This window comes from Micromys minutus (assembly GCF_963924665.1).
Source record: "Micromys minutus genome assembly, chromosome: 12".
Taxonomy (NCBI): domain Eukaryota; kingdom Metazoa; phylum Chordata; class Mammalia; order Rodentia; family Muridae; genus Micromys; species Micromys minutus.
This window is the reverse complement of record NC_137981.1, coordinates 10253445-10397623: the sequence shown is the minus strand read 5'-3', so window position 1 is coordinate 10397623 and position 144179 is coordinate 10253445.

Below are 144179 nucleotides of genomic sequence, written 5' to 3'. Positions count from 1 at the left end.
CTTTTGTGACTGGGTTATCTCACTCAGGATGATCTTCTCTAGATGAATCCATTTTCTTAGAATTTCATAAAGTCATTGTTTCTGATAACTGAGTAGTACTCCATTTTGTAAATATACCACAATTTTTGTATCCATTCATCTACGGAAGGACATCTGGGTTCTTCTGGCTATTATAAATAGGGCTGCTATGAACATTGTGGTGCATAAGTCTTTGTTGTATGTTGAAGCTTCTCTGGGGTGTATGCCCAGAAGTGGAATAACAGGGTCTTCAGGTAGTACTATGTCCAATTTTCTGAGGAACAGCCAAACTGATATCCAGAGTGGTTGTACCGGTTTACAACCCCACCAATGGTGGAGAAGTGTTCCTCTTTTTCCACATCCTCAACAGAATCTGCTGTCATCTGAATTTTTGATCTTAGCCATTCTGACTGATATGAGGTGGAATCTCAGGGTTGTTTTAATTTGCATTTCCCTGATGGCTAAGGATGTCGAGCACTACCTTAGATGCTTCTCAGCCATTCGATATTCCTCAATTGAGAACTTTTTGTTTAGCTCTGTACCTCATTTATAAAAGGGTTGTTCGATTCTCTGGTGTCAAATTTCTTGAGTTCTTTGTATACCTTGGAAAATAGGCCTATATATGATGTGGGGCTGGTAAAAATCTTTTCCCAATCTGTTGGCTGCTGTTTTGTTTTCTTGACAGTGTCCTTAGCCTTGTAGAAACTATGCAATCTCATTAATTCCCATTTGTCAATATTTGACCTTAGAGCACGAGCCATTGTTGTTCTGTTCAGGACATTGTCTCCTGTGCCTATGTGTTCTAAGGTTTTACCTACTTTCTCCTCTAATAATTTCAGTGTGCCTCGTTTAATGTGGAGATCTTTGATCCACTTGCACTTAAGCTTTGTACAAGGAGATAAGAAAGGGTCCATTTATATTCTTCTGCATGCTAAGTGCCAGTTGAACCAACACCATTTGTTGAAGAGACTTTCCTATTACCATTGAAGGCTTACAGTTCCTGTGTCAAAAATCAGGTGACCATATACATGAGGGCTCATTTCTGAATCTTCTATTCTATTCCATTGATCCAAGTGCCTATCTCTGTACCAGAACAATGGAGTCTTTCGCACAATTGCCTTGTAATATCGCTTGATGTCCGGGATAGTGATTCCCACAGATGTTTTCTTGATATTGAAGATGGATTTTGCTATTCTAGGTCTTTTGTTATTCCAGATGAAATTGCACATTGCTTTTTCAAACTCTATGAAGAATTAGGTTAGAATTTTAATGGGGATTGCATTGAATCTGTAGATTGCTTTTGGTAGGATGGCCATTTTTACAATATTGATCCTGGTGAATGATTGTTTTCGTGTGTTCTTCGATTCAGTTTGCAAGGATTTTGTTGAGTATTTTTGCATCAATGTTCATAAGTGAGATTGGTCTGAAGTTCTCTTTCCCTCTAGGGTCTTTGTGTGGTTTAGGAACGAGGGTTATATGTGGCCTCAAAAAATGAGTTAGTTAGTGTTCCATGAGATTCTATTTAGTGGAATACTTTGGAGAGTATTGGTAGTAGGTCGTCATTAAATGTCTGATAAAATTCTGCACTGAAAGCATCTGGACCTGAGCTTTTTTGGATGGGAGGTATTGATGACTGCTTCTATTTCTTTAGGTGGTATGGGATTATTTAAATGCTTTACCTGGTCCTGTTTTATCTTTAGTATCTGGTATCTGTCTAGAAATTCATCCATTTCCTCTAAATTTTCCAGCTTTGTTGAGTATAGGCTTTTGTAGTAGGATCTCATGATTTCTTGAATTTCCTCAGTTTCAGTTTTTATGTCTCCACATTCTTTTCTTATTTTGTTAATTTTAATACTCTCTTTTTGCCCTCTTGGTAGTCTGGCTAAGGGCTTATCAATCTTGCTAATTTTCTCAAAGAACAAGCTCCTAGTTTTGTTAATTCTTTGAATGGTTCTTTTTGTTTCTATTTGGTCAGTTTTTGCTCTGAGTTTGATTATTTCTTGCCATCTACTCCTCATGGGTGTATCTGCTTTCTTTTGTTCTAGAGATTTCAACTGTGTTGTCAAGTTGCTAGTGTCTGCTCTCTCCAGTTTCTTTTTGGCAGGACTCAGAGCTATGAGTTTTCCTATCAGTACTGCTTTCCTTGCATCCCCTAGGTTTAGGTATGCTGTGTTATCATTTTCATTAAATTCTAGAAAATCCTTAATTTTTTTCTTTATTTCTTCTTTGACCATGCTGTCATTAAATAGAGCATGGTTTAGTTTCCATGCGTATATGGGCTTTTTGTTGTCTTTGTTGTTGTTAAAGACCATCCTTAGACCATAGTGATGATAGGATGCATGGGAGCATTTCAATCTTCTTATATCTATTTAGTCTTGTTTTGAGATGAGTATATGGTCAGTTTTGGAGAAGGTGTTGAGTGGTGCTGAGAAGAAGATGTATTCTTTTGTTTTAGGATGATATGTTCTTTAGATGTCTACTAATTCCTATTGGTTCATAACGTCTGCTAGTTTCACTGTGTCCTTGTTCAGTTTCTGTTTCCATTAATCCATTGATGAGAGTGGGGTGTTGAGGTCTCCCACTATTATTTTGTGGGGTACAATGTAGTTTTTGAGCTTTAGTAATGTTTCTATTATGAATATGTGTGCTCTTGTATTTGGAGCATATATTTTGATAATTGAGAGTTCCTCCTGAAATATTTCCCCTGTAATGAGCAAAAAGTGTCCTTCCTTATCTTTCTGATAACTTTTGGTTGAAAATCTATTTTATTCGATATTAGAATGGCCACTCCAGCTAGCTTCTTGGGGTTATTTGCGTGCAAGTTTTTTCCCAACCTTTCACTCTGAGATAGTGTCTGTCTTTGCCTCTGGGATGAGTTTCCTGTATGTAGCAAAAAGTTGAATTCTGTTTATGCATCCAGTCTGATAGCCTATATCTTTTTATTGGGGAATTGGGTCCATTTATGTTAACAGATATTAAGGAATAGTGGTTGCTGTTTCCTGCTATTTTTGTTTTTAGAGGTAGAATGGTGCCTGTGTGTCTTTCCTCTTTTGGGTTTCTTGCTCAGGTCTTTTCTTGTTTTTACTAGTATGTAGTTTTCCTCCCTATATTGGGTTTTCCACCTATAATTTGTTGTAGTGCTGGGTTGGTGGTCAGATATTGTGTAAATTTAGTTTTGTCTTGGAATATCTTGGTCTCTCCATCTATGGTAATTGAGAATTTTCCTGGGTATAGCAGCTTGGACTGACACTTATGTTCTCTTAGGGTCTGCATGATGTCTGTCCAAAATCTTCTAGATTTCATAGTCTCTGTTGAGAATTCAAGTGTGATTCTGATTGGTCTGCCTTTATATGTTACGTGACCTTTTTCCTTTGCTGCTTTTAGTATTCTTTCTTTGCTTTGGGCACTTGAAGTTTTGACTATTATGTGTCGAGAGGAATTTCTTTTCTGGTCCACTCTATTTGTAGTTCTGTAGGCTTCTTCTATGCTATGGTCATCTCATTCTTAAGGGTAGGGAAGTTTTCTTCTATGACTTTGTTGAAGATATTTACTGTGCCTCTTAGTTGATATTTTCCCCCCTTTTATATTCCTATTATCCTTAGGTTTGGTCTTCTAATTGTGTCCTGGATCTCCTGGACCTTTTGGTATAGGACCTTTCTGACTTTTGCATCTTCTCTGACTTTTTTTGTCTATGTTTTCAGTGTGTTCTTTGGCCCCTGAGATTCTCTCTTCCAGCTATTTTAGTGTGTTGGAGATGCTTGCATCTGTGACTCTTGATTTCTTTTATACGTTTTTCTACCTCCAGTGTTGTCTCTTTTAGTCTTTTCTTTATTGTTCCCATTTCCATTTTAAATTCCTTCTTCAATTCCTTCATTTCTTTGGTTTTGTTTTCCTCTAGTTCTTTGAGTTCTTTGAGTGTTTTTCTTGTTTCCTCTTTAAAAGCTTCTATTTCTTTTTGTTTTTTCTCCTGTTTCTGTTTAAGAATCTCTATCATCTTCTAGAGGTATGATTTAGGGTCTGAGTCTTCTTTTTCTGGAGTGTTTGGCAATCTGTTGTTTGTTGTGATGGGAGAGCTGGGTTCTGGTGTTTCCCGGTTTTCTTAGTTTCCCTGGGGTAAGTTCTTTTGCTTTCATCTTGCCATCTTGTTGTCTGTGATTATATGTGGTCTTGTCAGTGATTGGTTCCCATCTCTCCCATGTTTCTGGCCTGTATCCCTGGGTCTCTGCTGTTCCTGGTGGCAGAAGGCCTGAGTGCCTGTTCTGCATGCACAGGCCTGCTGGGTGGAAACTGAGACCCTAGGGCAGGGCTGGTGCTCCCTTGAACCAATCAGGGAAGCAGGGGTTCACTTTCTGAGCGCTTGGCACAGACCTGTCTGCTCTCAGGCTACTTGCAGAGCAGTCTTGCCAGGCCTTTCATAACCATTTTTTTTTTTATTTTAATACAGTAGTTGCTTTTCAGTGTATCTAGAAAATCAAGTTATCTTTTTCATCTTCTGTAAGTCTTGTCACCCTTTTTCCTATGTTGAATGTAAATTTAATTCCTTTGCTTTGGATATAGCAGAGCAGGCTACCAGTAAGCATTGGCATAGCAGCTTCTTAAGGATAGTGATAGTTTTACTGAGATTTAAATAACATATTGTTTTACTCATTGACAAGATGTAATAACATAACAAATTTTGAATATGTTCTCCTCAAGGAAGAAACTCCATACTAAAGATTCACTGTGTTACTTTAGTGTTCTTTAGAACATTCTCCTGGAAACTGCTAACACACTCTGTCTCTCAGTTTTCGCAGGCCCCAAATAACACTTAAGTGAAATTATGGAACGTGCATCCTTGGTGACCTGTTCTACCAACATGTTTAAGGTTCATGTACTTCACAGCCTGGTTCACTGCCCACTCTTTGTTTTTGGTGAACTCTTCTTCATCCTATGGTGATAAAAATTTTATTTATATACTCACAAATTAATGCATTTCAAGGGTTACATGAATTTTTCTTTTGCTAATACTATGGATAATTTTGCTTTATTATTTCTGGTTAGGTTTTGAGAGCATACATTTCATTTCTCATGAATATGTGACAAGAAGAGGATTCTCCATGTTACAGGATTGGGAATACTTAAAATTTTATAATGGATCAACAATGAAGCATTCCCAATGAAACATCAACAATAAAACAGACGTGAGAGTTCCACTCCTTACCAACAGTAATCAATGATAATCCTTTTGATGAAGTCCACCCTTTTGATCTGAAATCTCCTAATGGCTAATGCTTTCTAGCATCTCTTCCTGTATTCTTTAGAAATCAGTTATATCTGCTTTGGATCAATGTCTCTTAGGACTCGTTCCCCATTCTTCTGTTTTGTTTATTTGCTTACTTCTTCAACTATGGGTGAAGAGCACATCTGTCTCAGAACTTGTAGTTTGACCCCAGGAGCCAAATTGTGGGAATTGATTGTTCTTCTTCTTCCATCATAGATGTGCCAGGGATGGATACCTGGCCACCAGTCTTGCAGCCAGCAGGTTTAGTTTTGGAGCTGTCAAAATACAACACTTTTTACAATTTAACTGCATTGCATTTTGAATTTTATTGAATTTTTAGCAATTTTTGGAATTTATCATGAATAAACATTTGCAATGGGTCCTTTCATCCTGTGTTGATTTCCTACAGGTATCCTCTGACTTACAGAATGCTAAATATTGATGAAGTCTAAACTACCTACTTTTCTATATTTATTGTGGACTTAGTATCATATTATAAAAACATCGCTATGCTGTGTTCACAAGATGCATTACTATATTTTATTTGGAAAGTATTATAATTTTAACAAATATGTTTTAACTTCAACTTATCATGAGGTTTCATATGCAGAGTAAAGAACATATCCAACAATTTGTTTTATGTGGAAATACCCATTAATTTATTTACAGGAAAGATTATTCGTCCTCCCTTTGAATTATATTAGCATTCTCACTGAAAACCACTAAATCACAAATGGATGGGACTTTATGGATGGGACTTTATGGATGACCCATTTATGTTATCCTATTAATCTGATATGTCTGTGTGTATCACTTATAACACGTCTTGGAGTGTCTTAGTGTTTTATTTCTGTGAAGAGACACTGTGACCAAGACAACTCTTTCAAAGACAATCTTGTAATCGGGCTGGCTTACAGTTTCAAAGGTTTAGTCCATTGTCATCATGGCGGGGAGCGTGACAATGTGCAGACAGACATGGTGCTGGAGATGCTGGGAGCTCTACGTCTTGATATGAAAGCAGCCAGGAACAGACTCTCTTCCCCAGTGAGTTGTGCTTACACACTGACATACTTCCTCAGAGAATGACATACATCCTAAGAGTGCTATTCCCTATGGCCAAGCACTCAAACAGATGAGTCTATGGGGACAAAGCATATTCAAACCACCACATTAGGGTTTGAAATAAGTGTTAAAATAAGAAAATGTAAACCCCCTACTTAGTTAAATTTTAAAGACTGATTTTGTCTAAACTTTGTATCACTTAAGTAAACAGAGATTTTAGCAGGGACTGGGTTGAATCCATGCATTTAAATCATAAATGCTGTTATCTTCATTTATTAGATTCTCTAATTTTTTTATTAAATTCCACAGTCTCATGGTTTTAGTTTTATAATTATTTCATTAAATATATTCCTAAATATATTCTGGTGTTTTGACAGGGGAATCTTAAAATTGTGTTTCCTAATTGATCATTGCTCATTGAAAGAAAAACATACATTAGCTGAAATACCCAACAAAGGGAACTGAGAACCTGTAAAGACCATAGCCAGAGGTTAGGTATGGCCTATGGTTGAGGGAGGACGTCATCCACCCATCTCAAAAATTTTAACCCAAAATTGCCTCTGTCTAAAAGAAATATAGGGAAAAAGAGTGGAGCAGAGACTGAAGGAAGGCCATCCAGAGACTGCCCCACCTTGAGATCCATCCCATATGCAGACACCAAACCCAAACATTATTGCTGATGTTAAGAGCTGGTAGGAGCCTGGTATATCTGTCCCCTGAGAGACTCTGTCAGAGTCTGACCAGTAAAGATGCAGGTGCTAGCAGCCAACTATCAAACTGAGAACAGGGACCACAATGGAGGTATCAGGGAAAGACTGAGGGTAGTGAAGGGGTTTGCAACCAAATAGGAAGAACGATATCAACCAACCAGACCCTTAAGAGCTCTCAGGGACTAAACCCAAAAAAATAAAAATGTAGGGACCCATTGCTCCAGCTGCATATGAAACAGCTGATGGCCTTATCTTGCATCAATGGTGGGGGAAGCCCTTGGTCTTGTGGAGGTTTGATATTTTAGCATAGAGGAATGTGAGCATGGTGAGGCAGGAGTAGGTGGGTGTGGGGAAGCACCCTTATGGAAGTAGGATAGGAGTGATGGCACAGGGGAGGTGCCAAGGGAAAATGGGGAGGGGGGTTTTAAATGCAAATAAATAAAATAACCAATAAAATTAGAGTGGAAATACATTTTTCAAAAAAGGAAAACTGTTTGCCTTCTGTGTGTTGATACCATATCCTGTAACCTTGCTCATCTTATTTGTTCCAATAGCCTTTAAAAGTAGATTTGTCTGAAATCATTGCAAAAACAACAACAACAAACAAACAACAACAATAATAACTTGAAATGTGGCCATGATTTAAATAGTTAGCTATAAAACTCCAAGTAAAATCCATTTTTTTAAGAATTCCATTAGAAATATGTCTGGATTTACAGTGTTCCCCACCATTTAGAAGTTCTAAGCCAGTTTTCATGGATTATAAGATAAAATATAAATATCTCAATTCATTTTAAGACTGATTCTGAACATATTTATTAATGTAGGTATTATTACTTTGGCTTATTTTACCTCCTTTGCTTTTCTAATTACAACCTCATCTTGAATATTTTTCCTTTGAGGACTCTGAGGACACAGGACTCTGGTTTCTAATGTATACTACCTTACATTTAGGGTATCTTCACTATTCTCTTACTTTGGGTGACTTATAGGAGTTAGTACTGCATATCTGTAATCTAAACAAAAAGTAGGAAGAATTTATTCTGGTTCATACATTCATACATTCATCTGCTTCCATCTGTCTCTTTGCTCAATAAATTGAGCAAAACACCATGGTGATGGGATCATATGACACAGGAAAGATGTTCAGTTCATGACAGACAGGAAAAAGTCCAGGGAAAGAAATTGCTCATAATAATATATCTCTCAATAAACTGTTTCCTTGAATGAGGCCATACTTTGTCAGCATCTTCTAGTAAAACCACTGATCTATTGATTAAGTCAGAGTCCACAAAATCCAACTACTTCCCCAATTACTATGAGCTGGTAACAAAGTCCCCAACACTTAAGCCAGTGAGATAGAGTTCACATTTAAACAGTCACAAGGCCCCTCTTCAACAAAATACCCATCAGATATTTGCCAGCCCTAAGTAGGAAATCCTGTTCCTGTTGAGTCATTAGTGTTCTATGAGAACCCTTCACATGGCAGCATATCATCCACAATGGTTTTATATCCATTTCTCAGTTTTATTTTACTTTCATTTTCAATTATTCAACAAATATTCCTGATACATATGTGAATAACAAATTTCTAGAGTATAGCTTCATGACACTTGTAAGTTAGCTTTTTTTTTTCCAATTAAACTACAATTAATTCTAGAACTTAGGAAACAAAGGTAGAAAAATCCCTATGATTTCAAGTCAACATAGTAAATTACATGTCAAGAAAAACAAACTTCAGAACAAAAACAAAACTAGAAATAAACATATAAACTATTAAAATGAATGATTGCTACCTTTAATTAAATCTACAAAGACAACTCACTAGTAAAGAAACATACTCTGGCTAACTGCCTTGTATCTTTAGCACTTAAGACAGACTGATTATAGGACTTCAATATCTCTTTACTGATTGAATTGGATGGAAAACGAACAGAGGAATAACTGAGGTAGATAGATACTGACAGTGTGCGGATAGAAACAGCTAGAAATGTTATTGGTAGGGAATGAGGGGGAAAAAGCCTGTTAAGAAATGAAGTGTGTAAACTAAATAGAATTAGAAACCGTTAGCAACAACAAAAATGGAAAAAGTACAAGACTATATGCAAATAAATTGATAGGAGTGAGTTTCCTGTAGATGATAGTCTCATGGAGGCATGTTCTGCCTCTTAGGAATCACTCACAAGTGATTGCTTGTTCCAGAGCATCAATCAGGTTCACTGAGATTACACTTATCAAGTTACTCTAGTGGAAGAGGGCATCTGCCTCCTACTCCTGCTCTATATGCCATCATAAGGAGCAGAAATAATCAAAGATCTCTATTTGTCCCTCATGCCTAAAGCATTAATGTGCTTCCCAGTACTTGGTTGTACCCCATCTACGCACCTCATGATTGTACAGACTCCATCCTGGATCATCTGTTACCTTACTTTTACCTGTGGATTTAAATATTCAGTGTCTCCTTCTTTGGTGACCCACTCAGGTGATAATTGTTAATAATGACTCATGATGGGATGTTTTCCCAGTTAACTTTTATTATTTAGTATCTTTGGGTATATGTGTGCATACATACATAGGTTTCTGTGCACCATGTGTGTGCTGGAGCCCATGGAAACCAGAAGAGGGTGTGGAATCTACTGGAACTAGAGAAACTGGAAATTGTGAGCCAACCAGCTTGGGTGCTATGGACCAAACTTGGGTCTTCTATAAAGACAATAAGTGTTCTTAACTGCATATCCATTTGTTTCTCTAGCGCCAATAAGTTCATCTTAAATTGAAAATATAACAATACATTTAGTACATCCAAGTCACAAATGCAAGATTGCCTATTAACTTCAACTTTATGCGAAAGGTGAACTAGCTGACAGCTTTAGATGCAGTAAGTGGACATGCACAGTATCTGAACACAGTACACTTTAGAATGTATGTACCCTATAATTTCACGCTGATTAAGAGCACTATCTCCCTGCCACTTCAAGGCATTGAGAGACAGAATCATTATGCTTAACATTATCCTGGGGAAAGACCAACATTCAAAATTATAGATGCAATTTCTATTGAATGTGATAGTATCATAAAGCAGAAACATGTTCAGTTAAACTAAATTCTAATATATCATATTCATTGGCAATATATTTGCATCACCTGGATATTGTTAGAAATTCAGAGCCCAGACCTGCTGAGCCAGCACTGCACCCCAACAGGACACTACTACTGGTTTGTACACACAGTAAAGTGTGAGAAGCTCTGCTCTATCCCCTCCACCAAAATTCCGCATGCATTCCTGTATAAAAAATTGGTTCTTCCCACTGGCATTTCTGTAACCTATTTATTTTATGAATCTAGGAAAAACATGTTGTCATGGTTGTTAGTGCTGGAGGAAATTTAAATTCGGGTGTTATAATAAGAAAAACAAAAATGAAAGCACTGCTTTGATGAAAACTTAAGTTTCCCTGTTAGTCTGGCATTACAACCCATTGGTATTGCATGGAAGGAAGGAGGCCATTAACACTACAAAGTTAGTTTTATAAAGCAATTACCAGATCTATGAGGGCACTTATTGTTCCTACTTCAAAGCTTTGGGCCATGCTGAAATGTTGTGAGTCGCCTTATGTGCTGTAGAGGAATACCCATTATAAGAGGTGCCACCTCTTCCCATCACACCTGCATCACAATGCCTTTACCGCCTCAATGGGAATTAGTTATTGATAGATGTACTTAGTTGCTGACAAGTCAATCACCATCAGCATCCGTTGATAAGTGCTCCAGGAGCACTGAAGTTCACTGCCTTCTAGAACAGAGATAGTTCTGAGACTGTCCACAGTTTCCACCAGCAGAGTTTATCTTTCATTATTCATGCCGGAGAATACAAAAGGAAACTACAGCACACAGGCAACCCACAGAAACACATCTCTCAACCACATGTTATCTTGCAATGCTGTGCAGTCACACACAGGTTTTGGTAAAGGTCAAGTAAAAAAAGATATCCATGACTCCACAAGCTTCACTTCAATAAAATGCTCTTCTAACTGATCTCAATCCCTTTATTCTAAACTGATAACTATATAATTAATGGAGAAAAGATGTGATGATTCTGATATTTATGGAACACAGGAGCCCTGTTTGTTCTTTCATAACCATAAATTATACCACCAAGGAAGCAATCAACCAAGCTTAAATCGTAAACCCAAAGGCAAACTCTAGGATTATATACTTGCTGGTGGTTGCTTACATTCTCTTTGCTGTTCATAACATGCAAAAACTGATTCTAGGATTTAATCTTTATAACCTGTATAATCACTATATTTGCTTTCAATTAAAAAGTTAGATACACTATCTTATCTTCACTTTAAATATGACAACATTTTTAAGTATCTTAGGCTTAATGTAAACTATTGCTGTTTTATTAATTTCTAAATTATATATATATATATATATATATATATATATATATATATATATATTCTCAACATTTGAATGTATTATTAAATTTAGTTGCTAAGTCTAAGTAATTGTGATCATCCAGGTCTGGTGGCATAGTCTTATAATTCCAGCACTCAGAAACTGAGCTGATGGCATCAAAAATGGGGGGCAGCTAGGATGACCATAGCTAGTCTAAAAGTCTGAGTACCTCCTGTGTTACATAAGAAAGAGAGAGAAATAGATGGAAGCTTTCACTGCCTAAGGAAAGACAATGTTTTCTGCTTCCAGCTTTTCCCAGTTGCCTACAGTTCTTTGTTATGTGGTTGAGGCCTCCTGGACTTTTCCTTACACAGTCTGGAATACCCACTGCCGTCATCCTTTTCATCTCATATTTAGGCAGGCATGTTGGTGAGAATTCATTGTAGCCTCTGGTATTAGTTACTAGGAGACACAAGCTCACATCAAACTCCCTGTTCCCCTGGCTTTAATACTCTTTCTCCCCATCCTGCTTGTGAAATGTTTCTTGAGTCTTAGTTGAGTGGGGGTATTTTGTAGATGTATCCTTGAAACTTTTATCTACAACTCTGCAGTTTGGTTGATATTGAGCATAAAAGGGATTAAAATTAATAATTATAAAATAATCTACACACACTATAAAGGACATTAAGTCATTAATTAATCACAGTTGAATCAAGTGAGTTTAACTCATGAAGCTCACAATGAATTTAAGTCATGATGCTCATTCCTACATTTATTATGCCTGTGGGCTCATCTCAATATCACAGAGAACAGAATTAAGAGTCTACAGCAAAATGGTGTCTGCCAGAACAAAAGAGATCATCATGGACAGCTGCAAAACCAGAACCTCTCAGGACAGTTAGTATAGAGGCTGTGTGTGGCTAGTGTCTTCACAAGACCTGTCCTTCCAGAGTACATCACTCCCTCATGTTGTGATTGTACTTCCTGCATTCTTGTCAAGTTGTTGTGTACAATGACTGTGTTGTCATCAATGACATTTTCACAGTTTTATTCTTCTACCTTTACCATATTCATAACCTTGCCTCTCCAAGGCTTTACTACTCCAAACCTGGGTCATAAGAGTTTAAAGTCTATAATGCCCATAGCTAGTTAGCTATCAGCCATCCATAGAAATCATGCTCCAAGAGATACCCTGTTTTGTTCTGGCATTCAATACAGTGGGTAGTCACAGGACTCTGCTGACCCTTGGATCCAAGTGAGTTTCCTGTTGAGTTGCATCAGTGAAAGCAAGGGCTGATTCCTCAGGGCATTGCTTTGCATAGTAAGGAACAGAGAACTAAAAGTATCAAAAGTGATTGAGGGAGATTCTTCTCATTTCAATCATCAGTAAAAACTAGTGAGAATTGAGTCATTATTTGTGGTCATGGACAAATTAGTATTGTTGCGGAACTCATACTGTGAGTGTTTGGATCAACAAAATGGGTACAGGCATTTGGTAGTAAAATAACAGTATTTACCTTATGAAAAATCAACACACTTTTTATCCCCCAAATGCTGAGGTGTTATAGAAATTTTTGAAATTTTTTAAGGTGATTTGTTTCAGATGCTTGACCAAACTTGAAGGTAGCAACTACTTCAAACTGTTTAAATATAAAACATTTTCATAATAATTTATTGGAAATGTATGAGTCTCTTTTCTTTAAAATTATTTACATATTTTACATATTATTCAGAGATTATGATTTTTGGGAATTATTAATTTCTATGTGACATTTATAACTATAGCAGCTGAACCTGTGGGAAACTCCTCAATCTGTTTCCTTTGTGATTTCAATAATATTCTTCAGTTTTTGCTAATATTATTTCTGTCTGGAAAAAGCAAGAACATACTGACTCATCCTGGATTCACTACTTTCTGATTCCCCAGTTCTAGAATAAGGCAATCAAAACATGGGTGTCAATAAAATTGTTCTATATACAATTAATGGCTGTTTGGGGGGAAAAAAACCAAATAAACAAAACCTGACATCTTTTGCAAATTCACTTACAAAAAATATTTTAAAGTTTATAAATTCACATTGACATTCCTGGTTTCATAATTACCAAACTAAGTCAGTCAAAAACAAAAACAAACAAAACAAAGCAAACCATGGGCTTCCTTGAACTAGGATTGTGTGCCTACCTTGTAAAAGAAAACCTAGGGTAGGGACTGAGGCGACATAGGCTCCTACAACTCCTCCAAGTGTCCTGATTTGCCACATAGCATTAGATCTAAGATGGCCCCGATTACCAGAGAGACAGCAAAAAGGAACCAGTCAGTGCCAGTGCGGTTCTGTTTTCAAGACAGGCATACAGGTAAAAATGCTACCTGCCCCTATGTTACTTCCGAGTCAGGGCTCTCATTGGGACACCATGATAGTGTAGCAAGATACAATTGGCCAAGATTTAGAGGCTTGGGATTGGCTCAGAAACTGAATATATGCTAATGCGCTGACCGATAAATTCAGAGCTGCACGCTGATGTTAGTTTTCAAAGTTTGATTTCCCAGTATTCGCATCTTATTCCCCATTCTTAGTCCTATTCACACAGAGGATGACTTCAAATGCATAATGTTCCTGCTTCATACTTCTCAGGGCTGTGTTTGTAAAAGAAAATGAGACACCAATCAGGTTTGGCTCAAACTAAAACATCTTAAGTGGTTTGTTCCAAAATAAAACTATCAGTACTTACTTAGACTTAAAAAAAAAAATCTTCATTTAAATTGTACAGAAACATCTTTTGGTAGGTACTCTAAAAGCAGATAAACCAAATAATGAGTTGCAAGAAAAATGAAAAAGTAGAAATTCTTTGTAAGTCAAAACATTTTCAAGGACAGTTTTGCAACCACAGCTGTAATCCTGGTGCTGAAAAAGGCATAAAACAGTAGATCCAAGGGCCTTGCTGCTAGCAAGCTCTGCTAAACTGATGAGTTTCAGGGTCATTAACAGACCCTGTCTCAAAGCATAAGGTGTACATTGATAGAAGAAACATAACATCAACCCGTGGCACATACATTCACACACACACACACACACACACACACATGAATGCACACACGCACTCATGCACACACGCACTCATGCACACACGCACTCATGCACACACGCACGTGCACACACACATAATTAAAAGTAAAGTGTAATCTTAATACTTTTAGAAGAAATAATATTTTAACTTCAGAAAACATCAAAGAATGGGAAAATCCTACTCAATTCTGTTAGCTAAGTTCATCCTAGTTTTCCAGACATGTTTGAATATAAAAACTTCAATGGCTAATATTGACTTAATAGCTTTAATTCCCAACTTACCAGAGGTCATTTATGCTACATGAGTAAACACTGAAAACTGGAGGATCTATGGTGATGAAATGAAAATGCCTGTAGAATTACAATGCAGCTTACAACATAGCTTTCTCTGATATTTATAATGTCTCATAAAGAGCAGCAGACTGGAAGGCTCCATCTTAATGTGCCAGAAAGTAATTCAGAAGTAGCATGTACCACAGCCATGTGATAAACAAGCTCTCAAATGTGATGGTACTTGTATTTACAGGAAATTGAAAATCTGGATATTGAAGATCTGCTCTGCAGAGTATCTGTCTTCTCCACTATCCCTCTCATTCCTTCCAGAGTCTGAACGGACAGCATGTAGACATTGTGCATTGAAGAATTGATTTTGGATGCTAGACATGTCTGATCACATTTTTTTAAATCTAACAAAGTGGGATTTTTATGACATTTTGTAGAATATTTTTGGCATCGAAAATATAAGACTTTTATTATTTCTGAAAGTATAAAATATTCAGAATACATAAGACAGAAAATTTCACATGGATACTGCTTTGCTCCTATTCGGTAGCTTCTCTTTATTTTATTTTATGTTTTATTAAATTATTTTATAACTTTACATTTCAAATTTTGTCCTGCTTCTTAGTCCCCACACCCAGAGTTCTTTGCCCCATCCCTTATCTTTTTTTTTCTTTCTTTTGTCTCTGAGAGGGTGCTTCTCAACCCACCTCCATTTAGCATCCTCCTTCCTTGGATGTCTACAGGATTAGTTTTATCCTCTTACACTGAGGCTAGACAAAACAGTCCTCTACTACATAAGTGCTGGGGCCCATGTGTCTATTTGGTAGGTGGCTTAGTTTCTGGGAACTCTAAGAGGTTCAGGTTAGTTAATACTGTTAGTCTTCCTATGAGGTTGTAATCCCCTTCAACCTCTTTAATTTTTCCTCTAACTCTTCATAGGGTTCTCAACCTCAGTCCAAGGTTGGCTATAATTAACTGCACATATCTCTGTCAGTTTCTGGTAAACCCTCTTAAAGGACAGCCATACTAGGCTCCTCTCTGTGAGCACATCATAGCATCAGTAATATTATTAGGGTTTGGTGCGTCTGCACGGGATGGATCCCAAGTTGGGTTGGTCACTGAATGGTATCCCCTTCGGTCGTCACTCCATTTTTGTCCTTGTATTTTCTTTAGACTGAAACAATTCTCAGTCAAAATTTTTGAGGATTGTTGGGTGACCCCACCGCTTTACTGGGGTGCCAGTTTATCTTGTGGAGGTGGTTTCTTCAAGTGTCTTATCAATATAAGTTCACACATTATAATTTCTGAGACATGTCTGCTGAGAGGCCAAACCTACATCAATGTGGAAGCTTTCATCTTAACAGAAAAAAAAATCCTAAGAACTTTAAATTGGCCTGCAGCTGAACCCTAACTGCACCTAAGTACCATGAAGGACCCCAGGCCTTATCCTTGGCCAGAGTTACTCCTTAGCAACTTCCTAGCAACAGTTAATCAAGAATGTGTGATTTTTTTTCTCAGATGTACTTTTAGACTATCCGTGGTTGTATATGGTCTTGCTTCAGAGCACTAACCTGTCAACCTTCAATAGACATACAATAGATGCTTACCAGGCTAGACCCCCCAATTACTTCCATCTTCTATAAAACCTTGTCTAGATGGAAGTTCAAGCCTGTTGTACCCAACCCTTTAGCGGGGCAGGTTATAAATAAGCCCAAACAGAGTTTGTAATAAAGAGACTCTAATATAATTACTTTGGAAATTACTCTTTGGTGGTCTCTTGGGTTTGCAAATGCTTCCTGGCATAACATCTGCCACCACCATGAAGGTGTGCTGGGTGCTGACCTTGAATACAAACAAGGTATTTTTAATGCACAGTAAAATTTTTCTATCTCAGCAAAGGGTAGAAATGATATCTTCAAGGAGGAAAAATTAGTTCATAAGGAAGAAAACAATCTAATTACATAACATTTTGCCATAAAATTAGACTTCATTAAAGAAACCCTCATATAGACTTCAAAATCTCCAAGGGCTCAGGCTAGACAAAGAAGCCACTACAAGTCCAACTGGGTTGAGCTTTGGAAGGAATGTGTGTAAACTCTAGGAACATATGTAATAATTCTTTTTTTTAAGTGATCAAAATTCACTTTATACTCTGTGTATGTGTGTATATGTGTGTGTGTATGTGTGTGTATGTGTGTATATGTGTGTATGTGTGTGTATGTGTGTATGTGTGTATATTGTGTGTATATGTGTATGTGTGTATGTGAGTATGTGTGTTTTTGTGTGTATGTGTGTGTGTGTGTGTGTATGTGTGTGTATGTGTGTGTATTGTGTGTATATGTGTATGTGTGTATGTGTGTGTATGTGTGTGTATGTGTGTGTATGTGTGTGTATGTGTGTGTATGTGTGTGTATGTGTGTATGTGTATGTGTGTGTGTGTATGTGTGTGTATGTGTGTGTGTGCTGAGGGGAGTTGTATGTGTTAGCTTGGTTTCTGTTGCTGTGATAAGTTGCATAACTGAAGGAGAAAAGGGTTTATTACATCTTATAACACTCAGGTCACAGTATGTCATTGAGAGAAATCAGGGTAGGAGCTTAACTAAGAACCTAAAATGAAAAAGTGGGGAAGAGGCCATAAAGGGACCCTGATCACTGGTGTGCTTCCTTTGGGCTGCCCAGTTTTCCTTATTATATGCTCATGACTACGTGCTCTAGGGTGATACTGCCTACAGTGTTCTCTAGTCTCTAGTCACATAATTCTTGCTTGTGCCAGATTGACAACACCCTAACCAACATAGTGTGTATAGCACTTGTGTGCAGGTGCCTGCAGAAGCTAGGAGAGGGCAACTGATGCCCCAGAGCTGGAGATATAGACAACTGGAAATTGCCTGACTTGGATATGGGCAAATACATTTTGGAAAAACAGGATGGACTCTTAACTACTAAGATATTCTAAACTCACACCTACATGTGTCTTGAAGGAAGATATGTAAAGACTGCCTTGAGCCTCAAATCAAGCATGGGACCTCTGAATAAGTTTTCCTTGGGTCCCACATATATGTTTCCATGGAATTCTCTCTATACCAGGTGCTATATCTTGTAACATTAACTAAGATGGACTTTAAGAACGCAAAAAAAAAAAAAAAAAAAAAAAAAAAAAGAAGAAGAAGAAAGAAAATAAGGTCCTGGAGACCCATAGTTTCATAGGCTCTCTGTTCAAACCCTTCTTCTACTAATATTTCTATTTATAGTATCCTTTTACTTATTATTTTTTGGAAACTTCATAGAATGTGTTTTATCATATTAGTCATCATCCTTTACTGCTACAAGAGCCTACTCCCCTTGCCTTATCCACCCTACTTTTTGTCACCTCTCCTTTTAAATAAATCAAGTACAGTGTCTGTCTTAGATATGTAGCCTTTCACTGGAGCATGGACTACTTCCCAGGAGTCACATGCTTGAAGAAAGCCATCATGAGTTTTCCTACCACATAATGCTAAAAGCACATAAGCTAAGGATGGGAGCTCATCATGTTGAGATTTTGTGTGCCTTGAGATGGCTCAGGTCTTTTGTTTGGTATCTCAGCTGCTGTGAATTACAAGCGGAATCATTCTGTTGTGTCTGAAAATTAATAGAAAATGCTAATTTTGAGCTCTGCTAACACATTTTGAAAAGATGTATAATAATAATAATAATAATAATAATAATAATAATAATAATAATAATAATAATAATTTAAATTATATGAGGGAGTGTGTCCTAAAATGGGTATGTGCATGAGAGTACTTTCAGAGGTCAGTCTTCAGACACCAGGAGTTGAATTATAGGTACTTGTGATCTATCTGATGTGAATACAGAGAACCACATTCAGGTCATCTTGAAAACAGCAAGTCCGTTTAAAATGCTTTTTACCTATGTGTAGGCAGAAAGCTGTGTCTAGAAGTAATTTCCCTGTCTATGCAAGCATGATGACCGTGCTTAATATTATAATGTGAAGAAACTAAAACTGAAGGTAAAAATTATAGCACCTAAAATATGCAGGCTTAGAGTACAACTATCACAATCTAACCCATTCTGTAAATTCTGTTAAAAAGTGACATGTTCTCCAGTGGGTATCATGCTGCCATAGTCAAACAGGAGGTCATTTTTCTGAGTCATTAAAAGGATGTTTTTCTTAAGAAAATTTCAATTAAAGATGCCCAAGAGTAGTCAAAGCTTAACAGTTCGGAGATGCTTTATGTAGATAGATAATCTTCAAAGGCATCAGAAATCTACAGAATATGACTGTTTTAGACAGTTTTTTTTTAATTTAAAGATTATTTGACTGGAAATCTGTCTTAGATAATAAGAATAAATTGAATATCAATAAAATTGCTCAAGTTGTAGCGAGATAACCACTAGGCAAGAATTGCCTCATTCATCTACAGACAATACTGTCCAGAAAGGAACACTTTTGTGGAATAGTTGACTGATAATCTTTGCTAAGCCAAAATTATCAACTATATAGATTTCTGAACTAAAATAGTCTGTCAGATATGATCCTGGGTCAGATCCAACATTTTAGAGACATGGGACTGTCCAAGTGATCAGCAGTCTCTATATATTGGCTAGTTTTGGAAGCTGTGTTTTGTGCTTCTCATATATCAGGTAATATTAGTCATTCTGAGATTGCTGGAGTTATTTAAGACTGGTAGCTTTATAGGCAAACCAGTTGTTTGGCATTAAGAAAGTTAATATAGATCTAAAAAATTATTTTCAGATGACATGCAATCTAAATCTGAGATATAAGTCAGGTATAGAATTATAGTCTTTCAAGATAGATAAAAAGGTGCTTTATTTAACAGACAAAATTGATAGACTGGATATTAAGTCTGTATTATACTTTATAAACTGTAAAATGGTAATAGTTGTATTCATTTTATAGTTGAGGGGAAAAAAAGGCTTTTAACTGGACAAAAAGGGGGAAATGTAGATTGTCCTGAAGCTGTTTGTATTTTAATGTTAATTCCACTTCCCCAAGTAGGGCTGCCTAGTTATGCTCTCATGAGGTGACTTCATCTGAACCTTCCCATTATAATTAGTGAAATAAAGGAGAGCCAGTGACTGGGTAGGGTAAGGGAAGTGAAGAAAAAGGGTCAGAGGTCACAGGAAGGAGGAGGACCAGGAAGAGAAACTCCAAGATGGAGATCAATAAGGATGAACTAGATCCAGGTAGGCTTAATTGGCATTAAGTAGCTGTGAACATTTAAAAATTTTATAGGTCTAGTATCTCATATAGAAGGGCAGCTTTTATTTTTGTCTATTTGATCAAATCTTGTTGTGTAGAAGGTTTGTGGATTGAAAACTGAATATATAAACTTGTGTGTAAAGCTACTGGGCATTAGAGTTGTATTTGTGTTGGCATTTTGGGTAAAGAACCACACCAGCACTGAGAAAACAGGGAAGGCAGAGGAAAACCACAAAGGGGAGGGATTCCTGCGAACTGAGTGAGACCCGGGTGGTGGCTCGGACCAGGTGACAGAGGAGCACAGGCTATGCACTAAAAGCAGGCCTGCGGAGTGAGACCATAGGGCCAATAAAGAGATAAGATATTTTATTCTTTAACATTTACTACAGCAGGAGGAAGTTAACCTGAAACTGTAAAGCACAACGATTGTCCTCAATTTTATCCGATTATGATATTTAACAGTGTATCATGTATATTGATTTGTAAAGTTAGATCACAAATTTGATAATTCAAACTTGATAGGTCAAAACTTCCCGAAAACTTTTATTAATGCTTCAGGCCAAGAAGGAAGTGTTCTGATAGGCTCTTTAATATCTATATTTGTGACCTATTGCTGCACAACATATCGCCAACAAAGTCAGTGTCTTCAAACATTACAACTGTTTCCATTAGTGAAAGACCCACGCATGGACATTCTCAATCTCTAGAAACTATTCAGAACACACATTTAGAACACGGCAAAGCTCACTGAGTTCATGACTGTGAGTGCTTTTGTCCTACACCCTGGAGGAACAGGAAGTAGTGTTCTACATTTGTTCTCAGCTGGCTCTGCACACAGAAAACTGAAGGAGTAGCAATAACAAACTCTGTTACCCACCACACTGACCCTCAGCGTTTTGCTCACGCTTCAACCCTCCAGAAACAATCCCCAAGGGCTTCCTACATTTTATAAACAAGCCTCCCTGTTTTGCCTAGAACATCTCAGTTCATACAAACCCTGCTTGCACAGTCTGCAACGTTAAGCAAACAAAACTACATCAAAGTAGAAAAGTGCATAACTTGTGTTCAGGAGGTATCTTTAGGCAAAAAAAAAATGTATTTCTCTCATTTAAATGTTATATACTATAGGAAGCTGCACCTTCTGTTAGGCAGACTATGTAAAATGAGCTCTACTAGGGGTCAGACTAGATGATTGGGCTGGGAGAAGGAAGGAAGGGGTAAAGATTTATAATTAAACTTAATCTACCTGCTTTCCTGCACAGAAGGAACTGTGGCTTCCCAGGAAGGGCCTGTTGAAACTGTGAGTAGGATAAACAATGAGCATGAGGAGGAAAGAAATTAGGAGATGAGGGTTCACATGGTCTACTACAGATAGGGACAGGGACAGGGACAGGGACAGGGACAGGGACAGGGACAGGGACAGGGGAGGCTGTAACAGGCCTTCTGTTATAGAACTGGGCATGAGACTGTCAGATTTTATTTGGAGGAGTAGAAGGAAAAATGTAGGTCTAGGACTTTCTGTGAATTGCCTCCTGGTATTCGGGGTTGGGATAATATAATGTGGGCAGAAGGAGAAGATCAGTGGGTCCCACCATTAGGAAGGGGAGAGGCTGCTGTAGATTTTCTGTTTGAGGCTAAGGATAAGACTGGAGGGTTGAATCTGGCAGAGCCAAAGAAAAGGCAGCCAGCCAGCCTGTTTCCTTTCTCATTTAGTTTTGAAATGATTTTCCTATCCCTTGAGCTGGTATGGCTTTTATTAAGCATAGGGACCATCTCTTTGTCCTCCATTACTGCCTAGCACAATTCACACCTTAAAGAACACCACATTCATTTTGCTGACTAATTGGCTGGAAAAGTTTGAATTGTTGTATTAGATTTTCTTGTCCAGGAGTTACAATTTGATAGTAATTTGACCCATTTATAACCTGTATCAAGTAGAGCAGGGTACCAGAAACACATCTGGAAAATTACTGCTTAAATTTATGAAGCTTCCAAAATGACCAATTAATCCTTAAGGTGTAATTTACTCTCTGGAAAAATATATCTTACTAAATTTATATTTCCCTAAATTAAAAGATTATTTTAAAATAAAACCTGTGCACAGTCAAAATCTCTATTCTCCAGAAGAAATGCCCTGAAGGTAGCTGGAATTACCTTTCTATGCTTTTCTGCACTACTTTCTAAAGTCCTTTCATACCTGGCCTACAATATAAGTCCTATGTGGCAGCCAGACTTAATATTGACTTTGTCTACAGTGTGAAAAAACTACTTGATGAGAAAGTAAAACAATTTCTCCAGGAGCACGTGAGTGATCAGAAGGATATCTTGCAGTGGTTCTGACTCGTTCTTCATTTTCCCACCTTGCCATTCTCCATCGATCTTTCTGTGATTTTTGCAGACTCCACAGGAGCCTAAAATTCTCAGAGCTTAGTTCATGGAATTCCAGTATTCTGAGACTTCCCTTGGATGAGGAGAGAAAACACTTGTCTTAACTAAATATCCACAGCATTTATTTGGTTAATGATGCTCACCTAAGCAGACTGGAGGTGACAGGAAGGAGGTTCAGGATGGACACTATTTTCAGACTCTTTTTTTTCTTCTTTGATGTATACCTCAAGCCTGAGAAAATCCATCAAAACGGGACTGTCAATATCATGTTTGCAAAGTATTCAAAGCCAAATCCAGAAGGAGTTGCTACCTTCCAGAAATTGAAAATGTGCAACATCCACAGTCTAGAATGACAAGGCAGATCTCTGAGCCTTCAAAGCTGTGAGCTAAGTACAAAACAAAACAAAAAGAAAAAAAAAAAGAAAGAAAAGAAAAAGGAGCACAGAAAATTCAGCAGGACTTAATTTGAATTTGCATCCCGTCATCCTGACAGACCCTTTTCACCAAGTGAGAATAACAATCAGGTCAGGTGTGGGAGTGCAAAGTCCAGAACCAGGAACTAGAGGCTAATCTGGTCTCCATAGCAAGTTCCAGGCCAGGCAGGCCTACACAGTGAAACTTTGGGAAGAAAAAAAGAAGGAAGGTCATTGGCAGAACAGATATCACAACCACATCTTCAGGTCACTGGGATTTGGAGCAGGGACTTCCAGATTGCTGGGTTTGCCTAAGGATTTGAGGTCTAACATCACTGAACTGAATTTGTTTCCACATTTCATTATTTCTTGTTTTAAATCATCAATGAAAAACTCTGCATTAAGGAGAGGGAGAAAAAGAAAATGAGAGGGGCAGAGAGACACAGAGACACAGAGATACAGAGAGAGGCAGAGAACACAACCTTTCTTAGAGTTATCAGAGGCTGATGAGGCTGTGGTAAGGGCTTTACACACCATTGTGGAAAGCAATATGGAGAGTTCTCATAAACTAAACTGGAACTACGATATGGCCCAGCTATGTCATGTCTTTGTGTTTGTCTGAAGAACTCCAAATTATGATATGACAAATATACCTGAGCCCCCACACACATACTACAGCCTTATTTGAAATAGTAAGGCATAAATCCAGCTTAGATAGTCCATCAGTCCTCAATGAATGATGGCCTAAAAATATCTGGTACATGAATGAATGTAATTTTATTCAGCTACCAAAAACATGATAGCATGACATTTTCAGGAAAATGCACAAAACTGGAAACTATTGTATAATGCGTGGTAACCAAGACTTAAAAAATAAATTTCATGTGTTCTCTAGTTATCAAAATGTTTTAAAATTTAAAATTTATACATATAGGGTCATATGTCATGTAAATAGAAAGGGGATGACAAGATTGCGAAGAGACATGAAAGGAATGAGGCAGGCATTTGGAATATAAATACATAAATTATCCAATAAAAATGATAAAATTAAATAAAGGAATGAGGCAAGCAAGGGAAGTTCATAGAGCAAGGGTGACCTGGAAGCAGAGTAAGCCTATGGGGGAGCAGTGAAGAAGAAATAAATGAGCATAAGGGGTCAGAGACTGGACAGTGAGGGGATGAAGCAGATAAAGAAAAACAAACAATGAATAAAGATGGCAGAGTGAGATGAGTCTGTGTTCTAACTTTAGGAATAAAGACCTCATTTAGAGCAATGTGAAAAAAACAAAACAAAAATACTGTGAAGTTCAGATGAAAAGTTAGACTGACCGAAAAAAAAAAAAAAATAAAGAAAAGAAAAGAAAAGAAAAAAGAAAAAAAGTTGTGGTCTTTCCTTTTGAGTATTTTAAACTACTTTCCCATTATAAAAATTTTACATTTGGCATAGGGAAGTTAGAAAAAAATGTTGTTTGAGATCTTTTTAAGTCCAGCCTGAGGCAAAATCCATGAAAATATCTTCCAGGTGTCTGCCTTTCTCATAAAAAGCACATGAACATATTGGATAGCTGGTCATATTATTCTGTCATGCCCAGTTCACAAAATTCCCATGAGGCCACTAAGGACCCCAACTCTGATGCAAGTACATGAGAGTATTTATTCAATCTTGAGCTTGGACTTCAAAGCTTCCGTTAAAGCAGAAAGGAGTGTGACCCAGCTCTGGGTAAAGGGTGTTTATAAAGGAAACACACACAGAAGGGGTTTCTAAGCCTTGCATACCATGAGAGGGTGTAAAAATTTTAGTCTTTTATCCAAAGGAGCTTATCATCATCATCATCATCTTCTTCTTCTTCTTCTTCTTCTTCTTCTTCTTCTTCTTCTTCTTCTTCTTCTTCTTCTTCTTCTTCTCCTCCTCCTCCTCCTCCTCCTCCTCCTCCTCCTTCCTCCTCCTCCTCCTCCTCCTCCTCTTCCTCCTCCTCCTAATAAACCTCTCCCTGGAGCTGTGCTGGCCTGATGATCTTTTTGGATACAAGCCGCCTTTCTAACACAGCATAGTGTATACTCTATTTCCCGTTCTTTGAAACTATTTCATCTGGCATTTCAACACAAAAGAGTAATTTTTAAGACTTTGGTTAGTAATTTCTAGAGCTTATTCAGACTTGGAAGGACCTTTTACTCAGAATTTCACATATGCTAAAATAGAGTATTCATGCTAGCATAAGGAAAACTGTCTAAGTTATTGTCACGGTGTGGCATATGATTTCTCCCTTTGTTCCACTGCTGAGTGCACAGTGCATGCACAATCTAACTCAAGATGTGTATCAGGGAAATAATATTTTATAAAATTATTTAATTATGCTACTAATAGGGCAAAATTTAAGTGGTTTGTGTAGAATTCATTTAACAGAAAGCAATATCTATCCTATATCCATATAATAAATGTTTTGTACTGTGAGACACTGACATGAACATAATAATACACAGGTCTCATTCACTCAACAACTATGGATTAGGAATGTTCTCTTTGGAATAACAAATGCAGCAGAAGATATCAAGCAGGACCTAGTGATTCAATGCACTGGTGAGAGACAAAAGAGAAATATTTAATAAAATAACAAAGATAACCTCCTTTGGGTAGATAGTTTCAGCAAAGATTCAAATGTATAAGGGTGGTGTTTTTTTTGGTCTTGGGAAATAAGTGTCCCAGAAACAAGGTTAATCAGGAGCAGATACTCCTGATGGATGGATTCACTGTGTATAGAGAATAAAGAGACTGCCCTACACAGTGCTAAGTGGCAATGGGAAGCACATGTTTGCAGACATGTAGATGACTACATGATGAGCACATCTTGAATTATTTGAAGTGTCCTTTACTCTTAGGGAAGAATGAAATGGTATGTGTTCCCTGCCTTAAAAGATTGATATCTATTATATGTCCCTTTAACGCGAACCTCATGGCTATTTTGGTGAGAGGAGACTGAGGACAAAGCAGGGAGCCCAGCCAGAGTGCTACCAGGGTAGCTCTGGGAAGGGTTGATGGGGTGTGGAAGTAGTAAATAGGTAACGGAAACCAGATTGCCAAAGCACTTTGAAAATACCATGACTGGGCTTTTCTGATGGCAAAACACCACTTCTGTTTAACAGTAAGCTGAGGACAAAGGTTTGGCGGTAATACCTATGCAGAATAGTTGCTGACATCTCTTGTTAAACACATTTAGAAAACAGCTTTCTGCTTGTCTCCAGTTGATATAACTGTCTTTCATTTAGGAGAGAGGACAGGTTATAAATAGCAAGCAAACTCCTGCACAAGTTGATGTTTCACTTTAGACTCTTCCAGAGATTCCATGTGGAATCTTATTATCAAGCTGCAATTGGCCTTATGTGCCTGAGTCTTTTGTCCTGCCCAGCATCCCCCTTGGGGGCAGTGGGAGAGAAGTCAATGTCTCAGACTCCAGGAACAGGTGATAATGAGGCAGCAAGCTCCTCTATTAATTTTGAGGAGAGCTCTTTATACCCATCACCCATCTCCCATTAGTCTCAGACAAGCATGTCCTTTAAGGGGAAGTTCCTGAGTGGCTATCATTGTCTATGTCACCAGTCTCCAGGCTCTCAGACACGCTTCAGTTCGGCCCTCATGAGGAAGATACCTCTGTGACTGTGTGACTATGCTCTCCCACTTGCCGTTTAAGGGCTTTTATTCTGAGGCGATTATCTCCTTGTCAGTGAGACCTGCAGTGTTTCTCAGTTCTCACTAGCTTCATCTAAGAATATTAATAGCTATGCCTCAAGTTTTAATTGAAGTACCCCTTGTTCCAAGAATGCAATGATTTGCTAACTGATCATTTTTAGGTTGTACACTTCTCTGCACTTTGACAATATCTTTTAATAGCTGAAACTGTTTAACATTTTCATCTGAATCACCCTTTTATGAAAATGTCTGGTTATCTTTCTGAAATTTTGGTTCTCTAGAACAAATCAAACTTCTAAAGAAATGACAAAAAAGAACACATATTTTAGAGGTCTATTAATTATATAAACTGTTGTATATTAAAATTCTTCAAAGATAAACCCATTTTTAATTAATAAAATTACCAAACATGCTGTTTACATATGCATCTTAATCATTTATTTCAGAAGGAAAATGACAGCCATATAAAATAACCATTGGCAAGCAAAGAAAATGCACAGTATATTTTATGAGTAAGCTATGAATACCTAAGAGATACTTTTTAGCTTAGTAAAGTATAAAACAAACATAAAAGGACCCGCAACTCCTAAAGGTTGAAAAACTGGTGAGTAGGAGATCTAGGCAGCCAGGGATCAGAGAGATCTCTGTGTAGTGTGCACGGAAAGCACACACCCCACCCTGCCCTGCCTGATCCAGGGACCAGGAACACAACTTTAAATCTTCTGTTCCCACCAAGAGACTCTGAGGCATAGAACAGGGCTGGGCCCATCTGCCATCTGGACCAGTAGAGATCCAGGGACACAGACCAAATACAAGGGAAAGGCAATAATATATCACTGACAACAAAATGGCAAGAGGAAAGCGATAGAGTATATCCCAAGGAAGCCAAGACAATCTGGCAACACCAGAACCCAGCTCTCCCATAACAGCAAACATTGGAATGCCAAACACTCCAGAAAAAGAAGACACAGACCTGAAATCATACCTCAAGATGCTGATAGAGATACTTAAACAAGAAAGGGAGGAAAAGCAAAAAGATTCAGAAGCTTTTAAAGAGGAAACAAGAAAAACACTCAAAGAAGTCAAAGAACGAGAGGAAAACAGAACCAAAGAAATAAAGGAATGGAAGAGGGAATTTAGAACGGAAATTGACACAATAAAGAAAACACTAAAAGAGATAACCCTAGAGGTAGAACACCTAAAAAAGAAATCAGGAGTCACAGAAGCAAGCATTTCCAATAGATTACAAGAGATGGAAGAGAGAATCTCAGGGGTGGAAGACAACATTGTAAACATAGACAAAACAGCCAGAGAAGATGCAAAAAACAAAAAGCTCCTAACCTAAAATGTCCAGGAAATCCAGGACACAATGAGAAGACCGAACCTAAGGATAATAGGAATAGAAGAGTGAGAAGAGTATCAACTAAGAGGCACAGTAAATATCTTCAACAAAATTATAGAAGAAAACTTCCCTACCCTCAAGAATGAGATGACCACGAGCATATGAAAGACCTCCGAAGGGAGACCCCCACTCAAATCTCAGGAGAGGCGCGCACCCAGTGAGGCACCGAGACCAGACTTGCTGCAATCGCATGAGGAAGTTTATTGAAAGTGAAACAGAGTGAGATCTCAGGCCAGCATGCTGGGATCGAGACTCATACACCACGCAGGGGTAGAGGAGTTCGACCCCGGCCTGAACTTGTAACGGGCTTATAAAGGCAAAAATCACAAAGGAGGGGGGGACAGGGGGAGAATGAGGAATTCAAAGGGAGCAATGAGGAAATTCAAAAGGGGAAGAATCATACATTTTTTATCAGTACACCCCCAGGCACACCTAGGGCGTTGCAACATTCCACAGAGGTCATCCGGACCTTCTGTGGTATTTTGGGAACTCAAATCTCAAGAAAGTGGGATTTCCTGGGTGGGATTTCCTGGGAGCGGCAGAGGAAATCCCTAGGGCAAGGAATCAGTGTCCTTTGACAACCTTTTACTCTTCATTCCCCCGTTTTTCTTTTTGTAAAAAGCTCTAATCTTAGAGCGATCCCTCAGCTTCTTGTAATATCTGGTATTGTTGTCTTAGGACCATTACCTATACAGCACTCACCCTTTCTTTTATAAAAGTCACCAGTCTATTGAGGATGCGTGGCCCAAAGGTTAGTATTAGCATTAAAATGAGTAAAGGCCCGACCAAAACAGAGACTAGCGTAGAGAACCAGGGTGACCAGTTAAACCAATTTTCATACCATCCTTGGTATGTTTCTCTTTCTTTTTTTTCTGTTTTCTAGTCTTTCTCTAAGCTTTGCCATAGAATCTCTTATGACACCAGAATGATCTACGTAAAAGCAACATTCTTCTTTTAGGGCAGCACAGAGCCCTCCTTCCTTTAGAAAAAGCAGATCTAATCCCCTCCTGTTCTGTAGCACTACCTCTGATAATGAAGTCAATGACTCTTCTAGTTTGGTTATGGACTGTTCTAATGCTCCCAGGTCCGCGTCCATGGCTGCTCTGAGTTCATTATAGTAGTAAGGTTGTTGGATGAGGGCAGCTGCCCCTGTTCCAATTCCTGCTGCCACTCCGAGTCCTAACAAGACAGCTAAGGTCAAAGTAGTGGCAGGGTTAGTGCGGTTTAAAACAACAAATGCACTATCAAGCAGATTGAACAGGCGGTCCTCAGTTCTCATAGGGAGATAGGAGGGTGTGGTCAAAAGGGGATACGAGTCCTCCTTTGGTGACAGAGTGAGACGAGGAGGTCTCTCAGGCCTGGGTACAGGGTTATCAAGCACCGAATTGGGGCCTACGGGTCATGTGGGCGGACTCTCTATCTTTATCTCAATAACAAAAATGAATCTAGTGTCCCCTCTGCCAGTATAGACTCTCCATCCCCAACAGTTTCCTCTTACCCACTGATGATCTTGTTTTCCCTATGGGGTGAAGCTGATATTTAGAGGGTTACAATAACTGTCTTTGCACGGTCCTTGAGGGCTACCTGAGCTTTCAGAGGCACACCCAGTCCTATAAGCCGGGTATTTGGATGGATCTCTTTCCCCATTTTCTGGCTCCCCTGGCCTACGACCCTTTTTAACTATAATTAGATCCCAAGCAGAGGAAGGGTTCCAGTAGGCTTCTCCCATGGTCTCACATCCCCATTTACTACAAAAATAGTCTGAGGCCCCTCTCTTCATTTCCCTGGTGTGTCCCTGTCCAGGGCAGACATAGAAGTCTGCTGCCTGAAGGTTAGCTCAGAAAAACTGTCCTGAACACCCCAATGTGATCCCTATGCCATGAGGGACACACTGTTCTTCTGGGGGTGGCTTTTCTAAATTGGTATAACTGGAAAGATCCCAGGCCATAGAGCCGGCTGCTAACTTACAGACATCGGGTGCAAGATCAGGCCACCAAGTACAAGGGGGATGCACTGCGGTTGTTGACCACACGACGTCGCCCACTTCATTAAGCACTTCCCAGGTTAATTTTTGAGGGGCATGGGGGTTATTACCCAAGGTTGGGGCCACGATGAAGGCACAGCTTAAGAGAATTGTCACCAGCTGCCACTGTACCCAAGCAGCAATCCCGTTGACCTTGACTGAGGGGGTAGTCAACAGCACCAAGTAGGGTCCTTCCACCGGGGCTCAAGCATGCTAGCGCGATGTCGTCTGACCAGGACTGAGTCTCCAACCTGGAACCCGTGGGGCACCGCGGTGGTTCCTGGAGTGTAGGCTTCTTTGATTCGACTCCAGATCTGTGTTTTAATAACTTCTAAGGCCTTTAAGTGGGCAAATAGAGCAAAGGAGGAGGGGGAATTAGTGCCAGGATCCAATATCCCGCACAACTCCGTTAAGGGGGGCGGTCCCCCATGTAGGATTTCATAAGGGGTAAGGCCGAAACGCCCCGGCGAGTTTCGGACTCTAAGAAGCGCCAAGGAGAGGAGGGTCACCCAGTCTTTACCGCCGGTCTCAATAGCTAAGGGTCTCTTTTAGAGTTCTATTCATTCTTTCTACCTGTCTTGAGCTCTGGGGTCTGTAAGCACAATGTAATTTCCAATTAGTCCCCAATAAACAAGCTAATATCTAACTTACCTGGGCAACACAGATGGCCCATTATCTGATCCAATTACCTTAGGGGTGCCAAAACTAGGGAAGATCTCTTCTGGAATCTTCTTAGCTATGACCGCTGCTGCCATTTCTCTCTTTGTGGGGAGGCTTTTACCCGCCCAGAAAATGTATCTATAAAGACTACTAGATACTTATATCTATATCTTCTTGGCTCAGTTCTGTAAAATCCACTTCTCAGTAAACCTCAGGTCTGTCTTCTCTCCTCCCAGCCTTCTACATACATTTGCTTTCTAACATGGCACACAGTTATCTAGTCAAATCTGGCACAAAAGAATTTGACCTCAAGACAGTCTTTACAAGTTTGTCTACCTCTAGATGAGTCCATTGATGCATTTTCTTCAAGTCCAGTGCTGTACACTAGGTCCTGGATAGGGCAATGAGCTCAACAGGTTATAGGGGTTAAGTACTGTGAGGTGGAGTTCTGCTACCAATTTGTTTACCTCTCAGAGATATTGAACTGTCCAGTAGTCATTGGTTCCATGTTTCCACACCAATAGGAGAGGCACACTTCAGGATTATGGACACATACGAAGTTGTTGGAGTAACCAAATGATGAGTGTCTTGATCCCGTCTCATGCCTCCTTCGATATGGGGTACTAACGCACCACTAGCCTGGACTTTCAGCTCCATATGGGCAGGGGCTGGTTCTTAGCCTCCCTCATTCCTGCAGTCTCCGCCCAGGCCTGTGGATATGCCTGCAGCCACCAGTCCGTCTGATCTGAGGCAGGCTGTTTAGAGTTTGTACTCGTCCTCCAACTGGATGGTTAGAACCTGCACAGGCTCCCCTTCTGGACCTCTAACCTGTGGTCCATCAGAGTGGAAGTGAATCTGTGCCCCATCTTAGTCAGGAGGTCTCTCCCCAACAGGGTGCAGGGACAGTCTGGCATTACAATGAATAAGTGGGATACCCGGCCCACTCCGAGATCCACAGATCTTCGGGTAGTCCATAAATATTTAAAACTTTGGAGCCACATGTCCGGGGCTTCTGTTGCTGGTGTCCCCTTTTTTTCTTGTTGGGGCAATTTTTTGTCTCAGTGGCCTTCTTCTTTATAGTAAGCACATTGATCTTTGTCAAGAGGCTCCCTCCTAGTGCCAGACTTGATTCCTAAATCCCTGGCCCTTCACTACTGTGGCCAAAATCCTACAAATTCCTTTTTTGTCTACTACCCTCCGGTCCTCTCTTTCCTCTGCCTTCTGCTTCTCTCTTTCTCGCTTCTCTTCCTCAGTCTCCTCCTTATGAAACACTTTCTCTGATTCCTTCACCAAATCCTGCAAGGTATAGTTTTGGAACCCCTCTAGCCATTGTAACTTTCTCTTAATATCTGATGCTGACTGCTGTATAAAGGCCATAGCCACCTCTGCCTGCTGACCCTCAGAGGTTGGGTCAAGGTATAACCCCTGTCAAGAAACACAGACGGCGGTTCAACAGGTCCCTGAAGAACCTCTCTTACCTTAGCCAAATTCGTGGGTCGCCTTGCGGCTCCCTTGAGACCTGCCAGTAGAGCCCGGTGGTGGACCTTGAGACGCTCCTTACCTTCTGCAGAGTTGTAATCCTAGTCAGGGAGGATCAAGGGAAAAGCTGCATCTATAAGATTAGGGAGATTGGTGGGGGTCCCATCTGGTCCTGAAACATTTTTTCTAGCTTCCAGAAGGATCCTCTCCCTCTCTTCCGTAGTAAAGAGGACCTGCAAAAGCTGCTGGCAGTTGTCCCAAGTGGGCTGATGAGAAAACATCAGGGACTCAAGGAGTTCCGTCAGGCCCGAGGGGTTCTCTGAATAAGAGGGGTGCTTAGTTTTCCAGTTATACATATCGGCTGATAAAAACGGCCAATACTGTAGCGGGACTAGTTCTCCCGGAGCTGTGGCGGGTCCATAAGCCCGTAATGGTAGGGCAATAGCAGAGCCAAGCCCCGTGCCATCTCCCCCTGGGCTTCGACCCCGGGGGCTTTGGGTCCCGGCCGCTGGTCCTGTTTCAGAGGTCGTCTGGGAGTCAATGGGAGTTGGCGCCTGTGGGGGACTTGCATGAGAAGCCGGTTGAGGGTATGGGGGTGGAGGGTTGTCGAGGAGAAGAAAACCATCATCAGTTTCAGGATAGATCTGTGTGGGGGCCGATGGAGCAGGTGCCGGCTTGTCTGGAGGAGGTACTTTTGGTTTCGCAGCCACGGCCACCGTTGCCGTTTCTGCCCCCGATGTCCAGGGTCTCACCCAGGATGTCGGGTTTTGGACCAGGTCCTCCCACACGATGATGTATGGAACCTGATCGGGGTGTCCCCCTGAAGCCTGAAAAACAATTCGCTTAACAGCAGAGATGAGAGATAGATTAAAAGTTCCCTCTGAAGGCCATCTTACGCCAAAACTCGACCATTCGGAGGAGCAGAAAGTCTGCACGGTCCTTTCCTAACTTCAACAGAAAGATTATGGGCCCTTGTCTTAATGTCCGTCCAATGGTCCAAAGTCAGTGTTAGTGGGGTCGTCACAGTCTGGCCCATTTCTAGTTCTGACACACACACACAAAACACTCACAGATACTACAAAACAGAGAGACAAAGTCAGTCGCCGACCTCGAGTCGACCCGAAATCCTGAAAAGAGCCAAATGGCCCAGAATTGGCCCTCTGACACAGATCTTCAAGGAGAAAAACTGATCTCCTGACTTTTCCCGCGGGGGTCAACCAGGCGTCCCTGGTCCTCCCCCTGTCCTCCTGGGACGTCTCTCAGGGCAGAAAACGGCGGAAACCCGGACACATCTATCCCCATCCACTCGGCTCCTCCCTTGGAAGAGCAGACTCGGTTAGAGCATTTGCGAATACAGAACTGCGATCGCACCAGACCTCTGAACAATCCACAAGCACAGAATCATAATCTGGACAATCCACAAACACAGAATCATGATCTACAAACACAGAGTCACAACAGGACAACAAGGAAAGAAAGGAAAGAAAAGCCTTACCACCAAGTAGGTCTAGGGCCCCTGGGTGGTCGCGCAAATCCAGGACGAGCCCCCAAATGAAAGACCTCTTAAGGGAGACCCTCACTCAAATCTTAGGAGAGGCGCGCACCCAGTGAGGCACTGAGACCAGACTTGCTGCAATCGCATGAGGAAGTTTATTGAAAGTGAAACAGAGTGAGATCTCAGGCCAGCATGCTGGGATCGAGACTCATACACCACGCAGGGGTAGAGGAGTTCGACCCCGGCCTGAACTTGTAACAGGCTTATAAAGGCAAAAATCACAAGGAAGGGGAGGACAGGGGGAATGAGGAAATTCAAAAGGGGAAGAATCATACATTTTTATCAGTACACCCCCAGGCACACCTAGGGCATTGGAACATTCCCCAGAGGTCATCCGGACCTTCTGTGGTATTTTGGGAACTCAAATCTCAAGAAAGTGGGATTTCCTGGGTGGGATTTCCTGGGAGCGATTTCCTGCAGAGGAAATCCCTAGGGCAAGGAATCAGTGTCCTTTGATAACCTTTTACTCTTCACATAAAAGAAGCTTTCAGAACTCCAAATAGGTTGGACCAGAAAAGAAATACCTCCCGACACATAACAGTCAAAACACCAAGTGCCCAAAGCAAAGAAAGAATATTAAAAGCAGTAAGGGAAAAAGGTCAGGTAACATATAAAGGCAGGCCAATCAGAATCACACCCGATTACTCAATGGAGACTATGAAAGCTAAAAGAGCCTGGACAGACATCATGCACACCCTAAGAGAGCACAAGTGCCAGCCCAAGCTGCTATACCCAGCTAAACTATCAATCACCATAGATGGAGAGAAGAAGATATTTCAAGAAATATCAGAATTTACACAATGTCTGACAACAAAACCCAGCACTACAACGAATTATAAGTGGAAAACCCAATACAATGAGGGAAAATACAACCTAGTAAAAACAAGAAAACTCCTAAACAAGAAAACCAAAAGAAGAAAAAGACACAGACACAACTCAACCCACAAAAGCAATAATAGCAGGAAACAGAAACAACTATTCCTTGATATCTATTAACATAAATGGCTCAACTCCCCAATAAAGAGACATAGGCTATCTGACTGGATACATAAACAAAATCCAGCCTTTTGCTGCATACAGGAAACTCATTTCAGAGACAAAGACAGACACTATCTCAGAGTAAAAGGGTGGGAAAAAAACATCCATGCAAACAGCCCCTAGAAGCAAGCTGGAGTGGCTATTCTAATATCGAATAAAGTAAATTTCCAAACAAAAGTTATCAAAAATGATAAAGAAGGACACTTTTTACTCATTACCGGGGAAATCTGTCAGGAGGAACTCTCAATCCTTAACATATATGCTCCAAATACAAAAGCACCCACATTCATAAAAGAAACCCTACTAAAGCTCAAAAAATACATTTCACCCCACACAATAATAGTGTGAGACTTTAATACCCCTCTCTCACCAATGGACAGATCATGGAAACAGAAACTGAACAAGGACACTGCAAAACTAGCAGAGACATTGAACCAACTAGAATTAATAGATATACACAGAACATATTATCCTAAAGTAAAAGAATATACCTTCTTCTCACCACCCCATGGCACCTTCTAGAAAATTGACCACATGATTGGACACAGAATGAGCCTCAATCTATATAAGAAGATTGACATACTCCCATGCATACTCTCAGATCACCATGGTTTACGGCTTGTCTTTAACAACATCAAAGACAACAAAAAGCCCACATACACATGGAAACTAAACAACGCTCTATTAAAGGATAGCAGGGTCAAAGAAGAACTAACGAAAGAAATTAGGGATTTTCTAGAAGTCCATAAAAACGAAAACACAACATACCCAAACCTATGGGATGCAATGAAAGTAGTACTGAGAGGAAAACTCATAACCCTAAGTGCTTCCAAAAAGAAACTGGAGAGAGCTTACATCAGTAACCTGACAGCACAGCTAAAAGCTCCAGAACAAAAGGAAGCAGATAAACCCAAGAAGAGGAGATGGCAAGAAATAATCAAAATTAGGGCAGAAATAGACCACATAGAAACAAAAAGAACCATTGAAAAAAATCAACAAAACCAAGAGTTGGTTCTTTGAGAAAATCAACAAGATTGATAAACCCTTAGCCACACTAACTGGAGGGCAAAGAAAGAGTATACAAATTAACAAAATCAGAAAGGAAAGTGGAGACATAACAACTGAAATTGAAGAAATTCAAGAAATCATCAGATGCTACCAAAAAAACTTATACTCCACAAAATTCGAAAATCTGGAGGAAATGGACAAATTCCTAGACAGATATAAGATCCTAAAGTTAAACCAGGACCAAGTAAACCATCTAAATAACCTTATAACACCTTAAGAAATAGAAGAAGTCATCAAAAGCCTCCCATCCAAAAAAAGCCCAGGTCCAGACGGGTTCAGTGCAGAATTTTATCATACATTTATTGCGGATATAACACCAATACTCTCCAAACTATTCCAAAAGATAGAATCAGATGGAATACTACCTAACTCATTTTTTGAGGCTACAATAACTCTGGTACCTAAACCACACAAAGACCCTAAAATAAAAGAGAATTTCAGACCAATCTCACTTATGAACATTGATGCAAAAATACTCAACAAAATCCTTGCAAACCGAATCCAAGAACACATCAAAATGATCATTCATCATGACCAAGTAGGCTTCATCCCTGGGATGTAGGTATGGTTTAATATAAGGAAATCCATCAATGTAATCCACCATATAAACAAACTCAAAGAACAAAATCACATGGTCATCTCACTAGATGCTGAGAAAGCATTTGAAAAAATTCAACACCCCTTCATGTTAAAAGTCCTGGAAAGAACAGGAATCCAAGGTCCATACTTAAACATAATAAAAGCAATATACAGCAAACCAACAGCCAACATCAAACTTAACAGTGGGAAACTTGAAGCAATCCCACTAAAATCAGGGACTCGACAAGGCTGCCCACTCTCCCCCTACCTATTCAACATAGTACTGGAAGTCCTGGCTGGAGCAATTAGACAGCAAAAGGAGATCAAGGGGATACAAATCGGAAAGGAAGAGATAAAAACATCACTCTTTGCCGATGACATGATAGTGTACTTCAGTGACCCCAAAAATTCCACCAGAGAACTCCTACAGCTGATAAACAAGTTCAGCAAAGTGGCTGAATACAAAATTAAGTCAAACAAATCAGTAGCCTTCCTATACTAAAAGAACAACCATGTGGAGAAAGAAATTAGGGAAAAGGTACCCTTCACAATCGTCACAAAAATTATGAAATACCTTGGTTTGACTCTAACTAAGCTAGTGAAGGAACTTTAGGACAAGAACTTCAAACCTCTAAAGAAGGAAATTGAGGAGGATCTCAGAAAATGGAAAGATATCCCATGCTCATGGATTGGAAAGATCAACATTTTAAAAATGGCCATCCTACCAAAAGCAATCTACAGATTCAATGCAATCCCCATCAAAATTCCAACCCAGTTCTTCATGGAATTGGAAAGATCAATGTGCAATTTCATATGGAATAACCAAAGACCTAGAATAGCGAAATCCATCATCAACAACAAGAAAACATCTGCGGGAATCACTATCCCTGACCTCAAGCTATATTACAAGGCAATTGTGCTGAAAACTGCATGGTACTGGTACAGAAATAGGCGTGTGGATCAATGGAATAGTATAGAAGATCCAGAAATGAGCCCTCATGTATATGGTCACCAGATTTTTGACAAAGGAGCAGTAAACATTCAATGGAAAAAAGACAGCCTATTCAACAAATTGTGCTGGTCCAAGTGGCACTCAGTATGCAAAAGAATGAAAATAGACCCTTTATTGTTTCCTTGTACAAAGCTCAAGTGTAAGTGGATCAAAGATCTCCACATTAAACCAGATACACTTAAACTATTAGATGAGAAATAGGGAAAACCTTAGAACACATATGCACAGGAGAAAATTTTCTGAACAAAACACCAATGACTCAAGCTCTAAGGTCAAAGATTAACAAATGGGACTTAATGAGATTGCAAAGTTTCTGTAAGGCTAAGGACATTGTCAAAAAAACTAAACGGCAACCAACAGAATGGGAAAAGATCTTTACCAACTCCACATCAGATAGAGGCCTAATATTCAAGGTATACAAAGAACACAAAAAGCTAGACACCAGAGACTCAAGTAACCCTATTAAAATGGGGTACAGAGCTAAACAAAACGTTCTCAGTTGAGGAATATTGAATGGCTGAGAGGTATCTGAGGAAGTTCTGGACATCCTTAGCCATCAGGGAAATGCAAATCAAAACAACCCTGAGATTCCACCTCACACCAGTCAGACTGGCCAAGATCCAAAACTCAAATGACAACAGATGCTGTCGAGGTTGCAGAGAAAGAGGAACACTTCTCCACTGTTCACTGTTCGTGGGGTTGCAAACTAATACAACCACTCTGGAAATCAGTCTGGCGATTCCTCAGAAAATTGGATATAGTACTACCTGAAGATCCAGCTATTCCACTTCTGGGCATATACTCCAGAGACACTCCAATATACAACAAAGATACATGCACCACAATGTTCATAGCAGCTCTATTTATAATAGCTAGAAGCTGGAAAGAACCCAGATGTCCTTCAGTAGATGAATGGATACAAAAATTGTGGTACATTTACACAATAGAGTACTACTCAGCCATCAGAAACAATGACTTAACCAAATTCTTAAGAAAATGGTTGCATCTAGAGAAGATCATCCTGAGTGAGATAACCCAGGCACAAAAGAACAGACATAATATGCAGTCACTGATAGTGGGATGCTAACCCCAGAGGCTCGCACTGCCCCAGTAACAACTCACAGACTGTATGACGTCCAAAAAAAAAAAAAAGAAAACAAAACAAAACAAAAAAATAGTCATGCTCAATCCTTACCCACCAAGAACACATTGACAAATTCCAGGTTGTACCCTGTATTACATGTACTGTCTGCTCATTGTAAAAAAAAAAAAAAAAAAAAATCTTTACACACCAAGAAAACTTTGACTATTTCCAGGTTGCATCTTGTTTTACATGTACTTTATGCTAATTGTTACTGCTGGGATCTTTATCACACTATCAAACCTTAAAAAAAAAGTACTGACGAAAATGTATTGTATAATTTTATGCAAAAATGCTTAAAATCTGTACATTTATCTTTGTTTTGTAAAATAAAGTTGTTAAAAAAAAAGAACACACATAAAAAGCCATGAGTTATGATCATCACAAATACTCACTATAGTCTGTATTCCTCTGGAGAGGAAGGAAGGCGTGCAGATGCTGCTGGCTAAACAGTCAAGGACTACTGGTGAGGCAAAAAGAAAAGGTATTGCATAAAACAGTCAGGTAGACAGAACCTAGAGAATATGACCTGAGTTTGTCCTGTGACCTCCATGGCACACAGACATGTTTACATGTGCATGCACACACACACACACACACACACACACACACACACACATAAACACACACAAGTAAAGCTAGCATATGGCACATTGATGTAGTATAATGTTAGGAATAATCTTCTATAAGATACAAAGAAAGTAAGTGTCTCTGCAAATGACCTTCTATACAGAGATTTGATTAAGGCCAAGTAGTGTATATAGCTAGACCTGAAATTGGCTGTGCTAAGAATTACTAATAAGGAAATGATGGAACTTAAAATATTGACAAGATGTTTTAAGTCTTTAAGAGCTCACATATAATTGAGAGCACTGAGAGGAATGGCATGGCCGCTGCCTGTCCATACGTTGGCACAGGTATTCAGTAGAAATAGGTCAGTATCTCTTATTGATGAAAAAGAAGAGTTGGTAAAGTACCAAGGCTAAAAATTTGCATCAACATAATAAGGCCAAAGATCTTTTTAAATGTCCACAGAACTGTTTTCTTTTTTTGCTAATTAACTAGTGTTATAGTACTTAACTAATGTTATTTAAATAAGAGAACATCAAGGTGTCTACTCTCTGCCAAGTATTTAAAAAGTAAATCACAGCTCATCATTGCCTTAATAACTGAAACATCTGATTCTAGTAACATGCAATAAATTCAAGTACCAGATCAAGGACCGCCAGATTTCTTATTTTTCAGCAGCCACAGGTTTCAGGTGGGGGAGGGGGAGAAATGTCAAGAAGACAAAGTGCATGGCACTGAGTATAGAAACTAGTCATACGGGCATTTGAGCTTTGTGTTCAATTCTCATTGTGTTCCCTGGATAACTGCTAGAATACAATTCAGGGAATTATACTCCCAGGAGAATGGAAACAGTCAGCATTGCTCCCAATGGCCTGGTCTAAAAACATTCTATTACTCTAGGCCCTTGGCTCATTCCAAAAAAAGCAGCACTTTGGGCAATCACAGATGGATTTGGGTCTAAGTGATAGACTAAATACTTCATAGGACAGAACAGATTTTGAAAATGAATAGAGCACCCCCGACTACTTCTGAAAATAATATAAAAGATCTGACACATAAACCCCTTCTTCTGCCCTTCACTTCCTACAATAATATGGACTGAGACTAGATCTATGCTCACTGGAAAATGACCAGAAGAAATTTAGCCTCCTTTGAAGGATTTCAAAGGTCTTGACATGGAGAAGGGCATCCAGGTAAACTTTGGCGATCTCTGTGTGTATAGAAGGACCAGGCAGTCAGAGCTCAGCAGGACAGAAAGGGCACTGTTGGAACTAATGGAGAAGTGGGCATAATGATTATCATTGTGCTTCACGTTATCAAAAAATAGGAACATGCAAATTTATTTTTTGAAAGAGATTGAAATTCTAGAGAGAGGAATTAAAATAGATAATTTGAAAAAATACTGGATAAGTTAAAATGTTAAATATGGCAGAAGAAAATTATAGTGAAGTTGAATTTGAAACTATAAAAATAAAATTATTTCAATGAGATAACAGCAGAGAGCTTAGAAAAAACATGAGGAAAACTTTCATAAACTCTGGATTAGTTCAAGCTAGCAAAATGTCATGTTTCTGTTTCCGTTCTTTCTCTCAAAGTGTATATATATATATATATATATATATATATATATATATATATATATATATATATAGGTTTGGCAAGATGGAGTGAAAAGAAAGGACATAGATTAAGGTGTGTGTGTGTTTGGAAGGTAGGAGAAATCAGAAGGGAAAGAAAGTATAGTAAGGTGTCCTACAAGCTGAAGAACTGTTGGTGGGAACATAAAGGATGGATAGGAAGAGATCATTGGAAGAAAATTAAATAGAAGATAGTAAGGAAAGTCCTTAATGGAACCCATTACTTTGCATGCTACCTTCAAGCATTAATAAAAAATAAAGAGAAAAAAAAACTGGAGACACTTGAGAAAAAGTAAAAGATTCATGTGTAATTCACATGTGTGTTCCACAGTACATTACACACTTGCATGAACTGTGCACAATGCACGTGCAATGCATATAACATTTATAGCTACAAATATAATACGCTGTGCTTGCTTGTTTTTATGTCATCTGCAAAAAGGAAATCTTTGATTGAGAACTAACTTATGAGCAAATCCATGGGCCCTTTTTTTAAGTGTTGCTGATTGATAAGGGAAGGTGTAGCTCATTGCACATGGTACCATACATGGGCAGGTTGTCCCGGATGGCATAAGAAAGCAGGGTGAGTGAGGCGTAGAGAACAAGTCAGTGGGCCGTACTTTTCTATAGCCTGTACATCAGTACCTAACTTTCAGTTTCTCCTTTTAGTTCCTGCCCTGATTTTCTGAGACGAGAGACTACAAAAATGTAAGAATAAATACATCCTTTCTCCCCAAGCTGCTTTTTACTATGGTGATTTGTCACAACAGTAGAAAGCTAACTATTATCTATTCCCATCAGAACAAAATTTACTAGAAGAAAATGTTTTCAAAGAACAAGTCTCCTTGAAGATAAGTTGCATTGATGGTGATCCTATTATGAAATGAAAGACTCTGCAGTTATACAACCAGACTCCCAGCTATCCTTATGTAAGTCTTGTGGTTACCTGAAATCTTATTATCTTTATAAATCTCCTATGACACACATTTACCAAAAAAGTATTTCTGGGTAATGAGGAATTTATAAAACAGATCATGGATAGATGTCGAGCAGAGTTTAGAAAACAGAGTACTCCATGTACCAAATGTACCTCAATAATAATTATCAGACAATAACATCAGCCCAAAACATTTTTATAGGTATTGCTACCTGCAGAAGCCCAGTTCTTCAGCTCTAGCATCCCACGCCTCAGCTAAATCTTAAATTCAATTGTAAATTCATCCCATTGCCAACCAAAGCAACAACAACAATGTCCTCCTATGCATTTCTCTTCTTCCTGAGAAAGTGGTTTTCTATTGAGTGAGTTTGTCCTGGAAAAGTTTCACTTCCTGCTTCAAATTCTGACATGAATATTTCTTATCATAATAATCAACATTTTTCTTGAGAGAGGTCTGCTAAAGTAACGCCTATTTTATTTTATTCTGTGTCATAGAAAAGTGAATAAACAACCTACTGTGTTATTTGTGTTCTTGCCCTCTGGCATTGATGTGGGGGCTCCATGGGGATCTTCACAGCTCAAGGTTCCTGCTTTGCATTCTTTAGTTGTGACTTTATTTATTCAGAATCTCTGAAAATCAGGGCAATAGTGAGAAGGGATGAAACTATGGGAGGTGTGAAAATGATCAAAATAACTGCCATACTTATTTGAGAAGCTCATAAAAAACTATTTTGCGATAAATATATACTGATTAAAATCAAGAAAATCTAATATCAAAGGAAAATCATGAGGGTTACGAATCAAAGTGTGTGTGCTAGAAGTTCATAATTGTCTTGTGAATAGCATAAACTTACCCACCAGTGAGAGTCTACTTCCACCCTTTAGGCCTGTTTCACCAAATTCTGACACTAGGAGATCTGTGCACTGAACACATGGAACAAGAGAGAGCTAAGCTGCAGACTTTGTACATGTTTGGATCCTGATTAAAAGAATGAAAAGTATAAATGAAGCTTCTGCTTGTTGATACAATATAAAGTGAAAAAGGACACTTAGAAGGTTTCTAACTTTTAAAGAGTCATTGTATTTCTTTTTTTAAAAAACAAGATAACACTTCTTTGCTTTATTCATTATTTATTTTTCAAGTACAAGTCAATTAGACAGATTCACTTTATTAAATATTAAATAGTTAATACAAAGAACTGTTTCATTTCTATTTAGACTTGCAAGTAGGAAACCCCTGGTTTAAAAAGATAAACTTCTATTTTCAAGCTGTATTTGGTGTATGCAAAACTCACTGGACTGGGAATTAATTCTCCAGTCTGAAGAAAATGAGTCCCTATTTGTTTTTGATACTTGTCCTTTAGGCTCCATTTTATTTTTTTTTTTTTTATTTTTATTTTTTTTTGTAAATGATAAAAGCAAAATTTTGAAGAATGAGTATAGAAATAAAACTCAAATTCACTTTAAATTTCAAAATAAGATGAAAATGAAGTGTCTGACAAAGACTTTGTGTTCCCTTGTTTGTATCACGTTACTATGTTTCAAGAGGAAAGACTCCATTTAGCTCAATGGTTTCATTTTTGTATAAGACGCATAAAAGAGAATTTAACAAATAAAAATATTATAGTAATCTTGGATGTCTCTTTAGGTAAAAAAATGATGACAGCTCTCGTGGAAAGGAGCTTATTGCTTTTACAAAATTAGGCATTTAGCTAATAAAATTGTATGGTTTGATTTCACCTTTTGATCTTCTACAAATATAGAATATTTGTTTCATATACAATAGTGGAAATGTAACCACTTCAGTCAAATCGAATTTAGAGGTCCTGATGTCAGAATCTACTTCATATTTAGTCAAGTTATTCATTTAGTTATTTATTGACAATATTCACACAAGCATTAACTTAGCAAATTGGTATTGTTAATCTCAGTCTCTGGGGGAAAAACAATATCATTACTGTCAAATTACTTGACAGCATGGTGTCTAGTCCAATTAAGTAAGTTTTCTGTTTAATAATAAATCAAGTTAATGGCTTGCTTTGCAAATGTGTTAGAATTAATCTTTCAATGGTACAAAACCATCACATGAGAGCATTTGAAATGATGTAGTTTAATGGCTGGAAAAAAAATTAGGTTTTACTTAAAGCTTCTATATAGGTAAGTATATAAAAGAAATGAGGAATCATAATGTTTAACTAAAAACATAAATGCAGGTTTCCCGAGAAAACACTTCAGATTATGTCTATAGTGTGTATTTGTGTGTGTTTGTATGTGTGTGTGTGTGTGCATTTGTATGCACGTGAGTGTGTGCCTGTGCATGGGGAGGTGTGGACAGGGAGAGAGTGATTGGGAGAAAAGTGAATAACAAAAATATAAAGATGTACTCACACTGTGGTGTACACTGATGGAACCATTGCAAATTTGCTAAACATTCATCCCCGAGAAAGCAGCTGCGGACTGAGAGGACCAGCTTGACATGGTGTTGGAGAGCACAGAGATGGGAAGCATGGTAGAAGCAATACTTTTCTTTTTTCAGTCTGGTGAGTGATGTGGGAAGGTGTCGCCGGAGTTCGCCTGAGTCCCCAGCAAAATTAAGTCATGTGCAGATAACAGTGAGTCCCGGATTAGTGACTGTCTGGAATTACTTAGCTAAGGCACACTGAAGCTTGCCTTCAAGCTTCATGATAAATTCTATGAATGTAATGTGGAAAGGGCTTTGAACGTGGTGGTTTGGTATAAGGTGTGTGGACAGTGCCGCCAGATGGGCATGGGGCTGGTGAGGTAGAACATGCTCAAACTCCCGGAATCTCAGAGACGGCAGGAGTAGCTATTCCCTCCCCTCACTACCTCTCTATGTCTGCTATGAACATGTAATCATGACCATCAACTAATGTGACCTCAACCAGTCAGTCATGCATCGCAACACCTGGAATGCCTCTTTATGTCAATGAGGCATTTCAGTAGCCTAAGCTTTCCCTTAATTCCTGTATATTCTCATGCCCATCCCAAAAATCACGTAATACCTGGTTCACCCTGAATACAGCATATGTATTTATATACACCCCAATAAGGAAATATGAACAAGCGAAGATCATCATAAAGCTGCTTCATTAAAGATGGCCATAGAGAAGACCATCACATAAACAAGCTGCAATACTAAGGCTCCCTATGAAGGCTTCGCTCTTCTCTCAACCCTTTGGAACTTGGCACTTGCTCCCAACTAAACCAGGATTCTGCTCATCCTGTAACTCACTCTCCCCTGATGGGAGATGCAGACCCCTGAGTCCTTGTATGGCGGGACCCAGATACCAAGAGAGAAGAGACAGGTGCAGGACCACACTTTAGAACACGTACAGTTATTTCCCACAGTCCCCATACCTGTACTTACCTACAATGGATCCTATGATCACCACAAGTCCTCAGCCACAATTTCTTTCTCTGTCTTTTCTTTTATAGATTCTTTGAGGATTAACCTTTCCAAACTAAGTGTTTTTACTTAATCCATTTGGTTAAGCATAAAAGCCCTAGGGCATTGCAAATTTCTTTAAAGATGTTGACAGGCTCACACCACCACTTTCTCATTTAGAGACGCCAAAGGCCATATGAATTTTCATTGCCCAACATGGTTATTTTATGAAATATATAGCAAATGTCTTTAAAAATTCTGTCATGCAACCAATCTCAAAAGTTCTAAGTTTGTAAATACAGTGAGTAAAAGCTCAAGTTTACCAAGAAAAACACCAGCTTTTTATCTGACAAGAGTAATATTTTCTAAAATAGAAAAAAAATCCTGAAAATGTAACACCAAAAATTAAAATGACAGAGAAGGTAATCCTAGCTCCAAATTTGTTGTTTTTGTCTGCAAACATTGAATGTGTGTGGAAGTCAAGAAATTAGAAACAGATCATTGGAAGGAGATGTGTTTTTATAGAATAAAATAATAGAACATTAAAAGTAGAGAGGAGGAACTGGAGGCAGAATGGTTAAAACAAGTAGTGTGGTGATGGAAACAGGGAGGAGGTTCAGGAGAAGCCCTCATCAAAATGAACCATGGATGAAAAAGCTAAATGGAAACCTATGGTCTTGGATTTAAGTAAAATCATAAGAAAAAGAAATGGGGGATATGAAATTGTATAGAAGTACAGGGTTGGGTAAGATATTGCATGCTAAAAGTTTAAGAATGGATACAGGCAGGCAATGGCATAATAGGAGATGGTAAAAAGTGGGTTAACCCAAACTAAGGATGCATGAAAAATTCTTATGAACACTCAATGTCTTCTAAGCTCATTTAAAGTATGCTTTTAAAAAATTAACAGAAATTTCATAACCTGTTAATGATACTGTTTTCAGAAGACATGGCTATTATATGAAAATCCAAATACCAGGCACAGAGTACCCCATGTGGGTGGGTGCCTGAAACAGGACAGGTTATTGCTACTACAATTAGTTGACCACCATAAATACATAAAAAGACATCTTTGATGAAGATACAGTGAAGTTTGGTTGTGGGAGGCAGAGACATCAGTCTTGAACTGACAAGGAAACTTCCTGTTAGCTAGTTTTCATGGCCTAGAAGATGCTATCCAAGCTTCAAGTAGAAAAAGACATTAATTACAGGGTACATAATTATGTAGGCTATAATACCAATCAGATAGGCAAAATTGCCTACTAGTGCAATTGTGATGAGATTGTTTATGGGATAACCAATTATTCTTTTAATTATACTTGAGGCCTGCTATCAGGAGAAAAATTATACTGTGACTTCAAACATAGGAAACAAAAAAAATCATAAACAACAAGCAAATTAAACAAGAAAACAACAGCAACAATAACACCAATAACAAGTATGGCTTTAGACATCATGGGACCTAAGGGAGAACATGTTGAAAGAATTTTCTCTAAATGTTTCTGTTGACACACTGCTTATGTTTCTATCTGCAGATTTGTGCTCTTCTTGACATGGGTTACAGAATCGTTGTGTTTTAGTGGATCACTATTAATTAATTAATAATTAATCAAGTATGAAAATAACTTACTTTAAGAACTCAGCTAAATATTAGCCACCCATATTAATCTCATCCTTATTCCCAAAGTTTAAGAGACATTGTGGAAAAAGCAGGCAGAAAGAATGAAGAAACATGAGGAAAAGTATTGTGAAGCACTGTCTTCTGTCCCAAATGTGGCTGTTGCCTCATTTGAAATACAGCCAGCAACTGGTTAGTTGCTACCTAACCAGTACAAGATCAAGCAAGCTAGAAATTCCAACATATATGAAAGATTTATTACATCAGTCTTAACCCTGAAGCACTATTGGCAGGCGCTAGTTGCTGGGGGAAGAGTTGGATTTTTTGGTGTTGGTGTTGGTTTTATTTTTCTGGTTGGTTTTTGTTTTTGTTTATTTATTTGTTTTTAAGTTGGCCACCAGTACATTTTCAGGGACCCAGTGGATGGTCTAACAAACACTTTTGCAGAGGACGTTCTAATTGAACTCAATGGGTTGAAAAAAAATTAAACATATAAACAAGAAAAGTGAGTTAGGAGAGAAATGTATTAGATGAGTCTTGGTTATAGCTGAGGAGGTTGTATGAAAATATTGCATAAATACATTCTATTTATAATTGTATTGTGTAATATGATGTATTTATGAAAGTTTCAAAGGATAAATAAAAATGTTATTGTGAGATAGGAGAAACACAAAACAAACAAATTCTGCTCATGTAGATACAAGGATAAGGCAATTTCTATTCCCTCCTAGTGAATGTTTTAATTAATGTAGCTTCTGTGAAAATTATTATGGAATTTTCACAAGAAAGAGAACAATGTGTGTACTATATAAGCCGGGTATATGACCTCTGGATATATGACTGGAAAACACTGTCAACCTGCCCCAGAAACATTCATATACCCATTGTCATTGCGTCACTGTTTATAAGACTCAACACGATTGATGAGTGAATAAAGAAAATGTGTGTGTGAGTGTGTGTGTGTGTGTGTGTGTAAATATACATGTGTATGTACAGACATATCTATGTATGGAAACAATATGGAGTTTTATTCACTTACAAAAAATAAAGTTATGTTTGCTGGAAAATAATGGATGCAGACAGGGAGCATCATGTTAAGCAAAATAGCCTGAAACATTTTAAAAATATACCAGAACTAAAATTCCAAATGTCTACCTTCATAGGAGTGCAAATCAGGGTTGCAATTTTAACATTTATATTCAAGGTACCAATATATTCAGATTGAAGAATTCTTTTCTTAACCAATATTTTCCAACTCTTTATCACATGAGCTCTTCAAGCTTCCATGCTAAACATCCATGACACTCAAAAAGAAAAGGGAAAGATGACCTCCTTGTATTCCTGTGAACTGTTTCACTGTGAAATGATGTCAGGTCTGAGAAGGAAGCTGACTTTGTGTGTGCTCCATCCTGGCTCTAACATGAGTATAATGCTTCTCTGTTACCAGGTATTCTGAGTGCTGCAGACACAGCTCTCCAAGCACATGTCTCCAGGTGAAACATTCCTTACAGTTTGTGGAATAAGATAAACACAACCAACGATGAGAATTAACAAAACACTAAGAAAGACACTGCCACGTTACTAAACTAACTAAAATCCTCAATCGTGGTGACGTCATAGTAGCAAAGACTGAGAAGGAAGTTGTTCCAAGGCTTGCCCATGTTGGAAGACGGTTTGAGAGTTTCTGACAACTAAACATTGGTCAGGCAATTGTGATACTTGATATTAACTCATGTGGTTAGAAAACTTATACACACTGAGAAGCCTGCATGTGAGCTTCAGTGGCACCTGGATTCATAAGTCTAAATGTTGGTGGCCATGGCAACACGCTTTTGTGACCTCTTCACTCAGAAGGCAAAGGTGGGAAAAATGATGAGTTCAAGCCATCATAAAGTATATGGAATTTTTTTTTAACCAGAAAATTACTGCCTGCCTTTGAGGGTTGAACAGAATGTTCCTTAGGACATAGGAAGATTAAAAAGCCATACCACCAAGCTATGAGGTCACAGAAAGAGGATGAATGTACGTGTCATGCTCATGAAAAGAAGCCACAAGAAAGCTTACAGAGTTTGCTGTTTCCAACGTGCTACATTCTGGAAAAGATTATATGTGTGTGTGTGTGTGTGTGTGTGTGTGTGTGTGTGTGTGTGTGTGTGTGTGTATGTTGTGGTTGCCAAGAACTCAGAGGTAGGAAAAAAGAGAGAAATAGGGTGGTTTCAAATTATTGCATCTCAACTGGCACCAATTAAAACTGTTTAGTGGTCAGAGCTTTGATGAGGGACTGGCACATACAGGCAGTGCATAAAGAGCAGACAGCTACTCACTCTAGAGCAAATACAAGGCTGCCTCAAAAAGACAAAACAAGATGGCTTCCTGGTCCCAGGTGTCAGTGACGTCATCCTCCAGACAATGTATTTGGTGATCCATGTTCTGTAATTGTGCTGTTTTAGACAGGACATTTGTAGGAAGACAGGGACCAAATGCAATGACATGATGGCTGTTCGCAATTCAGTCATTCAGATACATTTTCATCTACCTGGAGAAAGGTAGGGATAGATTCTGATATAACTATTTTAAAAATAGAAGTTAGACGCCTGAGAACAATTGTGCTCATGACAACAAAGCGCAACTGAGGGCAGGGGAAAGCTGATTTCCTCACTTTGGCCCAGATGTGGCTCTGGAATTATAAGTAAGTCTTCCTCATTGGCATTTTACTTATGGTAGCCGTCACAATGCAAAGCTGCTCCAGCATGTCATAGAAGGACAGTTCAAGTAAAATGGCATAGCAGAGGAGGAGTAGGCAGCATGCAGAGGATGTCCCTTGTCCTAAGGAACATGTGATTAGCTTCAGTTTTATAGGCTCCTCTGTAGCAGATGTGTGACTGTGGTGGGTGACTTGAAGACTTATATGACATACAAGTAATAGCAGTAAAATTGACATATCTGTTTTTGAGACTATATTATAAATATAGCTAAGGCTAAGGAAATTCTGAAAGTGCTTTTACTATAGGGTATACTAAAATCGAATGTTTGTAAACTGTTTGGTTCAAGGTGCTGAGAGTACAGAGGATATAGAAGATAGAAAGCCTTATTCTAGAAACTTAGTCAAGGCTCTTTACTAAAAACGCCTTTTCCTCTGGTGCTCCTTGATGATAGAGACAGTCCTTGCTTGTCCAAACTGCTTCATTTAATGGTAGGTGTGAATTCTTACATCTTACTCAGGGTGAACCAGGGGCTAAATACTTTTTGCATGAAGGGAATTTCATTGGCTCATTAGTATGAAGAAATCCAGGTTTTCATGCTATGTGACCAATTGTCGTGATCTTTTCTGTGCAGTGTCATGGTTATGTGTGTTCCAGGATGTAAACCTTAGCATGGAGCTAGTTCTATGCCTGGCTTTCTCAACTCTAAGATGTCCCTGGGTTTTGATCCAGCCCAAACTTCTCAGTTCTACCTAGTGCCATGGTCTAACTCATCCCATAATACAGGTTCAATATCATTTAGGGGAACTTTCTGGAATGGGAATAAATGATTGGAAAGAAGGCAAGATATCAAGTGTGCTTGTCTAAATTACCCAAATCCTATTTTAAGGGATTATTGACCAAGTATGGGGAGATACAAGAATCATGTAAATACTGTAGCAAATGAAAAACAATTGAAATAAATTATCCAACAGAACTGTTTGTTATAAATAACTATGAAAATCCCCCTTCACAGAGCAAAACTGCCAAGGAATAAATAGCGAGGAAAGACAAGAATCATTAAATTGTAATTGTAATCGTTAGAAAATTCAACCAAGAATTACAATGGATTCATAATCTAAAAGGCAACATCTTTAAAGACAGGAGTGTTTAAAATGTGTATAATTCTTGGCATAACTAATAGTTCCTAAGGAAAGCAAATTAATTTAACATTGAGAAATACGTCTGGGATGTAAGCATCGGGGAGCACAGCTGGTTCTAGAAAGAGGAGCATGGCCTTTTCGAGGAGCTTACAGGGTGGTGGGATACAGACAGCATAGTGCCTACATATGTCTGTGTTGTCATCAGGCAGCGGCTGCTTGGGAAATTGCCACTTTGCTCTGGGCATAGCGTTCTCCCTCCATACAATGGGGAAAAGCAACAGCATCACCCATTCACCTCCTGAGACACTGAGAAGAAAGCATGAGCCAGTCAACTGTTATTTTATTATCTCAAACATCTGCTCATGTTTCCCTTAGAACTCTTACAATTGTTCCAATCTAAAGAGAGAAAGCAATGATTTTGATAGAAGAGATGAGTAGGTGACTTTTTAGAAAGACATTAAGTTTTACTAGTGAACACAGTTGAGCATGGCTCAGAAGAAAACAGGGGTGGACCGGATAGTGTAAAGCCCCACGGCTTACCACACAATCTTCGGGAAATCCTGAATTTGGCAAGTTGGCTTTCTGTTTCTAGAAGGCCATGTATAGATACTAACGAAATTACATAGTAGTAGCAGGAACATTTGTTTACATTTATTATACAAACTTAACAGGATTGGAGTACTGTTCATCACACATATATTAGCTTCTTCTGAAACCTCACTCAGGTGACTATTACTGTTCTATTAAACAGAAGCAGCAGTTGGACTTTCAGTCTTAGGAGTAAGATTTAATAGTCTTTACTCACCTTAACTTGTTACATTGAGTTTTTGACCATCTTCCCGGTGAACATTCAAAGAAGACTCATAGAAGTTCCATTCAAGCAAGAGACAGGCTTGAATATCTAAGAAAACCATGCAGAAAATGTTGCTCACCGGAATTCTGTGTTGAGCATGGAGCACAACTATCCAGCCATGGGTAAGAAAATATGGAAGTGGAAACTGAGAGCTATGACAAAAATGAGAATCCGTGCAGAGAGCACAGGGAAGTAACTAATCACCCATAACAACCTCAAGCCTGACACAATACAGTAAGTAGTTCAGCTGTAGCAAGAGAAAAACATCCAAATACTGTGTTTTACAACTGCATTCCAGAATGTCAAGCTGGAATAGAACAGTTCTTTCTAGTCTCTGTTATGAAATTTTCTACATCACTTGGCTTTCTCATCGTTTATTCACCTGTAACTTACACAAGATAACAATTGTTTTATGGTTTGGTGGATGTTAAAGATCAGTTGTGTATGAAGACTAATTCAGTATCTGGCTTATGTTCATAATGAATCACCCTTTGTGATAGAGATAGTAGGAAATGAAAAGCAGGTTCTGATTGCAGTGGAGCTGATCTTAACATGAAGAGAAATGTTTACTGACAAACCATCCTGGCAGTACATACAGATGAGAAAGAGACTCGTGATTAAGACAACCAGAGATAGAAAGGCTGCCCCCACAAATTTCACTTCTGTAGTTCGCTATTTGTTGCTGACATGTTCCTTAGGATAGACAAAGTTCATCCAGAAATCAAATTTCCTCTATACCAATCTATGTACTTTTAAGTAGAACTAACTCATTATGCTTCTCCAATGAAGACAGACTTCGAACTGGCTTCACTTAATTAGAACATGGTGTGTCCTTAAGGACAGTAAATGCTTTGCTAGGTATGTGTATGGCCAGAGCCCACTGGGAGCAGAGGAGCTTTGATAAGCCCTTTGGGTCAGAGTTCATCTCCTTGTACTGGCTGGTTTTGTGTCAACTTGACAGAAGTTGGAGTTATCACACAGAAAGGAGCCTCAGTTGAGGAAATGCCTCCATGAGGTCCAGTTGTAAGGCATTTTCTCAACTAGTGATCAAGGGGGGAGGGCCCAGCCCATTGTGGGTGGAGCCATCCCTGGGCTTGCAGACCTGGATTCTATAAGAAAGTGAGCTGAGCAAGTCAGGGGAAACAAGGCAGTAAGGAACATCCCTCCATGGCCTCTGCATCAGCTCCTGCTTCCTGACCTGCTTGAGTTCCAGATCTGACTTCCTTTGGTGATAAACAGCAATGTGGCAGAGTAAGCTGAATAAACCCTTTCCTCCCCAACTTGCTTCTTGGTCATTATGTTTTGTGCAGGAATAAAAACTCTAACCAAGACATTGATTTTATGTTGAACAATGAAAAATGAGAAGAGCTACCTAATAGGAATATCATTAATACTAAAAACTAAAACTAAAATAAATAAAATTCAGAGATAAAGAAAAGTTAGCAGGACTCCAGTAAGTCACTTTTCTTGAAGCCAAATTACATATTTCCTATTTAGATGTATTCATAAAATTTCTTGTTTTACTCAAACTACTGTAAGTTAATTTTTTTGTGACTTACTACTTAAAGATTCCTAAGTAGTACATTCTTTTGAAAGAATTTTTAAAATGGAAGCTTCTTTTCTTACCTAGTAATTTACGTTCTCCTACAAAAAGCTTAGTTAGAAGACTCAAGACCTTGAATGTATCCAAGAATGGAAGGTTATACAATTCTATATTCTCATACCTATATCAGAAGCTGCTAAATTACCTATTAGAACATTATGTACATGTGTCTATATACATTGAAGCAGTGCAACTGTAGGTGGCACTATTCCGTAGGCAGGGAGTGAACACCAGATGCTCTTGCAGAGGATGCAAGGTCAGTTCCCAACACTCACCTGGAAGCCCACAACTTCCTGTAACCTAATTCTAGGACAACCAATGTTTCCTTTAGCTCTTTGTGGCATCACATGCACATGATGTACTTACATACATTCTTGCAAAACACTCATGTACATAAAATTAAATTAATCCTTGTTTTTAAGTAGACAAATCAAAGTAACAACAAGTAAACAAGTGAACATGAATTAGCTTAGTTTTCTTTTTAAACTTTATGTGTAGGTGTGTGTGTGTGTGTGTGTGTGTGTGTGTGTGTGTTTAAAATTCATGCCAGGTGATTGGGGTTGAGTGTGTAAGGCTATGGACTTCAAGTTCCTGCTTTGACTTCCTCACAACAATAGACGATAACCTGGAATTCTAATCTTTAATAAACCTTTTTCTTACCTAAGTTACTTTTGTGACAGTTTATTTTATCACAGCACAAAAAGTCACTAAAATACTCTTTATCAACTGTGTTTGGAATGACTTTAACACTTAACTTTAACAAACAGAATAAATTAATTATGCAGAGCAAGCAAGATGTTAGGTATTACAGTTTATACCCAATACATTACACATGTATAATAACAGGACTTATTTCTAAGTACAAAAATATAACAGTCTACACTTGACAATTTTTTACTGTTAACAATGAGAATAAGCTCTAGTTGATTTAAGCAGTGATATGTGTGAGTTGTTGAGAACTGGTCCTCTGACAGGGAGTATCAATCATAAAACTTAGAAAATAGAAAGTCTATCACTTGAAGATTACAGGTGGAACATATTTTCCTGGGCAAATTTATTTACCTACAATCCTATCAGAAATATTATAAACTAGAAAGAGGGTAAACACAGAACAACAATAAAATTTTATAAGGTTAAAAAAATAGAAATAACAATAACAAAAAGCCAAGAACAATGTAAGCCACCCTCCCCATCTGGGAGTCACATGCTTACAGGACTTACTGAGAGAGCCAAGTAAAGTACAATAGTGAGCCAGCAAAGAAAAGACCAGGAAGCCAAACAGCTCATGCTACAGATCTCTCAAATGGCTAAGCACCTGACAAAACCCATTCCTTAACATGTGGGCAGACTGAAAAGTGTAGCTAGGTAACAGGGAGCCTTGGGTCTCTCCAATATCAACAGACAATTTCTCCTGTACCAGGGAAGTTAGAAGATTTATTTTCCACTGAAGGCAACTTATAAGTTTCAGCCTTAAGCAACATCAGAGACAGTTGGGGAAGAGAAAAGTAAGATTATCTAAAAATTCATAACGTAAATACAGAGACAGCCACTAGGACCCAAAATATTGGTAGTCAATCAGAGAACTTCTAGGCATGAAAATGAAAGATATTTCTTCTTGAAATGTAGTTGCCTTAGAGGGGAGATCTAAAGATGTTGAAGTATTGTATCCCCAAATAATTCAGCTTGAGATGTCCAGATCTAATAAAAGACACAAGCACACAGGACGATTTCCCTCAGCTAGTCAGACAAACAAATAAAGGACGCAGCACACAGTTCAGAAAACCTTTGGAAAGGAAAACATTAAAAGAAGTTTTAAAATAGCAAAAATTAACAAGTCCTGAAAAATACTTTTTACAAGGAGAATACAACTTTAGGTTGAAATGTAAAAATAGTTCAGCAGATGTTAAAAATACAGCCAGAATTGAAAGACATAGCTGCCGAATATAGGGAGAAAGAACAAGATAAAAATAATGTGTTTAAAAATAGAATTAGAGATATATGTCTATAAAAATTCTAAGAAGAAATTTTTACAAATATGTGAAGGAAAGAAGCAACAACTTGTCCCAGTAAACTTTCTTGACTTAATCACATGCAATTCTCATTACTTTTGATTATTTGAAAAGAAAGAAAGGAAGTGCAGGTGGAGAGAAAACAGTAAAAGTAAATGAATAAACTTGGTCAAATACAATATAAATAGATGAAAATGTCACCATTCCATGATCCATATATATATATATATATATATGAGAGAGAGAGAGAGAGAAAGAGAGAGAGGGGGGGAAGGGAGAGAGGGAGGGAGGGAGGGAGGGAGAGGGAGAGGGAGAGAAATGATAACAAGTATGTGGACAAAAGGAAACTTATAAACAAAATTGCTGAAATACAAGCTAGACAAGCCACTACGGAAGTCAAGATGAAGGTTTGTAAAACTATTTTTTCTTATCTTCCCCTTTCATCAGTGAAATTTCATTCTACAACAGACAAATAACTTTGGGGAAAAAACCTCACCATCAGTCAAGAGATGGGGAGCTCAGTCCCAACAGGTATATCTACAATGCAACTCTCACAGATAAGGCTCAGGTATCATGGTAAAAGGGGAGTCAAAAAGATTGTAAGACCCAGAAAAACAGAGGGTACCTGTAAGTTTCTGGTCCTGGGAATGTCAGAAGCTATATCCACAAAGTCTCAACAAGATAGCTCACTAAACATGAGCTGAATAAAAATAACACGACTAGACAGTTTAACATGGATTTGGAAATGAACATGATGTCTCAGTTCTAAAATCAAAGAACTAAGAAATTCTGAGAGTGGGAGAAATAATTGGCCCAAAGGAAGAGCATAGCAACTAGTTATATGGTGTCAACTAGACAGTTCTGAAAACACACGTATCAAATATGCTCCAAGTTACCACATGACAGAGATTCTTGCTCTTGAGGGTTTAGTCTCACTACCAGTTATAGTAAGTTTCAAAACCTAACCAGGAGTCCAACAACAAAGGATTCGGTAGAAGAAATAGAGTGTATATACAAAATAGAAAAAAAGCAGATATGTAGTAAATTTTAAAGCCATTTAAGGAATTATGAACTTTAGCACTCTGATTCCAGAACCTGCTGGGAGAGAGCTGGTCTCATAAGAGCACTAACACATGTGAAAGTCCAAGGGAGACTACCACCTCTCTCAAATTCCTCACCCAAAAGTAAACTGCCCAGAGTGCTCAGGACACAGGAACTGAGGAGCAGTATGAACATGAGTTTTTGGGTTTCTGTTGGTTCCTTGTGCTGAACCTGTGCCACAGCTATCACTACCCAGGTCCTGTTTGGAAAGAATGGGTTGCCCAGGAGTGCTGACATATATGCTTACAGGATGGTCAAGACACTGTCAGAATCAGCAAGACCAGCTAATGCAAGACATAAGAGGATGGCCAGAGGCAAGTCTAAGAGCCTAAGCAAAAGAAACCAAGGCCATGTAGCCACAGCTAGTCCTGGATACCACAATACAACAGAAAAGCAAGGTTCTGATTTAAAATCACAGCTCATGATGATGTTAGAGAACTTTAAGAAGAACATAAATAAATATCTTTTAAAAATGCAGAACAAGACAGGTAAACATGTAGAAGCCCATAAAGAATAAAAATACATACACACACACACACACACACACACACACACACACACACATACACACACACACTCACACAATACCTACAAAAATTCTTTAGAAAATTACAGGAAAATATGAGCAAAAAGGCGAAGGAATTAATAAAAACCACCCAGTATCTAAAATGAAAATAGAAACAATAAAGAAACCACAAAGGAGAGAACCCTGGATAAAGAAAACCTGGAAAAAAAATCAGAAGTCATAGATGGATGCAAGAATCACAAAGGGAATGCAAGAGATAGAAGAGAGACTCTCAGGAGCAGACAATACCATAGAAAACATTGACACAACAGTCAAAGAAAATGAAAAATGCTCCTAAGCCAAAACATGCAGGAAATCCAGGATACAATGAGAAGATCAAATCTGAGAGTAATGGCTATAGAAGAGAACAAAGATTCCCAACTTAAAGGGCTAGTAAATATCTTCAACAAAATTATAGAAGAAAACTTCTCTAACCTAAAGTAAGATATGCCTACAAGCATCAAGAAGCCTATAGAACTCCAAATCGATTAGACCAGAAAAGAAATTCCTCCTGTCATATAATTGTCAAAACACCAGATATACAAAACAAAGAAAGGTTATCAAAAGCAGTAAGGGGAAAATGTCAAGTAACATACAAAGGCAGACCAATCAGAATCACACCAGACTTCTAAACAGAGACTATGAAAGCTAGAAGATCCTGGGCAGATGTGCATGCTAACAAGAGCCTGATATAGCTGCCTCCTGAGAGGCTCTGCCCGAGCATCACAAATGCAGAGGCGGATACTCACAGCCAACCATAGAACTGAGGATAGGGTTCTTAATAGAGGAGTTAGAGAAAGAATTGAAGAAGTTGAAGGAGTGTGCAACTCCACGGGAACAACAATACCACCCAACCAGAGCACCCGGGGATTAAACCACTATCCAAAGAGTACATATAGCTTCAGCTGTACATGTAGCAGAGGATGGACTTGTTAGGCGTCAATGGGAGGAGAAGCCCTTGGTCCTGCCAAGGCTTGGTGCCCCACTGTTGGGGGATGTCAGGTGATGGAAGTGAGAAGGGGTGGGTGGGTGAGCGAACATCCTCACAGAATCAGGAGAAGTGATGGTTTGGTGATATGGAGGGGAATCCGGGAAAGAAGATAACATTTAAAATGTAAATAAAATATATACAACGAAATCAATTTAAAAAAAGAATTACATTTTTTATGTTTTTTTCTGGTTTATTGTCTCTAGATTTTATAAAGATACATAAAATGTATATAAATATACTATTTTGCAAAAACATAGGAGTGAGAACAAAGGATCTCATGAGGGGAAGATGTTCAGTGGTTGTAGTGCAGGAATATGCAGAGGATAAAATATATATCTTTATGAGAACTTAAAATAAAACTCAGAAAGAAAAATAAATTAAAAATCTCCAAGTTACTGCCCAAAAATATAGCACATGTTACAAAAAAAGTAATAATGGTGCCAGGTAAGGATCAGAATCTAAACAGCTTAAAAGCAAGATTCACAGCAACAACAACAACAACAACAACAACAACAACAAAAATCAATAAATAACTGAAGTGCTCCAGGAAAACTATTTCTGTGTGAACCAAACTCACAAATGGTCAGAGAGCTAAAGGAGTTATTCGATAGTCAAAAATTTTCCAATATATGCTCTTCATTAGAGGATATTTCAAAAATAAAACATGATTCAAAAATGAGAGAAAGAGATATCTAGGAAACAAGAGAATTAACACAAAAAGAAACAAAGCTAATTTCCAATAGTCTATGAAACAGAGCCTAGGAAGATAAGGTGTGCAAAAAAGAAACTATTCTAGATTAGAGACAGAATATTACAGGAATGTTTAGGATGAGAAATAAAAATTTTAAGAATTACTCCAGGTGAGGTCCAGTTAAGACGAATTTGACACAAATAATCCAGAGTTTCAAAGTAAATGCTCAAAACCCAGCCTAAGCAAATTGGGCTCCCATGAGTCCATATAAGACTGGTCAATGGAAAAAAAATATTTTTTATAATATATTGTATCTAAATAACATTTTCATCCTCTTAAACAACTGCTTTTTACCTATATAAAACAGGATATCAATAGATTAGAATGCTCTAGAAAAAACAGGAAGTGTCTCGATTGGTGCTGTAGAGCAGAGTCATGAAATTCAGCTCAATTTTTATCTCCCACAGGAAAAAGGCAATCTTGCTGTAACCAGTAGATGAAGAAATACGAGTATGTTCTAGGAGTAGTGTGGACAAAAGTACCAAGTGAAAAAGTTTAGAAACAAAGAATGAATGTCACCAAAATGGGAAACATGTCAGAGGAGGAAATAGACTAGCTTTTTTGGTTTGTTTGTTTGTTTGTTTTTAATATTTGTCAACTCTGACTTTTCAATCCACTGCTGGGAATAAAAAACTTTATGAAGAAACAAAATGAATGAGAAGGAAGAGAACACTAGTAAAATTATAGGCGAAATCATGTAGAGTTAAACAGCTTTAGGATGTTATTGCTATCCAATAAGCAGTTGGGGTGCTGGAAAAGATCACCAGGACCAACCCCATCACATTCTTGTCTCTCACACAGACCTAAAGGAGATGCTGACACTATTTTGACAGACTGTCTCCAGACTTATCTTTTGGTGACATTCATTCTCTGTTTCTAAATAAATAGTTTTGTGGAAAGGTATCACATTCTTTTGGTATAAATGAGACACAGAATATGTTAGTGTGGCAAAAGCAGTGCTTTCAATGCTGTAGACACTTAGTAGGATGTCAGGGACACACTGCATGTCTAAAACAAAATGCTAAAATTGCTCTTCAGATTCTAGCCCCTCCCATTCTCTCTCTCTACATACATGCATCTATACATATGTGTCCCTGCTTGTGTGCATGTGTGCATCTATATGGTGGGGCAGAATTTCTCTATGTCGCACTGACAGGCTTGGACTTTACCATTTGGATCATGTTGTTCTCAACTTATGGTGATCTTCCTGTCTTTCCGTGCAAATTTGGAATGATATTCCACCACTGGTCTTAACACAATTTCTTTAGCTGTGGATCATGAACCTATACCATGTAACGGAATGTGGTGGATTCACAACACCTTGGCAAAGTAAAAGATTTATGAATGTTCAGCAAGAACAACCGCAAAAATTAATTCAAATGTATGCAGGTATTGAATGTGATTTGTTTGCTGCAGTGGCTACCCAGGTTATGTGACATGACTTCTCTGTGTCTTGAGTCTGAACACACCATGTATTTTACACTGCACTGATTTACAGCATCATGCCAGAAAATACTAACAAAACCTGTTTTAAACCTCTGCTAAAATATTGGATTTGTGGTGTCCCTGATTTGCAGAATGATATCCTTTACTCAAATAGTATGCAAAAGCAAAGAGCATTTTATTCTGAAGAAGTCAAACATTCTGAGGTCTACCATCTTCCAAACTGGAGGTACTCTAGTGAGGTCACAGGCCTGGCTTAAAGCACATTAGGTGAATTACATAGAGCATCAGCTGACCTCCTTATTAATCTGTTGACTCTATCCCTAGGAACATTCCAGAACCATTGCTTGGTCAATGGGGGCTGGAAACTATTATTAGGAAGTCTGGAGATTGTGGCTGAAGAAGTCTGGAAACTGCATTAGAGACATAGCCCTTGCCTCAGACCTGGACTTTCCTGGACTTGCCCAGTTCTTGAAAACAGATTTAGGCCTATTCTCCTGACCTACCAGTTTAAAGACTGTCATGGAGTAAGCCTAGCCTGTCTCAGTATACTATGAAATGCAGTTTTACTGTATGTATAAAAGTCTCTTATAGAAACATACTGTGTTAATTACAAAATGAATGGCTTAAGTAGTCTCCTATTGTCATTTCTCAGCATGTAAGAATCAAATTATTTTATCATTAGATCTTAGTGTCTGATTTATAAAAGTGCCATTTGACTTGCTGACTTGATTTCTGTTAATGGTAGTTAAATAAATTTTGGTTTGGGAGAAGGACACAACCTGTCATAATTCCTGAAAGGGTACTAAACATCTTTCTGCTACTTTGGCTATGGGCTGATCTGAAGTGACAGTCCTGACAGAGATGACTATCAAGTTGCTATGTCAATCAACACAGAGAAACATTAGAGATGCTTTGTCCTGCAGCAACCCGGAGTATAATGCTCTAAAAGTGAACAAGCAATCTACTTCCTTACTATAAAAATGTAATTAGTATTTAACAAATGACAAATATATATGTCTTTATGTGTGTTGAAATCCATTTATTTGTAATTTATTGTCTGTATTTGATTGATTTGCATTCCTATGCAATATACCTATATCTCTGAAGTTATGTAAAATTTTCTCAAACCAAATGTATTCACAAATAGAAGATTTATAAGAAACCCTATTGTAAACTCCCTTTACGTTTTCTACTAGTTCTTTCTCAATTAAATTCTAAGTGAGATCTGTATTTTGATGCAGGAACACCAAAGAACAACATCTCTCTATTTCCTTTTCAATTCTGAGAGTAGAATTTCTTTTCGGAAATTGCACAATCTTACTTTCTTCAAGCATAGGGAGAGTTTCAATATTATCATCACAAAGAATTACCTCAAGGCTGAATTCATTGACAACCACCCTCCTGTGTCCTGCAAGTCTATATGCAGGAAAATCAATATTAAGAAGCAAACAATAACAAAACTGCAAGGCTAAGGAAAATGTGTTGGGTAAACAGAGCTTCAGGGCTCCTCATGTAGAATACTGCTAGATATTAGATATAGTTATAACCATTCAATTGAAATGACATCTAATATTTTTAGAACTGCTGGTGGGCTAAGAAAAGTAAGTACCCTTCATTGTGAGAAACATTTTCTCCCCTAAAGTATGACAGGGGAGATAGTACTTTCTGATTACTAAGGGAAAATTTACTGATCACAATCTAATCGGTTCATTATATTTTACTAGACTCCTTCCCTACCCTTTGAGAGTTGGTCTGAGAAACATTTAAGATCCATTTGTTCTACAGCACAGTTCTTCATCCACTTTAGTGTCTGCCTCTGTCTAAACAGTTTATTTGGTCATTTAGTGTGAACTACTTTGTTTTCTAGACAACTCTTTCCTTTCTGACAAGGCTGAGCCTGGGTACTTAATGCTGTTTCCATAGGTTACTGTGAATTCTGTACTTAGAAGCCATCTTTAGTCACAATTGACAAAGTGGCTTTAATCACTTCTTAACTACTATCACTGTTACGCTAATGGATCTGTTGTTATTATTGTGTCATCAGTGTGGTGGTGGTGGTGCGGGGGAACAAACCATTTAGGGAGGCACACTGTGATTCCCTTCCAGGTGTGCTGAGGTCTGCCTTGGGAAGAATGCAAACTAGCAGAAGGCTTAATTTATTTGCTCTGTAATCTAAAACTGCAGGAGTAGGAGCTGGCTCTCTCATGCAGCTGGCTCCCCACATGGCAGCAGTGTGCAGAGCAGTGGAGGAAAGGGAAAGATGATCTCTGAAGGAAAATAATGTGGCATTTTGCCAGGTGTGAGTAGCTGGTCATAGCTGTCCATTCTAGTTCTCATCAAATGCAGAGAATGGTTTGTTGAATGGCAGGTCCTTTTGGCGTTGCCAAAACTGTGTAACAGCAAACAGGGTGCTGTGTTTTCATTAAAATCATAGTTAGATAAAGCATGGTTAAGACAGCATTGCAAATTATAATTCTGTGATAGCATGATAAGCCACTGAACCGCACATTATTTTCTTCATCCTATGTCTTCAATCTCCTTATTGTCACTCCTAAGAGAAGCAAGCATTCAAGACTGTTTCCCTAGAACTCGTATCCAAGGAGATGCCACCTCCAATTATGTCCGACTCAAATATTCTAACACAAGAGATTTTTAACACTGTGTTTTTCTATTAAGTTGATGTTCTGGACATGTCTGCACTTCACAGTCTGTTTAAAGAGATACAGTGGGGTGGTTAATCTTCTGTGTTGTCTGGCTTTGAGATCATCTCGGAAACATTTCTGGGTATGTCTGTGAGAATGTTGCCAGAGGGCTTCGACTTGAGGAGTGAAGACCCATTATAAGGGCTCCCAGATATGACTGATTGCGTCCACAAATTTGCCATTCTTTCAAGGACATGGTGGGCTCCTCTCTCAAACTAGGAACTCAAGTAAAAACCTTCTTTTCCTAAGTTGCCTTAGACAGGTATTTAGTCACAGTCACGATGCATATACACAAAAGTATATAAATGCATATAAAGATAAATCTGAGTGTATGTCATGTGCTGAGTCAGATCTCAGAAACAGTCTTGCAGCTACTTCTCCATCCTAACCCAACCTGGTACTGATTTTGTATTGTTTGAAAAGAGTACTTACTCTATTTACTACTTGAATTTTACTGTTGCTTCAAGGGGTTTTGAAAACTAACAAAGACTTCCCAGACTAAGCTTTATGACTATAAAGACATTTTGTATATTATTTATAATCACCCTATGAATTTAGAAAAAAATTAGTCACTTGAAAAGCTTTCTACCTTTTTGTTCTTAGAAACTTCAAGTCTCTTCATTTTTCCTGAATTAGAGCACAAATTAGAATGTGTAACAAGAAGCAAAAAATAAGCTAGAAGTTGTTTTTAAAAAATAAAAAATACATTAGAACTTGTTAAAGAGAAACAAAGAATAAGTCAGAACTATACTTGGAAGATACAGGGATAACTGCCAAGTGTCTGTTGATTTTCATATGAATGTTGAGGTACACATGCCCCTTTCCCTTAAAAAATAATTTTAACTAAGAAATAAAAATGGAAGAAATAAGCAAAAATCATCTATATGTGCTCTCTTGCTTCTTTGACTCTTGCTTGTCAAGAGCCTGAAAATAAATAAATAGTGAAAATTAAATAAGAACAAATGTGTTTTGTGTGATACTTTGCTCATCTTTCTCCAGTGACTTGGAGCTGTGCATCAGATTCTGACAGAAGCAATACTTTTATAATCAGCAACAAACTTATGTGTACATTTTCTGCAAATTAGAATACTACAAACTTCACCAGCATGCCACGCTTACATGCCTTTTGAAGTAAACTGTGCCATTAGGCAAGTATTTTTGGTTAATTAGATACGAAATCATTGCCCAGTTCCCCCTGAGCATAATGCCCTAATCATTTTTTCCCAATAATGAATTTGTGTGAGTGAGCTGTTTCTGGTAGAAATATTAGTTTTGCAGACATTTGTTTTCAGCCCCCCAAACAACTTAATGGTAGACCTTTCACTGATGGGTAAAATATATGTAGAACCCTAGAATATTCATAAGTATTAAATCTGTTCTGTTAAAATGGAAAAAGAATTATAGTTTGGAGAGATATAGTATGAAACTATTTTTAAAGGTCAATTACCTCCTTATTCCCCACTGACTAGTCACATGTATTTAATCAAAGTGTAAAGGCCATGATATGGGACACTTGTAATTAGTACTATGAGCATGTTTGTGGTTTCATAAAGGCTGAAGACATTAGAGCTTAGCCTGGAAATCTAGAAAAAAATATCATGCCCAAGCAATTATTTGTGCCTAAAATAAAATGTTGAAGATTCACAACAGAGAAAAGAGTGTATCACTGTTTTTCCTTCCTGAAGTAGAGAGATAATCACAGATAACAGAGCAGACTCCACATGACTGCTCTCTAGCATTCAGGAAAGCTGGTTTCAACACACAGCACAAAAAGAAAGTTGACAGAAATCATAAAGAGGACTCAATCTTATTAAGAAGGGGTTTTTTTTTTTTCATTGTTTTCTTTCTTCCTTTCTTCCTTCCTATTTGTTCAAATTGATCCTGACAAGACAGTTATCTGATGGTTCCTAAATTATGTTATTTTAATTGAATCAATTAAATTTAGGCTTAATGTCTATTAACTCCCTCAGAAGTAATGCCACATTCCTAGCATGAATTTCTCATTTGTTATGGAAGATAATTCAAACAGTGCCTGTGCTCTCTGAGGGCTTTTTTGAAGTATCACCCCTAACAGTGAATCAGAAAGCACTCTACACATGGGTCATATTCCATCTACACTGTAAGTGATACTATTCATGATGTATTTAGCATCTATAACATTTTACAAAAAAAAATCAATTTATATTTTAAAGAACTTAGCTCTGACTTGCAAGGTTATGCACATACCACATTTAAAAAAAATCAAATGGAGTTTACTTCAGCTCCCTTCTCAGTAAGGATGAGAAACAGCCTTAGGTAAAATGAAGTATTTGCAAAATACCAGAGAAAAGCCTGACTCTACTGGGAAGAACTGAAGGCTTCAGGGGAATCAGAATTGAGTGGGACTACTGGTTTCCTCTCTCCTTTAGAAGCTTGCATGGTACCTTCTGGTACTAAGAAAGTTAGTCCTCAAGGATCGGGTTTTTAGGTCAGTTTCATCTCAGGAGACTCTGGTATTTGTTTCTACACCCAGCATGCCACAATAACACTGAGGATGCAAGTAGTGCTGTGGATGCTTTGGTGGTAACAAACAGCTCTCTAATTGGACTTAAGACATGCTCTACAAGAGGGAGACCACGCCTAGTGCTTGAAACCTAGCTAAGTAATTGCTATTATTGAAGCATGGTTATGAAAAGAGAATCTACAACAACTACTTTACTAAATAACATAATCCCTGACAAGGATCTATAAACATTTTTTTCTTATACCCAAAAATAAATGTAGTCTTCACCTCTCATCAAAGAAAGTTCTATTTGCAAAATGGAGGCTATTACAGAAAACCACAACATATCCAAATGCAGAGTGCACTCCTGTACCTATGGCTAAGGGAACATATCAAAGGAGGTAGCAGAGAGACTGTTAGAGGCAGAGAATCAAGGTGTTTGTTGTGATTATATGTCTCCTAGTGATGTCTGAAGTTAAACCAATAAAATCTTTCAAGCATGAATAACTAAAAGTAATCTGCACAAGAACAAAATCAATGAACATGCCTAAAAGGACTGAAAAATGTTCAGGTGCCTAAGTCCTACATAAAGAAGTAGAGGCAGCTAAGGAAAGCTGGGAACTAGAGACTTTGCCTTCCCTGAAAAAAACATTTCAACTGGATGTCCAGTGCCAAATTTTCAGCCTAGAAAACATGCATAGAGGAAGCAGAGTACAGACTGAAAAGAATGCAATTATCAAAAAATATAAACATGAAATTTAGTAATTGCTATTAGTAAAAATAAGAAGCCATGAATTTAAATGAGTGGGAAAGGATACATGGAAGGCTTTAAGAGGAGGACATTATAATCTCAGAGAAATAAGTTTAAAAAAGTATAATGGAGGGTTTGAGTATGTGACCTGAAAGCACCTTGAGCTATCAAACCAAGACCCACAGGGTAAGGCAGAGACTAAGTATCCCTGGAGATCTTGTAGAACCTGCTACCACACAGTCCTTCTCTCTTTTTCTCCTTTCCCTCTCCCTTTCATCATTTCTCCTGAGTGTCAGAAGGTCTTAAGCTTGTTTAGAATGGCAAAAAATGAACATGTCAGCTTTCATTGCAAATCACTCCTAGCTAGAATGAAATTCTGAAAAAAAAAAAGGTACTTCATTAGGGATCACATCAAATTCCTTTTTCTTGGTTTTCTTTATGGACATACCCTCCTCTGTTCCATAAATCATTTCTTTCCATGACCAGAGTAATTTTTAGATGGAATTTTCATCATTTGTTACTATGAATTTCATAAATATAATATGGAAAAGTCTTTCTGCTTTAAATACCAAGAAATCTATTCTACAAAGGAAGCAAAAAGAAGTGGGACTGCTGAGAATGGAGCCAAGGAGAAGAAAAACCTAAATCACTGAAAGAAGTAGTAGAAGCAAGAATATCCAGTAATGGATTTAATGATCACAAGTACTGAATTATTTAATTCAATTCAGTAGTTTATTTACAGGCTCTTTTATACTTCATAATGTATTATTCAGAAGACAGAATAATATGGTTATATTTTTGAATAAACTTATTATAGAAAGTCAGTGCCCTGAAGCATGGACAAGGCCTAGATGGGATAAACCACTATCACCCCATTAACAATTTTCTTCTTTTATGATGCATGAGGTTGTGTTTATGTAGGCTGCGTTCATACTTCTCATCTGTATTAGTCTGCTGTTTTCATGAGCCAAATAACATATAGTATTTGTATTTCACAGGTACAACTATAAGACTGATACTGTGCCTCTAATAGACATGTCTCAGCAATCGTTCTTTGTGATTTCCATACCAGACTGTGATTGATGGACTGACAAAGCTATAAAATGTTATCATAAAACAATAACTTGGTCCAAATGTTTTGACATTACTTTTTCATCTTGGCTTTCAAGGACAAAGCAATGCCTTTGTAGTTAGCCTCCATTATAGCTCCAAGGAAAAAAGTGAGGGTTCAGGAGAAGGTCCTACAATTATTTTCTTCAGTGAAGAAGACACAAACAGCAGTTTCCTTTCTGCTATAAATCTAGAGTTTCATGCTGGGCTCAGATCTACTCCACCCAAACTGGAAGCTTGAGCACCTACCAGGAAATGATATTGGCATACATCTTGAATAACTTCCTGTAGAAGTTGCTTCAGTGGTTGGGGATGGATCTGCAACTGGCAGGCTCTCAAAGGAATGATGACCAACCTATTTTGTACCTAAGCTATTTGTGCCAGTGAATTAATCTTTGTCATAATACACACACACAAAAGAAATACATGGTTGCATGAAATTCTTAGAACTAATCTGTCAAGTAATTTCACCCTGGGTTTTGCTTTAAAGTCCATATGCACTCATACTTTTTCTTAGTATCAGGTTCATTTGCTGGTCCTTCAGTGATAGTTTTCTATGTGAAGGTGCTCATTTACTATTTGCAGCTTATTTTGTATTATCCATTATTTTATTTACGAATGAATGACAACAACTTATACATTTTCAAGGTATATAGTACAATTCTCCAAAGATGTCTGTCTTGTAATGTAATTATCACAAACTAGTGTATACACTGCTTCATATATTACATATTTGGAATTGGTGGATAAGAAAATACATTCAAACCTCATAACAAATTTCAAGTAAATAGCAAAACATACACAAAAATTAGCTTGTTTAAAGTTGGAACTTTATATTAATTTTATAGTAAATATTATTAGACACAAATCAACATTTTGGGAGGAAGTGACTTTTTACTATGTTTCTGTTAATTTGCCTTCTTTGAAGTTTACATATCAATAATATCATGTAGTAGAAGGAGAAACTCTAAAAAAAAAAAATCACACATGCACATACAAGACTCTGAACAGCCAATATAATCTAAAGAAAACACAGTCAAAGCATCATATTACCTAAAGTTATTAGTTGCAGTAAATATTAAAAATATAAAAATTGGTTTATCTCTTTATAGGCCTTGAGGTCTCAATTCTCAGGCCCAACCCTAACACGGAGCCATGCACACCTCCGGTGCCTGGTCCAAGATGCCACCACAGCCCAGCTGGTCCGTGCAACTCCCTTCCTTGGCAGTTTTCTACAGTCTATTCTCTGCCACTGTCCCAAGATATTTCTCTACCCCAAAATTTCACATAAAGAGAACTCTATAGGCCGAGAGCTTATCATACAGGTTTTTATATCCAACTCTCAATCCACAAACTCTTTACTCAACAAGATTACATCAAATAGACAAAGATACAAACTGCCCTTGTATATGAGTTATTAGGCCTATAAAATATTTAATGTTCATAGCTATTTAATGCCAATCAATTTCACCTGGATCTAGCTGGTCCTTGGGAACCTCCATGTTGCCAAGACCTTCTTCACCCTCCATTCTCTGACCTCTTCAGATCTCTCCCTCTCCACTTCCCTCACCCCACCCAATCACTGGCTTTCCTTTATTTTACTAATTAAAATGGGAAGGTTCAGATAAAGTCACCTCTTCAGTACATGACTGGGCAGCCCTTCTTAGGGAAGTAGAATTAACATTAAAATACAGTTTCAGGACAAGTTACAGATATTAGTAAACAATATTAACCAAATCAGTATGATATAGCATGAACCAAACACTGTAAACTCAATAGATATTATGCTCAAAGACAATTTATATTAAATAAAATGCCAAGAATGGCTAAGGGGAAAAGGATGGCTTACTTTAGTTTTGTGGTTTTGTTTTGTTTGTAAAGAAGTGTTATTAGGAACACTACATACCTACATGGAAGGGAATGAAATTGGACTTTATCATAAACAACCCAAAAACCAATTCAAAGCAAATTGAATGCTTAAATACAATATCTGAAATCACAAAAGACCTATAAGAAAATCATGTCTCCTGACTCAGGTTTTACTTAGTTTTTTCATGAATATAAGTTTAAAGTATAAGTGAGATAAGCAACGATAATCCAAGGAAACACTTTTTAAACAAACACATTTCTATCTAGCCAATTCCCCCTCCCAAGAAAAACAAACAACAAACAAAAACTAGAAATGAGCAGCACTATCTTAAAACTATATAATTGATTGGAGCTAATATTCAAAATGGACAAGGAAGCACTCAATGCAAAAACCAGATAGAATCAAAGTCAATAACCCAAGTTTTAAAAGGAGCAAAGGTCTTGAAAAATATTTCCCAAAGAAGATAGAGATATGCCCAATAAGCATATGTAAAAAGTTCCACATCATTTATGTACAAGTAAGAAAAAATTAAAATAACAGTGAGATACTTTATCAAATTTTTCAGGAGGACTATGATCAAAAATGCTACATGATTGCAGATAATTTTCAGGCATTTTATGGAAAAGAAAACTCTCAAAAAGAGACGATGAGCAGCAATTATAGAGAAGAGTGTGGATGGTTCCTTGAGACATACAATGTAGAACTGCTGTGTCCTGGGAACCTAACCAAGAATTATATACCCAAAGCTTCTAAACTCAGAGCCTTTACTTTCATGTTCACTCAAGTATTAATTGTAATAACTTAGTTTTGAATATAAATTGAGCATCATTCACAGAGGAACAAGTATGCTATTTATACATGAGCACAATGTAAGTTACTACTGCAGTCAAAAAGAGGGGGCAGGAACCTCGTGCCTTTTCCAAAAATACTAGTGAGCTTGGAGGTCAATCTGTTAAGTAAATCAACCAGACATAGGTGGATTTTGGTTTGTAAATTCTTTGACATATTTGATAAGGGGGACAAAAAGGAGGTTTTATAGGTTGTGAACTAATGAGCAAATATACATGTAATTAAGTATATCACTATTACTTAATAATGCATGCATTTTAAATAAGAACTGCATGCTTTCTTTGCATTGGAACAAACATTAGGTATTCTATGTTCTTGGGACCTAGGTGCAAAGGATTTTAAGGTAATCGAATGTGGTTTTCCCCATTATCAAAATGTGAAAATTTACTCAGTTCCTGATAAGGTAGATATAGAAACTTGGCTGTACACTACAGTTTTCATTTCTCTGTTTATTTATAAAATCTAAACAATTTAAGGAATGGGGATCTTGGCGGTAAGAAATGTCCAGTGGCCAGGTATGCTGGCATACTTGTAGTTACTGTGATGGTAATAATTGCTGTCACTATTTGAGACTTTTTGGTGGGCAGAAGGCAATGTGACATATTTCTATGAATATAAATAGAAAGTGTAAGACTAGAAAGGGCTGAATTATCATATTTCATTGTATTTGAAATGAGTGTGTACCTCCTTGTAATGTTAAAGGATCGTATCTATGCAAACAAAGGGAATTGTTTCCTCTAGGGTAAGAAGCAAACTCCTTAGACTCTTGGCAACATTTAATGAAAAGGAGGTAGGGTTGTTTGCAAATAAAATGAAGTGGTGAATAGGAAAAACATGTTAAGTATCAATGATTAAAATACTTTAAACCACAGTATGAAGCTTTAAGTTTTCTCTAAATGTTACTTTATTAGGCTGCAATAATCCAAACTTCTAAAATTGGAGGTTTATTTGTCCTGGGTGTTTAAATACAAGGATACAAATGCTTGTCAGTAGATAAATTTGCTGTCATAGAATTAGTCACTACTAGAATAAAGATTTAATGCCAATAAAATTACTACTTTCTATTGGGGAAGAATAAGTACTTTTTTCTAGTGTGTTCTTTACACACACACACACACACACACACACACACATTGCCTACCAGAGTTAAGTAGAGTTCACCTTTTTAATTTTTGCCCTTATCCAAGAAACACCATACAACTTACTTAATGGAAGCTCAAAACAGGCTATGTTCAAAGTCAGATGGAATGTGCTGTGGTTGTTATTAAGTTTATAATAGTTTTAGGAGCTGCTCTAAACCTACTTTCTTGTTCACATCCTCATCTAAGTCATTACCACACATAATCTGTGAGCTTGGGTAGACACGGGTTAACTATATGCTATCTAAGAAGACTCCTTGGCCATCTTTGAGCTGTTTGTTAATAAAAGAAAATATTATGGTCCTTGGTCTGTAGGAATGTAGTAGTTTGGACTACTAAATTAACATTCCAAAACAAGGCACTGGAGGAACATTATATAAGACAGGGTATCTCAGTAATACAAGGTAGAACAACTTGGCATTAGAGAAGTTCTAACATATAACACCAGGGTCAAAGAGAATGTGGCTATCTTTATGTATTAATTATTTTGAGAGAGAGTTCTTATGTGGCCAGAGCTAGCATTCAACTTGTTACATAATGGATCATATATGCTTGAACGTCTGATTCTTGAACTTCTATCTTCCAATTGCAGTAAGATGCTCACCAGCATTCTCTGCACTTTATGCTGTCTGTACTTGGCCTTCCTAGTGCCTGCTATACTGCAGTGAATAGAGTCGGTGCTAAATGCTTAGTTTTGTATGCGGGAAGCTATTTTGCCCAGATGCCTTAAGGTTTTGTTAAGGTATCTATTTCTGATATAATCTTGGGCAAAGCTTGCAAAAATTTCTCCTGGCATCTCTGGGTGTCTGAACCCATATGCTCATTAGTGGAAACTTTACCTTCACTGTGGAAAGAAATAGAAATGAGATGAATGGAGAAAGATTTTGACATAGATTACCAGAGCACCTGTTGATTTTTCAGACACTATTTCTTATTTGTTTTTAGGCCAATACAACCAGACACCATGTGTACCCACAGCAAGTTCAGGAGGTATATGACCATGGATTTTACCTTCTTAGACCACCAGTCAGCTGTTTCTTCCCAGGAACAGTGTGTCATTCAATTCAGTACCCAGTAAACTTTGCTCCTTCATGTTTACCCAGCCCTGCTTCTGTACCAATTGCTCCTCCTGGGTTGTCTCTTGAGGATTGTGATCTGGATTGGGACCATTTTTTCTGATGCTGCTCTTTAGCAATTCTTCTCTAGTTTTTGTCCTCAGCAGAACAAAATAACAATGTCCTTAAACCTAAAGGAAAAAGTAGGCTCAAGCATGACTCCTAGTTACTCAACTTATTCAATGATAAGCAAAAAGTACAAATCATGTACTGACTCTTCCCAGAGACTGTGTAGTTAGTTCAAAACCATTTCTCTGGGGCTCAGAGGTCCATATATATTTATCTCATATACAAAAGAGGTTTAGAGGTTTAGCTTGTGGATGACCTAGGTTGTCTCAGGGCAGAGTTAGAAGAGGGTGGGTTTCACTGGGCTCTGCCACAGTGAAGGCTAAACAGAAGTTACAGACTGTCTCTGGTTTCAGTGCTCACATGCACATTCTCCACTGGAAAACATCACACATCTTGTCTAAGCTCATCTAGATGTTTGGTAAAAAGCAGCCATTCACCAACAGCAAAGGTCAGGGATTCTTATCTCAAAACAAAAGCTGTAAAAATGATGTTCCTAGAGATAACAATCACTACTGTTTAAAAGGCAATTTAGAAAAACATAAAAGAAAAAAGAAGAAACTTCCCCAAATCTTCTTTCTTCTTTTTCTAATAATGGGATATTTATTCAAGACCAAAGTCACATAAAATAACCTAGGCCTGAGCTTCTCTCTTCTGGGAGGAATGATATTGTCCCCATATTTCTCCACCACTAGATACATATGCAAGTAAAAATGTGATTTTCTTTGGACAAAGTCTTTATCAATTTCTTCCACTTGCTCCCATTTTCAGATGTGAACTGACTGGCTCATTCATAAATGCACAAGTAAAATCTCCTAAGAAAAGTAACTGGACTATTAACTTTGATGAGTATTTAGAGAGCTCTAACCAAATGCCAGAAGTTGTTCTAGTCAGTACCCATTAGGAATAAAACAGACAAATGTTTCCTGCCTGCAAGTAGCTTACTTTCCAGTCAGGGGGGAAAAGTGTGAAGAACAGGAAAGATAAATTGTAATGGGTAAAAATGATGAATCAATAAATAATTCAATATGCCAGAATAAACTAGACAAATTGGGGCAAAGGTAAAATAAAGCAACCATAAACACCATGAGATGGCCAAGGTGGCTCTTACTGGTACACACTTTGTCTTTTAACTTTTTGGTATCAAAATTTTTATTGAAATAGTTTTTCATAATAACTAGACATCAACAGTTTGAGTAAGAACTAGGATCGGGATTTTGCATACTAAGTTCTAAACTTTGGGCATAAGACATAATGTTGCTATGTCTTAATTCCTAGTATTCCTTTATGATTTTGAAGAGTAATTTTTATGCCACCAATCATAGATACATTAAGAAGTAAATAAATTGTGTGTGGCCTCTGTACACAGAGCAATTATTTTGTTAAAATTCCTGGTGCACCTTTTGCTCCATTTTTAGGCGGAACAAAGACTGCAGAGAACAGTGCAGCTTCATCTGTAGCGGCCTCCATCACCATGGCACATGAAGTACACACATGTGCACAGACACATACATATAGATGGCAAACATACACTGCACACATACACACAAGACACATGCATACACATACATATATATATATATACATATACATTCACACTTTATAGGAGATAAAGAATGTAAAATTCTGGGAACTAATGTCAACAAATTTTTCATTAAATTACTTAAAGCAGGAAGACTCACACTCAATCTTGATAATAGCATCTCATGGTGGTCCTGATAGAAGGGCATGGAAGAAGGAAGCTTTGCTTTTTACCTCTTTCTCCCACTCTGTCAAGTAAGTATGTTTATTCTGTTGCTGTCAGTATGAAATCCAATGGCTTCAGGGTTTCCATGTACATTTAAGATCAGTAGCACCACAGGAATCCTCCAAGACTCCAGGGCCACGCGGCAGCTGCTGAGTCAGCCAGCCTTGTGGACTGAATAACTGCCAAATTGCCAAACATTACCTTTCTATTTTGCTATAGCTTTGTTGAACTAGGTAGACCACAACATGTAAGCCAGTCTATTATATATAGATACACACAAAGACACACACACAAACGTGCACATGTGTATGTGTATGAATGTGTGTATATGTATTTATGTGTGTATTCACATTCATGTCTGTATGTATATGTATATATATGTGTGCATGGTGAATATAGTTTTTCATTTTTAAAAAAGTTTGGCCAGAAAATTGAAAAAAGGATGCACAATTAACATATATAGATCAAACTGGCTATATACAGCTGTGTTATATACCAAATGTAAGGGCATCCATATTCGTATAAGGAATATCACTAAAGCTTAAGTCACACATCAAAGCCTATATATTAATGGTGGACAACTTCAACACCCTAGTTGCATCAGTGGACAGAATCTAAGCAAATAATGAAACTAATAGAAGCTATGAATCAAATGGCCCAACAGATACCTACAGAACATTTACTTCCATCAGAAAAGAATATACCTTCTCAACATCTCATGAGAATGTCTCCAAAATACGTATTCTTGGTTACAAATTGTCTCAACAATTGTAGAAGACAATTGAAATAATCTCTCTCTCTCTCTCTCTCTCTCTCTCTCTCTCTCTCTCTCTCTCTCTCTTTGTGTGTGTGTGTGTGTGTGTGTGTGTGTGTGTGTGTGTGTGTGTGCATGTGTATATGTGTGCATATGTGTTTAGAGAGAGGGGGGATTTCTTTTTCAGACAGAACTGCAAAGAGCCAGGAACACTGTGATCTCATTTGTAGTGGCCTCCATGAGTGTATGTGGCTCCATGACACATGCAACACACACATAAACACATGCAGATCTGCGAATACACAAACACATCACATAGACACAAATATACATGAACACACACACACACAACACACATATAAACAGACATACAGAGTTTGTTCTGTTCTTGAGTGAACCCAATTAATATAGGAAGTAAAACAGGATAATAACCTAAGCCAAGTGCTTTTCCATAGCCAGGGTGAAATGTCAAAAAATATGTAGGTTAGCAAAGCACTTTATATAAAGTTGTATTTTTATAATACTGGAAAGTAAATGTCCACCAACTCTCTTGAAAGAACATCCAACAGTGGTAAAATGCATTCCATACCCTGTGCTCCATTTTATACCTCACAACTCTTCCTGAATTCTTGAAGGCCTAATGGCACCAGGGACCCCAAGCTACATTGCTACTAGGGACCCCAGAGGCGAGGTTAACACCCAAATTCCCTGAGGCCATTCATGGCACAAAAACACAAGGGGAGACTATCTACTGAACATGAAGATGCACTAGGCACCAAAATCCCAGGCTACTGAGGATAGAGGATAAAGGAGAAAGAGAAACCAAGGGTGAAAAAAATCCATTAAAATACCCAGCCATTAAAGATAAACCCAGAAATGTACAAGAAATTTTGAAATGACCCTTTATATTTTTATCAAACTACCATTGATTAATGCTGGACTTCAAAAATAACAGAAACAAAAAAAAGCCATACAACCTCAAGCAAACTGAACAATTTCTATTCAGTGACCACTGGATCAAAGAAGAAAGAAACAACAAATTAAAGACTATTAAAATTTAATAAAAGTAAAGATACAATATACCAAAATTTATAGAACAAAATGAAAGCAGTGCTAAACGGAATTTTCAGAGCACTAAGTGCCTTCTTAAGAAAATTACTGAGATCTCATATTAGTCACTTAAGCATGCATTGAAGCTCTAGTACAAAAAGACTCAGATCCACCCTAAATAAAATTAGATGAAATGAAATAATCATACTCAAGACTGAAATCAGTAAATTAAAGACAAAGAGAATAATACAAAAAAGTAACAAATCTAAGAGTTGGTTTATTGGGAGAATCAACAAGATAGACAAAACCTTACCCAAACTTACTAAAGACATAGAGACATTATCCAAAATTAACAAAGTCAAAATGAACATAGAGTCATAACAACAGAAAGTGAGAAAATTTTAAAAATAAACAAAACAATCATCAAATCTTACTTCAAAGGCCTATACTCAACAAACCCAGAAAATAATGATGACCTGGATAATTCTCTTCACATTTACCTCTCATCAAAGATACATCAAGATCAGGTAAGTAATCTAAATAGACCTATAACCACTATATAAATAGGAGCAGTCATTTAAAAAATGAAGAGAAAAACAAAAGGAGAAAGGGAAAGATAAAAACTAATGAACAACAAAATTCCCCAAATAACAAACAAGCAAAACTACTTACAAAAGTTCAATCAAGAACAGGTAAGCAATCAAATAGACCTATAACCCCTAAATAAATAGAAACAGTAACTAAAAGTCTCCCAAGGGAACAGAAAATAAACAAACAAATGGCAATGGCAAAACCCAAAAAATATAAACAAATAAAGCCCAAGCCCAGATAGCTTCAGCAAAGAATTCTACCAGACATTTAAAGAGTAGATAGTACTAATACTCCTCAAACTATTCTACAATATAGAAACAAAAGAAACATTGCAAAAGACATTTTATGAAGCCATGGTTACCCTGATACATGAACCACACAAAGACATAACCAGGAAAAAGAGTTTTAGACCAATTTGATTTATGAAAATTTTAACCAAAATACTCAATGAAATACTTGCGAACTAAATCCAAAAAACACATCAAAAACACCATCCATCATTATTAAGTAGGCTTTACCCCATGGACGCAAGGAGATTTCAACATATAAAAATCCATCAATATAATCAATCTACCATATAGACAAAAAAAAAAAAAATATGAGTATCTCATTAGAAGCTGAGAAAGCCTTTGACTGAACCCAACACCAACTTTATGTTAAGTCTTTCATAGATCAAAGATTAGAGATACATGGTACATAACTGAACACAATAAAGGCAATATACAGCAAGCCACTAACCAACATCAAATTACATAGAGAGAAACTTAAAACAATTCCACAAAACTAAGCAACATGATAAGGCTGTCCACTTTCCCTCAATCTATTTAATATAGTACTTGAAGTTCTAGATAGAAAAAAAATACAACTAAAGGAGATCAAGGTGATACAAATTGGAAAGAAAGAAGTCAAAGTATTGCTATTTTCAGTACTTTCTGAGGAAAAAGAGAGGACAGGGAATAGAGGGGGATTGGGGGACAGAACTACTTGGAGGAAAGAAGAAAAAGAAAGTTGTTATTTAAATATAAAAAATTAATTTACTAATAAGAATACAGTAAAATATGGTGATATTTCTAGGGGTATTAAAAAATCTTATCTAAAGAATGTCTCTTGCCCAGTTGCATTGGGATGTGCAGCCTGCCTGGCCACAGGTCCCTGGAAGTTCTGGAAGAGCTGTAGAAATGCTTTCCATCCTAAGCAGAAGGGAGAGTCAACTTCTTCTGCCCACGTTCTATGCAGAAGAAGCTGCACAGAACTCTCACAGTTCAAGAAGCAGGACTGCCTGGAGATGCACAATTCCAGCCCAAGGCCATACCCAGCCCAGTTGAATTGGGACCAGTGGACCGCCAGCCCACATGTTCCTTGGTGCTTGGAAGAGCTGCAGGAACGATTTCCACCCTGAGTGCAAGGATTTTGTATATCTTAAAATCTGATACAGAAGACTCAGTACCAGCCTGCACATGGCTGAGCCCACAGAGAACCCTTGCAAGAATTCTCTGATCTGAGCCCTAATCCTGCCACATGCCCTCACTGGCTGTCCTGGGAGGGAACACCTGGTGATCTCTTCAGCAGATAGGGAGGTGAACTGTGGGATTGGGTCCTCTCTGGCCCAGCAAGAGAGCCCAGTGATTGCCATCAAGTCTTGGGACCTGCCTGTAGATGGCTGAGACCTCAGAACAGCCTTGCAGGTGTTCTTCTACTTGAGCCCATAGGGAGCTTGCCACACATTCTTCAGGCTGTCCCAGGAGAAATAGACTGCCTGGGGCTCCTGGAGGACAGCTAGAGTAATGCACTCTGGGATCTGGTTCTTTCCAGCTCCACAAGAGGGCCAGCCTACTGCCATCAAGACTTAGGACATACCTGCACACAGCTGAGCTCCCGAGAGAAGTCTTGCAAGAGCTCTCCCACCTGAACCCATGGAGACAGAACAGAGCCAGAGCCACAGCAATCAGAACTCAGTACCTGCCCACAAAGAGACAAACATCTAGAAGCAATTTCCTTCCTGAGCCTACGGGTTCTCAGATCAATGTCCTGAAACAGGCTCCAGTCAGAGACAACAAGGGTACCTATAGTTACAGACAAAAAAATGGCAAGAGGAAAACAAAAGTACCTAAGCAATGGAAACGAAGACAACTTGGCAACATCAGAACCCAGCTCTCCCAACACAGCAAGTAGTGGTTTGAAAACACCAGAAAAACAAGACTTAGATTTAAAATTGTACTTCATGATGATGATGGAGATCTTGGAGAAGCACATAAATAACTCCCTTAAAAATTACAGAGGAACCAGGAGAAATCACTCAAATAACTACAGGAAAACAGAAGCAAACACATAAAGGAATTGAAAATGGAAGTAGAAATAATAAAGAAAACAAAAAGAGACAACCCTGGAGATGGAAAACCAAAAAAAATATAAATAAATAAGGAGTGACAAATGCAAGCATCACCAGCAGATTACAAGAGATGGAAGAGAAGATCTCAGGGGCCAAAGACAATATAGAAAACAAAGACAAAATAGTCAGAGAGGATGCAAAAACCAAAAAGATCCTAACCCAAAATGTCAAGGAGATCCAGGACACAAGGAAAAGACCTAACCTAAGAATAATAGGTATAGAAGAGGGACAATTATATCAACTAAAAGGCACAGTGAATATCTTTAACAAAAGCATAGAATAAAACTTCCCTACCCTTAAGAATGAGATGACCATGAACATACAGGAAGCCTACAGAACTCCAAAGAGATTGGACCAGAAAAGAAACTTCTCCGGACACATAAGCATCAAAACTACGAATATTTGAACCAAAGAAAGAATCCTAAAATTTGTAAAGGAAAAAGGATAAGTAACATACTAAGGCAGACCAATCAGAATTACTCCAGACTTCTCAACAGAGACTATGAAACTTAGAAGATCCTGGACAGACATCACACAGACCCTAAGAGAACACAAATGCCAGCCAAGGTTACTATATCCAGCAAAATCTCAATCACCATAGATGGAGAGATCAAGATATTCCAGGACAAAACCAAATTCACACAATAATTTCTCTTAACATAAATAAACTCAATTCACCAATAAAAAGACATAGACTTTCAGACCAAATACGTAAACAGGATCCAGCATTTTTCTGCATACAGGAAACTCATCTCAGAGACAAAGACAAACACTACCTCAGAGTAAAAGAATGGAAAAAAATCCTTCCAAGAAAATGGACCCAGGAAACAATCTGGAGTAGCTATTCTAATATCAATTAAAATAGATTTTCAACCAAATGTTATCAAAAAAGATATAGAAGGACAGTTTTTACTCATCACAGGAAAAATATATCAAGATGAAATCTCAATATTGAACATCTATGCTCCAAATAAAAGGGCACCCACTTTTATAAAAGAAACCCTACTAAAGTTCAAAATATATATTACACTACACACAATAATAGTGGAAGACTTCAACATTCCACTCTCATCAATAGACAGATCATGGAGACAGAAACTGAACACAGCAAAACAAACAGAGGTTATGAACTAACTGGAATTAACAGACATCTACAGGACATTTCATCCAAAAAAAAAAAAAAAAAAAAGAATATACTTTCTTCTCAGCAACTCACAGTACCTTCTCCAAAACTGACCACATACTCAGTCACAAAACAGGCCTCCTCAGATACAAGAAGATTGAAACATTCCCATGGATCCTATCAGATCCATGGGCTAAGGCTTGTCTTTAATTACAACAAAAACAACAAAAACCCCACATACACATGGAAGCTGAACAATGCTTTGCTCAGTGATAACATGGTCAAGGAAAAAATAAATAAAGTAATCAAGGATTTTTTAGGATTTAATGAAAATAACACAACTACATACCCAAACATATGGGATGCAATGAAAGCAGTACTGAGAGGAAAACTCATAGCTCTAAGTGCCTCCAAAAAAGAAACTGGAGAGAGCATACACTAGCAGCTTGACAGCATAGCTGAAAGCTGTTGCCACCATCTCCAACCGTCTCAAAGCGGTTTATTCAGGAAACTTACAGCATGCCAGTGAAAATCTTTCTCTCTCCCTCTGCCCCCAAGTGCAGTCTCTTTCATCCTCTCTCAACTCCACCTCCTCAATCCATGTTGCATGGCTGCAGTTCATAGGTCTGAGTCATCTGGCCTGATCTTGAGTTATGGGTGTGCCTGTGCAGCTCTCTAGGTGGGAGTGGCTAATCTCAGGGGGAGGAAGTCAGGTGCTTCTCATAAAACTAGGCTGGAGTCCGAAACGCCATCTTTGGACTGCCACCACACCCGCTCTCCAAAGAAATCCCTAAAACAAAAAGAAGCAGATATACGCAGGAGATGTAAATCTCAGGAAATAATCAAACTCAGAGCAGAAGACAACCAAATAGAGACAAAAAGAACTATACAGAGAATCAACAAAACCAAGAGCTGGTTTTTATGAAAAATTAACAAGATTGAAAAATCCTTAGCCAGACTAACTAGAGGGCAAAAAGAGAGTATCTAAATTAACAAAATCAGAAATGATAGGGGAGACACAACAACAGAAACTCAGAAAATTCAAGAAATCATCAGATCCTACTACCAAAGCCTATACTCAACAAAACTGAAAAATGTGGAGGAAATGGATAAATTTCTAGACAGATACCAGATACTAAAGTTAAACAAGGATCAGAAAAACCATCTAATCAATCCCAAAAAACCTAAAGAAATAGAAGCAGTTATCAAAAGCCTCCCAACCAAAAGAAGCCCAGGACCAGATGGGTCTTTCCCATTTCCTTATAGTTGTTTCTTTTTTAAATCTAATTTAGCCAGAATATGCTTGTCACGAGGCACAAATATAAAGGATGGTGTTATTTCATCAGTAACAATTACTTCAATTGATTATGATCACATTACAGGACCAGTGTGAAACTTCAGTGAAATTATACAGTGTTGTCCTACTTTCTTTTAGTTGTTGTGCCAAATTCCATGGGCAGAACAATTTGGGAGAGAAAGAATTTGGAATACACTTCCAGATAGCAATACGACACTGAATAAGATTCAGGGTGTGAACTTCAGGGCACATACTTAGAGAAACTTTGTGAGCTGGCTCATGCGTCTCTTCAGTTAATACTCAGTTAGCTTTCTATACAGTATGCCACTACAACTAATTAAATGGTTCCTCTTACATCAATTAAGATAATCAAAATAACCCCTCCCAGAACTGTTCACAAGATATTCTGATTAAGAATTACTCAACAGACACATTTTTCAAATAATTCTCTGCTGTGCCAAGTTGATGTTACATTAAACAAGCCCATTCAACATTAAGTCAGATGTTTGGGAGAAACTTAATTTTTCTCTAGAATGCTTTATGACATACATACACACATACAGAGAGGTAGAGAAAGTTAGGGAGGGAGGGGGAAGAGAGGGGAAGAGAGGTGAGGTAGGGGAGAGAGACAAAGAGAAAGACAGAAGGAGAATTAGAAGGTAGAGAGGATTGAGAGTGAACTATTTATGTCAAAAGCTTGTTTTATGATGAATGAAGTAAAAGGATGTGGATAATCAAAACCATACCTTCTGTTTGCTCTATCCCTGAGAGTATTGTGCTGAATATGAAGAATAAGACAAATGCAGTATCTCTTCATGCATGTATTCTAGGCTGATAATATTAATAACCATGGTGACTCCATGACATAAAAGATAACACGGTTTATTTATATTTCATCAAGAAAGTAAAATGAAAAGTTTACTAAAGATAACTGTCTTCAGTAACATTTATCTGATAATGAGAGAAATTAAGATTGAACACTGAAGTGCTAACATACAGATAAAAGGTCCATGCTGAGGAAGCAGAAGAATCAAGCTTGAGAGCTGAAGAAACAAGAGCATACAACCATGTAAGAACTGGAACTGGACATAGGGAGGATTAGTTTCTCAGCTGAACCGAGCATCATGTTTCTTCCCCAAGCCAAGCAGTTTTGCAACCAGAACAAAATACGTATTGAATTAGCATGCAGTATTTTGGAGTTCTCAGCATGAACCGGGACACAGCAAAGTCCCCAAAGCCAGACAAAGCTGGGTGGCTAAAATTTATCCCAGGTCCTTCTCAAAGGCTTCAAAGGTGCATTGGAAAGTTTGAACTCAGAAGGTCTGGAAGCCCTTGCTGTGCAGAGTCAGGCTGCTTGGAAGTCAAAGAGAGGTAGACAGTAGGGGCTGCTCACTTCCAACAATCAAATACACAAAGAATTGAGGTGAATGAAATTTGATTTAATTATTTTTAAGAATAGATGGGAGTATAATGGTAATTGCTTCAGTGATTTTTAAGTATAAATGAAATAAAGAAATTTTGGCCTTAGATCTCAAGTGTAGGAAGCAAAGGCATAGAGATAGAGAAAGTAAAATGAATGAGAAAAGTTGCCTTAAAGAAAATTTGAAAAATCCTATACCAGGACAGCCCTTGTGTTCTTTGAACATGATCTACATGGAAATTATGAAATTGCTCACCCAGTATGACAAATTAAGAGTCTGAAAATAGGCTTATACAGTAAGTAGAAGGAAATTTAGTTGGAGTTAAATACATAGGAAGGGGTGTTAATTTGAGTTATGTAAAGAGAAAGGAGAAAAGAGATATTAATCTCCATGGAAGAAAGAATTTAAGTATACATAGATGAACAAATAAATTTAGGTCTTGTCAGACTATTAGAAATTAATTTTGTAAGAATGAGGCAGGGAATAATTAAGGATCAGAATCTCAGTGAATAATAATACTTGTGTAGATTGCTTCAATTTCTTTGAATTGTTTTAATTATCAAAATGTATGTGGTTATAAGTTTGGTTAAATTAAAAAACTGTTTGTGACAGAGGTCCAAATAGAACAAGTCTTTAGAGAAAGAAGCCTGCTAAAGTGAATCAATCTGTACCGTTGATGATTTTGGGTTATTGGACCAAGAACCTGGTTTTTGGGAGAGGGGTTATGTATTTGTGTTAATAGGAAACAAGAAAAGGCTTTGGACCCCTTTCAGATGATATGGATTAGATAGGACAGGGATGTACCCCAGAAGATCTTGGCTATAAATTTTTTTTGAGATCATCAAACAGGATAGTTAACTTGATTTGCTGATTCCTCCACATGGGAACAGCCCTGTAACTGGCTTAGACATAAAAATGTCTCTGGCCAAAACTTGAGTTACAATTAGAAAATAAATCTTGTAAGTTATGGAATCCTTAAAATTCCTCACATGGCATGAATTAAGATTCATTACAATTGGTTAATGACCAAATTAACTCATAAAGAAATAGGTGTGTTTCACCTGCTCAAACAAGGAGCAAAAATTTATTGTTAACTGATCTGTAAAACCTTGTAAAATCCATGTGAGTATCTTAATAGTGTTCTGGTAAATATTTTTAAAGAATTGCAGCAACCAGTTCCAGTGTATCCCGGCTCCATGCTTCCCTTAGTCACTCTCTGACCTGGGCAGACTCACCCACATGAGTTCCAGCACTAGAGGAACATAAAGAAATAACATTAATTCATCTCAGTGGCTCAATGCTGTCCCCAGGTACTCTGTGACCCAGGAAGTCTGTGAGCCTTTTCAGGGTGTCATCTTGCCAGGCTGCTCATTGACATTAGTTGCAGAACCCCTGGATCATATAGATTTGACATGAATTCATCTCTGGTTAGTAGCTCTCGCAGCTGCCTCTCTGCTAGCCATGAACTCTGACCACACTATCTAGACTGACAAATTCAAAACTGTAGAAACTCGTAATTTAACAATGACTTTATCTCAAATTTACTCAGCAAATTTTACACTCCACAAAAAGTCCATAGCATTAACTCAGAGCCAAATGGTATGATATAATTTTTTTCATCTAGAAAAGGCATCCTGTACAAGTATATCCCTTGCAAAATATTTATAAAAGCCTTTATTTATGCAGATATGAACAGAGAGGATCATCTGCATCTTCCTCCAACTCTCCTTCTTCTCCCTGGCTCTGGCTTCTCCCTCTTCTTCTAAAACATTGTTCCTGCCTACCCTTCCTTTTCATCCAATAAGAGGCATTGTTTTGTCTTGTGCCTGCCTTTACCTGAATAAAGACAACTTACACTTCACTCTTTCTGTCTAATTAATAAAAGAATTCTCTCAAATACTTGCTGGGCACAACTATTATTATTTTGTAATTTATAAAACATTAAATATACCTAATACCCAGTCCAACTTATTATTAGTTAAATTATGTATATTATTATGTATTATATCATTAGTTAAATTAGTAATTATGGCAGAACATTTAGTTATCTATTCCAGCTTAACAAAGGCTCAAAATCTATGATATGTCCTTGCTAGTTTGAATACTATCTGAAAACATCCAATTAAATATGATCTCTCAATATTAAACAGCCCAGGGAGGCTATGAGACTATAATTAGTCTTCAATCCCATCAGAAATATAAGAATGACTGATACTATCTGTAAATATTGGAACCCTAACATGGCCTCCAAAACATACACAGGTTGTAGAGATAATCATCTACCTGGACATGCCCCTGTAAGGCTCATGTAGGAGCATATAGTCTTCAGTCTTTTAGCCCAGGATTATCTGACAGAATTTTGAAATGCAGAATTTTAAAGGGCTGATCATTCTGGCTGGCAGTAATTATCAGTTGACTGTCCTCTATAATATGTCCTTTTCTGGACAGTAGTTTGTCTGTAAATAAATAGGCAATTTCTTCCTGGTGTATTACCTTCACTTGGAGGTAGAGATGCTCAATTTCTTCTCTGAATCCACCAAATGGGAGTCATTATGAGAAGATACATCTCAACAAATAATAAATAACAATACATTTCACTTTTTGTGGAATTCTGATATTTATTGAAAACCATCTATCTGTATAAAGCAATCTGGACTGTTGTCTGTTAACTACTTTCAGCTATTTCTAATGAAAATATCTTGAAAACACCATACCAGTAAATGTAGAGCCATGAATTTGCTACCTGGACCTTAATTCGTATGTTTAATCATCTCAGATCAGTCTGCAAAGACATTAAGAGAAGGACTGTGTCAAAGCTTTGCAATTTTATATTATTTTATTGTAAAAGTAGAAGAAATTTATGCCAATGAAAACTGCGACTCTTTATCAACATATGTACCAATGTGAGAAATTACGCCTTCAACATAGCAACTATAAGGATTTCTACCAAATGAGATTATGGCTGTACAAATTTTAGTTGTACATTTCATATATTGCATAATGTGCATCTGTGACAAAATTTACCTGCAGGGATTCTGAAATAACCTTTGGTTCTACCTATCTGCCTCCTGAGGTTGATCCCAGAGATTTGCTTCCAGTACTGTTTCAGGAATAGCTGTTGACTATCAATGGACTTGCTTCATCCAGGCTTTCAGATGGAACCAGTCAAAATTTCTAAGCTTTCTAAGCATTCAGAGACTAGATAACAGATAGTAAAGCTAGCTTTCTTAATTATAAACAAATTTTCTAGTTTTCATACCCATCTCAACCCCTTTAAAAGAAATTCTGTCGCCCAAATTGAGCTAGAAGAATTATTGCAGAGTCATAATCTTTATCCTTTCTGGTTTGGGTATGGTTATTTTATAAATTATAGATAGGTTGTAGCTTTAAGGGAAAATTTGGAAATGGTCATAATTTTGAATAGGGAAGAAACACATGGAATGAATTACTAAATTTACTCTTAAAAAAAACATTGTATAGCCATAACCGTACCTTAATAGAAATATTTATAGTTAATACAAAATTCAAGTTATAATTTCTTACATTGGCACAGAATTTATATATTGATACAGATTTAAGGTTTTCATTGGTATAAATCTTTGTATATGATACAAAACTTGAAATTAATGTTGTTACTCTTAGCTAGGAATTGTGTCTCTGCAACTCAGTTAAAAATACCCAATCATTCTATAGCTGCTATTTCAAACTTGTGAGAATGGCTAAGTAGTGCAAGTTAAAGGCCAGATAGTAAACTCATGGTTATATTACATTCTGATTTATTTATAATAATTTTTTAAAATATTATTCAAAGAAAAATAGCTTAGAGTAGCCAAGGTTTTACAGTTCGGATATACTTTTCATACTCTTCCAAAACATCAAAAATCCACAGAATATAGCATTTATAGCCATTTAGTCATTAGATTTTTGACTAGAAGATATTTTGGCTCCCGATAGTACCGCCTTCATGACTCAAAGGAGATATTAAGCATCATAATCTCCATATGGAGCTACTTTGGTTGTGGAAAGGAAGCTATTGGGCAAAAATAGCCTTAATTCATCTGGAATTAATTAATTAATTAATTAATTAATTAATTAAATAACATATCTCTGCCAAGACAGAATAAGCTAGGTTTTCAAAATTCTTGTTTCACACAAGGTCTGTCAGTTGGTTCTGGACCAGAATGCTGAAGATTAATTATCTGACCAATAGAAAATTGTCAACTATCTCTGCAAATTGTTTAAGTTTTAAAAGCTATGTTTTTGTGTTTTCTATATATTCAGGTAATATTTAATTCATTATCAGATCTCTGATGGGGTTAAGCCTAGTCATAGTCTCATAATCAAACTTAAAGTAATATGGTTATATATACATATATATGTACATATATATATAAAACCATATACTATACATGTTTATATACCTAAACATATTCTCTTTTTTTCCCTCTCTCTCTCTCTCCCCCTCATTATTACATTAGGAACAACCACAAATACTATTAAGAATCAGTACAAAAGAAAACATTGATAATAATTTACTAATGTTTAAACATGACTGCCACTTGAAATGAGAGACCTTGACAAGCTGTCACACATCTGCACTAAATATTCTAAACTGATGGGGATATATCACCTTTTATTGAAAATATTCAAGGAAAATTTGCAGAAATAACAAATTACTTTGCACTTGAAAGATGAGATCTCATTCTAATGAAAACAGAATTTCTGAATTTTTAAAACTCCTTACTTAAAAATATACAGGTGCATTTTTATGACTCATAGAAACTTACATGAATAACATTTTCTCTCTAATGAAATTTCCCGTCACTGTTGGACAATTTCTTTCTTATATTTGCTTACATTCATTATGCTTTTCAGTCCAGATCCAAGTACCTTGTGGCATATGACGTGATATAGGCTCTCAATTTGTTATATGCTGCTTCCAAGAAGCAACCTTTACAAAGTATCAGTGGCAGACACTTGCCAGAGTTTGTCTTTCCAACATTTTATTTCTTCATGTTTATTTCTAGAAAAAAGAAGTTTTCATATTGTTCAGAGGGCAAATGATCCTAACATTATTCACATAGCGATACAGAGACCTGGCTGCTGTGGACTCTACTTTCAGTTCCAAGGGCAACTATCTAGCTCAGATTTGACCTCATCACAGCAAGTAGTCTAGTGAATGGAAGAAGAAAAAAGGAAATTCCTGAGATAGAAGCATGCATTCTTTGTCAGTTTGACCAGGATATCACTCAGGTTAGAGCTGTGTTGCCATCTTGCTACTGAAAAGGAAATCTGGGAAAGAAAACGGGGAATAGGTAGCAACAAGAGATTCATAAATTCTTTGCCTAAGGTGTCTGGTGACTGCTGAATTTTTAATTATCTTGCTCTATAATAAATTTCATTTTTGCTTAAGAAAGCTTGAATTGTGTTTCTGCCACATGCAGTCAAGATAATAACATATACTACACGAGGCTAGGATAAAAAGACTGGGAATAACAAAACACATGATCCTTATTATAAGGAAAAAACCCTGAAACTCTCAAGCAACAGTTTGTAGAAAACATAGGAAAATGATGAAGTTACATTTTAATGTTATTCTGCACTGTAGTTTGATTTCTATGAACAAAGAGCCTTTATATTATTATTTTCTAATGTAATCTTAGGCCATATACTACAAAACAAACAAATTGTATGACTGTTATATCAACAAACAATAGATAAAAATATCTTCTATTTAAAATGTAAAATGCCATCTAACTAATAATTTTATTCACAGTCAAAAGACAAGCTTAACTCCTTTAAGGCTTTACCTCATTACCTGAAAAGTTATTGATTTATTTTATAAGAATATGTTATACCTGTGAGCCACTTCAGTTAGTAAAATATTTTTGCAATATCATAGTTTTTAGGCTTATTTTGTAAGAGTTTATTATTTTTGGGTTGTGTGTATGTATGGATCTCTGTGTGTGGGTATGTGATATCAAGATAGATGCCTGTAGAGGTGAGAGGATGACCTCAGATTATTCTGGAACTGTTATTACAGGCAGTTGTAAGCCATCCAGGGTAAGTGCTAGAAATCAAATTTAGGTTAACTGCTAAGTCATCTCACCAGACCTCCAGACTTATTTCCCAAGAACAAAGTAGACATTAAATGAATTTAATATTGACTACTTTCATCTCAGTAGCAATCCCACAACTCTACTTTATTTAGAGTAGTCACCAATATTTCAGATTATGGGGCTTAACAGAAAAATGATATGCTAGCAAAGTTGGTGACCAGTTAAATGTCTCATGTTGTATATCTTAATTTATAATATAAACCCAGACCTTGGTGTGTGGTAAATATTAAAAGGATAGATTAACCTTTTACTTGCCTTTTGCGGTATCACTTAATTTACCTCGAATCTCTCTCCTCCTGCCTCCAGTTCTGCTCCTCGACCTTTCCTGGTGTATATCTCTCTTGTCAAATCATGTATCACCTTAACATACATCTATACATCACCCTTTTTGTTTACTTGAAAAAAAATGTTACCTTTAAATGTAATCTGTGTACAACTATTACCACTTGAAAATATTCTAAATGACTATGTTTTCTCAAAATTAATTATTTTGCATAGGCTATAAAACTAAGTTAGTCTTTAGCTCAGTCAGAAATATGACAGTGGCCAAACATAGGAAGCCTATCATGGTTTCCAGAGCTGAAAGAGGTTGTAGAGACAAATCTCTAGTAGCAGTAGTCTATTAGCAACAGGTGAGAGTAAGTTTTTGGCCTTCTCGCCCAGGACCACTGACAGATATTGAAATGTAGAAATCTTGAAGGGCTGATAATTTTGGCTTGGCAAAGGTTGTCAGTTGACTATTCTGTATAATGTCCCTTTCTGGACAGTATTAGTCTGTAGATGAAATCGGCAGTTTCTGTCCAGTGGCTGCCTAGCCAAAAAGTATATCTCACCTGAAAGGAGAGATGTTTAATTTCTTCTGTAAATCCACCAAAGGGAAACTGTAAGGAACCGATATGTCTCAACAAAAGATAAATAACATTCAATGTCATAATTTATGAATTTCTGACATTTTTTAAAACTAAATACTCTTGGCCATTTTTAATTGAAATATCTCAGAAACAAGCTTTAATTGACTCAGAACTATGTGTTTGCTATCCAGCCTTTAACTAATATTGTTTAATCAATTAAAAATAGTGTATAAATCTTAAATCTGTATCAAATAAATTCTATAATACAGTAAAGATTATAACTTTAAGTTTGCATCAAATAAAAAGATTTCTACCAGTGAAGATATGACTTAAGCTTAGTGAACTAAAGACTATGGCTATATAATTATTTGGATACTTTGCTCCCTGTTAAATTATGACCATTTCTAAATTTTTAATAAAAGCAAACATACAATATCTACCTTCATCCCCAAAGTTCAGGCAATTGGGCAATGACTCTTCATAGCTTCTTCAAGCTAAATATATGGGCACTGAGAATCACCATAGCTGTACATAGCTGTTTATATAAAATTCAACAGAAAACATTTTAGTATCGAGAAATACTTTGTTTGATCTTCTTGAATTTAGTTTTTCAGGTGGTATAACTTTATCAAATTTAATCTATATAACTCTGGAAGGCACACAGAGCCAAATACACTTTTTAAAAACACAAAGACAAAACCGTTCACCCAGAATAGCATGTTCCTTAGTCGGCAGCTATAATATCCTGTATTTTGTATTATTTACCAGAGAAATAATTTAATACAAAACTCAGCATCATATCCATTTTGAAACAATATAAACAATTAAGATTACCCTAACATTTTCTGACATCAATGGGAAAAGAGGCCTTTTGTTTAGCAAAGACTTGTCTTCCCAGTATAGGGAAACTCCAAGGTGCCAAGGTGGTAGGAGAGGGTGGTTGGGACAGGGAGCACCTTCATGGAGGCAATTGGAGGAGTAGGAGATAATATCTGTAATGTAAAAGTAAAATATTTCCAATAATATAAAAGAAAAAGAAAAAAAAAGATTACCATAAACCCTCCTTAGCCAACATCTGATGAGCCAGGTGGCCTTGGGGATATTCACAAAACAAACTAACTTACTATCACTTACAAATCAATATGTAAGCAATTTGTAAGACCAGGACTTTATTCCAAAGTATTTTGATCTGTCCTCTCAGTTTGGAGTGTCAAAACTTCATTTATTAATCACTTCCCTAACATATTTCTTTATTCATTCTGCCTGGTGCACAGACATCTATCTTAGTTCTGAACCACTAGTGAAAATTTTGAAGTGATTCAGGTGAGTTCAATACTCTCTTCTATTAACTAAAAAAAAAAAAAAGATTAGTACGTCAATTTTTATGCCATCTTAAAACAAACAAATAAGCTTTATAATTTTTGTAACATTTTTGTCAAAGAGTCAAGTAGCTACTAATCTCTCTTTCCCTGTGCTCATGGTCAGCTGCCTATTCACAGCAGGACATCCACAGCCTGTCAGCAGAGACTACCTCTGTGATTCTTTTATTTAAGGATCCTGCACTTGAGAAATCATAGGAGTCAACATGGATCTGAGAAAATAAAACTTTCCCTGTAACTCATAGGCTGAAGCCTTAACATTTTAGTGGATTCTTCTTGAACAATTTGGTTCATCACCTGTTGAAGTAAATATTGAAAGGATGGCTTAATCTTTTTTTCCCCTAATGTTTATTTTTTCTTAAGTTATTTATTTTATAAAGTATTATAGCTCACAAAATTTGTTACATAATAATATATAATAAATGTTTTTATTTTTTTATTTTTTTATTGTTTTATTTATTTTTTGTTCTGAGAAGGACTGAGACTTCCACATTTCAGCCTTCCCCTTTTTATTTATTTATTTTCTTTGAGTTTCATAAGGTCTGTGAGTTGTTTTTGAGGGTAATCAAAGCTTTCTGGGGCTAATATTCAGTTATCAGTGGCTGCATATCATGTGTCTTCTTTTGTGACTGGGTTAACTCACTCAGGATGAAATTCTATAGTTCCATCCATTTGCCTAGGAATATTGTAAAGTCATTGTTTCTAATAGCTGAGTAGTATTCCACTGTGTAAATGTACCACACTTTCTGTATCTATTCCTCTGTTGAAGGATATCTGGGTTCTTTCGAGCTTCTGGCTACTATAATAAGGCTGCAATGAACATGGTGGAGCATGTGTCCTTATTATAAGTGGGAACATCTTTGGGGTATATGCCCAGAAGTAGAATAACTGGATGTTCAGATAATATGATGTCCAATTTTCTGAGGAACTGCCAGACTGATTTCTACAGTGGTTGTACCAGTTTACAACCCCACCAACAGTGAAGGAATGTTCCTCTTTCTCCACCTCTTTGCCAGCATCTGCAGTCATCTGTGTTTTTATCTTAGCCATTCTGACTGGTATGAGGTGGAATCCTAAGGTTGTTTTAATTTGCATTTCCATAATGACTAGAACTGTTGAGCATTTCTTTAGGTGCTACTCAGGCATCAGATATTCCTCAGTTGAGAATTCTTTGTTTAACTCTGTACGCTATTTTTAATACGATTGCTTGTTTCTCTGCAGTCTAGCTTCTTGAGTTCTTTATGTGTATATATATATATATATATATATATATATATATATATATATATATATATATATATATATATATATATATATATATATATATATATTGGATATTAGACATCTATCATATGTGAGATTGGTAAGGATCCTTTCCCAGTCTATTGGCTGCCATTTTGTTTTCTTGACAGTGTCCTTAACATTAAAGAAACTTTGCAATCTAAAGAAGTCCCATTTATCAATTCTTGATTTTAGAGCATTAGCCATTGGTGTTCTTTTCAGAAAAATTTCCCATGTACCTATGTGCTTTTCCCTACTTACTCTTCTAATAGTTTTAGTGTACCTTGTTTTATGTGAAGATCTTTGATCCACTTGCACTTGAGCTTTGTTCAAGGAAACAAGAAAAGATCCATTTAAATCCTTCTGCATGCTGATTGACACTTGAACCAACACAATTTGTTGAAAAGGCTGTTCTTTTTTCATTGAATGTTTATAGCTCCTTTGTCAAAGATCAAGTGACCATATGTGTAAGGGTTTATTTCTGGGTCTTCAGTTCTCTTCCATTGGTATATCTGCCTATCTCTGTACTAATACCATGCAGTTTTTAACACAATTGCTTTGTAATATAGCTTGAGATCAGGAATGGAAATTCCTGCAGAAGTTTTCTTCTTTTTGAGAATAGCATTGCTATCCTAGGTTTTTTGTTGTTCCAGTTAAATTTGCAAATTGCTCTTTCCAACTATATGAAGAATTGAGTTGGAATTTTGATGGGGATTGCATTGAATCTGTAGATTGCTTTTGGTAAGATGGCCATTTTTACAATGCTGAACCTTCCAATCCATGAGCATGGGAGATCTTTCCATCTTCTTAGATCTTCTTAAATTTCCTTCTTCAGAGAATCAAAGTTCTTGTCATAGAAGGCCTTCACTTGCTTAGTTAGGGTCACACCAAGGTATTTCATATTGTTTATTACTATTGTGAAGTGTATCTTTCCCTAAATTTTTTAGCATATTTGTTTTTTGAGTAGAGAAAGGTTACTAATATTTTGAGTTAACTTTATATTTAGCCACTTTTCTAAAGTTGTTTATCAGCTGTAAAATTCTCTTGTGGACTATTTGAGGTCACTTAGGTATACTATCATGTCATCAGAGAATAGTGATTTTTTTAAATTTCTTCCTTTCCAATATGTATTTCTTTGACTTTCTTTTGTTTTCTAATTGCGCTGGCCAGAACCTTCATTACTGTATTGAATAGGTAGGGGGAGAGAGGGCAGTCTTCTCTAGTCCCTGATTTTAGTGGGATTGCTCCAGGTCTCACAGTTTAGTTTGATGTTGGCTACTGGTTTGCTGCATATTGCTATTACTATGTTTAGGTATGGGTCTTGGACTCCTGCTCTTCCCAAGACTTTTAGCATGAAGCAGTTTTGAATTTTGTGAAATGCCTTCTTAGCATCTAGTGAGATAATCGTGTTTTTTTTTTCCTTTGAGTCTGTTTATATGGTTGATTATGTTGATTGATTTCAGTATATTGAACCATCCCTGCATTCCAGATATGAAGCCTACATGATCAAGGTGAATGATTCTTTTGATGTGTTCTTAGATTCAGTTTTCAAGAATTTTGTGAGTATTTTTGCATCAGTGTTCATGAGGAAGATTGTTTTGAAGTTCTCTTTTCTTGTAGGGTCTTTGAGTGGTTTAGGAATGAGAGTAATTGTGGCTTCAAAGACTTAGTTTGGTAGTGTTCCCTTTGTCTCTATTTTGTGGAATTGTTTGGAGATTAGGTCTTCTATAAAGGTCTGATAGAATTCTGCACTGAACTCCTCTGTTTTTTTTTTGTTTGTTTGTTTGTTTGTTTGTTTTTTGTTTTGGGGGGTTTTTTGTTTGTTTGGAAGGCTTTTGATGACTGCTTCTATTTCTTTATGTATTATGGAACACTTTAGATAGTTTATCTGATCCTGATTTAACTTTGGTGTCTAGTATCTATTTATTAATGTATCCATTTCCTCCACATTTTCCACCTTTGTTGAGTATAGCTTTTGTAGTAGGATATGATGATTTCTTTAATTTTCTCATTTTCTCTTTTTATTTCCCCCTTTCATTTCTGATTTTGTTAATTTGGATACACCTTCTGTGCCCTCTACTTAGTCTGGCTAATGGTTTATCAATCTTCTTGATTTTCTTAAAGAACCAGCTACTGGTGTTGTTTATTCTTTGTATTTCTTTTTGTTTCTACTTGGTTGATTTTTGTTCTGAGTTTGATTATTTCCTGCAGTTTACTCCTCTTGGGGGTATCTGTGTCTTTTCATTCTAGAGCTTTCAGCTGTGCTGTCAAGTTGCTAGTGTATGCTCTCTCCAGTTTCTTTTTGGATGCACTAAGAGCTATGAGATTTTTTTCTTAGTACTTCTTTCATTGCACCCCATAGGTTTGGATATGTTGTGTTTTCATTTTCATTACATTCTTAAAAAGCCTAAAATCTTCCTTGACCATGTTATTGCTAAGTAGCACATTGTTCAACTTCCATGTGTATGTGAGCTTTTTGTTTTCTGTTGTTATTAAAGAGCAACCTTTTTCTGTCTGATCTTTAGCAAGTTAGCTCCCTAAACCTCTCTTTCCTCATGGAAGTAATACCAGCATACCACCAAACCACAAATTCTGCCTTTTCTATAACTACATAAATTAAACCAAGTATAGATATGCTTTTCTTCTGACTCTTTCCTTTCTCTGTACCCAGTATTTGTTGGTTTGCAAGAGTTACTCTCTGAGACTTGCTTCTACACAAAACCTTCCTAGAAACACAACATTGCCTATATTTAGTCAATGTGTAGCCATACTCCTTCATGTCAATTTGGACTAAGTTGGATGACCAGTCTTAAAACTGTTGAAGGAAGCAAGGAACATCTTTAATAGATTACCTTCCTTAGTCTTACCTTTCCTATTCTTCTCAACTTTCAGCATTTTATTTATTTATTTATTTATTTATTTAATGAACCAAATAGATTTAATAGATATTTACAGAACATTTTACCATAAAACAGAAGAATACCTGTTCTTCTCTGCACCTTATAGTATTTTCTTCAAAACACACCTTATAATTGGTCACAAAACAACCCTTAACTGATACATGAAAATTGAATTAATCTTATAGCATTTTATAATAAACTTTCTGTACAATAATCCTCAATTCTTTAGTAAAAAAGTTACCCGTTATACATGATTGATATGATGATGATAGTGGTAGTGGTGGTGGTGCTGCTGCTGCTGCTCCTGCTGATGGTGATGAAACTGAAAGGGGTAGTAGAAAAAAATTAATTGTTTCATTTTGATGAAGACCATCTTAAATATGCATAGCAACTTGACTTAAAACATCTTCTCCAACAGTACAAGACTTTATTTTAAAAACATCTACTACTGAGTTGATTGTAGTAGAGAGAAGCTCTCCTTTAGAAGTAGATGCTATCTAAAGTCGTGTTTCCATTTTCGTTTCACTAACTCTTGTTTGGGTATTCTGCTTTGGAGCTTTTATCACACTGAATAAGTGATAATTTATTTTTTTAAGTTGCTCTGGAGAACAGTTTTCCCTAAGGTCTCTTTACATTTTAATATTCCACGATTTTGTAATTTTGATGACGGCAATATTTAAATAATACATGCTCTAGGAATTAAGTTCATTTAGACACCCAAATTGTCCTTTAAAATAACATTCCATAATTTATGCAAAGCTTTGGTAGTGTGTTAAATAATTCTACTGGCGATATGTAGCTTACTACTAAGGAAGCATCAGAGGAAGTTTCTTTCCTAGTAGAATCACAAGAGGATCTATGAAACATACGAACTCATTCTTAGTGTTGGACAGCATCCAGGAATACACCAAAGCCTTGGAAAATAAGATCCTATAAAGGACACTGGAACTTGCCATATTGAATCATCTACCTTCCTCATAATGAAGTAGCATCTACATGCATCTTTATGACCATGATAGGGACAGGACAAAGAACAGATAGACACACTCAATCCTACTCTATCTTCTTCACTCAATTCATTTTTTTCACATTTTTTTTTCAGATCTTGTCTCAGCACAGGAGAGTATCTTTATTCTTGTTCATTTATTCCAATCTTTACTTATCCTCTACCTAAACTAAGGCAGTTCTTTTTTTCTAAAATTTTCTAAGATTTTCTTTAGAGATTTTGTCCATGATATATATTTTTTCAGAATATTTGAAGTAACTTCTCCGAATATTCAGTAATATGTGTCATAATACATAAAATCAATTGGTTTAAATAAATTCATTTGCTTTCTATATATTCATGAATAGTGGCAAAATTATAGGAATGTAATGAAGTTAAAAGAATGACTTTACTTATAGATTTTAGGATAATTTTGAACAAAGAGTAAGTAAAAAATAAAAAAGAATTTTCCTGATTTACCAAATAATATTTTGTGATTATAAGTTCCTAATTATTAAAATATATTATACCAGGTTTGTGAGACACATTTTCTAAGCTGTGTACAAAGTTTCATAAGTCTTAATTTAACATTTGGATTAAAATCATGGCCACTTGTTTCCTGCAGAGGCCATAAAAAGCAGTTGTGAAACTTAGAAATATAGAACTAAACAGTTATGTGAATACCCAGTTTTGAACTATTGTATGTACAACATAGAATTAAAATTATTTTTAATATGCAATAAGTTTGTAAGACAGAATCAGAACAGTAATAATAAAATGAAATAAAGGAATTGCTTTTTTCTATTATTATTATTATTATTATTAATGTTATTATTATTAATTATTCATTCACTATACATCCATCTTACTACCCACTCCTGACCACCTTCTCTCACAATTTCTTTTATCCCCTTTCTCTTTTTCACTGACTGAGTCCCCTCCCTCCCAGATATACTCCCACCCTCTCATGTCAAATTTCTGTAAGGCTAGACTCACTCACCCTCTCCCAGAGGTCAGACAATTCAGCCCAAATCAAAGAACATATCTCTCAGACATGCAACAGATCTTCGGATAGTCCGTACTCCAGTTGTTCTGGACTCACATGAAAACTAAGTGGCATATCTGCCACTTATGTGTGGAAGGTTTAGGTCTACCCCATATCTTTAGTTGGTGTTTCAGTCTTTTAAAACCCAGAGGATCCAGGTCAGTTCATTCTGCTGAATTGTTGAATTTCTGTTCATGGCCCTCAATTCTTTCTCCAGTTCTTCCATAAGAGTCTCCATCCAGTATTTAGCTGTGGGTGTCTACATCTGTCTAAATCAGCTCCTGAGTGAAGTATCTCATGGGACAACCATGCTAGATGCCTATCTGCAAATAAAATAGTGTTGTTAATAGTGTAAGGGATTGGAACTTTCTATTTTTTAATGATTTATTCATTTTAACTTATGTAAGTCAGTACTCTACCTGCATATGTATCTATGTGACAGAAGAGGGCATCACATCCCATTATAGATGGCTGTGGGTGCCATCATGTAGTTGCTGAGAATTGAACTCAGGACGTCTTGAAGAGCATGAAGTGCTTTCAACTGCTGAGCCATCTCTTCAGCCCTGAGGCATTAGTCTTAAGCAGTAAGTTGTTCTCTTCACAATTGAAATATACAAAGCATTCTCAGAAAGCCTGCATATGTACAACTTTCATACAGCAAAGATCACCTCAAAGATACAAATATAATGAGTAAGAAGTTATAGAAGTGTGTGCTTCTTAATGAACTGACTGAAAATGAAATCATAACATATGCCAACCACTCAATATAGCAATGATCCTGCATTTGTCTGAGCACCATGAGTAGCTCATCAACTACATCTTTTAAGTGTCATAAGCCTATGTGTTTTTATAATCAGAAATGGGTTCTCCCTATAAATAAAAACATTTCATATTTGTAAATATTTCTAGGGGAAACCTACCCACCAGCAATTGCTAATCACCTAACTCTGCCAATTTGCCACTTTTATTTTGTTCGGATTTGGAAAAAGCAGTTTTCCTATCACTTCTGTGTACAGCTCTTTACATGCATTCTTGTGTGTTGTCTTCTCTTACCCAGATCAATACTAACTGTGGATTTATATAAATAAATAATGAAAATGAGTATGTCTGGAAGGTACTTTTGAGACCACGTATTTTCATAGGACTGTTTTCCTACGATCAGGTGACCATAAAAATATTTGTTTTTTGTCAGAGCTGAGTCGGGAAGGACACCAATCATGATTGCTCATCAAATAAGCAATTTAAAATCCATTGCTGCACTGGGGCACATCAGTTATATGTGGATAAAATCAATCAGATTTACTTTTTAATTATTTATTTAAGTCAGCAAACACCATTGATCTGTTAAAGCATTACCTAATAAGATTACTTTTAAATAGCTAATGCATGCTTTTTATTAATTTTATGGTTACTAAGTACAAGTTGCCAATTGAGTCCTTAAAGTACATAATCTCATCTTAGTATAACAACTTCCCTCGTCTCATTCCCATTTCATATGTATCTAAACCAAGACTTGGAAAGAAAAAAAAATGTCACAAAGACTAGGGCTCAGCAAGAACTGGACTGAATCTAAAGTCCTTGAACAGCTAGTTCGAAGCTTCAGAGACTATGAAACTTTTGTTCCTTTCTTCTTATTGCCATTATGCAGGTAAGAAGCATACAACAGGAAAACTAAATTATATCCATCTTAGACCTGCCTCCCCTCAATGCTCATGTAAACACACTCACCCATTCACACTCATGCATGCAAATTAATCTTCAGAGACCTGTGGTAGGTCAATTCTCCAAATGTCCATAATGTATCATAATTGGTGTTGTATGTACTGAGAACTCCAGTGTGAATTTTACATTACGTGTACTCAAAAGCATAACATGTATTTTCCCAAAGAAGTACCCTTAAATGCTGTGGTATTGTATTTTGTGTAAGTTTGAAGAGATCCTGAAGAAACCTGTGGAGCAGTTAACCATGCTTCCAGACAGAAGAACTGGGTTGATTGTAGTAAGTTTAGAACCCCAATAAATCTCATAATTCAAAACAGATGGAGTTAAACCAGCTCTTTACCAGGTTCTTGTCCTGGAACACATGACTGAGATACTCCACTAAGAAGATCATGACAATGGGTAGATAGAGTAGACCTTAAAGCTCTTCATGCTAATGAGGTATCTAGATACATTCCAAGTCTTCAGCCAATAAAATTGCCTTCCTCAACATTGTTCCTGCAAAATATATTTCATCTCTGGTTCACTGTGAGCAAGACTTATGCAATCAAAGCATGAATAAAACAGTTTTGACAAGCAAGGACTGTTTCCTTCATCATGAACCACTGTGGAGCTAAGCCATTACTATAAAGACTTGCATCTAAGTCTTCCATAGAGGGCCCCCTTTCCAGTCCGTCTATAGTCTATACACTTGGTGTTATGCCCAGTGTGGGAGAGCTCCAAGACACTACCAGAGGCCACAACTTTGATTCAAACACATGAAAGTCTATTCAATTTTAGACTCAGGTCACAAACCTCCCTAATGCATGGGGTTAGAAAAGTGACACTCAGGTCTAGTGGCTTAAAGTTTTTATAGAAAAAAAAAAATGCGGAGTGGGAGACCTAGGCTGCTGGGGAGCAGATGGATCTCTGCGGAGTGCACACGGAAAGGGCACCCCCTGCCCTGACCTGCCCTGTCCTCCCAGATCCAGTGACCGGGAACAGATCTTAGGAACTTCTGTTCCCACCCGGAGACGACTTCAGGACACAGAGCGGAGCCTGGCCCACCTGCCAGCCGGAAAGGTGGCTCGTAGAGGCTGAGCATCTGTGACCAGGAACAGATCTTAGGAACGTCTGTTCCCACCCAGAGGCGACTTCAGTACGCAGAGCAGAGCCTGGCCCAGCTGCCACCCAGAACCTGGGCTGCCGGGGAGTAGAGAGATCTCTGCGGAGTGCACACGGAAAGTGTACCAGGGACACAGACCAGATACAAGGGAAAGCCAAGAACATATCACTGACAACAAAATGGCAAGAGGAAAAAGAAAGAGTATATCCCAAGGAAACCAAGACAATCTAGCAACACCAGAACCCAGCTCTCAGATAGTAGCAAACATCAGAATTCCAAACACTCCAGAGAAAGAAGACACAGACCTGAAATCATGCCTCAAGACGCTGATAGAGTTACTTAAACAAGAAAAGAAGGAAAAGCAAAAAGATTCAGAAGCTTTTAAAGAAGAAACAAGAAAAACACTCAAAGAACTCAAAGAACGAGAAGAAAACAGAACCAAAGAAATAAAGGAATGGAAGAGGGAAATTAAAACAGAAATTGACACAATAAAGAAAGCGCCAAAAGAGATAACCCTAGAGTCAGAACACCAAAAAAAGAAATCAGGAGTCACAGAAGCAAGCATTTCCAACAGATTACAAGAGATCGAGGAGAGAATCTCGAGGGCAAAAGACAACATTGCAAACATAGACAAAACAGCCAGAGAAGATGCATAAAACAAAAAGCTCCTAACCCAAAATGTCCAGGAAATACAAGACACAATGAGAAGACCGAACCTAAGGATAATAGGAATAGAAGAGGGAGAAGAGTATCAACTAAGAGGCACAGTAAATATCTTCAACAAAATCATAGAAGAAAACTTCCCTACCCTCAAGAATGAGATGACCACGAGCATAAAAGAAGCCTTCAGAACCCCAAATAGGTTGGACCAGAAAAGAAATACCTCCTGACACATAATAGTAAAAACATCAAGTGCCCAAAGTAAAGAAAGAATACTAAAAGCAGTAAGGGAAAAAGGTCAGGTAACATATAAAGGCAGACCAATCAGACTCACACCCGATTTCTCAACAGAGACTATGAAAGCTAGAAGGGCCTAGACAGATATCATATACTCCTTAAGAGAACACAAGTGCCAACCCAAGCTGCTATACCCAGCAAAACTATCAATCACCATCGATAGAGAGACAAAGATATTTCAAGACAAATCAAAATTCACACAATATCTGACCACAAACCCAGCACTACAATGAATTATAGGTGGAAAACCCAATACAAGGAGAGAAAATACAGCCTAGTAAAAGCAAGAAAACTCCTAAACAAGAAAACTAAAAGAAGAAAAATACACAGACACAACTCAACCCAAAAAAGCAAAAATGGCAGGAAACAGAAACAATTATTCCTTGATATCTATTAACATAAATGGTCTCAACTCCCAAATAAAGAGACATAGACTATCAGACTGGATACATAAACAAAATCCAGCCTTTTGCTGCATACAGGAAACTCATCTCAGAGACAGAGACAGACACTATCTCAGAGTAAAAGGGTGGGAAAAAAACTTCGAAGCAAACAGCTCCAAGAAGCAAGCTGGAGTGGCTATTCTAATATCGAATAAAGTAAATTTCCAACCAAAAGTTATCAAAAAAGATAAAGAAGGACACTTTTTACTCATTACCGGGGAAATCTGTCAGGAGGAACTCTCAATCCTTAACATATATGCTCCAAATAAAAAATCACCCACATTCATAAAAGAAACTATACTAAAGGTAAAAAATACATTTCACCCTACACAATAATAGTGAGAGACTTTAATACCCCACTCTCACCAATGGACAGATCAGGGAAACAGAAACTGAGCAAGGACACTGCAAAACTAGCAGAGACATTGAACCAACTAGAATTAATAGATATATACAGAACATACTATCCTAAAGTAAAAGAATACACCTTCTTCTCACCACCCCATGGCACCTTCTCGAAAATTGACAACATAATTGGACACAGAACGAGCCTTCATTGATATAAGATAATTGAAATACTCCCATGCACCCTCTCAGATCACCATGGTCTATGTCTGGTCTTTAACAACAACAAAGACAACAAAATGCCCACATACACATGGAAACTAAACAACGCTCTGTTAAAGGATAGCAGGGGCAAAGAAGAAATAAAGAAAGAAATTAAGGATTTTCTAGAATTCAACGAAAATGATAACACAACATACCCAAACCTATGGGATGCAATGAAAGCAGTATTGAGAGGAAAACTCATAGCCCTAAGTGCTTCCAAAAAGAAATAGGAGAGAGCTCACATCAGCAACCTGACAGCACAGCTAAAAGCCCTAGAACAAAAGGAAGCAGATATACCCAAAAAGAGTAGATGGCAAGAAATAATCAAAATTAGGTCAGAAATAGACCAAATAGAAACAAAAAAAAAACCATTGAAAAAATCAACAAAACGAAGAGTTGGTTCTTTGAGAAAATCAACAAGATTGATAAACCCCTAGCCAGACTAACTAAAGGGCAAAGAGAGAGTATCCAAATTAACAAAATCAGAAAGGAAAGTGGTGACATAACAACTGAAACTAAGGAAATTCAAGAAATCATCAGATCCTACTACAAAAACTTATACTCCACAAAATTGGAAAATCTGGAGGAAATGGACGAATTCCTAGACAGATACAAGGTCCCAAAGTTTAACCAGGACCAAGTAAACCATCTAAATAACCCTATAACACCTAAAGAAATAGAAGAAGTCATCAAAAGTCTCCCAAGCAAAAAAAGCCGAGGTCCAGACAGGTTCAGTGCAGAATTTTATCATACATTTTTGCGGATATAACACCAATATTCGCCAAATTATTACAAAAGATAGAATCAGATGGAATATTACCCAACTCATTTTTTGAGGCTACAATAAAACTCGTACCTAAGCCACACAAAGACCCTACAAGGAAAGAGAACTTCAGACCAATCTCACTTATGAACATTGATGAAAAAATACTAAACAAATTCCTTGCAAACCGAATCCAAGAACACATCAAAACCATCATTCATCATGACCAAGTAAGCTTCATCCCTGGGATGCAGGGATGGTTTAACATAAGGAAATCCATCAATGTAATCCACCATATAAACAAACTTAAAGACCAAAATCACATGGTCATCTCACTAGACGCTGAGAAAGCATTCGACAAAATCCAACACCCCTTCATGTTAAAAGTCCTGGAAAGAACAGGAATCCAAGTCCCATATTTAAACATAATAAAAGCAATATACAGCAAGCCAACAGCCAACATCAAACTTAATGGCGAGAAACTTGAAGCAATCCCACTAAAATCAGGGACTCGACAAGGCTGCCCACTCTCTCCCTACCTATTCAACATAGTACTGGAAGTCCTGGCTGGAGCAATTAGACAGCAAAAGGAGATCAAGGGGATACAAATCGGAAAGGAAGAGATAAAAACATCACTCTTTGCCGATGACATGATAGTGTACTTGAGTGACCCCAAAAATTCCACCAGAGAACTCCTACAGCTGATAAACAGGTTCAGCAAAGTGGCCGGATAGAAAATTAACTCAAACAAATCAGTAGCCTTCCTATACTCAAAGGACAAACATGGGGAGAAAGAAATTAGGGAAAAGGTACCCTTCACAATCGTTACAAAAACTATGAAATACCTTGGTGTGACTCTATCTAAGGAAGTGAAGGACCTGTATGACAAGAACTTCAAACCTCTAAAGAAAGAAATTGAGGAGGATCTCAGAAAATGGAAAGATCTCCCATGCTCATGGATCGGAAAGATCAACATCTTAAAAATGGCCATCCTACCAAAAGCAATCTACAGATTCAATGCAATCCCCATCAAAATTCCAACCCAGTTCTTCATGGAATTGGAAATATCAATGTGCAATTTCATATGGAATAACAAAAGACCTAGAATAGCAAAATCCATCCTCAACAACAAAAAAACATCTGCGGGAATCACTATCCCTGACCTCAAGCTATATTACAAGGCAATTGTGCTGAAAACTGCATGGTACTGATACAGAAATAGGCAAGTGAATCAATGGAATAGAATAGAAGATCCAGAAATGAGCCCTCATGTATATGGTCACCTGATTTTTGACAAAGGAGCAGTAAACATTCAATGGAAAAAGGACAGCCTATTCAACAAATGGTGCTGGTCCAACTGGCACTCAACATGCAAAAGAATGAAAATAGACCCGTTCTTATCTCCTTGTACAAAGCTCAAGTGTAAGTGGATCAAAGATCTCCACATTAAACCAGATACACTGAAACTATTAGATGAGAAAGTAGGGAAAACCTTAGAACACATAGGCACAGGAGAAAATTTTCTGAACAAAACACCAATGGCTCAAGCTCTAAGGTCAAAGATTAACAAATGGGACTTAATGAGATTGCAAAGTTTCTGTAAGGCTAAGGACATCGTCAAGAAAACAAAACGGCAACCAACAGAATGGGAAAAGATCTTTACCAACACCACATCAGATAGAGGTCTAATATCCAAGGTGTACAAGGAACTCAAAAAGCTAGACACCAGAGAATCAAATAACCCTATTAAAAAATGGGGTACAGAGCTAAACAAATCATTTTCAGTTGAGGAACACCGAATGGCCGAGAAACATCTGAGGAAGTGCTCGACATCCTTAGCCATCAGGGAAATGCAAATCAAAACAACCCTAAGATTCTACTTCACACCAGTCAGATTGGCCAAGATCCAAAACTCAGATGACAGCAGATGCTGGCGAGGCTGCGGAGAAAGAAACACTTCTCCACTGTTGGTGGGGTTGCAAGCTAATACAACCACTCTTGAAATCTGTCTGGCGATACCTCAGAAAATTGGATATAGTACTACCTGAAGACCCAGCTATTCCACTTCTGGGCATATACAACTTTTGCTACTGTGTATTAGAGCCAGTTTTCTTGCTGTACATTGAACCCTGCTAAGGTTCACGATAGCCCTATTTATATGTCTCTCTCTCTCTTTTTTTTTTTTTTTTGAAAATTCACCCTCATAAATTATTTTCCCTTGAGGATGAAGAGATGAACCACAGTAGACAGTGAAAACTTTTCTAGCAGAAGACTCAAATTTGTATTGCAGCACCCATGACAGGCACCTCACAGCTGCCTGTGACCTGAGCTCCAGGGATCTGACATACACCTGGGGTCATCAGGGTGTCACCAATTCTGTGCGTATTGACCCAGCCACAGATACACGTAATTTAAGATAGAAGTAAAGGTTTTATAAAATAAATTATAATTTATTTCTTCATTTAATTTATGCCAATTTCCTGGCCTGACCTATTCAGTTCTTTTGTACATGTTTGCTCAGCTGCAACTTACTGACCAGGATGCTGAGTGAGAAGAGTCTTGAAACAACAATGACACAATTTAAAGCCTCTCTTTCCCAGTGGAATGTTTGGAACATCATTATGAATAAAAAGGCCCTTGTAAATAATGATACAAGAGATTTGAGATCTCAGTACAATGTCTACATAAAACATAGGGCCAATTTTTGAGGATTCTAAACCACAGAAACATAGTTGTTATTGTAGGTCAAATAAATCAAACTATCCAGAAGGCAGAGGTAAGGACCTGGAAAATATTGGCAGCTTACAAATCTTAGAGACATGTCTAATGTGAAAATCTTTGTTTTGATTCATTATGAGTTAAAGTAATCCAGAAAGTGTATTATCACCTATGTAAAGAAGCAGAGTTCATGCACATGAAATATGTTAAATAATACTGCAATGCATAGCTTCCACAAACACCTAATAAATAAGTTTTAATCATTTTTGCAGTGGAGACATATGGACAGCTACTTGAATAAATCATCATGGCCAACCCAAAGATTACCAGTCAGGAAGACATGAGATCATACCAAGACTTTAATTCAAGTGTATGCTCAGACCAAACTCAAAAAATAATTTATAGGCAACCCATATCTCAAGGTTCTAAAATATAGGCTTGAATAGAATCCTGGTAAACTAACAATTCTCAGAATACTAATTCCCTGTAGAAAATTAAAATGGTCTCTCCATTGGCTTGTATTAAAGTCAAAGACACCTTTTCTCTTGGATTTCTTATGAGTTTTATTTCTTCCCTCTTAGTTACCTAGCTCCTCCTGTTAGTTAATAGAATTTAAGTCTGTTGTTTATTTACCCACAGGGCACAGACACCTCTCTCCTTCTGATCATGATTATTAAGCATCCTGAAACTTTCTAAAGTCTGTCTCATTTCTCTCTATACATGACTTTCTGATTAAACTATTCTCCCTTCTTTAGATAGAAACAATCTTTTTTTTTTTTAATTTTCCATTTCTGGCTGCTGTACTATTATTTTCCATTTACTTTTCACACATGGCTGCCAAAATCATTTCCCCAAACCTTTCCTACTTAATTACATTAAGCAAATATTACACAGGTAACTTCTGGATAAACTTGTAACATTTAATATATGTGTTTTTCTTCAGTACTTCTGGAAAAACCTATTTAAATGACAGTAAAGTCATTTCTAAAAATATCTAACTGGCAAGGACAGTGAAAAACAAGGAAGTAAAGGAATTAAACATTCAAATATCCCAGTTTGTAAGCCAAAGCAGAAGTAGGAGAGTTACCTGCCTTCATACATCATAGATCTTCAATACCTGTTTAGTGCAAGGCAGAAGCCTGATAGAATCTCAGGTCTTTATCATTTGACCTCCAAGAGGAGAAAAGGGAGATTGAATAGCAGGATTGAAAACAGAGGACTTGTTACTCAGATCCCCCAGGGAGAGAGCTGGTCTCTCAGAAGTGCTGATGCACCAGAGAGCACAGGTGAGACCACCATTTCTGCTCCCATTTCTGGTCCAAGAGGAACCTCTCTGGAGCCCTCAAAACACAGGAATCAAGCAGTAGTATGAAACAAGATTCTTTGGTTTCTCTCTGTGCACTGAACTGACCCTGTGCCACAACTCTATGTACCCGGATCTTGATGGGAGACCACCAATACAGCCACAAAACTCAAACAATGTTTCTGATATCAAGAAGTGCATGCTGACAGGAGACTGATATAACTGTCTCCTGAGAGACTTTTCCAGAACATGATAAATACAGAGGTGGACGCTTGCAACCAAACATTGAACTGAGAAAGGGGTCTCTAATGGAGTACTTAGAGAAAGGATTGAAGAAGTTAAAAGGGTTTGCAAGACATAAGAACAAGAATACTAATGTACCAGAACTCCCAGTGACTAAAGCTCTATCCTTATAATATACATAGATAGACCCATGGCTCAAGCTGAACACAAAGCAAATTATTGCCTTGTTGGGAATCAATGGGAGGAGAAGTCCTTGGTCCTGCCAAGGTTTGATGCCTTAGTGTAGGAGAATGTCAGGGTGAGGAGGTTGGAAAAGGTGAGTGAGTATGTGAACACCCTCATAGAAGAAGGGGGGAGGGTGGGTGGTAAATTGTGGATGAAGGAGAAACTGAGAAAGGGGATGACATTTGAAATGTACATAAAAATGTACATGAAAATATACAATAAAATATTTTAAAAATAGAATCACCCGGGTAGTATTGGTTTTGAAGGTATGAAGGCATCATGAAGCCATCGAGGGCCTTTGGTGAAAGTACAGCCTCAGTTGTAGCTGACAATCCAGGACTGAAGGGGTCATGCAAGGATTTGAGGCTTGGCACCATGAAGGGAGCCTATGAGAGCCTATGAGAGCCTATTCATGAAGCTTAGTTGCAATGTTAGTCCAGGCTATCTAAGATAACAATACCATGGGATGATCACCAAGAACAACAACAATGTAGTGAATCAACCTGAGCTTAAAGTGCTACAGAGGACAGAGCTGGACAAATGAAGCCAGCCCTTTGGAGGAGTCAGGAAAATCATGTGTGGATGGATCCCAGACACTGAAACAAAAAGCTGTAACATTAGAGCTTCCTTAGTGACCCAAAGATGTTAACAATGCCAGAGCCCTGGTATGTCTGCCAAAGAAAGCTGCAAATGGGGAGTGGAACCAGATCAGGAGAAAAAAGTTTGTGGCAGTCAACAAAGATAAAAAAAAGAAAAAAAAAAAAAAAAAAAAAAAAAAAGGAATTGAAGATCTAAACACCAATTTGACCTCAGGCATGGAGATGGCAGAGTTTGGAGTTTGCCCAGCTGGTTGCCTGTCATAATTTGGAGATTATAGTTAAGTGATTGGATGGATCTCAGAAGAGACTTCGAACTTTGGACTTTTAACACTTTTGATAGTGCTATAGACTATGGAGATTTAGGAAGTTGGACTAAATGTACTTTATTATGATAAGTTTACGTACAGGCCCCCATAAACTCCAAGCCTAGGGGAGTAGAGAGTGGAATATAATTCTTTGTATATGCTTGGCCCAGGGACTGACACTATTAGAAGGTGTGACCTTTTTGAAGGAAGTGTGTCACTCTGGGGGTGGGATTAGAGACCCTCCCCCTAGCTTCCTGAAGATGCTATCCGTTGCTAGCTTCCTATAGATGAAGATGTAGAACTTCAGCTCTCCTGCACCATGCCTGCCTGGATGCTGCCATGTTCTCACCTGGATGATCATAGACTAAAGCACCAAACCTATAAGGCATCCCCAATTAAATGTTTTTATTTATAAAAAAGAAGAAAGAAAGCAGAAGACTAATGTAAACCATTATAAGCCACAGTGATACATATTACCTTTCCCTACTCTTTAACTCAAGGCAAATTGTTACTGAGCATGAGAGTTACGAATAGTGGTTCAAGTCAGGACCCCCAATTTGTCTTTATTAAGTTAAGAAAAAAGGAGCTGAATTAATAGTACAGAACAGGAAACAAAGATTTATTCAGAGAGACCATATTGAAAAGAAAGACAAAGGGTCTTGCAGTAAGATCAAAGTTTAACTAGAGAGCTAAGGGTATGCACATCTACATAGTCTAAATTAAGTTGTAGCCCTCCCACCACTGACTCATTATTGCCTGGGGTTCAGTATCATTCTGTCAGTGATCTGTCAAGTTTCTACAACACTTCAATGTCTTTTTCAGAGAGCAAACTAAAAGCCTCTTTGGCTGCTATCCTTTCCTCATCCTAGCAAGACATTCCTGGGAAAAATTTTCAGTTCTTTGGGAGTATACAGGAAACACACATACCCATACAGAGACACACAGACACAAAGAAACACACACACACTGCATATATAAAACACTTTAGTGGCTTAAAGATTTCTATAAAGTCAACATCAGCGTTCATTTTATCTTTAAGCATTTGGTATATATATGTTAATTGATTTTCTATCTATACAGGGCCTATTGCCATACTGTACTGCACACAGACAGTTTAATTCACAAGGTCATTTTTCTGTCAACATTGCTTTGAATGTTATTATTTTCCTGCAAGCCGGAGCTCACAGTAAACATAACCTTCAAAACAGACTATGCAACATCTCTCAAGAAATCAAAACTATTTCTTCTCTTTGAGTTGGCAACAATTTTTATGTCAACATACTACCAATCACTCAGTCTATTCACAAACTCTAAGGATAATATCTAATAGTGCAAGAGAGAAGTTGCCAGCCTAACAGCACCTTGCTGAATCCATTATTGATTCATAGAACAGTATATACATTCAGTGGGGTTTTGCTTGGTTTGATGGTTGCATATGCTTGGCACAGGGAGTGGCACTATTAAGATGTGTGGCCTGGTTGGAGTAGGTGTGTCACTGTGGACGTGATCTTTAATACCCTAGTCCTACCTGCCTCAAAGCCAGTATTCTGCTAGCAGCCTATAAATGAAGATGTAGAACTCTTGGCTCCTCTTGCACCATGCCTTCCCAGATGCTGCCATGCTCCTATTTGATAATAATGAACTAAACCTCTGAACCTGTAGCTATCCCAATTAAATATTGTTCTTTATAGGAGATGCCTTGGTAATGGTATCTGTTCACAGCAGTAAAACCCTAACTAAAACACGTGGGGCTTGGAGGGATTCTTCAATTAGAAAACAACAGTCACAAATGATGAAATACAAAATGGGTTGTTTCTTTTGGATTTCTTTTATTCTCCAAGGAACACAATGACAAATGTTTATATAAAATTAAATGCACTCTCACCATTTCTGTGCCAGTTAAATATGTTATTATTATTACCTCCAGATATTAGCAGAGTGTAAAATGATTTGCTCAGCTTGAGGTTTTTGTTTTTACTGACATAGAATTAACTTCGCTGACTTGATAAATCCAAACTAAATTAAACCAGAATTACATTAATTTTGGTTTTTTAGTAGCTGCTAAAGCTAAGATATCCTTAGGGAAGATATCCCTTTTATTCTTTATATAATCCTGTGGAACTTCCCTTACTTAAATCTGAATTTTAAGCATCTTTTGGGTTTTTTGTTTACTTATTAGTTTAGTTATTAAATGTTTGAATTATACTTATTTTTGTTTTATGAATATATATCCTTTCAGAATGTTACTTGAGTAATACATAAAACAAGATAAGGCAAGGATAGCTTGTAATACAAATTAAGGTGTATAAATATCTATTTCATTTTAAAGTTAAAGGCCCTTCATAATAAGTATGCTACAAACCATGAAGATAAGCACCACCCTTTTTCCTTTGTAAAGTATTTCCATAGGTACCCACCATACAAACTTCTCCCATAATTCAGCATTGGAACAACCCATTTGTAGTTTATTACAATTTGACACAAACTAGAGTCTTCTGGGAAGAAGAACCTCATTTGGGAAAATAAACATCATATAGTCCTGAAGACAGGCCTATGGACCATGTTGTGCTTGTTTGTTTAATGATTGATGTGGGAGGGCCTGGTCCACTGTGGGGCATGCCACCCCTAGCCAGGTATAGAGTATAGATGAAGGCGAGCTGAGCAAGCCCGAAGAACAATGAAATAAGCAGCATTCTTCTGCTTTGGTTCTTCCCCTGACTCCCTTCATGATGAACTGTAACATTTAACTCAAATCAACATTCTTCTTCACAAGTTGGTTTTAGTAAAGGTGTATCACAGTAGTAGAAACCTAAGATACCAGTCTTAGAAACTGTTCCACACTAAAAGCACAGTAGTCTCCAAGGTCATCTGCTCCAACCCTGGCCCTCAGTTCTGACACAACAGGCGAGCAGGACTTGTCAGCACAAAGCAGCAAAGCTACCCTGAGTTCTGTTCTATTGGAGTACAGAGGACTATTTTCTTTTGTCACTTTACCCCCCACTGCGTATTTACCAGATTTTGCTGCAAATTTTACAACTGAGGTCAAGCTGTTGGCTATGTGGGATTAGTAGACAATCTAAAAGTATACGTCTGAAAACATGCTAGTCGTTGATGGAATTATTTCGTTCAGATGTTAGTTTAAGATAGAACCACAAATCTACATGCCCAAAATTATGTAACTCATTCTCCTGCAGTGCCACTTTCTTCTACCCATCTTGTGACTCCAACCCTGTGAACCCCAAATAATGGGCACCGAAGAGTTGGGTTTATCATCAGACGACATTCTTTAACTGACTACTTACCAGTTACCAGAGTAATGTCTAACCAAAGGTTGACTTCACCTCCCCCTTCACTAACATGTTTAGAATGAAATTTATGGCCATGCACACTGATCTTTCCTAAGAGCTTCTGTCATGGACTCCAGTCATACTATGTGCCCATCTTTGGTATTAATTGCTATTTTAATAAATCTTTTGTCCAAAAGCCAATATGCCCTAGGATCCCTTTTCAAACCAGCGCACAATCCCTTTTGGTACTTCAATGCCTTTGGAATACGAGTATTTTTCTGAGATGGATATGTTCTTTGGAATTAAGGGGTATGAGTAGAAATGGTTTTAGACCTTATACATCGAAATATTTGAAAGCTGAAAGAAATGCCTGGAACTGGCATTTATTAGTTATTTCCAAGTGTTACAGAAAAAAAAAACAGCTTGGAATAAATACTAACTCACAGACCCCAATTCATACATGCACACACACTCACCCACACAGAAACATGCACACACAAAAAGAGAAAGGTGGAGGGCACACAGGGAGCTGCCCTGGAAAGACATGCAAGTGCCTGCTAAGCATAGGATGCTATTCTCGATGTCTTTGGAGATTGAGGGGATGGAGAGAATGGACAGATTCTGCACAGAACCCAGGCTCATCTGTCTGGCAACTTTAGCAGGAATTGATTTAGTAACTGTCAGTTTGCTTGGCAAAATAAACCCCACCAGTCTTTGACTGGAAACCAGCCTTGTAATGACTTGGTCACTTCCTTTTTAGAAAGCTAAGGACATGTTTTGCAATGTTCCAAGGAAAATAAACCTTTGTTGTCATCTACCTTTTTAGTATATTTTATGTTTCTCTGTACTTCTTAGTACACTGCTTGCTTCTTAGAGAGGCATCCTTTAAACAATCCCAGAGTCAGAACCAGAATGCTGAAGGGGGAGTTGGGTACCAGAATTTCTCTCTTTCATTTTCTTCAGAATTTTTGTTGAACCTAGTAGGTGTTACCCAAGCTGTACTTTCCTATCTATTGTTCTTGAACTGTTTTCTTTGGGATTTAAAAGAGGTGAATGTTCTGGATATTGTTAGGTTGTAAGAATCCAATTGTCTACCTCATTAAATTCAACAGTGTAGTCTTTTAAAAAAATTCTTTTGAAAGAAAACAATAAAAGTCCAGTGGAGCACACTACTATCCCCAGGTATCCTTTCCGGGCCATCTTGACATGCAGTGCAAGTTCCTGTTTGTTTGATTGTTTGTTTATGTTTTTATTCTCTGTAAGTTCTAAATGGTTTTTCATTTCAGTGTATTATACCACACACTGAGTTGAGAACTAGTGAAGCCTTGGAATTGTACTTTAACATTGCTTTCAAAAAATCAACACATTCTCATGTAACCAAAGGTTCAAAGTTACGATTCATTTCTTTGTGTAAGGATAACCTAAAGTGAGGTGTTGGTATAGAACTAAAAAAGTCACTACAGAATCGGTTTTATTTTAAAAAGTCAAGGATGTGGTTGTAAGTTGTTAAAATTTAAAAGACATGCATGTTTTAAATTATCAGACACACCAAAAGCTTGATAGGACTATTAGGCTTATAGCTAGAGATTTATTGAAACAAAAATCCCAAGCAAATTATATCATGAATATATATACACTCAGATTTGACTTAATCCTCTTTATGACTGTAATTCTTGTTTCCATAGCATTCATTCTTGATGCATGAAGAAACATCATGAGAATATATCTGATTCCTTTGGGGTTGAATTGCATGTGTGTGGTCTGCCAGAAATTTTTTCGGCTCTTTATGGTTTTCCAACAAGCTATTCCCATAATGAACATGCTCTGTGACAAATAATTATACAGCTATGGCTAAGCTATGAACATAGAATCCCTTTGGGGAAGATATAAAATCTATTCCGAAATGTAGGTGGTGCTGAAGGTAGTGCTAGCTCTGGGGTTGATTCCAAACCAAAGAAAATTGACTTACAGACTTCTTAAATGGTTATTTTCTGGAAGCACACTCTTATGCTCTGGTTGTGATGGGCATATAGACACAAGATCACTTCCACCCGTGTTCTGCAAATATAAAGCCTGAGATGGGCAACAAAGGCAGGATGCTTAATTCAGAATTGAGCTCCGTGAGGCTCTAAGATTCACAGCATTTGGAGCCTATATAAAATGTACAATTTTTGGTCCCACAATAGTTCAGTGGGATCAGATTTTGGCTTTTAGTAAGATGGTAACTATTTGCACAATAAAATGGAAATAGCATTCAATTATATACAACTATATTTTAAGAGAACGACGTCAAAGAAATTATGTTGCTTCTAAATATAATCTTGGACAATGACATATTTAATGGGAAGATACTAATTTGGCTATCACTTGCTCCTTAGGTTTGGCAAGGAAACCTGAAGTAAAAATTTAAGGGTTCTTTAAAATGTCAGTTGGATGGTGTTTTGCTGGAGCAAACACATAAAGAAACATTGCGTTATAGTGTATACTGTTGTAAAAGGCCAAGATACACTAGTAAAAGAACATTTAACTAAAGCATAAACAGGAGAGAATGTTCTACTAAACCAAACACATAAAAAGACACATGGTGAAAGCTTCTTTGTTAATAACACATACATATTAGTCAGCTTACATTGTGTAATTGAGCTACATTTGTTGAGATACCGCAACGAGAAACACCAAAAAAACTGGGGGTGTACTTTAGTTTGTTGACCCTTTCAAGGACTCGGGCTGATGAGATTCATGTACTGAGACAAACCCACGCTGAGCAAAGGCCCATGCTGAGACAAGATATACAGAAGAACTTGATATTAAGAGGGTATAAACTGGATTATACGAAATGACAGAGACAGAGCTAGACACATTGGTACAGCTCCCTGTACACTACTTATAGCTCTCTCATTTTCACTGATCTTTGCTTCCCCAAGAGAGACAAAGCCAAAAACTCCTGGTGTTCTTGTTGGTCCTTCCAGTTGACTTAAGCCTCATTTGAGGCCTGGCTGTCTCTACTAGGTTGTGTCACTGTTGTTGCTAACCTAACTCTACCAACCTAGACTGATATATATTTAAAGTGTTTGCAGGTAGATCAGGCTGCAGTTGCCTTCTAACCTATAAACTAAACTACTCGTTTCCAGACAACACAGACAAGGGTTACTCCAAAAAACCATTTAAACAGGTCCACTTCCTCATATACTTCCTTTTCCACCACCTTTGGTGGGTCATAGGTTATAAGTAAAGTTAAATTGTTTAAAAACCATTATTAAAAATAAGATTTAAAAATTAAAGTTACAGAAATATGCTTGGAGTTTATCAGCATTCTTTCAGATTTTATGTCCTTATAAGAGAGTTGCTGATTTGGTCACTTTTCTTATTTGATAAAAATTGTTCTTGAATGATGAAGCTACTGCTGCATATAAAGGAATGGAGACAGATTATCAATCACTGCAATCTTCCCACCATCAGTTTTGTAATGAGCTCTTTTATTAACTCCTCTAACCCACCTTACTAGGCTTGGAGTGCAGGCACTTAGAACTCAGAGGAAGAACATTCCTCAGCACCATCAAACATCATGTCTACCTGTTCAATGGAACAAAATAACAGTTTTCTAAGGTGGGTATTGTAGCCAAGTGAATGGAGCCTGCAAAGGTGTTATCACAGATAGTGGAGATCTTTTTTTAATCTTTCTTCTCCTCCTTCTCCTTTTTCTTATCCTCCTCCTTGTTATCTTTCTTATTCTGGCTTCTAAATTACTGTCACATTTAAACACTTTAACTGTCAAGATCAATTTCAGAGTAAGTTCTGTCCTTTGATACATTTTTCTAACTAGAGGATAATTCTCAGGGTAAGGTCTCCCTCATTGACTTATACTTGAAATTGGTCTCTGCTTAGGAAACAGATGGAAACTTCACCTTGATGAAAGCTGATACTGACCACTCAGGTTAGGTGGACCACTTACTGAACTCTAGGCCAGTTGCACTTTCTTGGCCCAGTACTTATAGTTTATTATAGATAAATAATAAGAATAAGAGAAATATGATGGCTACTGTCAGCTGAACAAACACCATAAGACTTCTTCACAATGCCATTGTCTTTTGATTGTTTTATAATATTACTTATATTTACAGAGAAGGAAACTTAGGCTAAGTCAATATTGAAGAATTTGTCTTTTGTCATAGACCTACCAAAGAATGATGCTACTATGTGAACCTAACTATGACTGGCTTAAATGTTACCAGTTGACTAGGAACATTAAATGTTAATATCAATGTGATGGTTTCTTTTGGAAAGACCAAGATTGTTAGAACATTTTCTCCTGTTATACTAAGCTGCATCCTATACCAAGAAACCAGTCTAGAGAAGAATTCTAAAAGCAAATGTTCTTTCTTGGGACAAAATGTATGCTCTAAGTACTCCATCCAACAAATGATTCTAAGAAGCTACTTTAAGGTGTGGTTCAGAGTGCTGGAGCTTTAACGTTGTGCAGTTTACAGTGCCACCCTTAAAACACTTACCCAATAGAGATGAACCCAGGTTAGAAACAAAAGATTCCCCACTATGTCTTTTGAGAAAATGTATGCTGATCCTGAGAATCTATAGGTGTAAGTCAGGGAAAGGTAAGAACTAGGAATTATAGATACATGCTAAAGCTGTGAGCTGAGATTAGATCACTCAAGGAGAGAAAATAGAGGTGGGTATTCATCCTGGACCACAACTTGTAAGCATACTGGATAGAACCCAGACTTCTAGATTAGAGGCATGAACAATTGAAGCACATCTTGGCCCGTGGCCTCCTAAGTGTTTTATGTTGCTTCTACTTCACAGATATCTATTTTCTCATATCAAATGAGTGAGATAAATGATAACCTTGTGTGGGGTCTGTGAGCAATAAAGATTGTCATATGTGTAAAGTCCCGAGTCATAGGAATAGGCCAAGTATTTAATGGTTGGTAGCACAAGCTCTGATGCTACCTATTAACGCCAGTTGCCTTTGTCCCCTCAGTGCCCTGAGCCCTAATTTACAAGGTAAGTCTTTAACAGATCTTCTAAGCATTTGCAAAGAGGACTAATGAACAGAAAGTGGTGTTTTGACAAATGCTGGGCATTACTCAAGGTCAGTTGTTTTTTATCAGTTAGTGAGAGAGCTGTTATCTGTTCAGGAGCTGCTATTCACCTGCAAGTGCTCCTGCAGTCATAGAACATACAAGGATAAAACCCTCTTGGGAAATAAGACTCAGCTTAAGTGGTTGAACTGAGCAAGGTCTTTCCCTGCAGATGAAACAAATGGGTGCTGCAAGAAGTGGGAAACTCTAACCATACCCAAAAGGAAATATAAACAGAGCAAAATTCTACGAGGCAGTCTGGTGCTGGAGCCGTCTGAGTCCTAGGAAGAACTCATCTGGAGGGCATAGCACAATAGAAGTTGAGTTTCGGGCATGTAGCCAGGATTGCAGTGATTCAGCATTCGGGCAGGATCTGGGGTCGAAGTTGTGCATCACTGATACAAGATTAAGTTCTAAAAAGTCATCTTTATCTATTACCCATGATTAAAGTTGGTTTGATTCTAAAATAATAAGTGATGGGCATTCAGTCCACACTCACCTACTAATTTCTCCAGTAAGTATCTTAAGTAATCTTATATTTTTATAAACACCCAGTATGGAGTCTGCCCCTGTCTTCTCTCTGGCTTACTAGTCTTCTGAAGGGTGAGTGGTTCTACTGTAGTCACTCAGATGGAAAATGTGGAAAATACTTGAAGATTAATGGTTTAGGAAATTTGGAGCGCAAACTCTCTTTGGCAGCACACATACATCATTTCACACAAAAGCATAAAAGAAAATAAAAAGCCAAAGAGGGTTTTTCATTTTAAGGTCTATTTTTCAAGGTCTGAAAGAGCACTATAGTAGAAAAATAGAAAGCCTTCTGCTGTGTGGCATGCACCCACATGAATGTGTGTGTGTGTGTGTGTGTGTGTGCATGTACAAATGTGTCTTTCTCCACTGAGATTTTATTTAGCTTTTCAAAATATAATTTAAAACTGTTTTGTACCAATACAGTCTATTAATTTTACAGATATAAAGTTTTTGTCGGCCGTTAAAGCATTTGCAAAAACTACATTCTATGTCTTTATTGCACAATGTCTATAATAAAATATTAATTTTAAATTAGAAAACATAAAAACGCTTTCTTTTTTCTTTTGCTTTAACTTTATTTTAAAAAACAAAGATAAGAGAAAAAATTTTAAACATTTTGCATAAATGTATAAAAATACAATTGTGTCAGTGCTTGGCTTTTTTTTTTTTTTTTTTTTTTAAGGTTTGATACTCTGCATTAAGGTATTACTAGTTACAATGAGCAAAAAGTACGTGTAAAACAGGATGTAACCTGGAATTAGTCAACGTTTTCTTGGTGTCTAAGAATTGAGCATATTATGTCTGTTCTTTTGTGACTGGGTTATCTCACTCAGGATGATATTCTCTAGATGCACAGATTTTCTTAATAATTTGGTTAAGTCATTGTTTCTGATGGCTGAGTAGTACTCCACTGTGTAAATGTACCACAATTTTTGTATCCATTCATCTACTGAAGGACATCTGGGTTCTTTCCAGCTTCTGGCTATTATAAATAAAGCTGCTATGAACATTGTGGTGCATGTATCTTTGTTGTATATTGGAGTGTCTCTGGGGTATATGCCCAGAAGTAGAATAGCTGGGTCTTCAGGAAGTACTATGTCCAATATTCTGAGGAACCACCAGACTGATTTTCAGAGTGGTTGTATCAGTTTACAACCCCACCAACAGTGGAGAAGTGTTCCTCTTTCTCTGCAACCTCGCCAGCATCTGCAGTCATCTGAGTTTTGGATCTTGGCCAATCTGACTGGTGTGAGGTGTAATTTCAGGGTTGTTTTGATTTGCATTTCTTTGATGGCTAAGGATGTCGAGAACTTCCTTAGATGATAAAAATGCTTTCAATATAGAAGAATCCATCTGATTTTAAAGACAATACTCTTTAAAGCAATGTCTACCCAGGAAATAAAAAAAACTTTCACAAGATATATACTTCAGCAAAGTTGGTACAAAGCTGTTTTGAACCCAGTTTGAGATACTTAGTGCAACCTGTATTATCATTCTTTATTAGAAGTCTAGACACCACTCAGAGTGTTCTATATACAAATGTTGGGGTATCTTCAGTGTTATCTTCAGTGAACACACTGGGCAAAGAGCTTACCTTCCATATCTGGAGCAGCATTCAGTACCATGCCAGAATATTTCCCTTCAAGCGTAATCCCTCTGCAAGCTGTATTAAATGATTCTTAGTGACCCATATAATTTATACTAATAGAAAACATACATTAAATACATTTTTAAAACCCCAGCCTTTACAAAGAAACTAGTTTATAAATTTGCATCAAAAAATTAATGTCGAAACCACTAAGGTGGCCTTCATTTAATATGGTTATATATTAACTGGTTTTTTTCCAGAATTAGGGTGGCAGGTGTCCCACTTTTTTTCTATGTAGTATAATTGGAAACAAATACAAACACTAAGCTGGAGTCCCAAGACAAACTGGTTAATAAATTTGTTGAGAGAAATTTAGTGGGATATGACCCTGAACCAATAAAACAATGCAGGTGTTAAAATACTGACTTTGATGAGATTTCAGTCCAATTCAGACAACCCTAAATCTGGAAGTTCAAACAAAAAATGTTCCCATAGACACTGCTGATGGGGTTAAATGTACCAGAAAAATACAAAGAATTCTTACGTATTTGAGCAAGGTTCCCCTGGGTTCCTGTTTAGACCACATGTCTTAACATTAGTTGAACTTTAAATGTTTTCAAGTTGACACTTTTGTGGCCTTTAGAAGTTGGGCCCTGCACAAGCAAAGTCAATTATGAGATAGACACATATTTGCCAAGATTATGAAATAGTGGTTGTGGATGCTTGAGTCTGTGACAGACAAAGAGAATGAGCAAAGCCCAGGAGCTTATAAAAGTCCATTCTTTAGGAGTCAGAGCAGCTGCTATTGTGGAAGTTGCATTTTTCAGAACTGTTCAAAGAACCTCATCTGGATGAGTGTTGTAAAAATAGATACTAGTAAAAAGTCTATAGTGAGACTTCAAACATCACACAGTTCAATCATCACACAGATGTATCATGGTCCCATAAATTTCTTTAGAATAAAATAAACTTCCATGTTCCATTAGAAAAAAATGGAGACATTCATGGTAAAAAAAATTTCTCTAGATTCCCCAAAATCTTGGTACCATGTGCAATCTCCTCAATATAGGTTTTGAGGAAACCCCTGATCATCTACCATGCAGTAGACAGCTACTGGACGTGCTTGAGAAAAATTACAAGATAGTAGTTGATAGATTAGTTATTATAATGTGGATTTCTGCTACTATTATTTTTAATATTTCACTGTTTTATTATACATACATATTATTCTAACTTTGTTAATTAAGCATTCCATCATTTGTAAAATAAACCTTTTTTTTCTTTCTTCTAATCTCTTCCATGTCATTCTTGCTCCCTCTAGAAATCATGGTGTCTGTTTTTTTAATTGTTGTTTATGTATATATGTGTGCTCCTAAATATATAAACATAATCTTCTCAGTCCATTTAGTGTTTCTTGCATATATATTCCTTAGCACTGACCACTTAATGTTTAATAACCAATCAGAGGCTCATACCTGGGAAAGATGATCTTTTGATTTCAGCATTCCTCAGTAAGTCTGTTTCCACTCTTACTTTTAAAACTCTCATGTCAAAGCAGTAAATTTCCTTCTGACTTCTATAACCATCTTTTCATGAGACTGTTCTTCCTATATTTGGTATTCTTTAGATTTGTTATTCAGAAAATCAAATAGATTCTGCCCCATGTTTCCAGCATCATCCTAGGTCATTAGACACTGAAATAAAATAATTAACACTGTACTTCGCAATGCCAAAAAGTGTCTATTATTTCCAAGAGGTGGCCAGTGATAAAAGTGATTATGGGATAAAATAGAACCCATGGAGAGGAGAAATAGAAGCTTGGAGTAATAAAATAAAATTACCCAATTACAACCAGATTCAGAATTGAAGCTCATAGTGGACTCCTTAAAAAAGAAAAGGTGAGTGTGCATTGGGTTCTGAATATCATATGGACTTTTTAAAGTAAGGAGAAATTTCCATCATCTCATATATTAGGTGTTTTGAAAGATAAAGAAAAAAAACGCAGAATTTAAATCTTGAGGCTTTATGACTCTGCTATTGTTCCTGAGCAGCTATTGGTAAATCTTTCTCTAGAGACAAGACACTTGGTTCTTAACAGGAAGTAGCATTTCCCAATGGTTCCAAGAATCCCTGAAGGGACTTTCTATACACCAGCTTTCTTTGACTTTCAGGATTCAGGGTGGTGCTGTGAATATACCTACTTTTATATTATGCATTTTATATTATTTTATATTACTGGCAGTTAAACATGTTTCTTGTTATGATAGATTGGTGGCTTATAGATTAATGACTAGATGATAGATAGGCTGTAAGATAGATAATAAAACTTTCCACTTCTGTTTACAGAGAGTGAGCTGTGGACCACTGTGACACTGAACCAGTTATGCAAAGCTTTCTAAGCCATCCTTTTATTTTTCTCACCAAATTAGAATAAAGGGTGTAGAAGAAACTTAGCCAAGCAGGCACAGCCATAATGCTGGTATATGTGCTGCTGATCTTTCCTCCCTGAGCCAAAGAATCTGGTAACACATCTAGAGACTACTGCTGCTAGATTAGGAACTGGAGCTAGCCATTGAGAAAAAGGGAGTTTCATTTCTAGATACTTGAGAGCCATTGAAATGTGGGAAAGAATAAATTTTTGCCCAGTTCTTTAAATAAATGAGTTTACTTTTGCCAATTTGTCTTGGATTCTGTGTTGATGACTCTGTGCCCTCTCACCCCTGATCCCAATGGTCTTTGTCAGGGTTGCAAGCAAGAAAAGGGTGTGGAAACATCTTCTACAGACTAAAGTATATATGATGCTTATAAGAAATTGTACAATGGAATACTACTCAGATATTAGAAACAATGACTTTACAAAATTCCTTGGCTAATGGATGGAAATATAGAATATCATCCCGAGTGAGGTAACCCAGTCACAAAAGAACACACATGATATGCAATCACTGATAATTGAATACTAACTCCAGAAAGATTTAAATACCCTAGAAACAACTCACAGCCCTATGAAGCTCAAAAAGAAGAAAGGCCAAAATGTGGAAACCTCAGTCTTTCTTAGAAAAAAAAGGAAAAGGAAAAAAATCATGTATTTATCATATATTACTATATAAAAAATTTGTAAGCTGTAATAATATCTTATAAAATAAATGAATTAATAAAAATTAGTTTGAGCTATCGCATGTCATTAAGTAAAATAATCAATAAAACTGCAGAAAAAGTAAAAGAAAATTTCGGAATATATCCCCACCATTTTTTATAGTACAGAGAAAGAAATATTTGTATGGAGTAAACTTGCTATTTTTTTCTTGATTCATCTGATTATGTAGGGCCAATAACTTACTATTATTTTATAAAATCGATTGTGACTAGATTTCAAAGGCCACCAAAACTTTATATTTATCTGCTTTTAAGTTTGACTAAATTTAACAGAGACCATAGAAAATGCACTAAAAGGAATGAAGACGTGTTGGCAAAATTCTTAAGTTGATGGAGTGCTTGTTATATATTTGAACTCTTTCGCTAGGTCAACAAACATACTTTGATTGCCTAGTACTATTTGCTTAATGTAGAAATGACAAACAGTAGTGATGTTTCTGGGCATATCATCTTCAAGCTCACTAAATAAACAGACAAAGGTGGAAAAAATCACATCCCTCCACCCAGGTTATACAAGACTGAGAGAGAAATGAATTACACACTAGTATGAACTAGCTTTCGGTGGTATCTGTAAAATTAGAGCCATTATTATGAACATAGTTTCTAGTTGTATGTATCATAGACATGAGGACCAGATACAGCCACTCTGCTATGATATTTGTCTCTCTTGAGAGAGATTTTTAGGAGCACATCCCAGTGGTTCAATACATTATTACTGACATTGAAAAAAATAATCTCAAATAAAAATTGCCTACAATAACCCACTTCATCTAGTTAGACTAAACACTGTCAGCTACATTTAGGCATTAATAATAAAGCAATGCATAGATAACATGAAACCAAACAATATAATTCATTTAGATATCCCATCCTTGCCTTAACTGAACAATGCAGTTATATATTATTTTGAAATCTCTATGGACTGTAAAATATGTCGTTTCTTACAGAGAACAGTATAAAGTAGAACATACTCTGTAACTTCCAACAGGTAAACGCATTTACATCTTGTGGTCTTATCTTGGAGTAAACACAGTGAGTCACAACTTTACTTTAAAACTTAAAGTTTTATCGGTTTTCCTTGGATTACCAGTAAACAGAATCTAGTACAGTGATTCAAGCAGGATGAGGGAACACATAGGTTATTTCTCTTTATTGCTGTAATCCACAGAACCTTCCGTTAGTGTCATTTGAAGCCAATGGTGGACTTTGAAGCAATATATTATAATTTTTGGATTGATTTACAACTGGCAAAAGCTATACCTTAAACTTTGTTATGGCCATAAATAATGTTAAATTAATAAATGTTATCTATCCTTCCGTCAAGCCAAACATAAAGAATGTCATCAGCATGTCTAAAAATTTCTAAAATTACTCCCAAAGAAAGGCTAGCTTCGGGCCCTGTCTGTTCCCATGGCTCATTTTGGGGAAAAAAGGAGATGAGATTTCAAAAGTTCATTATTAGTCAGTCCCAAAGTGACTTTAATCACTCCTGAGCTCCCTAAGAAACAGCAACTCTGATCACTCTTGTGCTTGTGAGCAGCAGATACCCGAGGGCAGTGGACCACAGGACAAAGCAACTCAGGCTCCATGACAAGCAGCCCTTTGAAGAGAAACAGGAGATATATGGCTGGGTGACTCTATTCACCCTTCCCAAAGAAAGCCCGTGCCTACTGAGATGAGCATGATCAGGTCCTGGGTGAGAGAGCTGGAAGCCTTTCTTTCAAAGGGTGAAAGGCCACACCTCCCAGCAGATTGTGTTTAGATGTGACTCTGCCCTGGAGTTATTTACAGCCCTCATGTTCCAAACAGCACTTTGCTCTGAGGTTTTCTAATTTATAAGTAGATTATTTACTCCACTTTGAGGACAGATGATGACTCTACATCTGGACAAACATAGGACGCATATCATCTGTCCAGCAGCAGCCACACAGTACAAACAAATACATTATTTCTAGGGATATATAAAAGTGTCATTTTATAGCTTAAGCCGGGTGAAATGAGACTGTAGGACACGTGCATGGGGTAAATTGTATCGAGGAAACCAGACCCTATAGTTCATCAGACACCCCAGATTAAGGAATGATTGCACCATTACTATATAACAGCCCCACCTGTACATTATGGGGGTCCAGGTGCTCGCAGGCAGAGAATTTCCAACTGTCCTAGAGGCTTCAGCTTGGCTGTTGATCTGCTCTCCTTAGAATGGCATTTGTCCATCTTGTTGGCTCATCTGGATCTGCTACACATTCACCCACCAATTCGTTCATCCGTACCTGATCCTGCTCTCTGTAGCTGGACTCAGAGTTGTAACTCAGATTTGAGGCACCAGCCCAACTTAAACATAGAAACTTTGCCTGCCTTTTCTGCAGTTTGGTTTGCTCTCAATTTAATCAATACAGGTTCTGTTTACATTTCTATCACTTTCACTCCTTGAGATTTCTGAAGTATTTTGAAGTATGCTATGACCTTTTAAGCTTTTCCTTAAGGTGGAGAATCAACTTAGGCGCCCAACATGGATTAATTAATTAATTAGTTAATTAATTAAAATAAATTCACAACGAAGTTCTGTTCAGCCATAAGAAAAATGTAATTTATAAAATTATACCCATTATTAAACATTTTATAATTAGATACTTGTATATCTCAGTTGAATTCATTGCACCTTAGAAAAACAGGTTAGTAGAATACATGGGTACACAGTGATTATTTTATATGAGCCAATTTATCATTTCCAAATCTGTATAGTGAAATTCTACCTACCCACGAGACAGCATGAAAAAGTGAAGCTTTCGGGGGCATAGATCTCTCTGTGAGATGAGAATAGAAGGAGAACTTGTCCGTCATCAGCTAGCAGGGTCCCCTCTTCCCAAAGCTGACTGCCAGTCTCTGGACCTGTGAGGGATGTGCTTCTTTTGGTTAGAAGATACCCATCCACCCACCAGTACTTTGTTATATCCACATAGTGTTAAACACAACACACTACAATATTAACCTAAGCCTTTGGTGTTAAATGATTATTATCACACTCTAATGTCCCGACATGACGACTTTTGAATTCATAGTTTGTTAATGTCCTTCTGTGAAAGAAGCATAGTGTTAAAAAGTATTGACAGATCCCATGGGCACAGGAGACAGGTCTCCACAAAGTCTATCATTGTATGGAGAAAAGTTTACAGATATAACTTTGAATATTCATGTACAAGGATTTACTCACAACAACAAAATGGTAGATTCTTGAAAGTCTTTTGTGTTAAGGGTGAGTAAAAGTCAATACTAGGTTTCCCCATGTAGCTCAAGATTAAAGTTATAACCTACTTGCTGAACACATATGTACAACCATGCCCAGTAAGCATTGTCATTGCTGATATTAAATATTTTTAAACTAGCTTATTAAACAAATCAGTTGATAGTTGCCTTTGAAGGTATTTCCTAATATCCATTAAGGCACATTGCTTTCAAAAGAAGGAATATAGTTTTGCTTTAGAATTCTTTTAAATTGAGAATCCTTTCAGACATAGAGAAAGGGATAGATCACAATAAAATACAAGCCTTCCCACCTATCTGCTGTGCCTATTTGATATGCATATTTAATCTTATATTGAGGTACAGCATGCCAAAAGAAAGGGGCTACTTGCACCCTCTTTTTGACACCAAAGAAATTGACATGCACCAAAGGGTTGGACAAGACCCAGAAACACCCTTGTACCTCTTTACTCCCTACTGCCCATTCCTTCCTCAATGACTTCTTGACATCAGAGAAAGGTTTTGATTCTCTTTTGAAACTGTACATGAATTATAACCATAGCATATCCTGTGGTATAGATCATTTAGTTTAAAATATGTAATAGAATTCATTAAGAATCTCGCCTATGGCACAATTCATTCAGTGAAGTACTTACACACAGGTCAGGACAAGGACTGGGATGGAACCTTGTTGGTCCAACCTACTTTGGTGAGAAGTAATCTTGTAGATCTTGCTAAAATTTGTACATGTGCATAATTTTTAACCTACTGCACTGATGGTGTTAATTGCCTTATGCTCAGTAGGGGCTGTTGTGAGTAGCAGTGTAGCTGTCTAATGAGCACTTCTATGCTCTGCTGTTTGGTACGGATCTCGACTAGAGTGCAGGTTGTAACTGGTTTAGCAACATACAGATTGTGTTACACAAGAACAATTCAATTGTTATGTAAATTAATACGTTAGTCACAAACACTAATGTGCAATGAAGATGGCAGCAAAAACATCTTAATCAGGTGGAAGGCAAAGAACAAATAGAGAATGGAGGTATTCGTCTTCAGCGACAAGGGCTACTTGTTCCTGTGTCATTTCTTCCTTCCCAATGCTCTTCTCACATCTTCCTTTTCATCTCTACAAACCACTATTTCAGTACAAATATCTTCACACATTCCAATGCTCACTATCAGAAATGTGGACACTTTCACTGTACATGTGACTGATACATATTTTTAAGATTCTCTCTCTCTCTCTCTCTCTCTCTGTGTGTGTGTGTGTGTGTGTCTCTCTCTCTCTCTCTCTCTCTCTCTCTCTCTGTGTGTGTGTGTGTGTGTGTGTGTGTGTGTGTGTGTGTGTCTTTAATAATGTATGGCTAACCATAGAGGTCATAACAATGTCCTGGATTCCCCTGGGGCTGGAGTTAGAGGTCAATGTCCTCTACATGAGGAGTAAGCACTAACTTCTAGAACATTTTTCTAGTGCCGTGATGGACATATAAATAATTCTCAGATATTGATATAACCCAAAGCACAAAAATGAAGACTATCTTATATTTTCTGATTACACATGTCGTATTTTTCTAGATTGGAATTAGGAGAAAAAAAATACTTTAACATGTAAATAAGTAGTTATATTTGATATTGGAAAACTGCAAGGAGTTTTAGTAAACTTTTGGTACTCTGGAAAAGGTCTATACCAGACACTCCCTGACATCTCCTCAATGATTGATACTATTCAATTCCTTTCCACAAGGTTGGTTTGAAGTGGAACTGATTATCAAATGTCGCCCTTAATTTTTAGGTGTTATTGGAATCATTCTCAGTGTATCGCATTCATGGGCCTTTTGTGATTGCTTGTATATAAGTTTTTATTCAGATTTGAAACCATTTACACTGTGGAACTCTCTTTACACAGTTATGTATAATTTCCATCCCATACTCTATTTAAATTTTTTAAAAAATTTTTATGCATGATCCTCCTCTCCCTCCTTCTTCCTGCTTCAGTAATCTATATTTCCTTATAAGTTTATTATCTCTTATTCAATCATAATTTCTACATGTATGTACACACACACACACACACACACACACACACACACACACATATATATATATATATATATATATATATATATATATATATACATACACACATGGTGTATAACTTAGAGCCCATTTAGTTTTTTTAATTTGTGTGCGCATTTTTCCTTGTATAAGTTTGTGTGTGTGTGTGTCCAAGATTAACCACACTGGGACATGACAACCTATGTGGGAGCTTTTCCATATAGAAGCTTGAGTTTTTCTATCAGCAGTCACTGATCACATGTGACTCTTTACTAGAGAGGGAAACATGTGAACATTATCCTGGTTTAGCAAGCATAACAACTGGAAGTGTCATCATGCTGATTTTGTTTATTCAATCTTACTGTTAGAAGTTCATGGTTATAGCTTCCTTGTCATTGTTATTAAAGACCATCATTTAGTCAATGATGAGCTAGAAAGATGTATAAGATTATTTAAATCTTGTTGCACCTGTTGAGTCTTATTTTGTGACCCATTTTATGGTCAGTTTTGGAAAAGGTACCATGAGGTGCTGAGAAAAAGGTATATTCTTTTGTTTTAGGATGAAATGTCTGGCTCTTACAATATTGCAATGTTTGCCAAGTGCTAGTTGTGGGGACATAGATTTATCCTTTGAGATTTATAACTTTGCATTTCTACTGGTTGTGATTTTCTTTAGTGGTCCCTATTTGTTGCAAAAAAAAATTTTTATTAATGAAAATTGAAGACTACACTTATTTGTGGGTATAACAATAAAAATAATTCTAATAGAAATAGCAAATTTGATGGGGAAAGCCAATAAAGTCTCAACTCTACACAAAGAATAACAGGGAACTGAGTAAAACTGGAATTAGGAGTAGTCCTGACCAGGGAAGAGAACACAAATTGGTAGGTCAGTGTCCCAGCCCTAAAAACATGCATAAAAATAATATTATATGGACTCATCATGGCAAACAGTTAGCAAATTTATATGTATATACAAATATATACATACATACATACATACATACATATATGCATATATATATACATACACACACATATATATACATATATACATTATATATATATATATATATATATATATATATATATATATATATATATATAATAACCTAAAAAAGGAGACATGAATTTTAAAATAGCAGCGAGATGTATATACGATAGTCTGGAGTTAGGCAAAGGGAAAGCAGAAAGGTTTAAATTAAATTGAAAACAACAATAAAAATAAAAATAAAATGTTACTTATATTTGCATTACATGTGTCATGATTCAACCAATAAAAACAGGATGTCTGCTGCTTAATTTTCAGAATAGATTTTTATGCTTCCAACTCTTTATATGATAGAACACAGAAAAGATATATTTTATATGTTTATGCCATCCAGAGTCAGAACAGAAACTTCAGAGATTTAAAGCATCCCAACTTGAGAGGGTATGGCGAGATAAAAGCAGAAGTAGAAATGAAGAATGAGTTGAGCAGCAATGTGGATCAGAGACCATATCAGTGTAACAAAATGATAGGAAGCAGTAATTAGAGGAAAAGATGAAGCGTAATGGGGCTTCTCAAAGCCAGCCAGCCCATAAGGTCACCCTGGGCCAGAGCCATCAGTAGAAAGTGATGTTCATGGTTGAAATAGCCTGGATCTCCAGCTCTGAAGGAAGGTCACAAATCAAGGTAGCTGTCTGCAGATAAGGTAACAAAGAAACTTTTGCCAACACCCATCTTCTGAGCTGCGCATCAGGACGTTTCTTGGAAGGGAATCTGGGTGGCATATGTTATGCTAGCAAAAAGTAAAAATGCAGTTGGCTGAAAAATTTCATGTGTAATGATGAAAATGCTAAAGTTATTTTTATTCCAATGATGTACTAAATTATCCAACCCTGGGAGTCCTGGGAATTCCACGCCTCCAACTTTCTTAGGTGAGGATATCACAAAGGCCCAGGTTTGTTAAAATTTTCTTGATTTTCAGCAGGCAGCCTCTTAATGAGACAAAAATTTGCATCGAGGATTTTTTACTTGTGTGGAAATGTGAGACAGACTTCTGTAGCCTAATCTTGAGATTTTTCAGCATAATTTTACTACATCCATTTTACCTGTGCTTTCTTTGAGAACCTTTACCTTCTGGAGTAAAGAATGATGAAGGAAAGTTCCCACACTTTGATAGGCAGGGCATAATGATAATCCCAGTTTAACTTGACTCATGAAGAGTTATTAGCCTTATTTTATCTTCATAATGAGGTATGGACTGTTGCCCAGCTCTCCACATTGAATGTAATTTTATTTACCCATAAGAATAATAATTTTATTTATTCAAGACCTAAACTCCTGTATTAACTCATTTTGTAAGCTTCAGAAAGTCTATTGTCTTAATAAGTAACTTGTCTTTTTCATTCATAAATTATAATTTTTGTTTAGACTACATCAAGTGTAAGGCCCATTCAAATTTAAAACTGTACAACTCTATATGTATTTATCTCTATGCATAGTTTTATTATTCCTGTGGCACACTTTTAATCATAGCACAAATACTAGCTGCTCAGAATCTTTCTACCTAACTCTTCCATTTCACGTGTTGCCACACCAAGCATCTCAAAATATTGTATTAACAGAGAATAAGAGAGGAGCTTTCAGGACCACCCCTTTCTGAGCTGTTTCACACTGAAAGGCCTAATTGTGTCTGCCGTGTGCAGACAGCCATCCAGCAACTGGCTCAAATTAGAGAAATTCGAACAGAGCATTCCCCAACGAAGACAGTGCTTCAGGTGGCTGTTAGAACAGGAACAAGTTATCACGGGATCATGTGACAACAACTAAAGAGGACCCTGTGAGTATGTTAGAAGTCACAGTTCTCTATAAACAACTTTCCATGCTTTAGAAATAGAAATATATATTTTAATTGATTATGCCTAAGGGGAGTACTAAACTGTTCTCAACCCACAAGAGTACAACAAGGTTCATTGGATCAAGTCTTTATATCTTATTATAGGAAACACACAAAGGGTCATCTCCAAATGGCTCATAAGCTAGGGAATGTTACTTCACTTTCTCTTCTACACCAAAATATTTCTTCTGAGATTTCCAAGTCTCAGGATGTCACAAAATTCACCATGCCCCTCTTTTCACTGCAGCAGAGGAAGATGAGCATCCTGTAGCCTCTGGATTTGTGCAGAGAGCTGCAAAAAGTCATCTGCATTCCCTGTGCAAGGATAAACATCTCTGTGATGCCTTCTCAGGTCACCCATGATACTGTAAGTAATCCTCAATAACTCACTACTTAACTAAGCAAGACTTGGTTGACTGTCTTTAGGCTTTCACAGGTGTTCTCTCTGGTGTGAACAGAGAGTTTTTTTTGGCCTCTATCCTTAAACCCTCAGGCCATAGTCACAAGCTAAGACTGAGTGTGAGAATGAGGGTTCAAGCAGTGTAGTACTGGAAGTTGGACCTATACTGTGGCAAACTCTGGCAGATTCTAATAAAGTAAAACACGATAAGATTAAGTGTACATTTCTCTTATGGCTCAGAACTCTCAGCCCTGGATTATTCAAGAGAAAGTACAGGCCAAATCTACAAAAAGACTCACAAATGACTATTACTAGTATATCAGTTCAGTGCATTTCAAGAGCAAATCAAGTGCTCATACATAGGTGAATACCAGCTACATTATGTTGATCAACAGGAGTCAGAGATGAAATATTACATGCTTTGTGGTGGAATATATTTGCTTTATTTTCAGTAACAGACAAAACTGTCTGTGCTTATAAAAAGTAGGGTAATTATTGAATTATTACCCCTAAGTGGAGTGAATGACGCTGTTGATAAATTGGGACAAAGGATATCTCCAGGGTTCTGATATCACTTTCCCTCTTGCCGAAATATGACTGCACAGATACATACAAATATAAAAATCCACTGAGCTCTACACAAGTTGTGCAACTTCATTCATGTAAATTATATCTACATAAAAGTAGCCCCCCCCCTCAAAAAAGACTAGATATATTGTTCCAAACTCTGGCTTTTATCCTGGATATAGTTCTCTTTGTCTTGAATCTATCTTAAGGGATCTGGATGGTGTTAGTATCTCACAGTAAAGGATTATCCAGAGCCCAGGTTTCCTGGCATTTCACAGAGGGGCAGAAGGCACTATGAATAATCTAAATGGTTTGATGTTTTAAATCTGGGACTTTGTATGCACAGCACACTGTATACATCAGAATTCTTTATTCTCACAACCATTCTGATAAAACAGGTAACACTAATTATATTTTCTGTATGAAAAAGCTGATATAGTAGTTAAGTAATGTTCCCAATATAACACATCCATTTACAGATGGACCTGGGACTCAGATTTAATATGGTTTTGATATAAATCCTGTAATTAAAAAAAAAACTCTTCCTGCTCCATTTAATGGCAGAAGTGTTGAAGGCCACTTATCCCAATAGGAAAAAATGTCTTTACATACCCCCTTCAGTAATTCTGAGGCTAATTTCACTGGCCCAAGATGAGTTCTCAGTGTCAGGGTGTAAGCACCTCAGGTGTGAGAGGAAGCTCTCATGTACAAGGTGAGAAGAAATTAATGAATCATCCAGGCTCCCACTGGTAAAACATGGCCTCACACCTGTTCAGTGGGAAAATGAGCAGCGGACTCAACGGGGAGGGAAGGATAAACTTACAGTATTTGTGAAAGTGCTATGGGGCAGATTTGTAGAGTTTTTTTTTACTTTAAAAATATGACAACTCTTGTTTCCAATTATCGTTCTTATTTTCCCCACACCAGGCTGCCAAACACTGGGATCAAGGAACTTTTATATTTGAAAATGTTTCCCTTTGCCAGGGAGAACTACAACTAAACCTGGAAACCATTACATTCCAATGGAAAAAAAGATGAAACTGATGCCAGTTCATGACCTCTCTCTGCCATTATAATTTTATGTCTTTGAAATGACTTTAAAAAATTATTATTAAAATATATTGGGTCTCAATTCAGTTATAAATATAGAAAAACATGAGAGCAAACCCCACTGAGCACCAGGGGTAATTTCCACATTCTGTTTATGCTTAAACCCATGTATTGAAAATGAACAAGGCTTAACACCTTAACAGAGGGATTTTAATCTGCTGCTCATTAGCTGATAATTGGCAAACTCAATTGTTCCTGAAATTGACTTCTTATCATATTTTGAGATTCAGAAAAGCACAGTAATAACAAAAGAAACAAAAGTATGTCAGTGTTCCATGTAAACAAATAGAAATCACAATACTTTATTATTATTATTGTTATTATTATTATTGTTATTATTATTATTATTATTATTACCGAATGTTTTCCATGAACAAAGATTGTGGCTGTCAATCTGTATTGACAATATTGGATGAGATATAATAAAATACCACACTTGAGAGTCAACTAAACAGCATGTTTTATTTTCCATAGATTTAGAGGCTGAGAATTCCAAGATCAAGAAGTAATGTGTTTACTTGGTATCTGATGAGGACCCACTTCACTATATACAGATGGTTTTCTTACTTGAAATGAAGAATGAGCAAAAAGTATCTTCAAGACCTGTTTTAAAATGCACTAATTCAGGAGAATTTTGCCTATGTTGCCTAGCTGCCCCCCCCCCCCCCGCAATCTCTCACTTCCTGATATCACACCAAGGCATGGAGTTTTAGCAGAACAGTTCAGGGAAGTAGAGGAGCATCCAGACCACAGACAATGGATCCACACATTTCTAAAGAATTACTTAAACTAATAAATACTCCCACTGCTTAAGTTTATACCAACTATATATTTAAAAAGGAAATTTCAGTCCCGTCTTGAAAGTCACATATAACTAACCTCTAGATTTATCTCCTTTATGAAAAACAAACAAATAAAGAAAGGAGTAAAAAACAAAAACACCAAATCCAAGCTACTCCAGTGCAGCCCAGAATCACTGTGCTTTGGATGTGTGGCCTTGAGCCTTGTCTATTAAGGGCTTGCCTGTCTAATCTGCTTAACGGTTGAAATGGAGAAGATGAAGGACATCAGACATAAGCGAAGATGAATGCAGAGGAACTAGAAATATATTTTGAAGCACTAAATTCAGAGGCCTCAAAATTGGCTGTCAGGTGGTTGAAAAACAAACACCTCTCAGAAATCCCAGCAAAGTGTTTTCTTTTCCTGGGTATTTCAGCCTCATCTCCCAGCTTCTAGATAATAAGTACATGTAGAAAAACTATCCAAAATTACTGAACACAGACCCTTCAAAACAAGCCAAGCAATCAGCACACACTGCAAGGCCATCCCACACTGTGATCTCCCATACAGAATTTCAATTGGACTTCTTAATCTTTGTTTCATGTAGGCATTATTTACAGCTGGATCCCAGGTGACCCGGGAGCATGTATTCTTCCTCTTCTAAAACTCTGAAGCTGACTGGTACGTCAACACACTAGATGAAAACAAAACTTTCGTCCGATATCTTCTCCACATGAGTTTCAACGTCAACAATTTTTTTGTCTTTTAGCATTAACATACAAAATAATACATTTTATGTATTTATATCTGTGTGTGTGTACTTGATCATGTCTTTATGTCTGTGAGCATGAACATACATGTGAGCACTGTTTCATGAGACATGTGTAGAAATCAGGATTCAGGATTGAACTTAGGTCATAAGTTTTTGCCCCATATACCTTTACCACTGCAACATTTTACTGGGCTCTAATTATATTTTTTCTCTAGATGCAACAGATGTGATATTTGTTTGAATTTGCTGACTTTATTGAACATGAGTATCTCCAGTTACATCCAAAGTAGAATAAGGTAGAGCAGCCTGATTATTAGATGTTGACTCTTTAGTGATTTACTTAAAGTACTTCTTGTACTGTCTTGTTGCCAACCATGACTTTACTTGCTACCTGTAACACAATGACATAGAGACAACATTGAAATAATGGCTTGTTGTCTTTAACGACCTGCTGACTGCCATATATGCTTCTGTAAAATCTTTCTTGCTTGCTGCCCACCCATGTGGTTGTTCTAGAACAGATAATGAGAAACTGGAAGCAGCATCAAGGCCTTTTTGGAGCTACACTGGATTTGGTCCTCTGGTTGCATCTTTCTTCAACTTTCATTGATGTATGAGAGTTTATTCCAAAAAGATTCCAGAAAAACAGTCATTTTCCAGCAAGTGATTTGATTTTCTTTTTATCCTAGTGAGTAGATAAATCTCCATTATATATGTACACTGCTTTTTCTTTGCCCATTCATTGGATTATGGTTGTCTGGGCCAGTTCCATGTCTTAGCTTTTGTACATAGTGCTCCACCAAATATGGATATGCCTGTTTCTCTGTGGGGCTTTGACTTAGAGTTTTTTTTGGTAAACACCCAGAAGTGGCATTACCAGATTACATGTCATGTCTCTTATTTATGGCTTTGCCCACATTAATATTAAATAACCTTCTCATTTATAGGCAACCGTGGAGTTTTGTCTACTGGTTCTATTAGTATAGAATAATATCATTTAGCAAAAGCTTCATTGCCCTTTTCTTTGGTCAGTAATTTTGCTCTGAAGCCCCTGAGCCCTGGCTTCCCAGGCAGTGTCCTGGGTATACTCCCTCTCATAGCAGGCTCAGATTGGATCAGTCATTGGGTCGCCACTCCTACAATTTCAATTTTCTACCTTTAGTTCAACACATCTTGTAAGCAGGACAATTTGTAGGGTGAAGGTTTTGTAGCTGGGTGAGTGTTCTAATTCCTTCATTAGAAGTCTAGCTGGGTTGCAGCAGATAATCGGTTCATTACCCATATCCTTCATTGATAGGACTCTTAGCTATGGTCACCTCTGTGGATCCCTTGGAGTCTGTATTGCACTGGATTGCTAGTTCACCCACATGTTCTCCCAATTCCAGTTTTTTTTTTTTTTTTTCTAGGACATTTCTTCTCAAACTTCCCCAACCACCATCTTGTTTTGTTACCCTACTCTCTCCATTGTCTACCCTCCATGTCTATTCTATTTCCTCTTCTTAGGAAGATTCATGACTCCCTTTCTTGACTCCTACTTGTTACATAGTTACTTTGGGTCTGTGGATTATCTTGTTCTTTACAGATAATATCAACTTATAAGTGAGTCTATACCAAGACTATTCTGGATCTGGTTACCTCATTTGAGAATGTTTTTCTTTACTTCCATCCATTTGCCTGTACATTTCATGATATTAATTTTCTTTACCAGCTCATTACTACTCTAATTGTGTCAAAGCACATTTACTTTATTCATTTTTCAAGTGAGAGACATCTAGGTTGTTTTCAGTTTCTGGCTATTATGAAAAAAGCTACAATAAACATAGTTGAATAGTGTCCTTGGGATAAGTGTGAGTATCCTTTGAATATTTGCCCAAGAATGGTATAGCTGGGTCTTGAGGTAGAACTATTTCCAATTTTCTGAGAAGCAACATTATTGATTTACAAATAAGCTGCAAAAGTTTGCACACCCACCAACAATAAATGGGTGTTGTGCATGGACAATCTACTCCAGTATGACCTGTCACCTGAATTTTGATCTTATACATTGTGACAGGTGTAAGATGGAATCTCAGAACCATTATGAGTTGTATTTTCCTGATAGCTAAGGATGTTGATTATTTCTTAAACTGCCTTTTGGCCACGTATAATTTCTCTGTTTAAATCTGTACCTAATTTTTAAAGTGGAAAACTTTTTTTTCCATTTCTAGTTTCTTGAGTTTTTTATATATTTTGAAAGTTAATCCTCTCTCAGATGTGCAGTTAATGAAGATCTTTTTCCATTCCATAGGTAACCAGTTTGTCCTATTGATGGTGTCCTTTGTCTTACAGAAGCTTTTCAGATTCGTGAGGCCCCATTTATTAATTGTTTATCTTAGTGCCTGCATTGTAGCAGTCTGTTTAGGAAGTTGTCTTCTGTGCTGATTAATTCAAGGTTATTCCCTAGTGCATCAGATTCAGTGTGTCTGATTTTATGTTGAAGTCTTTGACTTGAATTTTGCACAGGGTGATAGAAATAAATGTATTGCAATTATTCTACATGCTGACATCCAGTTAGACCAATCATCATTTATTGAAGATGCTTTCTCTATTTCATTATATAATGTTTGTGTCTTTGTTAAAATGCAGGCATCCATAGGTATGTTTGTCAAGTCACAGGTGTCCATAGGTGTGTGAATTTATATCTGGGTCTTTGACTCAATTCCATTGATCATCCTCTATGTTTCCTGACAATACCATGCGGTTCTTATAGTTTTGTTGCAGAGCTTGAAATCAGGGATGATGATAGCTTTAGTAGATCTTAGTAGAGCTTAAAATCAGGGATGGTGATAACTCTAGTCGTTCTTAGTGCAGCTTGAAATTAGAGATGGTGGTACCTCCAGTAGATCTTTAAAAACACAGGCTATTATTTTTACATATCCTGGATTTTTTGTTTTTTTCATATGAAGTGTTCCTTCAAGTTCTGTAAATAATTTTGTAGTAATTTTGATTGGGATCACATTGAATATGTAGATTTCTTTTGACAAGACAGACATTTTTTCTATGTGAAACCTAATATATGAGTATGGGAGATGTTTCCATACTCTCATATATTTTATTATAAGGGTCTTCCACTTGCATTTTTAGAGTTACCCTATGATATTTTATATTATTTGTGATTTGTATGAAGAGTTTTGATTCCTTGGTTTTAATCTCATCCCATTTGTCATTTGTATATTAGAGAGATACTGATATTCCTTGTTTGAGTTAATCTTGTATTCACCCAATTTGTGGCAGGTGTTTATCAGCTGTAGGAGTTCTTTGATAGAATTTTCAGGATTTCTTTTGTATACTATAATACTACCTGCGTAATAGAGATACTTTAACTTCTTCCTTTCAAAACTGTATTCTCTTGATCTCCTTTTGTTATCTGAATCTAAGAACTATTAATTTCTTCTTTATTTCTGCCTTTACCATGTGGTCAGTCATTCAGTAGAGGGATGTTCAGTTTCCATGGTGTGTAGGCTTCAGCTGGTGAAGTCCACCCTTAATCCCCAGTAGTTTTATAAGATACAGGAAGTTATGTCAATTTTATTTTATATGTTGAGACTTGATTTGTGACTGAGTATGTGATCACTTTTGGAGAATTTTTCATAAGGTACTGAGAAGAAAGTATATTTTATGTGTTGGTAAAATATTATGTAAACATCCGTTAGATCCACTTGAGTCATATTATCTGTTAGTATCATTATTTCTCAGTGTAAATCTTTCTGGTTGACTAGTCCATTCGGAAGAGTAAGGTGTTGAATTTTCCCACTAATAATATGTGGTGTTCATTGTGTGATTTAAACATTATTATTGTTTCTTTTATAAATATGAATGCATATATATTGAGAATTGAGATGTCAACTTGGTGGATTTTTCCTTTGATGAGAATGAAGTGTCTTTCTCAATTTCTTTTGATTTATTTTGGTTGGAAGTCTATTTTGTTAGATCTTAGATTGTTGGCTACACAGGCTTGATTCTTAGGTCTGTTCGCTGGAATGTCTTTTTTAACCCATTACTCCTTAAGTCTAATTTTGATGTCAAGCTGTGTCTCAGAAGAATTGATCCAATTATTTCATTCATTCTATTAGCCTGTGTATTTTTACTGGGAAATTGAGTTCATTATTACTGAGAGATTTTAACAGTCACCCAATAATTGTTAATTTCTGTTATTTTGTTGTTGTTGTTGGTGGTGGTGTGGTGCTAGTGTGTGTGTGTGTTTTCTATGTTTTAGGGGGTGTAGTTAAATCTCCTTTCTTTGAAATTTTCATTCTAGTACATGCTCTGGGGTTAAATTTATGAATAAATTACGTTTACATTTATTTTTATCATTGAATATCTTGTTTTCTTGTGACTGAAAGTTTTCTTTGGCATAAAAGTCTGAGCTGAAATCTATGGTTCTTTACAGACTTCAAGGAATCTGCCTGAGCCCTTCTGACTTTTTGAGTCTTCACTTAGAAGTCAAGTGCTATTCTAACAGGTCTGCCTTAATATGGTGTTTTGCCTTTTTTCCTTGCATATTTTATAATTCTTTTCTTGTACTGTGTATTTATTGTTTAATCATGGGCAGGGAGCCTTTCTTTTACGGTTCAGTTTATCTGGTATTCTGCAAGCTTTTTGTACCTTTATAGGCATCTCTTCAATCTTAGATATTCTTTCTTCTATGATTTTGTTGAAAGTATTTTCAGGGCCTTTAATCTGGGATTCTTTTACTTCTATTTCTTTTGTCCTGCTGAAAGTGTTCCCACACTGGCCTCTAGACATCAAGGTTTGAGGTTATTACAGTTTTAAGTGCCAATTTCTCAGTTTCAGTTGTCTTTTCTATATAATTTTTAGGATGCTTTCACCTTTGATTTCTACTTTATTTCTGATCTTCTGGCCCAGGTAGCATGTGGTTCTAGCTCTTTTTATCAATAAAGATTTGGGGGGGGGGTGCTAGAAAGATTACTCTCTGGTTAAGAGTATTTCCTTCTTTTATGAAGTCCCAGAGTTTTATTCTCAGCACCAACATAGGTTAATTCATAAGTAATTATAACTCCTATTCCAAGGGATCTCTATTAGCCTTGATAACACCTTCATAAAGATCACAAACAAATATACACACACACACAGACACACACACACACACACACACACACACACACACACACACACGGACATGATAAATAGTCATTTTTATGTAAAAGTGATCATGTCAACTATTGTGGAATTTCTATCACACTTACACATTTTAGGTTTATTTTGTCAGACATTATAACAAAAACAAACTAAAATTTCTACTGGAATTGTAACACATTAATAGTGTAATGTAAACTGACTACTAATGTCATGTAGTCACTCACCATTAGTATGATAATATTGATAAATATCTGTCTTTCTGAATAACTTTGTTAAAAGCCTTAGAGCTTTCCTCATCAAATTCTTTTAAATCTATTGTTAGATAAGTCTCTTTGTATATTATCAATTGGCTTCTACTAAACTATTTTTCTGACCTTCTTTTGACATCAGCCATTTCTAATCTACATGAACAACCAATTATTTCATAAGATGATTCTTCATTATATTACTTATTTGGGAGTCACTCTATTGTTCCTATTTTCTTTCTTTTTTCAACAGGCACATTGTGTGTGTAGACTGAATTTCGGTTGTGCACAGGAAAGAGGTGATCTGCTTGCATCATTTCTAATTCTAATTTGATCTTCTAGACGACTTACTATGATGTTGGTATCTGAGACCGTAGAACCAACATTATTATTACAGACATTATTAAATAACACCTATAGCTGCTAGGAAACTCACTTAAAGCCTATCATTTCCTCTCCTTTAAAGCTTTCTATATTTACTTAATTGATTTTTTTCCCAGGTCACTGTATTTCAATTAACATACATAAGACAATGGAATATCTGTATTTTTCCTATGTATAATTCTCACGATTAGAACAATTCTACCTGATAATGAATTGTAAATGTTACATTTTTACACCTATGGAACATTTAAGCTGTTTGTAGCTATACTCAAGCAAAATATCATAAAAAGCTCCTCTTCTACATAATTCTAGATTTTATAATACAGTACTTTTTTATCCTCAAAAGAATAGAATATATTTGACAAGTATTGTAAGAGCTTATTACTTCATGAAGAGACATAAAGTAGGACTATAAAGCTCATTGAGCCCTGCTTCATTTTCTTTGTTTATATAGGAAGAAAAGAAGCAGGGACACACGTCTGAGTCAAGGTCCTTCAGTGCTAATATTTGGATATAAAATATCCCTGATAACTCACTTGGTCCCAAGGCAGTGGTACTGTGTATGAAAGCTTGGGAAAACATTGATGTAAATTCTAAAATGAGGACTTAGACCATAGAGGCAGTCCTTGAAGAATGTCCTTGCTGAGGCTGTTCTGAAAACTTGCTTCTTTATCTACAGCAGACAGAGTCTCTGCTGCCATGATACATTGTTTCCTAAAACCACAATAAATATTTCCTCCCCTAAGCTGCTTCCCTTAGCTAATTACAGTGACTAAATGTGGGGCGCCGCCCACACATTCCCACACATTCTCCATTACAAGATGGCGCTGATATCTGGCTGGAGTTAGCAGTAAACAAGCCATGTGCGCACGTGCTGGGTAACTTTCCACTTCTTGAGCTCTGCCTCTTCCGTGGTGTCATAGGGCCTGATGAGTTTCAACCAATCAGGGGGCTCCGCGTCCAAGGCAAGGACTGATCCCTTTATAAGGGGACGGGCTAGATAGTTCCGCCTCTTCCCCTCTCGTTGGTCCCTCTCCCGGTGTTCCCGTTCGTGGTCTGGTTCGTGGGCTCGTCCGTCTTGTTTGTCTTGTTCGTCTTTTGGTTTTCTCCGTCTTCTTCGTCTTTTCGTCACGTGAAGCAAGTATTGGTTTTCGAGAGCAATAAAGTTTACCGCAGAAGGATTCTATTTCGTGTGCCGCGTTGTTCTTGCAGGCGAGACGGTTGCGCGGGACATCTGGTGCCGAAACCCGGGAGACTCGACCACTCCATCGTCTGCACCACAGAAGACCCTTTGTCTTTGGGCAGAGGGAATCCAGAACTGCGGGGAGATTAGTTTGGCAAGGTATGTCTGATCCTGGATCTTTCTTTAATTTGGTTTAAATCTTCCACGGCCGTGTGAAGGGTCCGTAGAGGCTCTGGTATTCATCAGTGCAGTTTTTATTCTCTTCCTCTTAATTTCCTCTTGTGTCCAACGGGGCTGGTATTAATTTTGTGCTTCAGTTGGACGTAGATAAGCAGAGGCACCCCTGCGTTCCATAAGTCTTCGTAGATTAAAAAAAGCGGAACGCTCTGAGACTTGCCTTTCAGTTTCACTTTGGGCCACCACGCAAATAAGCCGCGGGCATTACATCGCTGTGATGGGCTCTTCACACTCGACCATTACAGCCCTGCAGTCAATTCTTAAGCAGAGAGATTTAGAATTGCCCACCCGCATTTTGCAGCGTTTCGTAAAAGAGGTTGAGCGTACTGCCCCTTGGTTTGCGGTCTCTGGGTCTCTCTCACCAGCCTCATGGAACAGATTGGGTAGAGAATTAAACTGTGCGCAGAATGCCAGAGACCTCGGGCCCGGAACCATGGCCATTTGGACGATGGTACAAAATTGTTTAAGAGATGAGAGTTGTAGGCCCGCCGTCGCTGCGGGGCAAGAGGTATTGAGTGAAGTCCAGGATAGATTATCAGAAGCTGAACAGAGTGAGAGGATGGGCGCGCGCAGGAAAAAATATTCCCCCCCTAAGGAAAAAGGACCTCCAGATACGCTGTACAGCGGGAGAGTAGTTACCCACAAACCTTCAGATTATCATTCCTTTATGCCCTCTAATGTTAGGAAAAGGGGAGTCAGCTTGTACCCTGTAGAAGACTTTGAGGCTCTTGACATTGATAGCCCCGAGACTTCAGACGATGATTATGAGCAAGAAGGCTTAGACCCAGAAGAGGAGGCAGGGGTAGATGAAGAAGCAGCTAGTTATGAGGAAAAAAGATATTATCCTGACGAGCAGTACAGGCCCACGCGCTTGTCCCCAGTAGTCCCGACAGCGCCTCCTTTACCCGTGGCCCCCCCTCCTTATGCAGTACGCACGCCTGTAAAATCCTTCTCGTTCCTCCCGGAAAGGGTGAGAAGGCAGATGTGTCTTGCTTTCCCTGTGTTTGAGACAGCTGAGGGTGGCCGCGTTCATGCCCCCGTAGAATATAATCAAATAAAAGAATTGGCAGAGTCAGTCAGAAAATACGGGATAACCGCCAACTTTACCATTGCTCAGCTTGATAGATTGCTATCTCTGCCTTAACTCCCGCTGATTGGCAGACAAGAATGGACATTTGATCTGTTGACGGGCCAAGGTCGCTATGCAGCAGATCAGACAGCTTATCATTGGGGTGCCTATGCCCAAGTGTCAAGCACAGCCATTAAGGCCTGGAAGGCACTTTCAAAAAAGGGAGGGGCCGATAATCAGCTTACAAAAATCATTCAGGGACCCCAAGAGCCTTTTTCAGATTTTGTAGCCCGCATGACCGAGGCGGCAGGTCGGATCTTCGGGGATCCCGAGCAGGCTGCCCCTCTCATTGAACAGCTTATTTTTGAGCAGGCCACCCAAGAATGCCGAGCCGCTATCGCCCCTAGAAAGGGCAAAGGTCTTCAAGACTGGCTTCGAGTCTGTAGAGAACTGGGAGGGCCACTTACTAATGCAGCTCTCGCGGCAGCCATTTTGCAGTCCCAGAGGGGCCCTCCACAAGCCCCTGATAGACGGGTCTGTTTTAGATGTGGAAGATCTGGACACTTAAAAAAAGATTGTCGGATGGTCGCTAGGGACCCTCCGCCCCTTTGCACAAGATGTGGCAAGGGGTACCATAAAGCTGAACATTGCCGCTCTGTTAGGGACCTCAAAGGCCGGCTCCTTCCCCCGCTAGAGAGTCAGACTGCCCAGACCAATGAGATGCAAAAAAACGGGTCACTGGGCCTCCGTTCCCAGGGCCCTCAAAGATATGGGAGCAAATTTTCCAAACCCCTAGGGGAGAGCAAGGTGAGCACACAGACAGGTCAACAAGAATGGACCTGCGTGCCTCCTCCTCACTGGTATTAATGCCTCAGATGTGCGTTCAGCCCATCCCTGTAGGAGCGGTCACTTTGCCTCCAGGAACCCTAGGGCTGATCCTCGGACGAGGATCCCTTACAGCGCAGGGACTGATAGTCCACGCAGGCATAGTAGATAATGACCACTCCTCTGAAATACAGGTACTGTGCTCCAGCCCAACGGGCATATTCTCTGTAACTCAGGGTGACAGGATTGCACAGTTATTACTCCTCCCTGATAGCTCTAATAAAAAGACTAAGGAAAAGGCAGAAAAACAGATGGGTTCCTCTGGGACCGACTTAGCTTATTTAGCAGTATCTTTGAATACCAGGCCAAGGCTTAACTTGTGGGTTAATGAGAAGAGATTTGAGGGCATCCTTGATACAGGGGCTGATAAGAGTATTATATCCACTCATTGGTGGCCCAAAAATTGGCCTGTTGTAGAGTCATCACACTCCTTACAAGGATTGGGTTATAAGTCCTGCCCAACCATTAGTGCAGCCTCACTTACCTGGAAAACCCCTGAAGGCCAATGTGGGCAATTTGTCCCCTATGTATTCCCTCTTCCAGTTAACTTATGGGGGAGAGATATAATGCAACAAATGGGGCTAGTTCTGTCCAATAAATATTCTGCACAGGCTTATGATATTATGGATAAGGTGGGATATAAAGAGGGAAAAGGCTTGGGACGCTATGAACAGGGACCCCTAGAGCCTGTCTCGCCTAACCCTAACAAAGAAAGGCAGGGTCTGGGTTTTTCCTAAGCGCCATTGAGGCAGCACGGCCCATACCTTGGAAAACGGAGGATCCGGTATGGGTTCCTCAATGGCCCCTTACCTCCGAAAAGTTAGAAGCTGTTACCCAATTACTTAGAGAACAACTACAATTGGGTCATGTAGAACCCTCTACTTCCCCTTGGAATACCCCCATTTTTGTGATTAAAAAGAAATCAGGAAAATGGCGATTGTTGCATGACTTGAGAGCCATTAATAAACAAATGCATTTGCTTGGCCCTATACAACGTGGCCTACCGGTTCTCACGGCGCTCCCAAAACATTGGCCTTTAATGATAATAGATATTAAAGATTGTTTCTTTTCCATACCTTTACATTCTCAAGATAGGCCCAGGTTCACCTTTACCCTTCCTTCTATTAATCATGCGGAACCTGACAAGAGGTTCCAATGGAAGGTCCTGCCTCAGGGCATGGCTAATAGCCCGACTATATGTCAGTTATATGTTCACCAAGCCCTTATTCCTGTTAAAAGGCATTTTCCATCATTAATTCTGGTACATTATACAGATGACGTCTTATTATGTGATAAAGACTTGTCAGTCTTAACAGAGGCTTTTCCCCTACTGCAGCAAGCTTTAGAGAAAATGGGCCTACATATTGCCACAGAAAAGATCCAAATTTCTGATACTAGTCAATTCCTAGGGTCTGTGGTATTCCCTGATAAGATTGTCCCTCAAAAGCTCGAGATAAGAAGAGATCACCTCCACACTCTTAATGATTTTCAAAAATTACTGGGAGACATCAATTGGCTTAGACCTTTTCTTAAGATTCCTTCTGCTAAACTTAAACCCTTATTTGATACTCTAGAAGGAGATCCTCATGTCTCCTCACCTAGAAGTTTGACCCCGCAAGCAGAAAGAGCGTTACAGTTGGTAGAAGAAGCTATACAGGATGCACAATTGGTTCGCATAGATTATGATAAACCTTTTTCATTATGTGTTTTTAAAACGAACAGGCTCCCTACTGCTGTGCTTTGGCAACAAGGACCCTTATTGTGGG